Below are 141,748 nucleotides of genomic sequence, written 5' to 3' on the forward strand. Positions count from 1 at the left end.
ATGTTAATTAAATCCACATTTAACTCATATATAAGTTGGAGCAAGGTAATTTTGAAAATAAATTGACTAGAATTATATTCAATTAATATATAATAATAGAGTAATATAATTTTAGGAAGATAGTCTATTCGGCAAATTTGAATTACTAATAGTAATAAGTTGACTTTTTAAATTTATATTTAGAACTAATAGCTAATGTATTAGTTTATTATGGAAGTCAAATTTTCCATTTAGTCATACACTAATTTAGCCAATCAAAATAACAATACTTTCTAAACACAACAACAATAGATCCGTTGAAAAAGAAAATATGGTAATTTTTATTTTAATAATCAAATGAATTAAAATATCAAATAATTTTTAGTATTATAATTAAATCATAATAAATAATAGTAATTATTAATTAAGTTTAAAAGGGTAAGTTTATATCTAAACTAAATAGAGATTATTTTCCAAATATTTGTTTTTGGCAAAGTATTTACACCATTTTGGCCAATCTTTCCGTTATTTCCTACGCTACCTATTTTTCTAATTTATTTATCAAGAACACCTACTATATAAAGAAGTCTTATCTCATTTTAGGTTAAATTTTGACAAAAGGTACAAAAAAAGCCCTTGTAGTTTTCACAAAAGTACAAATCAGCCCTTTTATTTTTTTGTGGTATAATTAAGCCCTCAATGTTTTCAAATAGAACAAATAACCCCTTTCATCCAGCATTATTAGAAACACTCGTTAATGTTAACATGTCTCTCATAATCATATAGGAAAAAAGTTCAAAAAGTATTTTAATGTTTAAAATATTTACCGAAAATTTGAGGGGGCAAGTGTCCCAAAAGTAAACTAAAAGGACTTATTTGTTCGATTTTAAAACAACAAGAGTTTAATTGTTCAATTTTAAAAACCCGAGGGCTTAATTGTGCCTAAAAAAGTAAAAGGGTTGATCTGTACTTTTGAGAAAAAGTCGAGGGTTTTTTTGTACCTTCTGCCTTAAATTTTTACATAGGCACTTTTTTTCTCCCTTCTTTTCTTCTTCTTTTTCATTTGACTTTCAGTTTATCTCCTCCGACCACTTATCCGTTTGTCTACTTCCGATGAATTTCTCGTCGTTTCTGGTCGTTTTTCTGTTCGTCTTTTCCGTTCACGCTAGTCCGTTTGTCTCTTTCGTCAGCGCTATGGATTTCTCAACTCGTTTTTAAACTTGTGTAATTTTTTAGATTTTTTATAATGATTTAAATATTTTTTAAATAAATTATTGTAGATCTATAATTTTTTTGTTTATAAAATTGTTCTATTATTCATATAATTATTTATTTTTTCTTCTCTTATTCTTAGATTTGTTTATTGGTACTGATTTTATAAAGAACAAATTGATTTATGGTGCATTTGTTAGTGTACTATTGGTGTATTTATAGTGTATTTGCCATTTTTAATATATCTATGGTGCATTTACGGTGTTTATGATGTATTTGCAGTGTTTCATGGTGTAGACCACAAAAAACACTAAAACATGCCATAAATACACTAAAAATACACTATATATACATTATATATACACTATAAAAACACCATAAAAACACTATTAGTACACTATAAAAAAAATCCAGGAAACAAATCTATAAAAACTAAAAATTAACACTATATATACATTTTATATACACTAATATTACACTATAAAAACACTATATATACACTATTATTATACTATAAAAAAATAAAAAAAAATCCCAGAAAAAATCTATAAAAAATTATTGAAAAATGTCGGTCGGTTCGGTGAAAAAACCAAAATCCGAAATTGAAAACCGAAAAAGGTATTTGTGAAATTAAAAAAAAAATAGGTATTTTTTGTAAATAAAAAAATCAGAAAATAAAAGTCAAAACTTGGAAGGTTATGTTGCAAATAAGTTGGCGAATAGTGTATTTCAAAAATTTAACACAACTAAATAGGTTGTGTTTTTATGTTGGCTTAATTCCTTAAAAAAACCCCACCTTGTATTTTTTTTCGTTTATACCCTTATCTTGCAAAAACACCATTTGTACCCAATTTTGAGTTTTTATGTTTCATCTCTACCCAAAAGCATTAAATTGTACTCTTTTCATTTGAAAAAAAGTTTAAAACAATCCTTCATTTTTAACTTATATACTAATTAAATATTAATGTTATTAATAGTACAAAAATACCATCTTTTTCAAAAATATTAAAAATAATAATATTTTTTTTAGAAAATATATCCGAATTTTTTTTCATTTTTTTCATTTTTCTTCATTTTTCTAAAAAATATCTCCGACAAAAAAAATTAAAAATAATAATAATTTTTTTTAATTTTTTAATTTTTTTATAAAATTAATTAATTATTTGGATGTATTTGATTGTTTTTTAAGTTTAAGGATTTATTTGTATTTTTTAAAATAGAAAAAAGTATGTTTTAAACTCTTTTCCAAATGAAAAAAGTACAATTTAATCCTTTTGGGTAGGGATGAAACATAAAAACCCAAAATTGGGTACAAATGGTGTTTTTACAAGGTCAGGGTATAAACGAAAAAAAAAATGCAAGGTGGGTTTTTTTTAAGGAATTAAGTCTTTTATGTTTGTTAGAATCAAATATTTAAAATTTCATTTAAGGAATGACAATATATTAAAATTTTAAAATAGTAAGTTAAAAAATTGATGAGTAGCATACCTAAATAAAATTTTACTAATTAAAATATTAGAACACATAATTCGTTTAATCTAATTTGGTTTGATTTTTAAAGAAATACAAATATAAATACAAAATTCTTTTATTTATAACTAGTTTTTTTGGCCACGTGCTACGCACGTTAATGATATCTATATGACCCGTTATTTAAAATTATAATTGTATATTTTTTTAATAATATATTATTATTTAAATTTTATTAGACTTGTGTTTTTTTATTTGTTTTTGTTTAATTATTTTATAAAATTTTATTTTTTTATTGGAAATATTAAAAAATTAGAATTAAACAATAGATTTAATTTTTAATATTATTGTTATTAAAAAATGATAATATGATCAAGCAAATTTATATTATTTTTCATAGTAAATAATTAATAAATATTAAAAATATCAAAACTTTAACACAAATATTATAGTATAATTATTTAAAATTAAAAAAACTCGTCATATTCTTTTATATATAGTGATATATATGTGCAATTCCTTTTAGGATTAGGAATTTAATACATAATGATAATTGTTGCACAATTCTTTTTAGGATTAGAAACTTAATACTCCCTCCATTTTTTTTAGTTGTCCATTTAGCAAAAATTGTACATATTAAGAAAGTAGGGTTTTTGTCTTAAATTATGAGAGTAAATACTCATATAACTCTACTATATAATAAATGCTTATGTAAATTGAGTCATAAAGTCATTTATTAGGGTAGGGATAAATTTGAAAGATAATAGCTAATGTTATCTTGAATTCCTAAAAGGATAGCTATTAATAGAAAAATACATTTGTTTAAAGTGGCAACTAAAATAAATGAAGGGTGTACATAATAGTAGCTCCTGCGATAATTAATTTTAATATGTTTTTTTTATGGATTAGGAATGTCATCTTTCTATTTGTTAAGCACAAATATTCTTTTTTTTTTAGAGGAAAGATTGAACTTTATTAATCAAATATGAAGGTTAACAAGTTCGTTGACCGGGAATGGAACATCACCGTCAGAAATACAATCTTTTCCTATAAAAATTCCCCATTTAGCAAGAGCATGTGCTAATTGGTTACATTGTCTTCGAACATGGTTGAAAAGAACAATGCGATCTTGTATCATAGCGAGGCAATCGTCAATGATGAGCTGAATGGGGTCGATAGCACAGTTTAGGGTGAGAATTCTACTAACAACGTTAGCTACATCAGTCTCGCACAAAATGGTATCACCATGCAGACCTGAACTCAGCTGGACACCAAGAAGGACAGCCCGTGCTTCTGCTGTTTCAACATCCGTAATTACATGCAAAACAGAAACTCCCCATCTAACAACAGCTCCATTAGCTTTTCTACAAACGGCACTAGCCACTGATAGATTACTTCTGGTAGAGATGGCAGCATCTGTGTTGACCTTAAGAGAACCAACAGGTGGAGGACACCAATTCGGAGCAGCTGCTGGCCTGAGAGTCTTCGAGATACGGTTCGAGTCTGAGGAGCTTTTTTCCGGTGGAGCAACCTGGCTGAACAACGCTGTGGGTGGCAGTCTGGTATTACCAAAAACAAGATTATTACGGTATGTCCATAAGGTCCACATACTCAAGATGAATATCTGCATTTCTTCATCGTTCAACTCAAATATCTGCCTTAACCAGCTTTCCATACTCTCACAATGGAATCTATCCACACGAAGACTCAGCGGAGATAAGAGCCAAAGACCTCTCACGACCTCACAATTTTTCAGCGCATGAAGCTGAGATTCATCTGCGATTCCACATCTAGGGCACAAACTGGATAACTCAGGGACTCTATGAGAAAGCTTCGCGTTAACTGGCAAAGAGTCATGGATAATCCTCCATAAAAAATGGCGGATTTTAGGCTATACAGGACATTTCCAGATTTTGGGCCAGAGATCGCTGCTCGGAGCATTTGAGGAAGACGAGGCCTGAATCCTTCCGACGATCTTACACGCTTGGTAGTATCCAGTTTTGACTGAGTAAACCCCACGTTTATTAAAAGTCCAAAAAAGCTTATCTGGCGGTGAATTCCTACTCAGTGGAATTTTCAGAATGTTCACAACATCATCTTGAGATAATTTGCTAGCAAGCTTTTCCATATCCCATTCACCATGACTGTTCAAAAAATAGCTCACCTTGCAACCCGTTGGGATATCTACGCTGCCAATGGGTTTCATGTAGTTGGCAGTGGTTATCCACTTATCATTCAGCACATCGACAGATTCGCCATTCCCAATCCTCCATGCCAACCCGGAATCCAAAACCCGCTTGCCCTCCATTATACTCTGCCATATGTAACTTGAACCTCAGCGAGAACCAGATTTGTCAAAATCAGTCCTAGGGAAGTATTTGGCCTTAAAGACCCGAGAGCATAACGAGTGTGGATCTTGGACAAGCTTCCACGCTTGTTTAGCGAGCATTGCGAGGTTAAAGGCTCTAAGATTACGAAAACCTAAGCCTCCATCTTTCTTCGGACGACAGATGGAACTCCAACTAACCCACGCAATTTTCTTCTTATCGTCCGTTCCACTCCACCAAAATTTTGAGATGATGCTACGCATCTCGTTGCAAAACGATATCGGAAGGGCGAAGCAACTCATAATATAGGTCGGAATGGACTGAGCTATAGACTTTATTAAGACTTCTCGGCCCGCTTTTGATAGAAATCTTTCTTTCCAACCAAGAACACGCTTGTGCAGTCTATCACGCAGGAAAGCAAATATTGGCTTCTTCAATCGACCAATCAAGGTAGGCATACCAAGATATTTCTTAAAGCGATCAACAACCCTGAAACCCAATAGGTTCTGCAAAGCCTCCTTACTATCTTGCTGGACACCTGCACTAAAAAATAATTCAGACTTGTCTGAATTGACAATCTGGCCCGATGCCTGTTCATAGGAGCTCAAGATAGTCTTTAAGGCCTGCCCTTCACGCGCTGTAGCTTTAATGAACAAAATACTATCATCCGCGAAAAGGAGATGATTAATACGTGGTCCACCTCGGCAAACTCTCCCTCCAGAGATGGATTTGTTTCGGACACTGCTTCTGATAAGAGCGGAGAAGCCTTCGGAACAGAGGAGAAATAGATACGGGGAGAGGGGGTCGCCCTGCCGGAGGCTGCGCTGTGGGTGTAACATGCCGACTAGAGATCCATTGATGAGGAAAGTGAAAGACACTGACGAAATACATACCATGATAAGCTTGATAAAATGGGCAGGAAAACCCATTTTTTTCATTATCAACTCGAGGAAACTCCACTCAACTCTGTCATACGCTTTGCTCATATCCAATTTTAGTGCAACAGAACCCGTCTTTCCTTGAGATCGCTTATCCATAGAGTGAAACATTTCAAAAGCAATCATGGCGTTATCTGTAATCATTCTACCTGGAACAAAAACGCTCTGAGCTTCATCAATAACACCGGAAAGAACACGTTTCAGCCTGTTAGCGATAACTTTGGCCATAATCTTGTAGATAACATTACATAAGCTGATTGGGCGTAAATCTTTCATCGACTCTGGGTCATTTATCTTCGGAATCAGAGTGAGAAACGTATGGTTAACTCTATTGGGCATCGCCCCGGAAGCAAGAAAATCAAGCACGCAACGAGTAACGTCTCTTCCTACTATATGCCAATAAGCGTTGTAGAATAGGACTGGCATACCGTCAGGACCCGGTGCCTTGAGCGACCCCATCTGTTTAAGAGCGTTTGTGACTTCTTCCTCATGAAAAGGTCGTTGTAGGGCAGCAGCTTGCTCTGGAGTGATTGTTGAGTCAATACATTCAATGACCCGTTCTTGGTTGGAAGGCCCTTGGGTAGAGAATAAAGATTTGTAGTATGATTCAATGACAGAATGAACCTCTTTTCCATACCTCCATTCACCATTATTGTCTCTAATGCGCTGAATGAAATTGTTTCTTTTACGGTTTGACGCCTTAGAGTGAAAAATCTTGGTGTTTCGATCTCCCTCGCTCAGCCAATCCGCCCTGGCGCGTTGTTTCCACATGATTTCTTCCTTGGAGAGGAGGTCATCTAACTCATTTGAAACCACAGCAACCCGGTTTCCATCGGAGTAGTGATCAGTACCATTCTGTAACATATGAAGCTCCGCTAACTTTTCCTTCATCTATTTGTTAAGGTTTCCGAAATTTGAATATGCCCATGATTTCAAATTTGCACCACAAGACTCCATTCTGGTCATAAACTCGGAAGTATCCCTGCAATTATCATTCCAAGCCGAGAAGACTACTTCGTCAAAAGTTTCATGAGTCATCCATATTTGTTCGAAGCGGAACACCCTTTTAATTTTACAACTACCGTGAGAAGGATTCGGTCTGGTAGAGCTGAGAATGAGCGGACAGTGGTCAGATTTATAGCGTGAGAAGTGAACCACCTGCCATTCCGGATAACAGTCTTGCCAACACCTGTTCGCCACAAAACGATCGAGTCTAACCTGAACCAGATTATCACCACTCCTCCTGTTAGATCAAGTAAACGTACCACCTGAGTGTCCCAGGTCCTCAACTCCACAAAAATCAAGGGCTTCCTTAAAGCTATCCAGCTCCCTCTGATCGCTCCCTCTGCCTCCTTCTTTTTCAGTGTGAAACAGATGGAGGTTAAAGTCTCCAAACAGCAAAAGAGCCTGTCCAGAGTTGCCACGAGTATTTTTAATAAGTTCACATGTCCGAGCCTTATTCTGTGACTCTGGCCAACCGTAGATACCCACCCCTCTCCACACGGCATTTACTGCAATATCATTCACAACAAAATCAATGTTATTAGTGGATGAGTTATCGATCTTGACATCGACATATTTTCGCCAAAACAAAGCGAGACCTCCTCTTCGACCTTCAGAATTGACAACAAAAAAATTAAAAGAATTGAAACTTTTACTAATACTACTGAACTCATCAAAAACTAACTTCGTTTCCATTAAGAAAAAAATGTATGGGGAATTATTGCGAATAAACAATTTCAGCGCACGTACCGTCCAAGGATTCCCCAATCCTTGGAGGTTCCAATTAAAGAGTTTCATTGCGTCCGGCGAGACTGTTCTCCAGTCTCCACCGATATCTCAATATTTTCAAACTGATCTGATAACCCATCTCTGAATTTCTTTGAGAAAAGGTCTATCGAATCCTCCCCCACTGTCATGCTTCGGTCTCTTTTGGTTGGCAGTTTCTTCTTTGTTCCTTCCTTATCTGATGGACCTGCAGTTTTGATAACTTTACTTCGGGTCCATGAGCCCTCCTTCCCATGTTTCTTTTCAGCATTGGGTTGCACACCAGCAGCAACTTTCTTCACGTTACCCCTGCTGCCTTCCCCAGGTTGTATTTGTTGAACACAAACTTCCACAAGGCCATCTGCTATACCTCCCCCATCTTCATTCAAAACAGCTTGGATAATGTCATCACCTTCCCCATGCACGTGGTTAACAACTTGCTGTTGTGGTAAGAAATTAACCCTAACAGCACTGTCAACAACCGTATTATCGTTTAGGTTTAAACTCCTTCTAGCTGCCCTTTCGCCCTCCCCGTTATCAGAGTGGGATCCTGACATTGTCTGTCCAGCCAAATCCCTAAGAACCGGTTTGGTGTATTGTCTATTACCCATCAAACTCCTTTTGCATGGAGTTGCTCGTAGCCCTGGACCATATGGCCAATCGGACACCTCAGTCTCCCTCGGTTTTTCTTCACAATCCGCAACAAGGTGATCCAACATCCCGCACCAATAACAAAAATTTTGGAGCCGTTCGTATTTGAACGGAATCCAGCATTGCTCTCCAAGAGGATTGATTACCTTTGTTCCTCTTATCATTGGTTTTGAAACATCCAAATTGACCCTCACTCTACCATATCTGTTGCAATCTCCACTGTTACCATCCACCTCCACAATTTTCCCAAGTTTTGAACCAATCTTGCTAACTGCTGCCCTACCTCTACAATTCATCGGTAGATTATAGATTCTAACCCAGACTGGGCAATAATTTAGAACCATATTATTAGGCTGCATATTTCCCGACATAGGTTCGAAGAGGATCAGTTGTTTGTCAAAATTCCAAGGGCCATCACGCAAGATTCTGTTCTTATCAAGCTTTGAGAAGAATTCACAAATAAACAAGTCATCTCCGATATCGCGTATGGTAAACCCTTTTGCCAACTTCTAGGCACTAATCAACGCGTTCTTCATATGGATTAGGTTATAGGGTTTATGAGTTAATAATTTCCCCACAAGGCTCAGCTCAGCCTTCTCCTCTGCGTTTTCATCAATAACATCCTCCAGCGTTATCGTCTCCTGCTCATCTTCTGTCAATCGCAGTTGGGAACACGCCGCAACAAGCCCTTCCTCCATATTCAAAACCCTAGAAATAGTCGTATATCACAGAGAAACAAGAACGCACGTAAACAGGCGTGGGTAGATTGAGAAACCGATGGAAAAACTCCAAGTATGAAGAAAAAACCCTAACCCTAGAGCCCTAGGGTAGAGAGAGAAGACTCCACAAAAACGGGAGAGTAAAAGTTAGCACAAATATTCTTATATGTCTCAATTGTAGAGGATATTTTTGTCCGTGAATGAAAGAGTTTTTTCCGCGAATACACTTTTATATTTGTTATAGATAGATTATAAATATAGATTTTGTTTAACCGGTTTGACTAGAGGATGAACTGGTCGAACCGGTAACCAGTGACCATACCGGTTCGCCCACCGGTCCGATTTTTAAAACCAAACAGTACAATTAGGGGTGTTCAAATTCAGTTTGGTTGGTTTATGAGCTTATAACCACCCAAACTGAATTTCTAATATTATCTTGGGTTATAACCCAAATAATTTGGGTTATGTTAGTTTAGTTATTCAAAACCAACATGGGTTATATGGGTTATTTAACTTACTTTTTTTTTTGCTTTTTATCACTTTAGATGAAAAATTTAAAACCCAAATTTCAATCTGATTTTTTTTTTAAATAATAAAAAAAAAAATTTCAGAAAAAAAATATTTTCAAAAAAATATTTTAATTTTTTTTCTAGAAAAAATATATTTTGATAAAAAAATAATTTTTTTTTATTTTCCAGAATTTTTTTTTTAAAAATATTTATTTCCAGAAAAAAAATATTTATTTCCAGGAAAAAATATATTTTGATAAAAAAATTTAAAACAAATAATTTTTTTTTTTTAAATTTTCCAGAATTTTTTTTTAAAATATTGTTCCAAAAATATTTATTTCCACAAAAAACTTGGTGAATCAATCAACAAATGTATATGCACTTTAAATAATATATAACCCAAACAAAACCCAAATAAACCAAGAAATTTTTTTAGTTGGGTTATAAAATTTTAATAACTTAATGGTTTATAATTAAAATGAATATAATGTTTTGGGTTGGTTTCACATAGTTGGTTTGGGTGGGTTATGTAAATTTTGTACACCCCTAAGTACAATGAACCCCTTTTATTGAGAGCGCAGGTCAGCGCTGTTAACGTATCTATCACACCGTCTAATATTTATTAGGGTTTTTTAATCCCTCCTCTTGTCGTCTTCATCTTCTTCAGTTTTATTACTCTCAGACATGTCGACGGCGGACGAGACACCGCCACCATCGGAGCAATTGCAGTCTCTCTCCGTTTCTACTTCCTCATCTTCTCCGTAAGTTGTGCAATTTTATTATTTTTAACAGTTGAATTAGAGTTTCAAACTTTCGGTTGTGCATTAAAATTAATGTTGTCCCTGTTTTTTTTTTTTTAAATTTAGGGGTATTATGACTCCTGAAGAGAGGTTTCGAATCGTGAGAAGCATTGGAGAAGAGTGTATACAAGACGATGAGCTAATGAATCTGCTTACCAAAAAGCCCCAACCTATTTGCTATGATGGGTTCGAGCCTTCTGGTCGAATGCACATCGCCCAGGTAGGTTCTCCTTCCTGTATTCAAGAAAATTTTCTGATTTATTTTGTTATGTGGGATAAGTCTTATGACAATCGTCAACTTTTTGCTATATTGAACAGGGCGTTATGAAGATCATAAATGTGAACAAACTGACTTCTGCAGGATGCAAAGTGAAAATTTGGATTGCTGATTGGTTTGCCCAGCTTAATAACAAAATGGGAGGTGATTTGAAAAAGATTCAAACAGTTGGCCGCTATTTCGTTGAGATATGGAAGGCGGCTGGTATGGATCTTGAAGCAGATAAAGTTGAATTTGTATGGTCTTCTGAGGAAATTAACTCTAGGGCAGCTGAGTACTGGCCCCTTGTTATGGATATTGCTCGTAGGAATAACCTTGCTAGAATTGTGAGGTACATGGTATATCGTAGACTGCACATTATCCTCTTTTTGGAGTCAGTGGAATCATTAGCAAATTAATTAAAAGGTTGTTCTTTTCTTATTGTTTTTAGGTGTGTGCAAATTATGGGTCGTACTGAGAAGGAGGAGCTTACAGCTGCTCAGATTCTCTATCCATGTATGCAGTGTGCTGATATTTTTTTCCTCAAGGTATGTTTGCTCATTCTGAAATTAAACGTCTTGCCTCATCATAGAGAAATCATTCTGGTTTTATTTTATATTTACATAGGCCAACATTGCTGCATAACTCCTCACTCTTGTGATTTTGAAAGTGGGAAATCGGTTGATATTTAGAAACATTTTTATGAGGCAATAGGCTTTTAGGGACCTTAAACATTAAGCTCGTAACTCCTTTATCAGGTGTTATACATGTAAATAAATGTGAACCATAGCAAATAATAGCAAGTAACCCCCTCGTCAACCAAAGGAAATCTAAGACATGCATTGAGCAATGCTCTACGAACCATTGAGTAGGATTTTTTCAAGTTGAGCCTAGACTGAAATTAGTGCAAAAACATACTTCTCTAGATGTTAAATGGTCACATGTGCAGCCAGTTGAGTTTGCTATCAGTTTCCATTCAATCACTCTCAAAAGTCAATTTAAAGTTCTTGTGTTTATCGTTGTGCTATTAATCAGTAAACCCTTTTTCTTTGTCCTCTGCAACTTTTTGTCCCCAGTATGTCTCATATTCAGCTTCAATCCCATATAGTGTTGCATTGATGTTCAAGTTTTGTGCATTCACATCAGATCTGGCTTGACTTAAATCACAAATTTTGCTAATTAATAATTCTAATTTTGAAGTAAGTTAACCATCATTTAGTCTTATTGATCTTTACCAGTGGCAGTGTCATGCATTCCTAACTATGAAATTTGGTCCATCTTCCTTTTGACAACTATAAATGGCTTGTGCTTGTATGCTAGTTGCATTTTATATTTTAGCTTGTGCTTATATCATTGAGTTTTCTGGTTTCAAATCTTGTTTATCGTTTGATTGTAGTAGAAAGAGGTTATTTCCCCCTTTTTCCTAGTCTGCTTTAGCAAGATGTCCTTATTGAGCTCTCTTTATTTCTTATTGCATTGTATTTGCTGCCACAAAATTAGGTTAAATCTGTTTAGTGTCAGCACTTGAGAAAGTAAGGAGCAATTCCTTGTGCCATCATTATTACATTAGTGGAGGGTAAAACATATGCTGAAATTTGAAATGTGAATATAGCTGTCAATTAATATATGATTAGTTTCTTTTCAAAACTTTGCCAAGAAAATATTTATTTACCTTATGGAATTGTACTTTGTATAAATAGTATTGCATTTTTGTCTTCTAATGGTTTTCGTACAACAGGCTGACATTTGCCAGCTGGGCATGGATCAGCGGAAAGTGAATGTTTTTGCAAGAGAATACTGTGATGACATCAAGAGGAAAAACAAACCTGTCATTTTATCTCACCGTATGTTCCTACTTTGTTTATTTCATAATTGAAACTAATCTAATTAGCATGTTTATTGATCTAATTTATTAGTTTTCCTGGATTTCTCTGACTCTGGTTGCTCTGAATGCAGACATGCTCCCAGGTTTGCAAGAAGGGCAAGACAAGATGTCAAAAAGTGATCCATCTTCTTCTATCTTTATGGAGGATGAAGAGGTATGTTTGAATTTTATACAAGGAAAAATAAAGCAATGTGAATTTCTTGATTGAACATAAATTCTGACATGAAAACCCGCCTTCTATTGGTAGCAGTTAATCTACAATTTCCTTTATTTCGATGCATTGATTACGTGTTGCTCTTTTTAAATATTGTCATAGGCAGAAGTAAATGTGAAGATAAAGAAGGCATTCTGCCCGCCACAGCAGGTTGAGAAGAACCCTTGCCTGGAATACATCAAATACATTGTCTTCCCATGGTTTAAGGAATTCAGGGTGGAACGTAGTGCAGAACATGGTGGGGAAAAGTAAGTTGTGTTTCATTTACTCTACTTTTCCAGTTTCCCCTTGTTTTTACCTTTTCTCTGTCCCTTTTCCCGAGTCTTAAATCATGTCCATGCATCAAACAGTTTATCATAGCTTAAGCTAACTCATATGTTGTTTTATCATGTTTTGGTGCTTTGAAGTCTGGATTGTCTTCGTGTGTATTTAGACATCAATGGAATCCTAATAATAATATTTAAAACTGTGTACTAATATAGGATCTATGAAAGCTATGAAAAGCTTGTTGCTGATTTTGAAAGTGGTGAATTGCATCCTGGTGATCTGAAGCCTGCTCTGGCAAAAGCAATAAATAAGATATTGCAGGTAAATCTTTGGTATTGCTTCTGATATAGATCAATTTTGCACATTTATATTTGTGTGATCTTTTAAGCATAAAATGTGTTTCAGCTGGCTTTGCATAAAGTATCATAATTGATATGAATTCATGCGATCATTAAGATAGGGATATGTCTATATTAAATAAATTGAGAATAGTTGTTAATTTGTTATGGGATATGGGATATGGTTCTTTTCTTGGAAAGAAATTAATTTCTTTGGAATTTTCCAAGATTAGTTTTCGTGTTAGAGAATAACCCAGACTGCTATGAAGAGCAGAGAATGAAAGCAAGAATTACTAAGATGATTCTGTCTCATGTGTAATTTGCTTTGCCTGGTAGCTTGCAGCACTAGTTTGGACTTCATGTAGAATAATATTATGGTGTGTCAATGTGCTTTTGGAGATGGATCAATTTACGGGCTTATTCTGAGCAAATAACAACCCGCAAAAAGTTCAAGGACTGCTCTTAGCAAAAAAGAAAAGAAAAACAAATTGCAGATTGCACAGCACTAGATGCTGTTTCGGTTATTTTAGATGGATAAAATTTGTGGGCTTTCAAACTAATACAGGCTTTGAAATAAGTGGGCAGTCGGGCAGTTAATCAAATAAATAATGAATTAGAAAAGGAATATTCCTCAGGAGCTGAGCTGCAAACTTCATGTTTTTGTACTCTGAAAATTTGTATGGTATAGTTGATTGCTTTTGTAATTTTAACAAGTATTTGTTTTAAACTGATTGTTTACTGAAATATTATTCGCAGCCTGTTCGTGATCATTTCAAGAATGATGCTAATGCTAATGATCTGCTGAAACGGGTTAAGGTTAGTATACTTATTGTACTTTGTTATTCCTATTTGTTCTCATAATATGCATGATCATGTTTCAATTTCAAATTATAATTATTATTATGAGAAGACATACATTAAGGGTGGGCCGTGTGCATGCGGTATTTTGATTCAGTAGTAGAAAAAGGGAAATAATAAAAACAGCCCAAAATAGGCCAAATCTTTTAAAACTAAATCACTCGGCATCTAAATAATTTTCATTTGGCACCTAAACCTTTTCTCTTTGTCAACTCTGTATCATATATGAATCGAAGATATATAGAAAATGTATCAGCAAAGTTTTTTTAAGATATCTAATTTGTACCTACAATGTAATTTTTTATGGGCAAAAATAAAAACATAAAACATGAAAAGATTCTTAATTTTTTAGGTAAAAATAAAATGTTTGGGCTTAGAATTTTTGAAAATTAAGTGATTTTTTTGGGTAATTTTGTGGTTAACCCTTAAATAAAACGGATTGGTTTTTAAAGGAAATAGAATCCAAACAGAGTTATACATGTGAAGTTCTGTTCGGTTTTTGGTTTAACCAAAATACTAGAGCAATTCTTCTGTTTTAAAATAAGCTAGCTTTTGGGATTTGAAAATTTTAAGAATAAAATTAAAAAATAAAACTAAAGCTTAAAAATAAGAATTAAACCTAGGCATAAATTTTAATTTATTTGCATACATAATATAATGTTACTTTTTTTTAAAGAAAATTGCATTATATATAATACTATATGTTGTTTAACCATGTATTTTCATAAATGTAGGGTTATAGAGTAACACGATGAGTTGGATTTACATGCGAACTGATGTCTACTGCATTGGATTAGATCATCTGGAAAGGACCTCTTATTTTTGAAATTTGATGATGTTATAAAGACAATTTTGATTGTATTGCATCATTCATTTGGTGGTTTCTGATAATTATGAATTTGGAATCTATATCTTTTAATTTATTTAGTGCTGTAACACATATATTTTTTTTAAACCCTTTTGGTTTAAAATTTTTGGCATTGGATCCTGCACTTTTTTTGTCTAAAATTGTGTTTTTATATTTTTAATTGTATAGATATTGGATCTTTCCGTGTCTATTTAAACTGGAAAAAAAAAACAATGCAGAAATTTAATGTCAACAAAATAGAAGTGGAGGAAATAAACTTTACTAAAGTTGAGTATGAATTGTTTAAATATAATAATTTATTTCAGTTTTATGGCGGTGCACTTTAGTTTTTGTGATAGAAGAATCTAACGTTTACATATTTAAAGAATATAGGGGTTTAGAGCTGATAAATCAAAACGTATTGATTTAATGTGAAACAGTGGACAAACGCATGGGTGTGGGGAATACGAGTTTAGCCTTTTTCTACTTGAGTATCTACAAATTTCTTTTTCAACAATTTAGTGTCTAATATGTGTAAAATGGTAATTTAAGTGATCAATTCGATCGGGTTTATGGTGGTTCAACAGCTAAATAAGCATAATCGAACATACATTGGCGTCGCACAAACTAACACGTCAGAATAATTTACTTTATAATATAATTCTAATATGTATCCTTGGATTATCATCCTTACTAATAGTTGATCTGTCTGGGGATTTTCGATCTTTCAAATATCAGCCAATGTTATGATATAAAGACTTATCTCGAGTTATTCAAATATCAGCCAATAATCTATGTTTCGACAACTAAGACAGGACGGCTATAGGTTCATTGATGCATGAACCGTGCTTTTCCGAGTCCTTGCTTGATACAAATGCGGATATCTTCATCATGTACAGGAGCCATATGAAAGTCTGTAATAGGTATGAGGTCTGTTATTGCCACAATGTTGTTGGGAGAAATGCTTATAATTTTACCATCCATGAGAAACTTGATCTATAATCTAGAGCACACCAGAGGATGGAATTGTGATCTGCCCCGTAGGATGTTGAGTACCACAAACTCAACTGTTGATTCAATCAGCCTCTCTATGATTACTATATGATTTCATGTTTAAATTGACAGTAACGTCATGGTCGCTAAAATTTAGAGTTTGCATCTAACCCCGCTGCTCATATTTAACAATTGAATTTTTTTTAAATTGAATAAAATATATAGATTTTATAAAATTCACAAATATTCAGATAAAAATATATGGAATTCATAAATTTTAAAAATTTATCATTTTTTGAAATTTATTTATTTGAAATCTTACATCCTTGCAGGTATAAATTCATCATCTGTGTTAGAATTAATTGTTAAATCTTAATATTTTATTATCTTAATATTATTCACATAAATTAGTTGATTATATTTAATTCAAACAATATTTTAAATTCATACTTCATAGATTTAATGTTCATAAATTTTATTAAATTTATAGATCTTTTGTAAATTTAAATACTGACGATTTTTCATTATAAACAAATGGGATAATTATTAGGGACATTCTTACCAGCTATCTGTTTTTGAAACTTATTTACACTATTTTTGGTCATCTTTCCCTTATTTCCTACGCTACCTATTTTTCTAACTTATTTACAAAAGTGCCCACTATATATAGAAGTTTTATTTCATTTTATGTTAAATTTTTACATAGCCACTCTTTTTTCTCTCTTTTTTTTTTCTCAAGATTCTCTCTTCTTTTCTTCTTTCTTTTTTCGTTTAATTTTCAGTTTGTCTCCCCTGTTTAATTTTTTGTTCGTCTTTTCCGTTCGCGCTAGTCCGTTCGTGTCTTCCGTTCGCACTATGGATTTCTCGACTCGTTTTTAGATTTGTGAATTTGTTTAGGTCTTTTTGTAATGATTTAAACATTTTGTAAATAAATGATTGTAGATCTATAATTTTTTGTTTATAAAATTGTTCAAATATTCATATAATTATTTATTTTGTCTTTCTCTTATTCATAAATTTGTTTATTACTACTGATTTTGTAAAGAACAAATTGATTTATGATGCATTTGTAGTAAGTTTACAATATATATATGTTTTAGTGTATTTTTGATGTATTTATAGTGTGTTTCTGGTGTTTTCGGGATATCTATATTTTTTTGGAGTATTTCTGCCGTTTTTAGTATATCTATTGTGCATTTACAGTATTTATGGTGTATTTGCAGTGTTTTCATGGTATAGAACATAAAAACACTACAAAATGTCATAAATACACGATATGTACACTAATCTTACACTATAAAACACCATAAAATACTATATATACACTATTATTACACTATAAAAAAATAAAAAATTCTAAAAAAAAAATCTATAAAAAGAGAATAAATTATTAAAAACTGAAAAATAGGGTTGTGTAATCGGTCGGTTTGATCGACCGACCGAAAAACCGAAAAGGTATTTATAAAATTAAAAAAAAAGGTATTTTTCGTAAATAAAAAAAGTTAGGAAAGAAAAGTCAAAATTTAACAGATAAAATTGTAAATAAGTAAGAGAAACATGTATCTTAAAAAATTACCACTAATTATTAATTCTCCTTTATAAATACTAGTTCTTCCAAGATTTTTAATAAACAACGGTTTAGTCTTGACATTTGATTAAATTAATTAAAGTGGGTTAATATCATATATTTTCGTATTTTAATTTTATTTAAATAAAAGAAATCAAACCGGCTGGAACCGAAACCGGACATGAAACTGGACGGTTCTTTTGAACCGTGAACCGGCAGTTCCTAACTAGAACGACCTAGTTGTGAACTGTAACCTAGGCCCTAGGTGATTGAACTAAATGTGCATGCCTAAAACTAAGCAATTCATAGATTGTTAAGTTTCAAAAGCAAGAACACAGATACCTTTTTAGCTCATTGTATGAAATTAATGAGGCAAATTAATATCTGGTGTTATTCTCTTTCAAACATTTAATCGAACAAGTGGTGGGCACGTCATAAATCGTTCTATTCAAACTTGGTTAGTCCTTAATTTCTTTATTTATCTTTGAAAAATTGCTTACCTTTCTTTTTACATGCCAATGACTTGTACTCCCTCCGTCCCGTTTAAGAAGGGACATATCTCAATTTTTTTTGTCCCACATAAAAAGGCCAAATCATGGTTTTTGTGCCATTTTATAAGGAATTCTCTTTTATACCCTCATTTTCTCTTTCTTTAATTAAAGCTAATACTCTACACACAAACTATAAGACAATAATTAATAGGGGTAAAATAAGAAAAGCCAAAAGTAATTATTATTTTCTTAATCTATGTGTAAAAGGGATATGTCCCTTCTTAAGTGGGACGGATGGAGTATTATACACAATCAGAAGAAGACACTATTTTTCCTGCAAATTTAGCTGTTAACTCAATTGTATAATTGATAATATTACCATTTCAATTTAAATCATATGCTACAAAATTAATTTTGTGGAATATTATTTTTATAGAGATAGAGTTGTTAGCGGGAATTAGCGGGGATTAATTATTATTATCCATTTTTAGACAAGGCGAAACCACTGCATCAGCATGTGGAGAGTCGGGGTTGAACCCCCGACCTCATGGCTAAGCCCTCAAGTACAATGGAATATGAATAGCACATAGTTGTTTTATTTTCAGTTAGAAGAGGAATATAGTGTGAGGCTGAGAGTACTAATCAATCTTTCATGATACTTGTTTGTTATAAACATTGTGTTTTTCTTTTCTAAAAGTAATTGGAATTGCTTTTTTTCATATAACTATTAAGTCGTGAATTTATCGGAAGAAGATGCGAGTTAATTGTGTGATCGAAACTGTTAGGAAACTGTTTTTGTTTTGGCTAGTTGCTAGGAAGTAGGAATCTTCCATAATATTATTTTGGGCTTTTTCTTGGGTAGTTTTCATTTCTTCACAGTGAAGAAATGAATGTTCTTTCAAGAATGATAAGGGGAAACAAATCTATTAGATGTCGAGTCATTTATGAAAATAATGGTTTTAGAATGTTTCAACTTTCAAACATCTGAATTGCAAAGTGCAAGATATAGTTTGATGGCATCTTGCTTGTTGTGGATGAATTAATCAGTTAATTGTTGAGAGCAACTGCTACAAAATCATTTTTGTTTTGGTTAGTTGTTGGGAAGTAAGGAATCATTCAATAACATTGTTTTGGAAACAAATCTATTAGATTCTGAGTCATTTATGAAAATAATGGCTTTAGAATGTTTCAAACATCTGAATTGCAAAGTGCAAGATATAGTTTGATTACATCTTGCTTGTCATGGGTGAATTAATCAGTTAATTGCGTGAGAGAAACTGATACGAAATCATTTTTGTTTTGGTAACTTGTTAGGAAGTAGGAACCAGTCAATAATATTATTTTGGGATTTTCTTTTGTGGTTTCCTTTCTTTACAGTCAAGAATTGGATTTCCTTTCAAGAATGAAAAGGGCGAAATGAAACTGTTAGATGCTGAGTCATCTATGAAAATAATGGCTATAGAATGTTTCGAACATCTTAATTGCAAACTGTAAGATATAGTTTGATGACATCTTGCTTGTCATGGAATGACAGACATAGTTGACTCAGCCAACTGCAATGTCCTTTATTGGCTGCACTCAAATTCATAGCCTCCATAGTTCTGCTCGAGGCAGAATCAAAAGTTAGAGAGATGAACATAAGTGAAGCATTTAGGATAGTTCTGCCCGGATAAGAACTTATGCTGCTTAGATTAGTTTTTAACAGGGTTGAAGAAGTTTTGTGGAATTTAAGTTTATTATATCATTGCTGACGATGATAGAGTATTGTTTACTTTTACGAAAGCCAGTCATCGACCACCAGAAGAAGTCAGATAATTAAATTTCTTAAACTATAGATGAGTCCTATGTTGCTTATAAACATGGCTAATTGACTTAAGTGCTACAAAAATGTATAAGAGCATGTGTTGCCTCAAAACTAGTAGCAACACATAACAAACTGCTTTCCTGTAAATCTTAAGTTCATTCACTTTTTGAGTAAACCATTCAAATCCTTTCATTTCAATCCAAAACCTACAATACCACTTGTTTCCTGTTTCTGATATTTCTGTCGTAACTTCTATTTTTTAGAGGACTAATAAATACATTAGTGATGGCTGAAGGTTCGGTAGTCTTCCTTCTTACAAAGCTTACGGAGTTTCTCCAAAAGGAGGGAGGCCTATTGTCAGAAGTTCGAGTGGAAGCTGAGTATATTAATGATGAACTCGAGTTCATGAAAGCATTTTTAAGAGTTGCAGAAACAATAGAGGATATTGACCTTCAGCTCAAAGTGTTCGCAAAGAAAGTGAGATATCTTGTATTTGACATTGAAGATGCTCTTGATGATTTCAGTTTACGTATTCCTTCTGATCATGGATATCGATTCCATGCTTCTCTTCAAAAGATATTCAACTTGATTAAGAGTTTAAGGGCTCGGCGTCATATTGCTTTGAAAATGCAACGCATCAAACTCAGAGTAATAGACATTTCAGAAACACATCGAAGATACTTGATAAAAAACAATATCATGGAACAGGGCACAAGCTCCAGCGCTGAAAGACAGCTATCCAGAAGAAAGGGTGCACTTCAACTTGAAGAAGCTAATCCTGTGGGTATTGAACACCCAAAGAAGAAGCTTATCGACTGGCTTCTCGAAGCCAAATCTGACCGTGAAGTGGTTTCAGTTGTTGGCATGGGTGGTCTTGGTAAGACTACTTTGGTGACAAAAGTATATCATAATGAAGAAGTAAAGAAATGGTTTGAGTTTCGTGCCTGGATCACTCTTTCTCAATCTTTCACAACAGAAGACTTGTTAAAAGATATCATTCTCCAACTATTCTATTTTCTTCGATTATCAGATCCTCAAGTAGACAAGATGGACAACGATAAGCTTAGAACGGTTATCAATGAATTTCTTCAGGAACGAAGGTATCTTGTAGTCTTAGACAATGTCTCCAATGCTAAAGCATGGTATGAATTTGAGAATGTATTGCCGAACAACAGCTGTGGTAGCCGTATATTACTGACAACACAAAATCTTGATGTTGCCTTGGCCTCATCCCCTGATAAAACCTATAACTTGAGTCCATTATCTCAAGAAGAGTCTTGGACCTTATTTTGCAGGAAAATATTTCAGAATGAACCTTGCCCTCCACATTTGGATGGTGTTCTGCAAAACATTCTGATCAGATGTCAAGGATTGCCACTTGCAATTGTGGCCATTGGTGGTGTTCTTGCAACAAAAAACAGAAGTCGAATAGACGAATGGGAACTGGTGCATCGAAGTCTTGGCGCTGTGCTAGAAGACAATGGCAGATTGAAAAGTATATTGTCGCTAAGTTACAATGACTTGCCTTACTTTCTCAAATACTGTTTAATGTATTTCAGCATTTTTCCTGCTGATGATTCAATTGAGCATGCAAGACTTGTCAGATTGTGGATAGCTGAAGGATTTGTGAAAGAAAAGGAAGGGATGACATTAGAAGAAGTCGCAGAAGGCTATTTGAATGAGCTTATAAAAAGAAGTTTGGTTCAAGTGGTCGATACAACTTCTGATGGACGAGTCAAAACTTGCCGCGTCCATGATATTCTCCTACAAATGATAATTCTCAAGTCAAGAGACCAAGATTTCGCATCCATAGCTAATGAACAGAGTGCTAGAATGATGTGGCCTGAAAAGATTCGCCGTCTGTCTATACATAATGTCATGCCAAGCATTCAAGAAATGTTGACTGCCTCAAGACCGCGTTCACTGCTCATGTTTTGGTGGTTAAATTCTTTACCGGAATCGTTTATATTGAATCTGTCTTCTCATCGTTTAAGGCTGCTTAATGTATTGGATCTGGAAGGCGCACCTTTAGAAAAATTTCCAAATGAAGTCGTCAGCCTCTACCTTTTAAAATATTTGAGTCTAAGAAATACCAAGGTGACGTCCATTCCAAGCTCTATTGGCAAGCTTCAGAACCTAGAAACCTTGGATTTGAAGCACGCCCATGTCACTGAATTGCCTGCTGAGATTTTGAAGCTCCAAAAACTTCGTCACCTACTAGCATATCGTTACGAAAATGAGTCTGATGATCAGATTAAAACCAAATATGGCTGCAAGGTACCAGCTCAAATAGGATGTTTACAGTCACTACAAAAGCTTTGCTTCCTGGAGGCAAACCATGGCAATAACCTTTTGACTGAACTGGGAAAACTAAATCAACTGAGGCGGCTGGGCATTGTGAAGTTAAGGAAAGAAGATGGGGAAACACTGTGCTCTGCCATCGGAAGCCTGAGAAACCTTCGTGCATTGTCTATTTGTTCTGTAGAAGAGACAGAGATCATTGATATCAAGAACTTATCTTCTCCTCCTAGATTTCTTCAGCGACTCTACTTGACAGGACGTCTTGAGAAGTTACCAGAATGGATATCTTCGCTCGACAGTTTGGTGAAGGTGGTTCTGAAATGGAGTGGATTAAGCGACGATCCGCTGTTGCTGCTTCAGCATTTACCCAATCTAGTGCATCTGGAGTTTGTGCAGGTTTACGAGGGGGAGATTTTGTGCTTCCAAGCTCAGGGGTTTCAGAGGCTCAAGTTCTTGGGTTTAAACAGGTTAGATAAACTCAGCACAATAATCATTGAGCAGGGTGCAATGCCTAATCTTGAAAAGCTAATTGTTCAGAGTTGTAAAGCGTTGCAGAGGGTGCCAGTAGGCATTGAATACTTGGACGATCTTAAGATTTTAGAGTTCTACAACATGCCTTTGGAACTAGTCATGGCTTTACATCCCAATGGAGGAGACCACGGAGATTATCGGAAAGTTAAGCATGTGCCTGAAGTTTTCTTCACCTATTGGTATGATGGCAATTGGGATATCATTTCCTTGGAAAGTTTCAAAGGTAAAAGCTCTGCTGACTCTGGACCAAGCATTATGCCGCGTCCTCGGCATATCTGGAAATAACGGTACGAGTTATACATGTAATTATAAGTCCATCATCCTTTAAACATGTGTGCTTTGTTGCACAGAAACTCTAGAGTGCTTTGTTTCGGCTTTCTAGTTCTAGTAATGCTTCGAAAACTCTAAAATTCTATATTCAAAACATATTCTTGTAAAAAAAAAAATGTTTTGTCGTTTCCCGTTTTGACGTTTCTATGTATTTTACAGATTTGATAATATCATTCTGATTCTTGTATATAGTTTATTGTCTACAAAAGTGAAAGGTAATGTAAAATTTCATAGATTTTATTTTGCTTTATGATGTTTTTGCTTATTTAGCTTTCTGAAATATGATTACTACTGTTCTGTTAAAGGCTTTGTTATGAACATTGTTTTCATAGAATGCATCATAAATGTATTCTCCAGCTTATAAAGTAAGAGAGATGCAATTGAAATGGTAACTTTCATGATCTATAGCTCACCCTGATTTGTTTTCTTATTGCTAGTTTGAGCAATGAATTATCTTTTTTGGCGTTTATTTTCATGGGGATTTTCTACATTGTATTTTTAAAAAACTTATAATCGAGAATGAGATATTTGTATATAAAACTCTTAAATTTGAATGGTATATTCTTATTTATGAGTTATGCCTTCATATATTTATGAAATCTTATTTTAATTTTAATTGTATCGATTATTTTTATTTATAACCAATATTCATTTAAGTAGAGTTTTTATTAGAAATAAATATAATATTTCAATTTTTCATTTTTAAAATTAATTGATTGACGTTGATAATATTTATTTATAATTTATTATGATTATGCCAATGTATTAATATTAAATTAGTTAGAATTTTTCTTGAATTACGAAATATCTTTTATGAGTTCGATTAAAACATATCTATATGAGTTGGATGAAAACTATTAATTGTATCAATAAATTATACTAATAATTAAAGTAGTAGTAAGTGTAATATTATATTAATTCGTTATAATTAATTTAATTTATTTTAAAATTATAATCAATGTCGAGTTAGTTAGAATATTTTTAGATTATGAAATATTTTATGAGTTGGATTAAATATATTATATTAATTAATTTTAATGTAATTATATCATTATATACTTTTTTGTTGGATTATGCAATATTTTATTATATTAATTATATTAATTGAAGTTATATTAATATATCTTATTAATAACTAAATTAATTAGAGATTAATCAGAATTTTTGTTAGATTAAAAGATATTTTATAATAATTCACAGGTTCGTATAACTTTTGTTTTTCAAATCGGTTGAATCACATTTTCAATTTTAAGAGGAATTGACCTCAGTTGACCTTTGATTCGCGAACCAACAGGCCTTTCCGGGTTTTAAAACACGGGTATTCATTTTTAACATCACTAACTAATTTAAAAAAAATAAAAAAGTATCTCATATATTTTTTAGATAATTTCTTCTATTTCCCATTAAATCCAAAACAATCTTTTACCATTGTTTTACGTCTTCTACCATCAAATTTAAATAACAAATCTAACATAAAAGAAAGAGTAAATATTTATGAAGAAAGTTAGAACTAAAAAGAAAATAATAAATGAAGAAAATTATACAACCAAAGCCAAATCGTAAACCTTAATTTTAGATAGCATATAATTCGCTATGTTAAAGAGCTGAAAATTTATTGGTGACAAATGATTTGTAAATATAGCAGAAAATAATTAATTCTCAGCCTTAACATACAACCCATAAATTTCTCAATTCTACTGTGTATAAACCTATATCTAAATTTAGCTTTATCACTAACATATATAAAAATTGAGGGATTTGGTTTAATTAATTGTATTACATATTAAGTAATAAAAATGGGAAAAGTATCTCTATTGTTTTGCTTTTGCATTTTGGTAGCCTTTAGGTATGCCAATGGTGCTCAGGAATTAAAGCCTGAATTTTATGAACTTAAGAAGGGAAATGTTTCCATGAAGTTTACCAATTGGGGTGCAACTATTGTCTCTCTTGTTGTTCCTGATAAATCTGGTAATAATTTATTTTTATTTATTTTATTTTTCGTTATCGGATCAATATATTCTTTTCCAATCCGTATGTTTTGATTGGGATTCAAACACGAAATCCTCCCGCCAATGAACTATATAGTTTAAATGATATTTGCGTTGGGCAAAATTATGCTAAGATCGTGACTTCGATTTTTCCTTGCAAGCACTAGAAGTTTCTCCTTTCTAACTATAAAAAGCAAAAACTTAAAATTCAACCAATAGATTTTTAGATATTAATATTTCATTTTAGATTTTTCTTTATTATTCTTTTGACATATTTTGTTTTGGAAATATTTGCTTGCAGGCAAGCCAATTGATGTTGTTCTTGGTTATGATACAATCAAGGAGTACCAAGTGAGAATTCTATAACAATAGAACAAAAAAGTTTAAAAGTTTGAGTTGTATCAAATATTTGCTCTATTTTATAATTCGGTATCAAAATGCCAATTTGTATAAAAAATTTCAATCCGATATGGCGATTACGTGAAGCATTTTTTTAAAATATTACACCGCAACGTCGTTATATCAGTCATCATCTAACGGATATCATATTTTTAGAAGATGCTTCGACTGATCGGAACATTAATCCATTTTGACCTAGAAATTTTAAAACAAAAATTAAATTTTAGTTACTATTTTGATACAAAGTATATGTGCAGACGGACTCGACATACTTTGGAGCAGTAGTGGGACGAGTTGCAAACAGAATCGGAGGAGGTCAATTTAAGTTAAATGGAAAAGTATATAAATTACCAACCAACGATGGCAAAAATACTCTTCACGGTGGCCCTAAGGGATATGCTGATGTTCTTTGGAAAGTCACCAAATACAAAAACTCTGGAAATGCTCCTTACATTGTCTTTACCCATCGCAGCTCCGATGGCGAAGAAGGTAATTAATCATCAAAAATAATTTAAATTTTAATTAATTATAAAAAAATATTTAATTTTGTCAATTCCGGTCCGATTTTTAAATTTTATATCAATTGTTACATAATTTCATAATTTGATGTTAATTTTTTTTTCCTATGTTTTCGCAGGATTCCCCGGCGCACTTCGTGTAGTTGTCACATACACACTTGTCGCAGACGGTCAATTGAGCGTTTTCATGAAAGCAAAAGGTCTAGATGAAAAAATATCCCCAGTGAGTCTAGCACAACACACTTACTGGAACTTAGCCGGTCACAACGCCGGAAGCGTTTTAGACACGCAGGTTCGTATTTTCGGACAATTCTACACCGCAGTCGATGAAAGCCTAGTCCCAACCGGCCAGCTTCTATACGCAAGGGGAACCGCATACGACTTCACCGAGCCCGAACTTAAACCGGTCGGAAAAAGAATTGCCCTACTTCCTAAAGGTTATGACATTAACTATGTTCTTGATGATTTTGAAGTTGGAAAAATGAGACTTGTAGCAATAGTGGAGGATAGTAGGTCAGGAGTGAGAATGGAATTGACTTCTGATGCCCCTGGATTGCAATTCTACACTGGAAACTTGATCAATAATGTGAAGGGTAAAGGTGGAATTGTGTATCAAGCTCATGCAGGTTTGTGCATGGAGACTCAATGGTACCCTGATTTTGTGAACCATCCTACCTTCCCACAATCACTTGTTCAGAAAGGAAAGATTTACAAGCATCACATGCTCTTCAACTTTACATCTATTTAAGATTCTCATATTTATAATATATAATATAATAATACATTCTCTCAATATATATGTAAGTAGTATATATAGAGTTCCTTTTGATTGTCGAATTTTAGTGATGTTGTATCCTTTGAAAATAATAAATGATTTTATGTATTAAGGAATAATGTTGCACATTTAAAATTTTATTTTTGATCGATAGTTCAGATTAGTTAGGATTTCTTTTTGTTATTTGTCATCGATCTTATTCTTAATAATGTGTTTTCATTCGATTATTATTGCGATTATATTAAAAAAATTATTTATTTTGATAATATATCACTCTAATTGATTAACCAATGTAATTATGAAATTCAAAAACATATAAAATAATTTAAAATATAAAAAATTAATCGAAAATGTGATGAATCAAACTATGAATCTTGTTAGTGTCATGTAAGGCTACATTTATGAACGAAGCTCATTTGGAACTTGGAGCAAAAACTTGATTAACAGTCTCGCCCGATTAGATCATGGAGTTTAACCCGTTGTAACTTTTCTTATATTAATTATTAGTTAGTATTTATTTGTTGGTGATTTGAATTAATTTTTTTTGGTTCATTACAGTTTTAGTTGAACATAGTTAATTTAAATTTCTTATGTGTTTTATTATAATTGAAATTGTGACACAATTTTTATTGTTGTATTTTATATCAGTGAGTTGCTACATGAATACTTGATCAATTGTATATATGAATTGAGGGAATTATTTTGTGATATTTTTCGGTAAAAAAAGAAGTAAATATTAATCTGTTTTTTTTTTTAAAAAATATGTATGCCTAAGAACCCCGACTCAAGTATGATATCATTTTCTGGAGCAAACAATATTTCTTAAAGGTGAAATTGCATAGAGTTTAGTCCTAATAAACTTATTATCGCTTTCAGAACCCAAAATTGTATTGAAAGTTATTGATGGAAACCAAATTGCTGAATAGTAAAGTGAGCCGAGTCGTATAGGATCCCCGCTCGCCAGAGCAAAATTTAATGACTCGCTCAAAGCTAAAGATGTCCGAATCTTGGGGGCTTCGCCGTGACTAAAGAGAGACGTTAATTTCTAAAAAAATCACGAACTTTACACGAAGTTTCATTTTAATCATGACCTTTAAAAGTTGCCATTTAAAGGCACGAACTTTCATTTTGTTTCAAATCTATCATTTCAGTGTATTTTTGTTGATTAAATTCTTCAATAAACCATTAATGAAAAACCCAAATCATAAATCGACATTAAATCTTATTATCTTTTAGTTAGAGTATATAGGATTAGGAATTTTTGGTTCGATAAAATACACCGGATTTTACTTTAACGATAAATTTGAAACAAAATGAAAGTTCATGCCTTTAAATGACAACTTTTAAAGTTCATGATTAAAATGAAATTTCGTGTAAAGTTCGTGATTTTTTTAGGAATTAACCCGACTAAAGACCACTTAAGAGGATTCGCCCGAATTCCCAAAAAGGCCGAATCTCATAGAATTCAGTAAATTTCGGAATCACATCCAAAGTGCGTCACCAACATATATGATTACATGAGAAACGATATAAAGATTCTAGAAGATCAGATCTTGTAGAATCATTTTCCTACTTGAAAACGTATTCCTATTTGTGAAGATAATCCTATTTAGGAAGACATTCCTAAATAGGACTCTTGCTGAATAGGAATCCTTTTCCTATTCATAATCATACAACTAATTAATAAAAATACATTTCCTATTCCAACTCTAAAAGGTATTCATCATGTTCACTATATAAAGGACTTGAGGTATGCCTACAACACAATTACATTCAATACAACTCCTTTAAACTCAAAGACTGACTTAAGCATCAGAATGCTAATCGGACAACCACCGTTTAATAAGTCATCTACTCTGTTTTGTAGGTTCAAAGACTCCGTTGAGAAGACATACTCAATCAATTGGCGCCGGCTATGGGAAGGCATGACACCTTTGAGAATCAAAGAAGTGTTTTTTGAACTCAACAAATTTATTGACGTAATGAACTCGGACGGATCAAACCTGAAGAACGAACAACCAACTGAAAAAAAAAGCTCAAAGAAGAAGAACCCAACAGGAAAAATTAGCATGAATCATGAAAAAGAGAAGACTTCACCAGAAATCTACATGATAAAAGGAACAAGAAGCAGCCCACCGGGAAAAAGGAAAAGAAGAGAGATACAAGATTCAAGGGAATTACCAGTAATAACATTCAACGATGAGGATTTCGGACGATAATCATTGAACACTGGAACGTAGAAAGAGTTATTATAGACGAAAGAAGCACAATAAACTTAATGATCAAGAAAGCCTACAAAGGCCTTGGACGAACGACACTAGAGTTCAAGCCAAACGCCACCCCACTTACTGGATTCGGTGCGGGGACAATAATCCTAGACGTAAAACTGGAAAGAGAAAGGAAAGACGAAGAGTTTTCGATGTTGTTCATCATAGTGAATATCTACCTACCATATAATGCCATCCTAGGGCGACCCTTCCTCCATGATTCGGCGGCCGTCACCAGCATAAAAGAACTTACAATGAAAATTTCAACCAATGGAGGAATCATCACGATAAAAGAAAGCAAAAAAAAAAGCCAGGAAATGCTACGAAAAATCTGTGAAGGAATCCTTCGAAACATTACCACTCGAAGGAATCCTGAACCATGATTTTGAAAAAAAAGGTGAACCCAAAGGCCTTATGTAGAAACTGGAGTTGGGCGAAGAAAAGAAAGTAAACTTAAGGGTCGGAATAGACCCCAAATTTGAGAAGGAGACCGTGGCCATCCTGAAGCAAAACGTGGGACCATTCGCCTTAGAGACTTCGGAAACCGTCAGAATTGATCCACACATCATAACCCATGCGTTAAATGTGGCGGAAGAGACGACCCCATTAAAACAAAAGAAAATAAAATTCTTGGAATAAAACAGAAGATAATTGCAGACAAAGTAGAATAGTAGAAGAAATCTGGATTCATTAGAGAAGTTCACTACCCCGAATGGGTAGCCAATGTTGTGATTGTAAAGAAAGCCAATGGGAAGAATAGAATATACATGGACTACACCGAGTTAAACAATAGTTACCTGCTACCTGATATAGATCAACTAGCAAACTCCACAGCTGAGAATGCCATGTATAGTCTAGCTGACGCAATGCAAGGCTACCATCAGATCTTAATGAAACAAGAAGATCAAGAGGAAACATCATTCATAACTGACGGTGGAACATATTGCTATACCGCAATGCCATTCGAATTGAAAAATATTGGGGCTACTTACCAAAGGCTAATGAACTTCATGTTCAAAAGCGAAATCGGCAAAAGAGTTCAAGTATACGTGAATGACTTGACAATAAAAAGTGAAAAATCCGAAAATCATGCCAAAGACTTGGAGGTAACTTTGAAAATCCTAAACAAGATCGAAATGAAGCTGAACCCAGATAAATGCACATTCAGAGTAGAAGGAGGAAAGTTCCTAGGGCTCATGATATCCTAGAGACGCATCGAGGCAAACTTGAAAAAACTAAAGCAATAATGGATATGAAGCCGGCAACAAACATAAAAGAAATCTAGAAACTCAACGGGCGAATCACAGCCCTCAGAAGGTTCATGTCTTCTTCGGCGAAAAGATGCTTACAATTTTTCAAAGCCCTAAAAGGATCTCAAAAGTTCAGATGGAATGAAGAATGCCATGAAGCATTTATAGAGTTGAAAAAATTCCTAACCTCCCCACCACTCCTGAGCTGATCAATACCTAGAGAAATCCTGTACTTGTACACCTGTGCATGGAAGGAAACAATTGGAATTGTCCTAGTAAGAGAAAAGGAATGAAAATTAAAACTAATCTACTATATCATCCGAATTCTAAAAGGAGTGGAAACAAGATACCTAGAAATAGAAAAACAAATGTCACTAGAAGTGGTGACCACGATAAAAAAATTAAAATACTACTTCCAAAGCCATACTTTTGTGGTAAGAACAAACCAGTCGTTGAGGAAAGCATTACAAAGACTCGAAACCTCTAGGCGACTCGTCTAGTGGTCAGTCCAGCTAAGTGAATATGATGTCCGTTACGAACCACGAAAAATACTGAAGGCGCAAGCACTGGCAGATTTTGTGGCCGAAATCACACCAGGCGAATAGTAAAAGCCAAACCTAGACCTCCTATGGGGGCTATACGTTGATGGAGACTCAAACAAAAAAGGTGCCGGAGCAGGAGTCATTCTACAGGGACCATGTAAAATCAGAATAGAATACGAAGTGCACATCAAATTCGACGCAAGCAATAACGTCGCCGAATACAAAGCTTTAATTACAGGACTCATCTTAGCTTTGGAAGTAGGAACCGAAGTCCTCAAAATCCATAGCGATTCACAGTTGGTGGTAAATCAAATCAAAATTGAGTACCAAGCCAAAGAAGCTGGAATGAACAAATACCTGCCGGAAGTCAAAAAGATGCTCCAAAAAATAAAAGAACAGGGAGGACAGTGGGTAATTTGCCAAATTCCACGAGAAAAAAAACGGAGGCTGACACCATAGCTAAGTCCGCCTCTGAATTAGAGGATCTTTTTAGGAAAATGCAGTTGAAAAACAAATCTTAGAAAGACCAAGCACCGAAGAAGAAGAAGTAATTGAGATCGATGAAGAAGAGACGTGGATGACTCCAATTATAAAATATTTGGAGAATAAATAATTACCATCGGACGACAATGAAGTTGTCCGAATCATTCACAAAGCAGCCAACTACTCTTATTATGACAAGGTCCTTTACCGAACCTCGTTAACTCACCCATGGTCGAAGTGTGTATCTGCCTAAAATGGGAAACTCATTCTTTAGGAAATCCTTGACAGAATATGCTGAGCTCATGGGGGAGCTAGCACAATAGCAAGAAAAACAATACTACATGGCTATTACTGGCCGACGATATAAGAAGATGTCAAAGTACTGGTGAAAAATATGGCCAATGCCAAAGACATGATAACATCAGTCATCGACCATCCACACAGCAAGACTCCCTAGAAAGCCCTTAGTCATTCGCCATGTGTGGATGGACATAGTAGGACCCTTCCCAACGGATAAAAACTAGAAAAAAAATTCCTCATTGTCCCAATCGACCACTTCACAAAGTGGGTCGAGATAGAGGACTGTCAACTATAACCGCAACAAGAATAGATGGATTCATTAAAATCGAAGTCATTTGCACAGTCGATATACCACACACGCTGGTTACCGACAATGGCAAACAGTTCGACTATGAACGATTGAATTTTTTTTGCTCAGGACTGATGATCAATCTAAAATTATTAGGGTTACAACTGGTATTTGAAAATCATTAAGTGCAATTTGAAGAATGAGATAAATGTTCAGGATCTTTTTAAACTTTTTGTTGTTTCATCATGGAAAGTGTGTTTTACGCAAGGGAGTGAGACTAAGGGGAAGTATTTTTGATCTGTTTCTGTCAAGTTCAAGGTAAAAATAATCTGATTAGCTTAAAAATATCTTTTTTAATATTTTGTGTCAAGTTGAGAGGATGAATTGGTTTTTTGTTCGCTTTTATAATTTGCAAATAATTGTTTTGATATTTCGTGCCTAATTGTGGGGATGAATTAATCCTCTGTTCATTTATAATGTGAAAAACTATTATGATTTACTAGTTGTTATTATCTTGCTAGTCTTGCAATCAAGATGGTTTAAATTGATAATCATTTAATACTTTTATTTGGTTTTCATTTAATTAAGTTGGCTTTAATTCTACCGACAACTACATCATCTATTGATAAATGTTTTTAATCAATGAAGATCATTAAAAAGAATTATGCAACAAAATAGAGGATGAATAGATTAATAATATGCTTGTATTTTACCTATAGAGATAAAAAAAAATTGCAATATTTTTAAAATAAAAAAGAGACAGCTTCAAGTTTCATCTTATGATCATTTTAAATTTTAATGTATTTTTCATTTAATATATTTATATGATTTTTTATTGGGTATTTTTGCCTCCGTCCGCATTAAATTTGATTGCGATATATATGGGAGGAGGTAGTTTTCAGCCACGGTGTTTGTTTTTGTGAGAAAGGTAAGAAAAAGGGATATATTTTTAAAAAAGAGGTAGTGAAGTTTGATTTAATATTGATGATCCAACTTAAATTCTATAGTATATTATAAAGGAGATGTTTGGACCTTTGAATTTTCATTGACTATGTGACACCAGATCCTTCAAACCCGGATTCAAATAAGTTCCTAATTCTCAATTTCTTTTTTTAATAGATTTATTTATATATTTGTCTATATTAATAACAAAAAAAAACCTACTTCATTTGTTTTTTCTTTGTTATCTATTAGAAAATTCAAGTTGGAAGGTTCTTGATTGGACTATAGAAAAAAGCATCTTTCCTTGTCCCACTTTTGCTCCTATACCAAGTCAACAAAGAGGTTATGAAACAAAAATTCAATTCTACTTTTAATACAATTTCTTAGTTAAATTAATAAAGGGAGTATTAGTTAAAAAAAAGTTACCTTTTGTGTTTTTTTTTTTGCAATGTAAGTTATTATTCAAACGTGACACTCCAGATTCCAACATTTTCATCATATAACTTAGTATCGTTTTAGATGATTTTTTTACAGAAAACGATGTCGTTTTAGCTGGTCTGAATGTTTAAAACGACATCGGATAAGTCATCTAGATTGTAAAATGCCAAAACAAAATTGAAATTTAAATGTTAGAAAATGAAAACTTAATTTTTTATGCCAAGTTTAAAATAGAGAAAAAAACAAAAATATTCCAAAATATATCAAATATTACTCAAATAGCCAAAACCCAAATTCTTTACATTCATGACAAAATAAGGAGAAAGTTTACATTTTCTAGCCAACCACTAAATAATAGACACATGTCACACTTAAATGAAAAAAAAATCAATAAAACATGTGAAACAGCTGTTAAACAGCTGTTAAAACGCGTCAGCAACACACCTGACACGTGTGTCAGAAAAGCGCGTCAGTCGCGCGTCGACGCGTGTCAGCGTGTCAGAATTATTTAAACAGGTATCATTTATGTATCATTTATATATCATTTATGTAATGTATCAAAACATATTTGCAACTCAGTTTCAGTTTTTATGATTTTATTTGGTTAATTAATCAACCAATTTCACTAATTAGGCAATTGTACTGAATTTTTATTATTGGATGAATTTGTTTCAGATCTCCAAAAACCTATAAATTTAGATTAGTTGAGAATGTGGTTTTGCATAATGAGTTCTTTAAATAGAGAAATTTGAATTACTTTTTTTCATTGAAAATAATGTATCGGAGATGTATATATAATGTATCAGTCTCTTTAAAATTTATTCGTTGAAAATAATTATTATGAGTTGGAGACTAATTCTAGAAATTATAATAAATGGTGTATCTATAATGTATATGCGATGTATCAATGTTATATATATAATGTATCGTTAATGTATCTAAATGTAATACATAATATCATATATATAAAATTGTACCAACTTAAATTTTAGTTAGAGATAGCTAAAAGTTAAAGGCAAATCAAGTAATATGTTGTTAATAAGAGCATATGATTTTAAAAATTATAATCTATGGTGTATCTATAAAATTTATTTTGTTAAAATAATTAAAAACGATAAAAATATGTATTTACGATGTATCCGTTGTGTATCTATAATGTATCAGCGATTTATCTACAGTGTATGAGTGGTGTATATATGATGTAACACTGATGCATCCGATATGTATATTCATAATAAACTAAACAAATAACTATATAATGTCTTCATTAAATTTATCATCAGTTGATGTTAATCTTACACAAACGAGTAACGAGTTTATATCAAAAATGTAAATATTTACATTTTTTCTAATTTACTTAACAAATTAAATCTCTAAAATAATTAAGATACATCTCAGAAACAAATCATGTACATTTCAAAAACATTTCAGATACATCTCAAAAATAGCGGAGATACATCTCATAACTAGCTCAGCTACATTCTTCGAAATAAAAAAGGTAGTCTAAACTTCTTGCAAAAAATATTGATAAAACCATCAAACTACAAAACAGAAAAGAAAAATCATTAAACAAAAACAGATTAATGAATATCATATAATACATATAAAACTATAAAAATAATACATTTCAGATAAACAGATAAGATACATCTCAAAAATAGTGTACACGCGTCTCATAATTTATGAAAAAACTATAACATTCTACAACTCCACTTGGATCATCACATGTTACGAACATGTTTTAGATATATTAATAATACATGATATATAAATAATACATAAATAATACATATTACAAACAACTTAATAATTCATATACTAGTACAAGTATCACCCTTCTATGCACTGTAAATTGAATCACATCCCAGAAAAAAAGTCATGTACTTTTTAAAATTGTTCAACACTCTAAGTGCATAGTGAGTAGAGTTCAACCTTCCATCTCTCTAATATTAACACATTTTAACATTTTTTGACTCTGAAAGACACATGTTCTAATATTTTATTCCAAAGATTAATACATAATTAAGCAATTCAGAGAGAGAAAAGGATAGCACATAAAAATCAGCCAAACAAGTCTACTAAAACAAGTAAAATTCAAAGGATAACATTAAAAATAGGAAAAATTTAATTTCTTTTTAAAGCTAATTCAATAAAGATTAATAAAAAAGGCACCATTTAATAGATTAAAAAATGCAAATGAACATGAAAGAACAATTTAAATGGATTTCTACAGCAGATTGAGTAGTGTATGAGAACGGACTTACAAAAGAAGGAACGAGAGGAGAAACGGAAGACGTTGAAAGGAAGTGACGGCAGCAGCGGAGGGGGAGATAAGTTCTTCGCCTTGCGGCGGCGGCGGTGGTCGTGATGGTAGAAGCAGAGGTGAGTGACAATGGAACGAAACGAAACCCATCAATAATACATTTAGTATAGAGAACAGAGAAGACTAATAGTGGAGAGTGTTTGTGAAGGATTATTAAAACACGTGTATGCCTAAACTAGTTTGGCTAAAAAAAGTAATAATTTCAAATAATAAGTCATTCACAGTAAAGTACAAATGGTTAGAAAATGTAATAAAAAACGAAAGTGGCTAGTTAAGAAATTAATCTCCATTAAGTGAATAATTCTGTAGTTTTCTTTTTAAAATATTGTGCTTACATCGTAGAAAATGCTAAAAATTGATATTTTATATACAAATAATCTTATCATAAATTATAGATACTGAATGAATATTTCAATTAATTTATTACCATATATATTCTCAGTAAGTAAACTTATTATTTAATTAAATGAGAATACTTGCAATATTTTTATAAATTAAATTTTTGATTTAGATATATTAAAATTATCAACACTTTTGTTGTTGTAAATTTTCTCTCTATATAGAGTGGAGAAGTATTAATTTATAGTTTAGAGTTAAAAATAGTTGTGCATTGCAAGAATATAATTTTCATGTTGTTATTTTAACAAAATAATTTTACCTTTTTTTAATAAAAAGAATAATATAAAAAAGTTGAAAAATATATAATATTTATTTTTAATATGTTTAATATAATTTATAATTAAAAATAAAAATGTGATGATTACATTGTTTTAATGTAAAATATATATAAAAAGTTTTTGATACGTTAAAATTCATTGGCTAATCAAATCCAAATTATATGAAAATCAAAAATTAAAGATACATCAAGATCGTTCAGCAATAAAATTAAAATAATTTAATGGCTAAATAGTTATTATACTTAATATTTCTTTTGTAGTATGTTTTTCTCATAAAACAATTGTAACTTTTTTTGATAAATTAAATTATTTGTTCTTTAAAAGTTTCTCAGTGTTCTACAATGAAATTAAACAATTTATTCTTATCATATAATTATAAGCAGTATACAATTTGTTTTTATTGTATAATAAGGCGATCTTAGAATAATTTTACGCATATAATTGCTCAAACTCTTGTTCAATCTAAGATTATTTAATTTAATATTTCTTTTATTTCTTTTACATTTATAACTGTTTAAAATTAATAAAAACAAGGCTTAATTACTTAAAAACCACCCACGTTGAACTTTTTTTTCGTTTATACCCTGACCTAGGAAAAAGTTCATTTATACCCTGATGTATGTGTTTATGTTTCACCTCTACCCCGAGGCACTAAATTAACCTCTTTTTATTTAAAAAAAAGTTTAAAATAGTCCTTTATTTAGAAAAAAATCCATTTTTAATTAATCTCTAATTAGTTTAGGTTAAGAATGAAGAACTATTTTAAACTTTTTTATTAATGAAAAAAGGTTAATTTAATTCCTCGGGGTAGAGATGAAACATAAATACATACGTCAGGGTATAAATGAATTTTTTCCTAGGTCAGGATATAAACGAAAAAAAAGTTCAAGCTGGGTGATTTTTAAGTAATTAAGCCTAAAAACAATTATCGTCAAATGTTAAATATGACCTCCAAACCAAAATATTATACCTAAAAATGCATTTCTTTACCAAATTACTCTCAACTTTACCACACATATCATAGTTCACATTTTTATTCTCCTTATTTAAAAATCAAATAATATATTCCTTCATTTTTATTTTCAGTAAATATTTTAGTCCATCAGTTTATTTTTAATACTCCCTCCGTCTTAATAGAGTTGTCCACTTTGCCTTTATCACACAGTTTAAAAAAAACAATTATTGAGTATAGGGTTTATAAAATTTTACTTACTTTTCTTGTAATACTCCTATTTAATATAGGGTCCACATGCAATTTACTTTCACTTTATTTATTAGTGGATTTTAAATAGAGGTAATATAGAAAAATTGAGTGTAAAAGTTAGTTACTTTTTGAAAGTGGACAAGAATTTTGGGACAAAAAAAATTCTCAAAGTGGACAACTCTATTGGGACGGAGGGAGTATTACTTAACTAAATCATAGAGCTTAAATAAAGAAATTAAATTTTAATTTAATCTTTAAACTTATTTTTCGAAATAAGTATAAATAAAATATTATTTTTATGAAATTAAATAACTTAATAAATCCATTTTAATTTATTTACTTTTCTTATATATTTAATATTTTTAAATTTTCTTACTTTATTTATTTTTTAAAAACTAAAAACTAAAATAAAAAATTCAGAAAAAAATAAAACGTTAATAAATATTAAAAACATTAAATTGAAATCATTGAAAGCATCATATAATAATATAATATTTATTTGTATATATTAAAATAATACACTTAAAGACTAAATTCAACTTTAATAATTTCCAGTTAAGTCGTTTAATTTAATTGACTAACATCAAAATTAAACTGTTGAATAAAGAATAATATTATTTGATTTTTAAACATAAAAAATAAAAAATAAAAATTATAATATATATAAGGAATCTCGAGGTTTTTTTTTTATCAGAGGTGGAAATCGACTCTTTAAAGTCTCATGTTAGTTGTTAGCAGCGGCGGAACTACGGAAGGGTCAGGAGGGTCGGCCGACCCTCCTCGCCGCCGGAGAAAAGTGAGGGACTGGAGATCGGTCCTTGCTGATCAGCTTCGACGTTGCTGAATTCTGCATTTAGCCTTTGCTGCGCAGCCAGGGAAAAAGAAGAAGAAGAAGAGCCATTTTCCTTATATGTTGGGTCAGCTCCCATTTAACTGAATTTTATCATTAGGCCCCTTAGGCTTCTTTTGAATATGTTTCTTTATTTTAATACAATCAGAAAATGTCTTAGGGGCAACGAATCTATTCGAGAAACAACATTTATTTCAATTCTTTTTTATAGATAGTATTTTTTTTAAATTAATTGTTCCTCCTTTCAATTCATATATTCATTTTCTAATATTTCTAAAATTTTCAAGTAACTTTTATCAATAGAATTAAATTTGAAAGTCATTTTTTAACTTAAATTCTCTTTCAGATCTCTAATCTAATCTAATTCTTTAATATAAATATTTTTAATTTTTATCTTTCAAAATCAAACTATTCTTTTCAATTATAATTATTTATTCTAATAGTTTTTTAATATTTATCTTTAAAAATCAAACCACCTCCATTTTTAAATAACATTTTTCTTTCTATTTTTTTATTTAAACATATTAACTTAATTTATATATTTATACATAATTATTTAAATTTATGTTTCTTGATGGTATATTATTAATAGTTGGCAAAGTAATATTTCAAATTTTTTTTGTAATTTTTATATATAAATATTTGATGAAAATTAATCAAAATAAATTAATTTAGGATATGGATGTATTCGTTGTTAGAACATAAAAAAAAATACCAACTCTTATGATTAAGTAGATACTCCAATTATAATTTCGGAAAAAAAATTATTTGTCATTCACATATAGTTTACCCCCGGCTGAAAAAAAAATCTTGGATATCCGCCATTGAATTTCGACCCTCCTAATTTGCAATTCTGGTTCCGCCCCTGGTTGTTAGTTACCGAGACATGATACGAACCCACAATCTCTCGATGCATTTAAAGACGTCTTAACCATTCAGGTTAAGCCCACATTGGCGAATCCCAAGGTAATTTGCTCTTTTTTTTAATAAACCTATAAGCTTCTATTTGGATAAGCCAAAAGAACAGACTTAAGGTCCGAAAAACTACCGACCTTTCAAATTTTTTTCAATAGCACCCTCATCTTATAATTTTTTCAACAGCACCCTATTTTGTATTTTTGGCATTAAATAGCACTCTAAATTGAAAAAAAATTAGATGATTTCATTATAATAAGGATGAAAATTTTAAAAAAAACTAGATTTGAAGGTGAAATCATACTTTTTTCTACTTGGACACTTTTAAACAAGTATTTTAACTTAAAAAAATTCAAATAAATCCTCGATAAATGAGTTTAATTTGATGATTTATCGTGCTATTGAAAGTCAAAAATACAAAATAGGGTAAAATTGACTGTTTTACAAGATTGGGGTGCTATTGAAAGCCAAAAATACGAAATAGGGTGCTATTGAAGAAATTACAAGGTGAGGGTGCAATTGAAAAAAAATTAAACGGTCGGTAGTTTTTCAGACCTTAAGCCCCAAAAGAACTCATATATTTGTGCAGTCCACATTACATAGTTTCTATGTAAATCCATAAATTTCTCATTTTCTTTCCTATAAATATAACAACCCATTTTAAGCATAAAAGTATTCATTTATAACATTCTTCATATTTCCTTTCATCATTTTTGACCTTTCTTCTCACTGAAAATTAAGAAAATGACAACATTCTTTGGTTTGGTTTGGTGTAGCATTCTTTTAGCTTTTGGGATGAATGGGTGTTTGGCAGATGAGAAAATTGGGATTTATGAACTCAAGAATGGAAATATCTCTATTAAACTCACTAATTATGGTGCCCATCTAATCTCTGTTTATCTTCCTGATAGAAATGGTATGTCTGCTTTTAATTTTGTTTTTGAATTTAGGGTTTGTTTTTTCTTGGTGTCATCTTCTTCATTTCTTCTGTTTTGTCTGCTTTAATGGCGATTTACAGGAAAAGTAGATGATGTTATTCTTGGTTATGATACTGTTCAAGAGTACATGGTGAGTTTTATCTTTTTAATTATAAGATTAAGCTGTAGTGGATAATTTTTTTCACTAGTGAATTAAATGAAAATATATAAAATAAATTTTATCTATATCAAATGCTTTATTAATTAGTCAATATTAACCAACGAATTATGATTTAAATGGCATAAACGTTAAGTAAAAATTTGCTATACTGTGGATATATTTCCTCTCACAAACGCTCATCTTTTTTTAATTATTGAAAAGATAGTCAATATAATAATTTAATTTAAAATTTTCCATCGATCATAGCTTCTTATTTATATACTTTTTTTAAAAATTAATTGACATAAAAAAGGTCAAGTGTCGGGTTTCCACTTTCCAGCAATAATAGAGTATACTAAAAAACAAAAGCATACAGCTTTAGTTTTTGTACCATTTCAATAGTTTTCTAAATAATCTCATCAATCTCGACTTCTTGTCCTTGCTCTTGTCTTTATCTTTTGATCTTTGTTTAATCAAAATTTCAGTGAGAAATACAAATTTATATATGTCTTAGAATTACATTTAATTCGGTCGATTATTTTCAGTAATTTTTTTATTTATAATAATGTTTTTTATGTAGCCGTCTCTTTTAGTTGTCAATCTCTCTCTCTAATATATAATGAGTATGCAAGTATTATATGTTAGAAGAAAAAATAGCATAATTAATATAGATCACATTTTATTTCTTTTTCTATTCTTATTTAAGTTCATATTTATCAATGAAAATATCAATACAATGACTTCAAAGTCAACAAAAACATTCAAAATATCCATATCCTTATTGATTGCCTCTATATTAAAGTAGTAGTATAAAATAACATTTCTAATATTAAAGATATTGATAATTTCTTTGTCCTTTTCTTTAAAATGTCGGAATAAATTAAAAGTCTAATGGTTAGAAAAATTCAATTTTTTTTTATAAACTTAACAAAAAATATTTAACTTATCTCAATTTTTAAATTACTTAATTAACATATTATATTATGCATTAAAACAATTTTTATAAGGTTACATATTTAAAAATAAGAAAATAAAGTGAAGATAAACAAATTACAAATATGAATTTTCTTAATCTATCATTTAAATTATTAATAATACATGTAAAATTGAATAAATATTAAACATGGCTAAAAATTTAAAATCGGATAATTTTTCTTAAATTAAATTTTTTTCATTAGATTGACAAAAACTTAAGAAATTGGATTTTTGTAAACTATGAAGCCTAAACTAAAATAGCTAGACCGTGAATTTATGATACCATGCCATGTCTTTTTCTTGTAGTATTAAAAATGTCAATCTTATCTTTCTGAATTGCACTAAATTCTAAAACGTGATTCGACTTTGTGGATTCTCGCAAAATAAATTTGATTGTTAATTTTCTGTATGTTGACCAATGAATTTTCTCATCAATTGAATTCTTATTGACCGATTGATATTAAAAAAAAGTGAAAATTTCTCATGTTTATGACTGAAGTTAGTATTCGAACTTTTTTTTTTTGATAAATGTTAGTATTCAAAGTTAGTTTATGAAGAATATGAAGTTCAATTAATTTGTGTTTTTATAATGTTTTGTGTAGAATGACAAATCATACTTTGGAGCCACAGTAGGAAGGGTTGCTAACAGAATTGGTGGAGCTCAATTTACTTTAAATGGAACTACTTATAAACTTGCTCCTAATGAAGGCAAAAACATGCTTCATGGTAATTTCCCTCTTTTTTATTTATTTTTTACCCAATTATTTCTTTATAATTTTAAAATTTATTTAAAATAACAAAACAAACTTCATGGTAAGCTCCCTCTTATTTATTTATTTTACCCAATTTTTTCCTTGCAAGTCTCATTAATTTTTAAGAGTAATTTGTAAACAAAAAACTTTACCTTTCATCTTTATAACAACTGAAGCACATTTTTTAAAAATTTTGCATAAAAAAATATGACTTTTTATTTTTGGCCTTAAAGTTTTATCCATTGTCGTTTTATTCATTAAAAACCGCAAAGAAAAAATTTGTTTGGTGAAAAAAAAAAACTTTCATCCAAATATGCTAGAATATGAAAAATTGAACTTTTTCGTGATACCTTTTATAAAAGGTATGACGTTTTGTTTTATTTTTTTTGCAGATTTTTCTAGTTTTAATGGTTAAGGAAACAATATCGTAACAACTTTTATAAATTATGACCACATATTTTAATTTTAATCAAATATAAAGAATAATATTTCAAATATAACCTAATTGCAAAATTTAAGTGAAGTGTGATTATTATGATGAATCCAATTTGTATTCAATTCTTTTATATTATAAAATTATAAAATTATTAAGTTCATGTAAGTAAAAATTGTATAACACAATAAATATATAAACAAAAAAAAATATCTCATTTTTAATTTTTTAAAATTAGGTTACAATTAAAATTAAATTCTTTAAATCAGATTAAATTTGCAGAAAAAAGCTAGAATTAGTAACAATCACAAAATTAAATTCTTTACTTTTCTTTACTTAATTGTTTTTGGCTTCATTAATGCCAGGGGGGCCTAAAGGATTAAGTAAAGTAATTTGGAAAGCTAAGAAGATTAAAGCAGACGGCCATCCACCTCACATGACCTTCACATACCGCAGCATCAACGGCGATCAAGGATTCCCCGGCAATCTACGTGTCACTGTATCATACGCATTACTTGAAAACAACCAATTAAGCATAACAATGAAAGCAAAAGCTGAGAACATTTCCACACCAGTCAATCTCGCTAACCACGCTTACTGGAACCTCGCCGGCCAATCCTCCGGCGATATTCTCTCCCATCAGCTTCAACTCTTCGCTTCCCGATACACTCCCGTCGACGCTAGCCTCATCCCCACCGGAAAAATAACATCCGTCAAAGGAACACCGTACGATTTTCTAACTACAGCAACAATTGGAAGCAGAATTAACCAACTCCCTGGCGGATACGACATCAACTACGCGCTCGACGCGAGTTTGTACAATAAGATGAGGAAGGCGGCAGTTGTTCATGATAAGAAATCGGGACGAGTAATGGAATTGTACACAAATCAGGTCGGAGTGCAGTTTTATACGAGTAATACACTTGAGCAAAAGGGAAAAGGCGGGTTTGTGTATAAACCGCATGCGGCGTTGTGTTTGGAGACTCAAGGGTACCCGAATGCCGTAAATCAACCGAATTTTCCATCGGTGATTGTTAATCCGGGGAAGTCTTACAAGCACTATATGTTGATCAAGTTTTCTATTGCTTAGGTTTGAATTTTTTTTTTTTTTTGGAATAATGTTAGATTTTTCTGTAATGTTATTTAGGTTGAGGAAAATGAATAATTAAAAGATATAAAATATCAATTTACTTTTTGAGCTCGCATGCTTTGTTCAATTAGTATAAAAATTAATTTCATTTTTTGATAAAGTGGAATTCAATTTCGAATGGTGGAGAGCTAAAATTCCCACGTGAATAATATTACTTCAATCTTGGACGATCGCTGAGTTGTCCAAATAATCAGGAGGGTGTTGATTTGGATTTCATATATATATATATATATATCAAAATTGTTAAGCTACTGCTTGAATGTTGGTAAATTGATAATTTAATGTGCGAGACTTGAAACACGATACTTTTACGATATTAATAAGCTAAATCAGCACGCATTGCCATTACCAGTCTTGGTTTCAAGGCCTGATGATCCTCCCTGCTTAATTTCTGAGTTTAAGCATTGTTCGATCAAAAAACAAAAAATCATTTTTAATTAAATTATATGCACAGATAGAACATTTAAATTGAATTGAGAAAACGAATAGAGATTCATATAATCATTATATTACAAATAGGTCCAATGAGTTGAGAAAGCGGTGAAGGGATTATGAAACAATACATTTGTTACGCAACTACTACCGTTAATAACAATGTCGCACATCTTTTGCGAATGAAAGACGCGAATAAACATAGCTATAAGCATAAAAGGAATCAAGCTATTAGCTTTCCGTCGAAAAGCATTAAGTATTAATAAAATAAACAGAACATTCATATAAGATGCATATGAGCTACTGATAATTGAAATACTTGCAAATCATTGTAGGTAGCTATCTAATTGAAATAAAGTAGCATTACAACTCAGCTCAATTAATATTTAATTCCAAATTAATTGGGATCAGCTGTATGAATTCATTTTTTATCCAACCAACTATACTCGATCATTTTCAATACGAAATAAAGAGAGGATCATCACAGTCAAGATTCAGCTTATGAAGATTGATTGTATCATAACAAAGTGACTAAAGAACCTACTCAGGAACACATACCTTTTGTTTTACATTAAACCTTCGACGCAAAGGGGGCACAATAATATGGCGGAGTTAGCATTCCATATCGCCAAAAAAGAACACGACTTAATTATAATGGCACTCACTTCCAGTGTGTAAAAGTGCTTGAAAAAAGGTACATCTCTAAGACTTTGTAACGTGTCTTGCAATAAAATTATAAGAGACGACGAAAGATCATTATATACATAAAAATATAAAGCTACAGAGTGTGCAATTTAAAAATCAACAGAGCATAACAAAATCTTCTATATGCAACAGATAGAGCTCAAACTCTATCATCGGTATGACATGGTGGAGGGATGAACAAACATTTTGCATCACAGCATGTTGAGTAAGCGCAAAGATGTGTAAAAATGACTTAAAAATCTTTCCAAACATTGAAATCAGTAGTCGAGTCATTATATATTATCAAACTGTCTTGGCACCCAATGAAAAATGTGGTAAGGAAGGGATCTACATTTACCAGAAGATGAGCAGTTCCTCTCGGACTAGCTGCAACAGCGACTTCATCAGCACCAATTGTCACTTCAGCATAGCCTTTATCAACAATCTGGCTGTTCTCCACCTGCAAATTGGTTGACAAGAAAAACATAATCAAAAACACGAAAAATGCACCAAAACATAAACATTCAATATTTCCCGTCTTTAGCATAAATCAAGTAAACCAATATGGTTACATAAACGAGTTGAACTATGTGAATTTGCATTGAGAAACACTAAAGCCGTACTATTTCTGAAATGCAAGTTAGAATTTTTTTTTTTTTTTTTGTGTGTGTATGACGATGACTCACTCCCCTGAGCCGAAGCCCATGATCACTGTCAAACCCCCCGAGATGTGGATGACAATTCCAGGATATAATGGCCAGCAGCGCAGTCTCAACCGCTCAATTTATTATAACCATAGCCATAGGCATGCTAGTGTAAGTATTACTAGTGGAGAATAAATAATTGAATACCCTGAACAAAGTTTTGGCACCCCAAATAACAAAAGTCTCATTGCAAGAATAGTGTCGATGGTTTCCCCTAAAAGTGCCAGGTTTAATCTCACCAACATGAATTGAAGCACAAGAAACCGGTCCACCTGTACAAAAAAAATCAAAAAAATCATAGAAATGAGAATTTCACAGAATGGTTCAATTAAAAGAATTAAAGAAACCTGTAATGCCGGAGTGCAGAGCAAGAGAGAGCGGATTAAGCAGCCAACCACGGTTGTCTTTGCTAATAGGAGAAGCAGAATTTGAGCTGAATCTGATTAAATTGGCCAATTTATCATTATTTTGGTTGGGGTGCTGTGTGGTTGCATGAACATTGAAAGAAGAAGAATGATGGTGAAGTGTGAGAGAGAGGCAAGTGAGGAAGATGAAGATTGAAAGCAGTATGGGAATTGCATGAGGTTTTTTCAAAAAATGTAGAATTGATATGGTTTGGGGTTGATGAAATGGGTTGTTACTAATTTCATTTGAGCTTCTTCTAGGGTTTCCCATTTCTCTTCAACTCTCTTTCTTTTGCTTTACTTACTCTTTTATTATATTATCCTTAATTACACATTCATTCTTTTTTTCTTTTAAAAAAAACAGAGTAAGTTTTTTTTAATGCTTTAATTGTATTTTTGTCGGTTTTAACCGAGCCGACCACATTATCGACCTATCAGTAGGTTCAGTTTCGAAACTTTTTCATTTTTTCTTCGCTTGGTTTGGTTTCTGTTTATTCGGTTTTGACAATTCAGTCGATAAGTTAATTTGGGTTGGAGATTTTCGGTTCCGTTTCGACCAAACTAATTGGATGCTCACCTCTATTTTCTAGCACCAATGTGTTTTTCCCCCGCTAAAATGATGTTGTTTTGACCGTTTTAAATGACTAAAACGACACTAGATAAGGTTTTGAACTGTAACATGCCAAAAAATGAAAAACTAAATTTTTAATAAAAAATCTTAAATAGAAAAAAAAAATGCTAAAAATTATAATTTCATATAGAAATAAGCCTTGAATATTTCACAATTCTACTACTACTTTAATTTGCATATAATTAGTTTAGTTGATCCAATAACAGAATGGCTATGCCTTGTTGTACTACTACTACCAGTACCACCATCTTCTGCATTCCAAAACAGCTCTCAACCTCCATTAAAACAGGTCTTTTTAATCCCTTCTTCTCTACACATTCATTATACAACCACTTAATCTTGTTTAACTTCAATCAAAATTTGCAGATAATTTTAACATTTCATGGAGCAACACTACTACTCATTCAAGAAAGTTAAGCAAAAATAACTCTTCTTTTGTGGCAATGTCTTTAAATTCCGCTTCAAGAACAACATCATCATCAATGGAGTATGAGAAATTAAAGAGGGTATGGATATGGACGGAGAATAAACAAGTTATGACTGCTGCTGTTGAAAGAGGATGGAACACTTTCCTATTTTGCCCCCAATTTCATGAGCTTGCTCATCAATGGTCATGTTAAGTTTCTTTTACTTTTTTGTTCCAATCTATATTTAGTGTATGTTTTTCAATTATGGGTGCTTGCTAAACAAGAATTTACATGTTTAGAATGTCTAGAAATGCTAGAATTTGATTCAATTGGATTGTATTTGGTCAATTTTCCCCAGTTAGGAAAGGTTATGCTTACTAGAATTTGATTCTCTAGGCTTACACAATTGAATTGAATTCCTTCAATTGATGCATACATCTTGTGAACTCAGATTTCAACATTTGATTGGAATGTGCTTATCATTTTTTTAGAGGAAAATGACTTGTGAATTCTGATTTTTCGTTCCGGAATGTACAGTGACTGCAATGATAAATACCCTTTTCGTTGACGACGGTGAGATTTTAGATGATGAGAATAAAAGGGTGGCTGCAATGCTTGAGATTTCAACTCCAGAAGAGCTGCAACAATTTCAACCAGAAAATGTGCAAGCTGAGACTGTTGTTGTCAATTTACTGGATTGGCAGGTTTGTTTGTTATCCAATTATCTCCAATCTTTTGCATGTAAACCACATAAAACATATTGTTTTGTACTTGTTAGAGATTATAAAACCATAACCCGAGCCTCTGTAATTTGACATGGTATCGAGTTCGATTGCAATCTCATTTAATTAATTAAATATTTGAGCACACGGTAAAATGGATATGTATTCGTTTACGCTTTGAGCCTAATGAATATTTAGGTGCAGAGGTGTGTTAGAGATAATACAATTATAGTTATAGTTTCACCTAAAAGCGTGAACTTTTAGATTGATTAATTATTTGATTATATGATATTTTACAAAAAAAATTATCATCAATGGAACATCAAGTTGTATGATTGTAACCAATCCATGCTTTTTATTGCTTCCAATTTAGCTCCGGATAATCAGCATAAAATAGCTTCTATTTTATGCAGTAAAATGGTTAGACATGATTTGTAATTCATGAAGATATCTTGCTCAAAATCTAAAAGTGTCAGTGGAATCGAGTATTCAGAAATAGTATTGTCTTTGCTTATTATTATATGTAAGATTCAACTTCTGAGAATTCCTCATGTTTCTTAGATAATACCCGCAGAGAATATGGTAGCAGCATTCCAAAACAGTCAAAAACGAGTGCTTGCTGTGTCAAGAACTCCTTCTGAAGCAAAAGTCTTCCTTGAGGTACCTATTGAATGCTGCATATTGTTGCTTACATTTTTCGTATCATTTGTAACCTTAATGCATTCTGTTGTCCTTTGCCTATTGCGTCTAGGCGTTGGAGCATGGTTTGGGTGGAATTGTTCTAAGAGTTGATGATGTTGAAGCTGTCTTTGAGCTCAAGGTAATTGTATTGCTGGAGAAGACTTGAGTTCTTTGAGCGGTGAACAATAATTCCTTATCCTAAGTAATAGAGTCGAGTCCAAACACCGTAAATTCGGATTTAGGAGCTTGAGCTTGATAGCATAATTGAGAATGGATGATATTATTGTAACAATGTATAATGATAAAGGATAAAAAAAATAAACTAACCAAAGCTCGATAAATCTTTTGAGTATGTCGACCAAAATATCTTGATGTTTGAACTCAAGCTCAACTAGATAAATATCAAATATTTTTTGAGTCAATCCCAAGTAGCTCACGAGTTGATTCGACTCGATTACACTTCTACCTTATATTGGCTTCTATTATCAGGACTACTTTGATAGAAGGAATGCAGCAAGCAATCTGTTAACATTAACGAAAGCCACGATAACTAAAATTGAACCTGCTGGAATGGGCGATCGTGTCTGTGTGGATCTCTGTAGCCTCATGAAACCTGGTGAAGGGCTTCTGGTAGCTCCTAGTTTCTCACATATTACATTTTCGGTCTTCGAATTATCATTTAACTATCTGGTTTGACAAATTATGATGACTTGAATACTGCTTCGCAGGTCGGTTCATTTGCTAGAGGACTGTTTCTTGTTCATTCTGAATGCCTAGAGTCAAATTATATTGCCAGCAGACCTTTTCGTGTTAATGCAGTGAGCCCTCTCTCTAATAAGAAAGATTAAATTTGGAAAACCTGACGGAACCGATTTTATAAGAATTTTAAATATTTCAAACCGAAATGTGAGGCTTTATGGCTGTATAATTATGTCAGGGACCAGTACATGCCTATGTCTCAGTTCCAGGAGGAAAGACTAGTTATCTTTCTGAGTTGAAAGCAGGAAGAGAAGTCATTGTTGTTGACCAAAAAGGACAGCTCCGAACAGCAATCGTTGGTCGAGTAAAGATAGAGAGCAGACCTCTTGTTCTCGTGAATGCAAAGGTTTGAATAATCAATGTCATCACAAAAAATATGATCTGTTCGTTTAAGTATATAAAGTTTAGGAGTTTTAGAAACGTTTCTGATATTGAAAATTGAATGTCAAAATATAAGATTTGACAGGTTTCCATAGAAAATTGACTAAAATCAATATTCTATGTCAACAGATTCAGTACAAGAGCCAAAATCTCGTCCCTTCCATTTTCTGGCATGGAATAGAATTGTGAACAGTCAGAAACATCTCAATCACTATACTATGTTGATATTATAAGCTAAGAAGATATTGCATAAATTTCTTTACTTATTCCATTTCTCTCCGTTTTATTATGTCATGCACTAGTTTGATATCTTTAATAAGTGAAACCATTTAAGTAAAAGTAAATTGTAGCTGAGTAAAATCCGGAATAGATTGATTTTCTGAACAATTCTGATTCGATTTTAGAACTTGTTGAACCAAATAGAAATAATCTAAAAGTTATTTTTTAATTATTTAAAATTAGGTTAAAGCTTGCTTTTTTCTTAATATTTGGTGTTTCAGATAGAAAGCGATGATCAAACAATTTACAGCATCTTCCTACAAAATGCAGAAACAGTGGCCTTAATACTTCCATGCCAAGGTCTGTTCAAACTATTCCTGAAAGTTTTATATTCGTTTTCTGTTCTTTTATCATGAGATTAGAATTTTCACAATTCTACACTATTGTCGTACAGGAAATGAAGTGCGAAAAATGGCGATTCCTGTGACCGCATTAAAAGTTGGAGACGAAGTTTTGGTGCATTTGCAAGGTGCTGCCCGGCATACAGGAATTGAAATTCAAGAATTCATCGTCGAGAATTGAGTTAAATTTGTTGATGATCATCGTCGAGAATTGTAAAAGAGGGAAAGAATCAAAGAAAGACGAACAATTCCTTCTGTGCACACAATCACATTCTTGTATAAGAATCAGGTTTCTAACTCAATGTAATTTTGATCCAAAAAAAAAGGAAAAATTCATTTAATTATACTAATAATTTATAGGAAAGAATTGGTGTAATTTGATTCCATTCATATAATAGTTTGATTTTAGATTTTCTGCTTCCATGACTTAGGTTTTAACTGATACTAAGAATAGAGTGGATTATAGTTCTGATACCCAGCAGAAGCACCATCTTTTATTGACTAGAGGAAGACAGAAGCAGCTTGTCCCTATTTGTCCGCCTGTCCATTGGACTAAAATCAACACCGAAATGCTTTCAATACGAGTTCGGGAATAGCAAAAGCAGGGGGTATCGCTCGTGATCATCTCAGAAGATGGTTTGGTAGTTTTTCAATGACGATAGGAACGGATTTCAGTTATGGGGGGCTGAACCGAGAGGAGTTTTACACGGGCTACAACTAGGTTTGCGGTTGGGTGTTAAGAAAGTTCTTGTGGAAGTTGACAACAAAATTGTTGTGGAGAAGATCATTGATGCGGTTGATAGGATTTTTTCAAATATTATTTCGGCTATCTGAACTTTTATTCAGAGAGATTGGAAAGTTAAAATTTATCACGTTTACCGTGAAGCCAATTTTGCTGCTGACCATCTTACAGAGTTGAGTGCGGATGACGTTGTCAATTTTTCAAATCACAAGTATCCGCCGGCTAGTTTAATCTATTGGTTAAAGCATGATATTCATGGAGTCACTTATTTTAGAAAGCTTCGACAAAGAAAACTTATTTTAGAAATGTGTAGCGGATGAGTTCTAGGCTTTTGCCTTTTCCCTTGTATCACAAAAAAAAAATTCAAACCAAACCATAACTATCGTGCTACAAAAATAAAATTGGATGCATTCCTCAATTTGGCAAGTTTGATACATTGTATAGTATATACCACGGCTTTGGAAGATCAAACCCCAAAACTTTTCGGGCCTTATATCATGCTTTAACCAATAGATTAAACTAGCCGGCGGATACTTGTATCATGCGATTAAACTAGAACTCATGGAGAAATACTGACAGACTATCCGCTACATGATCCGTAGATAGCACAGATAATATTGTAACATATCGCTAAATAATTGAAAATTATAATTAAATCACATTATTGACATTTAATAATGTGTTACAATATTATTGACTTTTTCCACAGATAACCCATAAAAATTTCTCTAATCTTACAAGAAGCTGAACATTCATGGTAAATACAAAGATTTCCATTCCTACCAAATGATAAAACAGTGAGTGGTTGACATTGAAATGATAGAGACAGAAAAGAAACATATATATGACAAATTACTCAAGTAAAATCCCATTTTAAGCTTTAACAAGCAAAACATGGAATTCAGTAAAACACACTGAACTTATGTAATGAGAAAACGGCCCTGATCCCTTTGAACCACTAGAATAGAAAATAATGTTATTGTACAAATTTAATTTAATTTAATTTTAGAAGAAAAAATGGATCAAAACCCTCCCACATTGAGTCATCTATCAAGTTATAAAGAAGCTGGTCAGAAGTTGCACCAACCTCTTTCTCATGCGATTTTACGAGTAACAAATACAGATTAGAGATCAAAGGATTCTTAAGAAATGGACCAAGAATCTTACCCAGTTCCGCAACATCGGCTGGCATTGCCGCATCATGCTTACAGTTACCCTTGAAAATGCAGTTTGATAAAGCATAAATTCCAAGCAAATTTGCATACAGTGGTAAAAAGGCATCTTTATGGTTTCCAACACCACTTATCCAGTCAACTCCTAGGTTCTCAACATAATCTTCAGCAAATGATGTCAATTGATTTATAAATCTTTTCCTCCAGCTGCACAAGTAATTCTTGAAATCTTGTTTAAGCGATGTAGAAGCCAACAGCAAACTTAAAACTGAAAGCTTCTCCAAATGAAAACAAGAAATTTGACAGATTAGCAGCTTTTCTTCATGATGATTATCGATTTCCTTGTCAAAAACTCGCCTCACAAGATCTCCTTTTGGTACTACATAATTTGTTGATTCGAATACTAACTGTGATAGATGATCAAAGTATTTGATCCAATGACCAAAGATGGAAGATAGATACCCAAAACTCAATTCAATCACTTTCTCTACTTGGGCCGGGACCACTCTAGCAGTAGAGCTTATTTCTGATCTTTGCGGAGAAAAACATTTCTGCACATTCACAGCAAGCCTTTGTCTTACCCCATCATCTTCGTCCTCCAGCAGTTGGATGCACAGGAACCATATCTCCAGTACCCGAGTAGCATACATATTAACAGCTTCTTTAGGTTGAAAACTAGAGCCTGAACTTTCCAAGGGAAATTCATGACTGGACACTGAAGAAGCAAGAATTTCAGCTTGCTCCAGCAAACCGGATGCAATTATAGACTCAGCAGCTGCCTTGCGCATGTTTACTTGCTCGGATGCAGAACTATGTTCTTTAATCACATGAACAAAATAGGTAACGCATTCATACAAGTAAACTGATCTTTTCAATGGATCTGATTCCTGATGTCTAGCGGTGCTCTCATCCCCACAGGCAAGAACGTTGCTGGTTAATAAACTTGCATACTGTTTCACACATACAGCCATGCAGCAGATGAGTGTCTCTCTGGTCTTCATATGCCTTGTCAATTTGTACAAGGATATCAGCTTATCCCAAAACTGACACACGGAATCAAAATCCATATTACCAACATAACTTGTGCTGGTGCTTTTTTCTTTGTCCACTTTCTTAAACTGCAGCGAGTTCCAAACAAAAAGAATCCTCAGAATGTAATTCATGCATCTGTGATTCTTCTCAGCATTCAAGAGTTTCAGCATTGTTGCCTGGAGGTTTGAAGTAGCCCATTGCTGAATGCAAATAATCCCACTGGAAAGCATAAGATCAACCTCATCACTACATTCGGCAGACTTTAGAAACTTCAGAAGCCATTTCATTGTTGCCAGACGAACTTCATATGATGAATCTGATAGAGATCGAATCAACCTTTCTTCAAGTCCTGTAAAAGTATTTGTTTCAGTTAAGTTCAACAACTTTGGATGAGGTGATAGACGCAAGTGTGGCATCTGAACATCTTCTTCTTCTCTAGATGCCTGAAACACACAACTGAAGTAGGATATGGCTGCTTGTTCACGAAGTTCTGCTATAGTTGGATCATAATATGAGAATCCATAGGAATCTTTTACATCTAAGCATTCTGTAGAGAGATCCAACAGCAAACCACGAATGACATAAAAACATTTATTCATATACCCTGTTCTTGCAATGCTGAGCATGTGATCAAGTGCCCTTATAAATGAGGTATTAAGGATTGGGCAAGGGCAACTTTTAGGACTTGCAATCCATGAACGTTTAGTAAGAACTTGCACCAAATCCCCAAGAATCTTTTCTTTCTTAGCAACATCAGCCAGGTTTCTACAATTTGAATCTATAAGAGAACCCAGTTGCAATAGCATTCCGTGAATTGAGTTGAACGAAGCACAAGTTGTTGGATCATTCATAAATGGTAATTCAGAAGCAATATTCAAGAGAACAACAGGAAGTTTCTCATTGGACACCAGGCCAACCAAAGCCTTGGATGCAAGGACACGAATTCGCAAGTTGCTCTGAGTTGAGCACCTCCTGATGAATGGCATAAACAGGAAAGGATCCAGATTATCTCCACTCTTACTTGCAATTGTTGAAGGTTTGAGCCTGGATAGAAGAATCAACATAGGGCACAAGCTTGGGTGGACAACCTTTGCTAGGTTGGATTCTGAATGGCCAGGGGTAGCATCCATAAGCAAATCAGTTGCAACTTTGAGTTCATTGAGAAAAAATGGATGTAATGAGGGATACCTTCAGGCGAATAGATAATGTTAGTTGCTATTTGAGGAACATAAAACATTGCTTTCAAGAGTTTACTTTGAAGGAGCTAAACATAATAAGATAAGAATAAAATGAGCCAACTATATAAACTCCAAATGATACTGATACGTTATTCTCAAAATCATTTTCATTTAAATAGACTTTAACTCTGACCTTCAGAGTCTCAATCAATAATAAGAGATTAAGCACTCGAGCACTGAGAAATTGTTAGACCTTAAAAGGAATTTTAGTGTGGGAAGCAAACTCAAGTGCATGTCTAAACGAGAGTAAAAAGAGGTTATCCATCTCTTTAATTACGATTGACAAATCTATAGCTATTGCGAGATGAAGGTTAACTTATAAGAACAAGTAAAGATTCAATTTATGCGAATACTGCAAGAATAAAGGCCAAATTCAATCTCGAACCATCAGCAGGTGTATGCATAAGCTCAAAATCTCAGATTTGGAACAAAATTAAGAGAGAACATGATATATTGATTTTTTTGTCAAGCTAACCTGAAGGTTTGACAGGTTAGTAATTTTCTTTAAGCTTCTCTAGCATTAATATGAATTTTATAGCCAATCCTTCAGCTGTTCTTTTAAAGTTTAGCTAATGATTAGACAGCTATTAAAACAGGTACTCAGTTGCATGAAGCCTTAGAAAACGCGCTGAGCATTCACAACAGAGGGAGGGAGTAAATAATCCATGAAAAACTAAACATACTTGTGATTTTTAAGTTTCTTAGCAATACAGAGGGTAGGTATTTGATGAACTTGAAATTGCAAGGCAAGATGGCATAAAAAGTTTCAAACTTCAATATTCATGGCTTCATGCATAAATTTCTACAAGATTAGGACATGATAAAGCCCCATAAAAATGCCAATTAAAAAGCAAAATAGTTACATTAATATCTCTAGAATTAAGGGACATACCTGTGGAAAAATTCAAGCCCAGATAACGCACGCTTAGCTGATTCTCGGTTTTTAACATTTAAGAATCCAATCATACGTCGTACCAATGCAGTATATGCTAGGCAGGCACTATTTCGGACCTCCCAGTATGGAGAAGAGAAAGAGCTAATTGAAATAATCAATGCCCCCGCAGCAAAACCAGATGTATCAGTTGCCAGGTTTGAGTCATTAAAAGTAGCTCTAAGAACATTAAATGCATGTACTGTGGGAATTACCCCCTCATCTCGGATCTTTGAGGCACTTTCCATAACATGCATCTCAGATGACTTTGCAGGATCAACTTGTTTGTCTGATTTTGTTAACTGGTTAGCCTTTATGCCCTCGACATCAACTGAGCCCAGCAAAGAGCTGTTAGCTACATTGATTAGCCACTCTAAAGCGCGCGGGAGAATCTTCTTTGGCGACCCTTCTGGTTCCGAGAGAAACAGGGCAATAAATGCTGCAGGAATACCTGCACTTCTCCTTAACAAATCATCCACAGTTTGCCCCTTGGCCACAGTTCTATTCATAAGTTGATCCATCCATGATTCTGTCAATTTACAAAGTCTGAGGAAAGTTTCCTCAGGGAACACTGCATCAGAATATTGACATATGCAAAAATAAATGAAAAAAAAAAATAGTGACATGTTAGAAGAGTTTGCAAACGCAGACAGAAAATGAGCACAGAAAATAATATGATGATATGTAAACTCTTGTGGAGAAAAAATGATAACACTGTAGTTGAAAAATAAACAAATAGGATATGTTGGAATGTGCACAGAACCCTATCTGCTTCTTTTTTACTTTGTCAGCTAAATCTTTCAGCCCTTTCTCCAAGTATTTCTATCCAGATATTGACAAATTACTAATTGATTCAGTAAAACACTTGCAGTAGATTTATAGCTCACTTTTTATATCCCCCTTAGTTAAAAATTGAATCTGTATAAAAATATATTGACCAATTCATTTAATCTCATAGGTGCGTGCATTCGCATAAGACAGAAATTTCCATCCAAAGTAGCTTTACAATAATAAGGTTTAATCTTGAGTAAATTAAGCATGAACAAATTCATATGTTATGCTTACGTTTATATTAACCATTACACTGTTTCTTTTCTAATCCGCCTATGTCAAATGGCTGGTAAATAAAATTTAGCACATACGCGCATGCAGAGATACAGAGAAAGACAGATAATTATTTTAGGACTTGGTATAATTCAAGGTTTAGTTTTCAAAATAGGTGTCTTAGTAAATACTGAGTATTGAGCATTTTTAAATTTAGATACTCAAATTGGGGATTCTGCCATTTTTCTTTAGGCATAGAGGTGCATTACTCCCACGGTATGGAATTACTGATCTTAATAGTACAAAGAGCAGAGGATTCTTCATCTTAATTGATAACCTATATCAGCCAGACGTTCGAAGATTGTTAAAAAATGTATGTATACAGGGTCTGAAGGTGCATTTTTACATTTTATACCTTAGTCGAAGTCACACAACAGGTACCAAACTACAATTTTTCTTGGCTCATTTTTTTCCTTACACACTTCTCCTCTTTTTTTCAGTGAAAGTGTGCAACTAAATCCTTCATTATAGAGATCAAAATTGACAGTAAAAAAGAGGGATCCTAGGAAATGGTGTAAGAGAAACATACCTAGGGTCATTTGAGCAAAGCAAACGGTTGCAAAGGGCTGTAAATCCAGCCCTTGTTTTATCAATTGCTCCATTATGCTTCATCTTCAACAGAACTTCCAAGAAGTGGTTTCCAATTTCTTCAAGTTGTTTCAAATCAAGTACAGCATTGAATGTTGTCATAGAGGAAGGATCAGAAGCGCTAGATATTGGGGCTTCTAGTGAATCTGGGCAATTATTACTTGGCAAAGGAACTTTTCTTATGATAGTCCCGAGAAGAAGGCTCACCTGAAAACCAAATAGCAAAATTTGTTACTACTAACTTTTTATGCTCTAATAAATCCAATAAGCTAGGAAACGCAAGTTATAGCATCATTTCATTAGCTGCAATGCAATGATCAAAGTACAATAGAACAATTAAAATACGATATTCGAACTGGAAGTGAATAGACAACAAATAAGCATACCTCTTTCATAGCCAACCAGCAACCAACCATGACTATCTGTTCTGGTCTACTATCCTGTTCATGTTGTGTGCCATTGTCCACATGTTCTGATGGTCTTACCATATCCACTTCATCCATCAAGTAGTTATCATCATCACCCAGATCATCCATGTCAGGAAGATACAAAGCATCAGCAGAAACAACCCAAAGTGCTAAAGAAGTAATTCGCATAATTAATCCCAGAAGTTTCTCCAGTGCTTGTCTCATATCGGAAATATTAGACATGACAGCATCAGAACTCCAATCAAACTCATCAAAAGTATATCGTAGAGTAAGCAGTACACCATGGACAAAGCTGCTTTTGCAGGCTTCAGAAAGATTTATTTGTCCCTCCTCCACAACAACATTTAGCCAATCAATTAGTGATTTTACATACTCTACCACAGGAGCCTTAGGTTCACTTGGATACTGAAAGCAGACGACGTCGACAGAAGCTCCGACAATCCATCCCAGCTCCAAGACATACTTCTTGAAAATAAGTTTTAAAGTCAATGCTCCAGCATCACTTTCTCTCACACGTGGACTGCTAACTAAGCTTTTAGCCCATGCAATTACTCTCTGGACCTTCTCTTCGCTTGAAATTCCAGGAAGTGGAGTAGGAAAATATAGCAAGATACGCAAAGAATTCTCTCTGAGTCTATCCCAACTATCAATAATAGATCCAACAAGTAACAAAGTTGAAGCCGGTGAAGTTAGTTCTTTATTGTAAGGAGAGAGACTGTCTTCAGGAGCAATAGAACCACACTTATCTTGAGAGGGTGGCACAATTGGCCATTCATTGAGCATTATTAGTATGAGCTCCATGGCCATTATTTTTCTTTTATAAGGAGCAGAAGGATAGCATGAGAAAAATAAGAAACAAGACAGCCATCTCATGAAATGGAATAGATCCTCTGCCCTTCTAACTAGAGCTTCTTCCTTTCCCTTGTTCTCAAGAGGTTGCCAGCTCCCTTGCTTAAATTGTCTCTCCAAGGCTGTTCGAACTCGAGAAAAAAACTTTCTAAACAAACTGGTCCACTTCATCTGGAAACCTGTAGAGCAACTTCTCATGTTCAATGGCACAGCCTTTTTCAGAAGAGACAGCTCTAAATGGGAAGGAAGACTGGCTGTTTTGGGGTTTAAGAAGAGGGCTTCTGCAGCGTCAACACGGAGCATCTCATCAGAATGGACCAATGCCAATACTAGCCATTCAATGGGGACCTTAACTTTGATCCCTTTAATGCAAACAAAAGCATATAGATCCATTATTTCAATTTCCAGCCCATCATCTTTTTCAAGTGTCCCTGCATTTTCATACAAATCAATATCCCCTTCAATCAAAGCAAATGAACGGCACACCTTAATTAAGGAGACTAAAACAGCCACTTTCTGTTCAACTCCCAATTCTACATATGTAGCACTAAGCTCTGGAAATGACAGCCCGTTCTCCTCTCCAATAGGCCCAACTGAGATAAAACCAAGCATAGGAAATATGCTATCCACATCAACTTCTAGCAGAACTGGCAGAGCATAGGTGTTCAAATTTGAGCGAAGCTTTGAAATGCCAGATGCAAGCCCGTACAGAAAAGGGGGCAAGCAATGCCCTCTATAAACTGCATACCCTTTCTCAACACCGTTGTTTTTCCAACACTCATCACGCAAGCGCTCAAGGAAACATTTTAAGAACGTAGTGGCAGCACAGCACACATCATCGTCATTGAAAGCTTGAACAGTTTCAAACAGTAGGTCAGGACTCATTTTTAGCATAGTTTCTGGCCCCAGCCTTTTAGTCAGCAAAGCCAAAGGGACATATCTTCCCTTACAACGTGGGCCTAATCGGAGAAGATCTGAAGCAATCTTTTCCAGAAATGATTTTATATTCTGATTACCCTCCCCCATGCTAAGAGTTGATTGAATGTCTAGGAAGAGATCACAAACCTGATGAACCTGTTTCACAGTTTGACTTAAAGGATCTTCCAAATTATTCCATATAATCCTAAGTATACGGGAACTCATCTCCTCTGGAATAGGGTCATAATTGTCTGATAAATCAGTTAGATTAGCCAGCAATGAGGTCTTCATCTGTTGAAGACATATTTGCAATACCGTCAAGGTATGGAAATTAAAATGGTTATCAATAGGATTCTCGCAATAGTGACATAGCTCAGGCAAAATCCCATCATACAAAATGGTCTTAACAGAACTTGCACAAATCCCGTTCCCCTCATGACCATTCATTACATCGACAGATACAATAAAATGCAAATTTAATATTGTCCTTGAAACAGCAGTAAGAATTCCTCTAATCAAACAGAGTCTACTCAGAACAGAAAAACTATGTATTTCCGCAATCAAGTCCCCTTTAAACGGAACCTTCAAAAGTGCATCCCTAAGCTCACTACCATCATCACAACAACTACTAGAATCAAAATGACAAGTAATTTGATTAAAAATACCTTCGATAACAAACAAGCCAAGCTCCTGATCACTAACACAAACTTGCAAAGCAGCAAAAAAGCTTACACCGGCCGCCACCAAACAATCTCTAGAGAAAGCCACTGACTTCAACACTTTAATCAAAACCAACAAAACACTCTCCATAACACTCAAACTACCACCACCAAAACCGTCCGAACCCATCTTAAACTTACCCGAAAACCGCTGAAACAAGTAATACGAACACGACAAAGCCTCCTGACACTGCTCCATAACAATAGGAGAAGGCCTAGCAAAAGCCTCAACCTCCGAAACAACACTCTCCAACCCGAAAACAACATCCCCAGAAACCAAAACAGCACAATCTTCAATAACATCAACTAAATATCCTAACTTGGGCATACCCAGTACAGATAAAGCCACTCTAGACAAACAAAACCGCTTCTTTTTATCATACCCTTCACCACTATACTCCTCAAAAACCTCCCTAAAACACCCACAGATCAGTTTTTGATAAATTTGATTACCAACTTTAGATAAAGCAGAAACTAAAGCTCTATGCAAAGGCAATGAGTTTTCGAAAAATAGAAGCTGTAAGTAAAACCGAGACGCGGATTTTAAAACTGACACGTCGTCGTCGTCGTCGTCAGCTAATGATGAGAGCAAGTTTGTGAGAGAAGAGGAGAGGTTTTTGGCATGGGATATCTGAGTGTAGATTGAATTCAGAGAAATCAAATGATTGAGTTCTTTGAAAAATGGTAAAGATTTTGAGTTTAACGGTAAAAGGGACTGTGATAGTGAGTCTGTGTATGATGATGGGAATATTATTGCGCTGTATGTGTAACGGTGACGGTGCTGTATTGCCCTCCATTTTGCTGACATTTTTCCGGTGGTGGCAGCGGCGGCTGCTGGTGCAGACAGCAGAGGTTTTGGTTGCGAGTGGTTTAGTTTAGGGCAGAGCGGGAAAGGCAACGAGGAAATAATTAACAAAGGATCAAATCACCCCCTGAAGTTTGCACGAATTATCAAAATTAGGCAATTGTAGGAAAACATGACAACGAAACCCCAAACTTTGGCAGACTCAATAAACCCCACTCTCCCACAGCCTCCACTCCGAGTCCCTTTCACTCTCTTCAATTAGCATTTTTTATTTTGAAAAAAAAAATCCTTAAAATTTCTTATATTCCACAAATTGACATTTATTATATTTCGAATTTTAATTATTTATTTTATAATTTTAAAAATTAAATATTATATTTTTAAAAATAAATATATATGGATTTTTTTGTACTTTTCTATTATAACCTTTTTTATTAATTTTTGTTTTTTTACAGTAATCGGTCTTCAACTCCAAATAACAGACCATCATTGTTTCTCCTAATCAGTCGTTGATGTTCTTTCTCACTAGACTGCCGATGTTCTTCCTTCTTTTAATTCTGTCTCCATCTAAAACAAACCCAATCTACTTCGTCTAATACAAAGAAGAACTCATCACTCGGATTCGTCCTCGAACTATTCAGAGGGGTATATTTGAAATGGTTCGGATAAATTAAGGGTAAAGGTGATCCGTTTTAAATTGAGGGGGTGAAATAATCTTTTGTCCAGGAAATAATAGAAAGGGCCATGAAGCCCAAGCCTGAATCCATTAGGCCTTTCAGGTCAGGCCCATTAGGGTTTTAGGGTTTGTTTGAATAAATAGCTTATTATGGTTCACTTTAGCTTCTTCTTTGATTCGTCCTACTCCAGTCTGGTGTTGGAAGCAGAGGAGTGAGCCATGGTGCACGTCAATTTCTATCGAAATTGTATGATCCTTGTCTCGATTTTATTTTTAATTTCTTGATTTATGCAATGTGTAATAAAAACTTAATTTTTTTAATCAAATTTGCACTGAAATTTATTTATAATATGATTTGCTTCTCTTTTTGATAATGAATTTCATACGGTTTATTTCATTTCTTGCAAAAATTGGAAATAGTTTACCAAACTTAGGTTTAGCTCAATTTATTGGGGTTTGTTTGTTTGTTTTGGTTGTTTAGATGTAATATTTGTTTGATGGGTGATTCAAATTATAAAAATGTTAGGGTTTTAATTGTATATTTATATTGTAATACGCCATATTGAATGGTTTCAGATGGAAAAACTTTTAAGAAGCCACGTCGTCCATATGAGAAGGAGCGTTTAGATGCAGAGTTGAAACTTGTTGGAGAGTACGGGCTTCGATGTAAGAGGGAGTTGTGGAGGGTTCAGTATGCTCTCAGTCGTATCCGTAAGGCGGCAAGAATGCTTCTCACTCTTGATGAGAAAAATCCCCGACGTATTTTTGAAGGCGAAGCCCTTCTTCGTAGAATGAACAGATATGGTCTTTTGGATGAGAGTCAGAACAAGCTTGATTATGTCCTTGCTCTGACGGTAGAGAACTTTCTTGAGCGCCGGCTTCAAACCCTCGTGTTTAAGTCTGGAATGGCTAAATCTATTCACCATGCTCGTGTGCTCATAAGGCAAAAGCATATCAGGTATAAGCCGTGAAATTTCTCTAATCAAATTATTATGTCATTGTAACCTGAAATGGAACAATTATTGCAATAAACCTGACTGAATACTTCATTAATCCTAAACTTGCAAGATTTTAAGTCAAGTAGCTGCTTCTAATCATACATTTTGTTTTTCAGTGTCATTCTAATTGTTTATCATAAGTTATGGTCAATTATAAATGAGGAAATGAATTATTTTTTATGCTTGGAATGATTGGCATTTAGCATTAGTCTCCTCTTAATGATACTTGCTCTGCTCGCTTACCTTTTTTTCTGTATGCTGTGGGTTTTTATTGGCGAAGTAAACTGAAGATATGTATGTGCCATTTCATGCTTTTGTATTATGTACAATAGTGTTCAAATGATGAAGTCCGACTTTGTAGTTTTATTTTACATAATCCCTACGTCTTGATGTTTTGTTTCCGCTATTGTAAACATTATTGAAACTCCAAAACTGTAAAGTTACAATTTGTTCTTGTAAGAAATGTTGGTTTCTGTTTTCGCCTTTATTATTTTGGCGTTTTCGTTTATGATCAACATAATCAAGTAGTAATGTGCATTATCTTATCCTAGGTAAAATAATTTTTTAGCTATGGAGAATTTTTGCGTCCCTTTTGATTTTTCATTTTATGTGTGTGCTATCTTTAGCTTGTACTATCGGTATGTAATTGGTGCTGAGATTTTGCTCCATATTTTCTCTTTTGGTTCAGGGTTGGGAGGCAAGTTGTGAACATAGCATCTTTCATGGTGAGGGTTGACTCTCAAAAACACATTGATTTCTCCCTCACAAGTCCATTCGGAGGTGGCCGCCCCGGAAGAGTGAAGCGAAAGAACCAAAAGGCCGCAAACAAAAAGAGTAGTGGTGGAGATGGAGATGAAGAGGACGAGGAGTAAGCATTAGGGTCGGACCAACAGTAGGAATAACTGAATTTTTACTTCTCTGGTGCTTTTCTTTTTCATTAAATTTTCACAAATGACTTGCATTTTTGAAATTTAAAGTTCTCATGGAGTTTGGTATACCTATTTTATTTTTTCATGTTTGGTTTATTATTAAATGAGAGATTATTTAGCAGTTTTAGAAATCTTCTTTTTTATGAACTTTTTTGCAACAAGCACATCATGTGTTTGGAAGAATTAATATGTATTATTTCGTTCTGGTGCTGTACTTTTTTTATGTTCGTGTGGAGGCAAATGGCTGGCTTTCCTTCAACTTTTAGATTTAGCAGACGTTGAATTAATTTTGTTTTTGCTAACATTTAATTTCTAATGACTTAAATTTAATTTGACTCTTTAATTTACATTCTATAGATAAATATCATTATTTAATTTACTTATCGATTCATTTTTGTTAATTATCTTAAATTTTAATCAACTTATTTTTGTCAATTAGTTTAAACATTTTAAAATTCATTCTGTTGTAGAAGATGAAAATTTATAGATTTAAGGGATTAATTGAAAAAAAAAAATTAATAAAGTTTATGTAGTTGCTTGAATTTGTATGTAAATTTATATAATTGATAACATTAAATGATTATTTTCAAGTTCAATTTGGATAAAATATTTATTTATTTTTTATAATTACGAGAGCATTTTATAAATTTTCAATTTGGATAAAATATTTATTTAATTTGAAAGAAATTATATGATACATATCCTAAGGATACCCGTACTAGGGTTGTGCATGGGCATCAGAGATTCTTGAATCTAAATTGAAGCATGCACAGAGATTCTTGAATCTAAATTGAAACCGAACTAGAAGTATTCAAAACTTTGAAAATATTCGTATTAGATCAAGGTAAGAATGAGCAAGTTAATTTCGTTGTTGACTGCAGCGATGGGAGAAGTGAGAAGAAGAAGTGATGGGGTATTTAGGTATAATTGAAAAGAGTTCAAAAAAATTTCTAATTAATTTTTTAAAAAATTGATATATGATATTTGAATTTTTAAAATTATTAGGATCATAATTGAAATTTGAAAATAGTTAAATACCAATTTGAAGAAGTAAATGAATATGAATGTTCTTTTTAAAAAAATTACCATTTTAAATTGGAGTGAGTGTTTTACACAAGGAGTGAGATCGTAGAGGTTTTTTTTATCCGATTCTGCCAATTTTAGAGTAAAAATGATTTAATTTATTTGAAAATTACATTTTTGATATATTGGTGCGAAGTTTAGGGGGTGAATGTTCCTTTTTTCATTTATTTTTTAACATCTAATTTGTTTGCTTTTATTAACAATTTATGAATAGGTCTATTAAAAAAAGAAATGACAAAATTATATTAATAGTGTTTGAATTTTTATGAATTTGCTTTTTTAGATTTGGAACTTTTATCCTTTTATATTTATATTAATATTTCAACTTGAACTTTTATAAATCTTCTTTTCTAGTGTTGGAACTTTTATCTTTTTCTATATTAATATTTTAACTTTTTTAAAATGAATGAAACACATATTTTTAGTAATTTAAATCACTAAACTAACTTATCTTATACTTATTTTTATACGTCATATTAGTAAAAAGAAAATGATAATTAAAATTATTTATGACTTTGCTAGTAGTTTGGTGATCAAAAAATGGTTAAAACACTGATTTGATATTATACTTTAAAAAAAGTTGAAACACAAATTTTAAAAACAAACACCGGCGGCAACTTGAAGTAGCACTTCATTTCTTGCAAGAAATTCGAAAATACTACTCAGATGCATAAAATTTTAGTACTGTCCCTAAAATTAATTACTAGCAGTAAACACCCACTATTTCTTGATGTTGTTTCCTTAATTTTCTTGCACAAAAATGATTATAACAGTAAGATGAACCAATTATTAATCTAAATATGCGAGCAGGATTATCGAATCCACAGTAAAACTTATGAATCTAAATTTGCAGAAATTAGCAAACTGTACGTTATATATATGAGCAGTATATATACGAAAAATCAGCATCACTAAAACCTTACTAGTAATTCAGAATTGACTTTATTATATGTAAAAAGTATAATTATACATGGCACAAAATGAATAATAGAATAACCAACACAACATGTTTGATCAAATGATAGAATCACTAACAATTAAAAACACATCTCATCATCGAAAGCATACAAAGGTTGACATCCCATAATCCATTCATCCGCGGAAATAGTGACCTCTCCTTTAGACCCTCTAATAATGCTCTGCTCTCTCAAGTTAGACACCAATGCGGAAGGCGGCAGCGGCTCTGAAGAAGGAAGCAGCGGCTCAAAAGAAGGCAACGGCGGCTCAAAAGAAGGCAACGGCGGCTCGAAAGAAGGCAGCAGCGGCTCCGAAGAAGCAATATCATGAGCAGTCTCCACCACCTCAGGATGTCCCCAATCCAATGCATATTCTCCATTATCAGAATATGTGCCCTCTTGATTGTCCTGCAAAGCTACAATATCCGAACATAATAATTTGCTTGTTCCTAGTCCGTCCAATGCATCATCTCCATTCTCAGTATATGCCGAAGGCGGCAGCGGCTCTGAAGAAGGCAGCAACGGCTCAGAAGAAAGCAGCAGCGGCTTAGAAGAAGCGATATAATCTTTAACTGCAAATGCTTGATCATTACTTCCACATGCAGCTATAATTATATTGAGTAGTATGTTTTAATTTCCTCCAATATTTTTATAATTAATTATCAAAAAAATATTTATAATTGAAAAAAACTATTTTATCTGTCCTACTCAATATTAATATTTAACCTCCGTATAAATGCAAAAACCATGACTAGATGAATGCAATAGTTATGTTCTTCTATTTTCTTGGAAAAATTATTTTAAATTTTTCAATATATGTAAGCATACAAATCGATTTAATCATTACCCTAAAATCAAATTATAATTTATACATGATTCATCCATGATGTATTTTTAATATGATACAACATGAAACATTTTTTAAAGGAAGTATTTGGATGAACCAAACCAATATATACAGCTCATAAATTTGAAACATCCACGTATAAATCTCTAACTTTGTATACTCTAATTCTAATTCTAAAATCAAGGATTTGAACATAATAATTGTACATAATTGAATCTTTTAAATATTGAATTTGTTTCTAATTCTACAAGATTGAATGTATCTCTGCATTATTACGTTCTTTATAATGTTTTTAGAGGAAATTAGACCCAGCACTGTTCATGTCTACTTTATTCCCAAATATACTGTCCGGCCCTTCCTTCCCTATTAATACTGCATAAGCTGAGTTTGTTTGATAATTAACTTTTTTTTCTTTTAATATATATTGTTAACCAACTTCACTAACACGGTGTTACTCCTAACCACGATGTCGACGTCGACAAAGATGAGACCGACGAAGATGTCGCCGCTGCTAAGAAAGACTACCTTAAAAAAAACAATACGGATGAAGACAACACCGTTAATATAGTGAGCCTGTGATTGTATTTGCAGATCTGTAATTCGAATTTGTTTGAGTTTTGCTATTTTAATTGGTTTGTGTTTTGAAATATATGGGTCTGATTATTTGAGAAGATGAAATAAAAGAAAATGGACCATAAATTAGGTGAGTGGCAAAGGATATGAGGCTGTGGGTGGAGATGGAGTGTTTAGCGGTGGTGCGGGTAGTACTATTAAATTTAGATTACTTGATTCATAAGTTGCAGTTTATGTGTTTGTTAAAATGCCTCTGTGGAAAAGTTTTGTAATTTTATATTTAAAAAGTCTTACCCAGTTTACTACTTTTACATCCATATGCTAATCATTATTTGTTTTACAATTATTTTTATAAAATACATTTTTAATTTCACACAGTTGTGGTCTATATTATTATAGTTTCAATAGTTTAAAATGGGTAGTTGATAATTTTAGGAGAAAGTGGGCATGCAGTGTACTAACGGTGTATTAGTAGTTTACTAAAAGTTTTATAAATTTATTTTGGCTAATCACCTGTAAAACTACCGACCTTTCATTTTTTTTGTGGTGGTTGTTTTGTTTTTTATTCGATTTTTATTTTCTTTTAATTGAGTGTAGCAAAGTGATGCATGCATTAAGAGATGGTCAATCTAATTGAAATGTTCGGATGCGATTCCTGATATCTTGACTACAATTTCAAATAAAAAAACTTTCTTTAACGATGAAAATAATTTTCGTTAAAAAATATGAATAACTATACTTCTTTAGTCAAATGAATAGTTGAATATAATTATAGTTTTAAATTCCTCGTCAATTATCTCCCACTCTCACATCTCTTTCTTGATCCGGCGAATTTGGAAGGTGATTCTTCCTCCTTTGATCATATTTTTTGTTTAGTTGATTGCTCGTGATTGTATATTTTCAAAAATGTCGCTTTGGAGAGGTGAGAAATTCTTCAATTAAATCAATCCATAAGCTCTCTTTGCATCGAGGATGAATTCAGAATCCATATCGTTTTTTTAATTACCATTATTCTTGGAGGTTTTGGTCTATTGTTTATCAAATTGCAATGTTTTTTGGGCAGATTTTTTTTCTCTTGAGAATTGTGTTTCCTTCTCGGTTAGCAAGCATCGAAATCTTTAAAATTTGTACAACATACAGTATGGAACACCTATTCCATGAACCAAAGTAAAGAATTGTCAGTGTATAGGGAATAGTTATTCAATTCTGCAGCTATTTCATGAACCAAACATGGCCTTTGATTTAAGCAGAGATAAAATGCTATGGTTCCTGATGTTTTGATATGTCATCTTCCGCCTTTGTCTTGCTGAACTGGAATCGTCGTCTCCGGCAGGGAGAGCAAGCACAGCTTCGGCGTCTTCAACTGCAGCTTCAATCTACAACTATTATATCAACAAATGACAGTCCTAAATGGCTTCTAACCAAGAAATATACTTCGAGCTTCTTCACCTTGTTGCAGATGCAACTTTCAGAGGCTGTGACAGTGCCTTCATGTCTACATAAGAAAATTTGGCAAGCTGAAAATCCTCCTAAAATTAAGTTCTTCGCTTGATTACTTGTTCGTGATTTCTTCAAATTTGATGTTTTTGCAGCAAATTTTTTTTTTGCTGCTAAAAAATATTTTACAGCATTAACTTTAAAAGTTGCTGCCATTAGTTAAGTTATAACAGCATTTTACAACAAATTTTGTTACCAATTATTTAAGGCAACGTTTTATTAGCAGGAACATGGCACAATTTTTTTTTGCTATATATTAATAGTAGCATTTTTAGCACTATTAGCAGCAAAAATATTTGCTGCTAATTCTAGTATTTCTTGTAGTGTAGAGATCCAAATGCGTGTTTTGCCTAAAATGTACGAATGGCAATTGTTCGTCTTATAATTTATTTATTTTTTATTTTAATAAAATAAGATTTATTGATGTAGTTTTAAGGCTAAATAATTTGAGCTTTTTATGTGAAATACGGTTTTTGGAGGCCCATTTACTTTTACACCATGCGGTCCATATGTTTACTTTGGGCACCTCATTTAATTAGAATTATAACATATTTTTTTAAAATCTTTTCCTTTTTACCGTTTTCTTCTATTTTCCCTGTTTTGGCGGTTTCTTCTCTGTTCTTTCTCAAGACTTTTGCTCCATGTTCTTGCGGTTACTCCATTATTCCTTTTTCTTTTCATATTCTTTCAGATTCATCTTCACGACTGCTTCCTATTTATACTGAGATGTGCAGTTTTTCAATCTGCAGTTTTATTTTATGATTTTTTTTCCAGATCTGAATCGGAGTTCATTATCGGAAGAAAGAATAGATATCAGAAGTTTTCAACGATTTTAAAAAGTTTTTTAAAAGCATATGATCCGATTTCGAGACAAAAAGATTCACCGCTCTTCTTCTTCTTCTTCTTCTTCTTCATTTTCAGATCTATAATTTTTTTTTGTTAACTGTTTTTAGGTAACAGTGATTTTTTTACCATTAAACATGTGTAAAGATTATCTTTAAGGAATATAATACTAATTTTCATATACATGAAATTATTTTATGATTTTATGGAATGAAAATCTGTTATTTCTGCAGTTTTATTGTGTTTGGTTGTATTTCTGCGTTTTTTTTGCTCTGCAACACGATTTGTTGATGATGGTTGATTGATGAATTATTGTAATAATTCAGTGTTGTTGATTTTTATGTTGATTTTATGTTGATATTGTGTTGATAATCAGTTGATATTTTATTGATTTTAACATTGACAAATAAGATAATGATGTCCGTGAAATAAACTAAAAGAAAAATAAATTTAGTTGAGATTAGATAATGATATGTTAGCATTGGAAAAGAAGACAAATAAAGATGTTAAGTTATTGTAATACTACTGTGTTGATATTATGTGATTTTCGGTTAATATTTTGTTGATTTTAGTATTAAAAAACGACATTAATAATGTTGAATTATTATAATGTTACAGTGTTGATCTTGTGTTGATCTTGAGTTAATATTTTGTTGATATTTAGCATTAACAAAAAACATCAACATTACAATAATCTAGCAATCAATCAAAAATTAAATTATTATTTTTTCTGTTTCAATTTATTTTTTATTTTTTATTTTATTTCATATACAATATTGTTTACTTCAGCAATGTTAAAATCAACCAGATATCAACACAATATCAACACAATATTAACATAAAATCAACATTATAATATTATAATAATTCAACATCATATTTATATTTTTTACCAATGCTAAAATCAACACTGTAATATTATAATAATTATTTATAATTTCAATTTAATTTTTATTCTTTTAGTTTATTTAACAGACAATATTATTTTATTTGCCAATGTTAAAATCAAGAAAAAAATCAATTGATTATCAACACAACATCAACATATAATCAACATAAAATCAACAATACTGTAACATTATAATAATTCAGCAATCAGCCATCATCAAAAAATCATACTGCAGAATACAAAAAAAGCTAAAATACAATCAAACACAGATAAAATGCAAAAATAATCGAATTTATTCCATAAAATCACAAAATTATTTTATATAACATGAAAAGATAACCTTTATACATGTTTAATGATGGAAAATTGTTGTCATATAAAAACAGAAACAAAAATGTAAATCTAAAAAAGAAGAAGAAGAACAACAACAACAACAAATTTCAAATCTGAAATCAACAATTTTGACGATAGTAAATGCTTTTCAAATTTGTTGTTTTGTTGCCGGAATCAGAGAAGGAAGAAGATCGTGATGCTTCGCTTTTATATATGGAAGAGGAAGACTCAGATGAAACAATTGTAATCTGAAAATATTGATTTTCAGACGAAAAAGAGATGATTTATGAGAGAGAAAAGGCAGCTGAGCGAGAGAATATGATTATTAGGAGAGAGAAAAAACCTAATTAATGAATCTCAGCTGAATATCTCTTATATATTGACATCGTATTAAAGTAAATATTTGAAGCGTGGGTCGTAGTTTAGGAATGCTAAACATATGGTCGTAATTAAGTTATAAATGTTAAAAAGTAGGGTGTTTGTGTAAAAAGCTCAAATAATTTTATATATCTTTGATCACAACTAGATAGTACTTTGAAAACTCTATGACAATATGATTGGACAATTTCACGATTTCATACAATTATATCAATCTTTCCATTTAAATCTATTTTTGAGACTTATTCTTGAATTAGTTTTTGATTGCTTGAATATTATTTTATACAGTTGATCTTGCTTTCAGGCTAAAAAAGATTATATAGTCACAATAATAATGAGTATAAACTGAGGGTTATATGACAGACGGACAAGCTTGAATTGAGAGTTGAATATATGATTATAACTCATTGCAAAATTGACGGATCATATTGTTATAAATATTTTAAATGATATTTTTATTATTTTGATCAAAGATATAAATATATAAAATAGTTTTCTCTAACTTTATAAGTCATTTTAATTTTTTTGTTTTATCCACCTTTATAAAAATATAATAAATATTACTCCCTCCGTCCCACTTTAGAAGTCCCATTTGACTTTACACACAGATTAAGAAAACATTAATTATTCTTGTCTTTTCATGTTTTTTTATGTTTTGCCCCTATTAATGATAGTGGAATTTTTCATAGAGCTCCTCTAAGATAACTAAAATAAGGGTAAAATAGGGTATTCAATAGAAAAACATCCTAAAAATAGTAATGGGACTTTTTAAATGGGACATCCCAAAAATGGAATATGGGACTTCTTAAACGGGACGGAGGGAGTATATTTTCGCCTATTTGTTTTAAAAAATTACATTTCCGACACTGCAGTTGAAGGTAAAGGAAAAGCCTACGGAGCATTTAGCAACGCGTTGCAGATTGTGTTAAAGGAGAATTCGAACCGAATATTAAGCAATAGAGAGGTTGTGATTATGGCTAGAAAGGCATTGGAGGCACAAGGATTTGCTCAACATCCTTGCTTGTATTGTAGTGATATCAATGCTGATGCTCCTTTCCTGTGGCACCCTAATTCATGTTGATGAATTCATAATTGATTTATTTTTCATTGTTTGTTGAAATAAGATGTAATTACTTCAAATCCTCCATTGATTTCAAATATTAAACTAATCATTCATGCTATGTTAATTATATATTAAAGCAATTATTTTATAATATTATATAAAAATATCATTATGTTGGTTGATGATTAATTTAAAAACACTTTTTAATATTAGAGATTGGACATTATACTAATCGACCTTCAAAAACACTATTCCATACCAAAAGAGCCTCTTGGTTGAATTTTGGAGGTCCAAGCAATTTGTTGTTGTTGTTGTTGTTGTGATTAATGCCGAATTGGACAACAAAAAAGTGTTCTCTATATATTTTTTGTAATTCTTAAAATGATCAATTTTATAAAATCGCGAGTCTGAAACAATCAATTCAATTTGTTGATTCATCTTGGAAATGCGAGCTAGCGATAGAATAAATTATATTAAAAAGGCCTAATACTTTAAAAATTCCCGATTTTTTAGCACCTTTTCGATTATACTCTCACGTTGAAAACTTATCAATTTTATCATATTTCGTATTTTATCGTTTCAATTGTACCCTGAAATATTAAATTGACGTCGTTTTCATTTGAAAAAAAAAATTCAAAAACGTTCTCCATAGATAGCATATATTAATGTACATGTTTAAAATTTATTTAAATTTAGTTAAATTAATTAAGAATTTAAATTATTTTTAATTTGATCATAATTTTTAATTCGTTTTTAAAAATATAGGACTTATTTATATTTTTTTTAATGAAAATGAATTTAATTTTATCTTTAAACATAGCTAATTGAATGATTTCAGCATTTAATTAAAAAATTAACAAAAATTAAAAAATTGGGATACAATTGAAACGATAAAATGCAAAATAGAATAAAATTGACAAGTTTTCAACATCAGGTTGATTGAAAAGAGGTTATAAAGTCGGGGCTTTTTTAAGGCATTAGGCATAAGAAAAAAAATTATTCGAAAAGAAAACGAAAAACACAAGAAATATTATTTTTTGAAGTATATTGTTAATAAAAAGTTAAAAACTGTTTGAAACCATTTGTAATTTATTTATAAAATTGTTTAAAACAACGATTTTTTTTAAAAAGTAAATAAATTATGTATTTTAAAAATGACTTAAAAATGTTTCAAACTATAGCGTGGAAAAAAAATCAAATTTTGAGGTACGACTAAATTTTTTCAATTTGAAGGTTAAATTTTACAAATATTTTTGTAGGTATCTTTGAAATGATATATTTTATAGTAATGTTTTCTCAGAAGAGATAGTTTCAAGGTAAAATGTATAAAAAAATCCTCGTAGTTTTCACAAAAGTACAAATCAGCCTTTTTATTTTTTTGGGTATAATTAAGCCCTCTTTATTTTCAAATAGTACAAATAACCCCTTTCATCCAACATCATTAGAAACACTCGTTAATGGTTGACATGTCTCTCATAATCATATAGGAAAAAAGTTCAAAAAATAATTTTAATATTTAAAATATTTACCAAAAATTTGAGGGGGTAAGTGTCCCAAAAGTAAACTAAAAGGGTTTATTTGTTCGATTTTAAAATAATAAGAGTTTAATTGTTCAATTTTAAAAACACGGGGGTCTAATTGTGCCCAGATAAAGTAAAAAGGCTGATCTATACATTTGAGAAAAACTCGAGAGTTTTTTTGTACCTTCTGCCTAATTTCAAGTTTTTCTAGTTATTAGTCTATTTAGCGGCAATGGAGCCGACATTAAAGGCCTGAAATTTGAGCAAAATCCAGGAATAGCTATCGTATATCAATGAGCTTGAACCTAGCGCGCTTCTTCTTCTTCTTCAACCCATTTGGAGTATCTTGTACAGCTACAACCAACACATATTTGCTTCGCTCTCCCAACAACTTCAAATTTTCTGCCGCTGCTGCTTCAGCTCACAAGGTTCTTTTCCCTTCATTTTATTTCATAATGCTTTTTCTTGAATTTTGATCCTTTTTTTTGTGATGGGCAGTCACAAAATGAGGAGCTGTTAGTGGTGGTTGGTGGTGGAGCAGCAGGGATATATGGAGCTATTCGAGCCAAGACTTTGGCTCCTCATCTTAATGTTTTGGTCATTGAGAAAGCAAAGCCACTCTCTAAGGTTTTCTGATTTCCAATTCTAAATTCTGTAAATTGATCAACTTTTATGTTCTTTGGTGAGTTTGTCTCTTTATTTGATAGGTGAAAATATCTGGGGGTGGCAGATGCAATGTCACCAATGGCTTTTGTTCTGACCCTATGGTGAGTCATTTCTATGTATTCATGCATTCTATTGATCAATGTTCAAACTTTTTGTTGTCTTACTTATTTATGAAAGTCAGGATTGCTTTATAACTAATGAGTTAAAAATTGCTTTGAGATGTTATAGTTATCTGTATGTTTTCGTCCATTCGATGTGGGGGCAAGGATATTTTTCTTTGTTCCACTTGTTGTAGTTCTCATGAGATTCTCACCTGTCAAAATGCCATATGTAAATTATTATATTTTAGTGTTTCTGTTCTTCTTTTCTTATCGATGGAATGTTTATTCATTTTCGTCATAAAGGAATTGCAATAGATGAGTATGTCATGTTACGATTTTAAATGAATGCATGGAGTCTTGCAGTTGTGTCTCTGAATTTCAGTTGCTCTTTTTTTATTACCATGTATCTTTAAGCTGTTTGTGCCAATGTGATAAATTATCCAACTAAAACTAATGCAACAACTTGTTTTTATGTGTCTGCTACTTTTTTTGATCTTGAACTGACGTGTGGGGAAAACATAAACTACAATCATAAACACTAGAGATATACTTTGATTTCCCAGAAACCATGGCCGCTTTGTAAATCTCTCCATATTCCATATTCATTATGTTTGTAGATTTTGGCAGAACAATATCCCAGGGGGCACCGAGAATTTAGAGGATCTTTCTTCAACATGCATGGCCCTGTAGATACCATGTCCTGGTTTTCTGATCATGGGGTGGCACTCAAGGTTGTCCTGGAAACTGCATGTGTATTTTCTGTCACTCCCCTTATACTGCATTTCCTACTTATCAGATCTACCTACAGATTGAGGATGATGGAAGAGTGTTTCCAATCAGCAACAGTTCGTCTACAATTATTGATTGTCTTCTAACTGAGGCAAAGCGGAAAGGAGGTAGTTTTTTTTACCTACATCATGTATTTTCCTTGATTGTATCGAGTCTAAAATCTAAACTTAAAAATTCATCTCTTTTTCTTTAACGCTCATTCTTTCACCTTTATTGATTTGTTGTCTAAATATCAGTGTACCATACAAATAAAAACCTTAGTAGTGTGTGGGACTCATGTTTTTACCACATGTTCTTTTTATCAAACGTTGATGTTATAAGTATTCAAGAAAAACATACGGAAGATTTGTAGCTAGTCTTGTTATTCTTGAAAAATTAAGTATTTTTCTTTGTTCATTTTCGGATACAACTTGTGAACCATTCTACTAGGAGCTTAGTCAATATTATGAGAACTTTGAAAAAATATGCAGTCTGACATGTGAGTTCCTCTAACAGTTTCTTTGCAAACTGGAAAAGTTGTAACAAATGCGTCTGCTGATGCCAGAGGAAAGTTTCATCTGAAGGTTGAGAAACGTACCATTGATTTTGTTGAAGCTGTTGAAGCTGACTATCTATTGATTGCTAGCGGGAGTAGCAAACAGGTTGGATGATTGAATAGCTTATTTTCATAATTTGTATTTGAAATTCTTGATGAGACTCCCTTTTGTTCTTCTGACAGGGTCATAATCTTGCAACTCAGCTTGGTCATTCAATTGTAGATCCAGTACCAAGCTTATTCACTTTCAAAGTTGAAGATCCTCAGCTTGCAGAGTTGTCAGGGGTAAATTCTATTATCTTTTAATGAGTTTCCAATAGCTTACTCTGTTCTTGGGTTTCGATATGTAAACCCAAAAGCACGCATCTAGTAAATAGTACATGTCATTAGTGGTGGTTGCGCACCTCTCTCTTTGAGCATACCCTCACTTACAGTACCATTTCTGCACTTATGGCACTATGTCTTCTGCTAAGTAGATCTTCATGTTAAGCAAATAAATTCATGCTGTAATGTCTTAGGATAACAATGATAAATTGATTTTATTTTGAATTTTATACTCTTCTATTTTCATATCAGCTGAGAATTCCGCTTCCACATTGCAATTGATTTTTACATAGTCTGCTCACATTCACGGAACATGTGCATGTCAGGCTCTGTAGATATTGCATTGCAATTCACTTGTTAAGAAATCGATCCTATATTGTTTTTAATGCGTTTGAGCCTTTCTCATCCTCAGGTTACATTTCCTAAGGTTGAAGCAAAGCTTAAACTAGAAAATATACAACGGAATACACCACATCTTACACAGGCAAGCCTTTTCAGCTGATATACAGTAATGTAAATGGATTAAGAGTTATGACTCAACCAGAATACATTGAACTCAGGTTGGGCCTATGCTAGTTACCCACTGGGGACTCAGTGGGCCAGTAATTCTTCGGCTATCTGCTTGGGGAGCTCGTGATCTGTTCAATTCAGTTTTCAAAGGTAAGGCATAATGAAATGTTTGATTTCTCTCTCTCTGTGTTGGTCTGTTTTAATAAAATGTTGCAGAATATCGATGCAGGCTTGCTTACAGTGGATTTTATACCTGATTTGCATATAGAAGATCTAAAATCAATCCTAAGTCGACAAAAGAATAAATTTCCGGTAATATTTCATGTTTTGTTTATAGAGCTTATTGCACGTGCATGAATTACAAATACAGTATCTCTTAAGACTGAACTATGAAGATGTTGATAATTAATTTACCACGATGATTTTTCCAGACGAGTTATCTACTTGCCCCCTAGCATTTTACTCGTTCTTGTTAATTAGTAATGTACCGCAATTCTATTATTCTACAACTGATTTTATTTCTCTCAACTCAACAAATTTTTTGTTGCAGAAGCAAAAAGCAGTAAATTCATGTCCTTCAGAATTTGGCATTACGAAGAGATTTTGGAAGTATATATTAGATCGTGAGGTCCTTGGCTGTTTCAACACAAGTTATCATGAATTTCTATTTCGTTATAAGAACTATTTGCAAAACAAGTTACTGTTCTGCAGAGACTAATTGGGGATACCTTGTGGGCTTCCGTATCAAATAACTCAATAATATCCGTTGCCAATCTCTTGAAACTCTGTACATTTGAAGTAACTGGAAAGGTAAAATTCAAGATTGTGAACTCTCTAAGCCCTCTTGCATTTTGTCACACTTTCTTCAGAGATTATATTTTTACTTTGAATGTAGGGTCAATTTAAGGATGAATTCGTCACTGCTGGAGGTGTTCCCTTGTCCGAGGTTCTTTCTCTCGCCCCCCCTTCTCCTTTCTCTCTCTCTTTACATCTTTTGGAAAAATATAACTTGGTTTGTATTTCTTTCATGAAGATCATATTAAACACAATGGAAAGCAAATTATGTCCATGGCTTTTCTTCGCTGGAGAGGTACTGTTAGTCGTGTACCTTTTGGCTTCTTCTCGATTTGGAATAGCTACTATAAGATCTTGTTTAGCGTAGATGCAATGTTTCCAATTTTAGTACCGAATTCTACTGTCCAAATGTCAAATGGCTGATACTGAGTAAGCTCATGCACAGACATTGACAAATTCTAGCCTTAATTTCCGGGATTGAACATTGTTTGCAGGTTCTGAATGTTGATGGGGTGACTGGTGGTTTTAATTTCCAGGTATAGTTAACATCCTGTTAATTTATAATACAATTTATATATCACATGTTTTAGTGTGGTTTAATAGATTACATGAAGTAGGCAAGCTGAAGCTTAAATTCACCATCGTTGTTGTCTTTACAGAATGCATGGTCTGGCGGATACATTGCAGGGACAAGTATAGGTGAAATGGCAGTTGGAGATACTCGAAAGGAGCGAGTTCTATAAGTTGAATTTTCAGTTCATTGTCTTTTTAAGCTTTAAATTATTGTAAAATGTACATGATCTAGTGTAAATGAGTGATAGAATTGTAAACAGAGCCTTGTGTCATTTTTATAAGTTGTTTAATGGTCGAAGTACTTTTCGTGAGGTTTCAGAGAATGTGTGTATGCTTTATCCCTCAAGTGTTGTTCTGACGAGCAAATTTGACGCTGCTGAGATGCAATTGTTCCTTAATTATTAGGTCCTGAAATTAGTTAATTGTAAAAGAATTGATTACACCTGAGCGGTATTCTTTGATCCTTACTTATGTATGATTCGTTAGTCAGAATTGTTGTTTTCGAATTTGCAAAAAGGAATGTTTTAATTTGGTATCTGTAGGAAGAAAAGACATATCTTGGTATGATTGTGACTACACAACTTATGAAGTGGTGAACTCCATATGCTATAATTAAATCAAGCTTTCGAGTCAGGATTCATTGACAGAATGGGCAGCTAACGTTACGGCAATGTTTCAGCATTACCATGAGTTTTGTATTAGAAGCTATACATAGAAACAACTCTTTTGTTATCAGAGCAGTAGCATGAATTTATGTGACAAGAAATAATTAGTTTGGTTTATTTGCTTTCAAGTCAGCTCTAAAGAGGGCAAAGCAGAACTATTCAAGATTTCATTCCTATTCTCTGTTTAGAAGTACATTCACAAGTCACAACCAAACACTTACAAACAACTAACAAAGAACCGACTAAATTTGCAAGCAGGATACCCTAATCTGTGTTGGAAGATTATTACACAGCGAGCAGGATTATTGAATATACTCAGCAGTCACCACCTCAGAATTGTGACCGTCATGCAGATAATCCCAGAAAGATGAGAGTACATCTTCAACTGCAAATTCTTCATTGCTTCCACGTGGAGCTAACCCCTTATCATCATAATAATTTGCATGTACTCCACCCTCTTGCAAATATACTCCACCCTCAGCTTCAATCCTGCATCCTTTGTCTTCATCAGTTAGAGTCGCAACAGCCTCTCCATTGTGTTGTTCAATCCGGCATCGTTTCTCTCCACTCTCAAGTACCGCAGCCTCCTGCTTTCTTTTCTCCGTCTGTTTTCTGCCAGGTTTCAGTTCACAAATCACAAAATCCCAGCCCCTTCCCTCCACACTGTACTCCGTCATGATCCAACACCGGTCTTGGTCCGGTCTCGATTTGTTCCAATAACTGAAACTCTTCTTGTAGCCTACTAAATCAGAAACATGAATGGGTGATTTCTCACCGGAAGTCGCACCGTGCCATCCTCCGCCTCCAGAACCAAACTTGCGATCAATGTTGGTGCCGGTGCCCCTCGTAGCCTTCTTCTTTAGCTTGGTGTGGAAGAAAAGACGTTCAAGATTATTCTTCTGCTCTCCACCGAATCTTTTCCAAATCTCCCAAGGCTCTTCGTCACCGTAGAAATTGCAGAATGGAACAGGAAACTGGCTAATGTGGTACGCAGAGTCTTTTTGGTTGTTGATGTGGAGAAGATAGAAGCCCACAAGTTCTTGATCAGTAGGGTTAAATATAAATCCAGGCAACATGTTTCTCAAAGCCTAGCAGTACGTAGCACAAGTTCTTGATGGGTAGGGTTCTTGATCAGTAAATATAATTCTCAAACCCTAGCAGTAGCACAAGTTCTTGATCAGTAAATATAATTCTCAAACCCTAGCAGGAGCACAAGTTCTTGATCAGTAAATATAATTAGCAGGAGCTCAAGTTCTTGATCAGTAGGGTTCTTGATCAGTAGAGTTATAATTCTGAAACCCTAGCAGCGTGATGTGTGTTTATATAAGAGTAGTGAGTGCAACACTTACTTACAATTCCTCTTACTCAACGGACTCTCTTCTTTCTTGCTACAAAAGCAAATACTTCCTCTTCTATATCAAATTTTATGCTTATCCTTTTATTTATAAATTCTTCCTCTTATTTAGAAAAAATTGTACCAGTTTATCACTTTTTAAAAAGGTAAGATAAACATAGAAGTAGGATATTTAATTATTTAATCTACACTTCAAAATAATTAACTGATTTTAGAAATCTTGGAACTTTTTTTTCTTTATATGCTTTATTTGATTATTTTTACTTATTTTATATATTTGCACATTATAACAAGAATTAAATTAATTAAAATAAAAAAATACATAGATTTATGACCCTATGTATAATGGATACAAATAAAATATAATCCTTATTAGCTAGTAACATCTGTAGTTCCGTATTTGCTATATTGGGAAAGTAAATTCAATGCTAATATGATGCACATTAGCAAATGTCATTACAAATACGCATGCACTCTTTTGTTTTAATTTTTTTAAAACTTTAGAACTTTTTCTTAAATTTTTAAATTTTGATGAGTTTTCAGGTTTATTTTATTTTTAGTCTAGTTCAAATGAAAAATGAAAAATTCAAAATATGAAAACCGAACTAAATTATTTTACATTTTCAAATCTATAAAATAAAACCAAATCAATAATTATAAAATATTTTAATAGTTTGAGGGAACTAATAAAAAATATTCAATCTAATGTATACTTCAAAACAATTAACTGAATTTTAGAAAGAAAAAAAATCTTAGATATTATTTGATCATCAATTCTTTTTCATGCAAGAGAATGCTACTAAATCTTGGAACTTTTTTTCCTTTCTATATTTTATTTTTTGTATAAATTATTTTTACTTATTATACGAAATTTATTTATGCAGTAACATATATTTATTCTAATATAATCATATTTATACATCTTCTTCTAAGCACGGATGATTAAGATGTTCAAGATTATTGTTACGAGCCCACTCTAAAGCTTGCCCATATATTAATTTATCCTTTTGATCATCAACCACAACCTGAATATTAGTATCACCAAAACTAGAAAACGAGTTAAAAGAATCATTAACACAATAAGAATAATCGGGTGAAGGTAGTGTTGGTGAATAATATGGACAATATGCCCAATCATGATTTTCTTGACACCATTCACAAACTTGAAATTGATTATATTGCATATTATAATCCATCATATTAGAGTACTGTGCATTAAAGCTCTCATATGGATAAGTTGATTCACCAAAATTCATGATGAAAACTTATAAACAACATAAATAAATAAAACAAAAAATAAAAGGTGTTAAAAGCAATAATTAATTAAGTTGTATTGATATAAATATCAATTCCCCGGCAACGGCGCCAAAAACTTGATACACAAAATCGCAAGTGTACGATATCGATAAATCAAGTAATATAATGATAAGTAAAAGTCAAACCCACAAGGAATTGTATTTAGTACCAAAATAGTTAACTAATTATTATTTGAACTAACGAATTTGATTGATTTGATTTTTAATTAATTAAACTAAAACTGAAAATAAAATAAGAAAATACGATGATAAAAAGCAAACCTAGAATATTGTTTTCATATGGGCAATCCTTCAAATCTTTATTCTAATCTCTATCAATCCTAACTTTAATTATTCTTTACAATGGCGGATAGATCTAACCTCGTTAACCCCCTATTTCGTAGACGATGTTAACCTATCGTTTATAACCCGATTACCCCGAATCGTTCTTACTGTCACGGCTTAGAGGATAATAGAAAATAACCCGACAATCATAAACAAAGCATTAAGAAAAGTTATCCACACATACCACGCAACGCAAACATAGTGGACGGACTCATGTTTTATAACTACGTTCTTATTATCTTTTTCAACCAACTTGCTTTAATGACGTTTACTCACAAATCGATTTTTAATCATGTAATTGGTGATCAAGTAATTACAAGCATTAATCCCAATAATAAGAATTGCAAGAATAAAGAAAGATAGAATATTAAATTTCAGATTTGAATTAAACCCATACTACTCACAATATCCTAAATTTAATAAATTTAGCTAGACATAATTGAAGAAATCAATAACTCAAAAGTAATAAACATAATTAAATAATATGAAAGAAAATACTTGAATTAAAAACCTGAAATTATTCGGAACACAAGTCTTCGAATCAAAGCTTCGAAGAACTAAGACTTGAAAATAAACTAAGGACTAAAAGAAAATTAATCTAAGACAAATTATTTGTAGAATAGAAATAATGAAAAACTCGATAGAATACATGATCTTGAGATGTCTTTATATAGTGGAAGAGTCCTTGATGTGTTGCAAGAGTTGTAGTTGAAATCGGGTCCAAATCCGTGTAGAAAAAGGATTTTCACGTTTTAGATTCGTAGGTAAATCCGGGCCAGTTCCTCAATAGTGCCTGGAGGCACTTTTGAGGAATTGGCCACAAAGGATTCGCAGAAAGTAATCCGGGCCAATTCCTCAATAGTGTCTGCAGGCACTTTTGAGGAACTAGGCATTTTTTCCAGCTTTTCTCCAAGTTGCTCCAAATTGCTTCGTTTCACTCCATACGCATAAATCTACAAAATAAACACCTTTCCGAGCATAATATCCTCAAAATATGCAATAATACTATATCAAATACTTGGAAAAACCCTATATAAAATATGCGTATCAATGAGATGCGCATTATCAAATGTTGTTCTCTCGTTATAAATACGCCCACAGCCTTTTGTTTCTAAAGTTCAAAAAACATTAAAAAATTCTTAAATTTTTAAATCTTGATGAATTTACGGGTTTATTTCACTTTTAGTCTAGTTCGGATAAAAAAAAATATAAAAGCCGAACTAAACTATTTTACATTTTTAAATCTCTAAAACAAAACCAAATCAATAATTATAAAATGAAAATTTTCGGAACCAGTAAAAACTATATTGCTAGTTTGTCCAATTTTCTTTTGATTTGATTTTCTGAGATCTAATAAAGCAATGATGCTATTGGAAGTCTCTTTGTTTCAGCTAGATATGCTTGCTGCCGATCAAAGTTTGCTATATTGATGCTTCCTTCAGTTCTTCTTTGGCAGAACTGGAGATTTATATTCAGAGCTGTTTGCTTATTTTATTTGTTCGATTTGTTTTGATAAGGGATCAAGCTTACATATTGTAATGCACCACCGCTCCTTTGTTTGGAATATTTTGTCTACCATAAGTAGAATGAGAGATTTCATTTGGTTTATTCCTTTCTCTATTGAGAATTTTTATCTTTTTTGGTCGTCGTTGCCGGATAGAACGTATCAGGGGTTATGGATTACAATTTGGTGTTTTGGTATTTGGGAGTAATAGATTGCTAGAAATCGTCAAGTTTTCAAGAACAAATCCTCCTCTATGGATGGGCTAATTTACAAGTATGTGTGCAAGGTAATTCGTTTTTACAAGTCTTTTCACCCGGAGTTTCCTTATTCGGTATTAGATGTTGCTAGAAGTTTAGATTGCTTTTGCATCTGTATTTGATTACGGTGTTGGTTTGTTTTAAGCCAATTCCTTGTCTTCCACAAATATCTTTAAATTCCTTATCAGGTATTTCCCTCTCAGGTCTCTTTCTTAATCTGGAGAATTTGGAAGGTAATTCTCCCTCCTCGGATCAAATAGTCAATGAACATGATTTATATTGTTTTTGTATTTTATTTAGGAACAATGGATCAATTCACCCTTTCAATTTGACACGAACTACTAAAAAGGTCATTTCCAAACGAATCATATCATTTTTACTCTAAATTTAACAGAACCGGAGCTTAACACTCCTCTGATAAAAACAAAGACATGTATATTTAATTTAATCTAACTAATTCTAATTAACACCTTAATTAATGAGAAATTCTTAGGTGAACCTAATTCAGCACATAAGACTATGAATCATCCATAAATGAATAATTACATTAAATAATCCATTCATTTGTTAACACATCATTTATTATATTTAAAATTAAATTTAAAAAAATATTAATTGCAATGATGTGTTAATAAATGAATGAATTATTTATTGTAATTATGCCACGTGGCATATCATTAATTGTTCATAATCTTACGTGATGATTAATTATATTTTAATAATTATTTTTTTAAAATAATTATTTAAAATAAATTAATAATAAATAAATATTTTTTAATAAATTCTTAAGTAATTGAAATAAATTAATAATAAATAATTATTTTATTAAATAAATTAATAATAAATAATTCTTTTTTATTAATTTTTTTTAATAATTTTTTTTAGGCTTAATTTCTTAAAAAACCCCCACCTTACACTTTTTTTTTCGTTTATACCCTGACCTTGTAAAAATACCATTTGTACCCAATTTTGGGTTTTTATTCATCCCTAACCAAAAGCATTAAATTGTACTCTTTTCATTTATAAAAGAGTTAAAACATACTTTTTTCTATTTTTAAAAATACAAATAAATCCTTAAACTTAAAAAATGATCAAATATATCCAAATAATTAATTAATTTTTTTAATTATATAAAATAATAAAAAAATTATTATTATTTTTAATTTTTTGTCAGAAATATTTTTAAAAAAATTAAAAAAAATTAAAAAAATAAACAAAAAATTTGGAATTATTTTTTAAAGAAATTAAAAAAAAATTATTATTATTTTTAATTTTTGGAAGAAGATGGTATTTTGGTACTATTAATAACTTTAATATCTAATTAGTATATAAGTTAAAAATGAAGGATTGTTTTAAACTCTTTTTCAAATGAAAAGAGTACAATTTAATGCTTTTGGGTAGAGATGAAACATAAAAACTCAAAATTGGGTACAAATGGTGTTTTTACAAGGTCAGGGTATAAACGAAAAAAAAAATGTAAGATGGGGTTTTTTTTAAGGAATTAAGCCTTTTTTTTAAAATAATCATGTTTTTAAATAATTAATTTTTAAATAATTATTAATTTAATAAATAACAATTTGAATTAATTAAATTTTAACGATGGATTTCAAAAATCTATCGCTAAATTTTTCAAGTAATTGGCGGGAGTTATCCCGCCAATTTTAGCGACAAAAAAAATCTCTCGCTAAAGTTGGCGGGATTACTCCCGCGAATTATTTGACAAAATTAGCGACGAATTCAATATCCGTCGGTAAATTTAATTTTAGAGACGGATTTTGAATTTGTCGCTAAAACGCAGTATTGTAGTAGTGAAATAATATGAGAGTTCCTTTTGTATAGGCGCTTGTAGGACAAATGAACATGATCCTTTAACCAACTCAGTCAAACTTATTGACCTCTCCTTCAAACATGGAGTAGAATAACTAATACATCCACAAAAATCTTAGAAATTAAATTACTCCTCGCATGAACAGAGATTCCAATTCAGCCTGGATTTCCGAAGCCAAAGCGAATCCCGAATGAGCGAAGGGAAGAGAGCAAGGCTACGTTCAAATGAGAAAGCTAAAATCGACAATAGCTTCCAAATAATGAATATCTTGTTGAATTGAGTGAAGTTTAGGATTAAGGTCTTCAAAAACATCCATATTCCAAACTCTAATCAAAGGATGAAAAACTTCCGCAATTTTACAACAACATCACTGTCAGCTGAAATAGATCGCCGAGACTCTGAAATCAACGAATGCAGGAAAATCGGGATGATTCCGCCAAGCATTAATTATTAGGTCCTGAAATTAGTTGACTGTCTAAGAATTGATTACACCTGAACAATATTCTTTGATCTTTACTTATGTATGATTCGTTAGTAAGAATTTTTGTTTTTGAATTTGCAAAAAGGAGTGTTTTCAGGTCTTGTATCTCTTCGGCATGACTGTGACCACATCTTATGAAGAGGTGAACTCCATGTGCTAAAATCAACCTTTCGTGTCAGGATTCATTGACAGTTAACGCTACGGCAATGTTTCAGCAGGGGCCTACCGAAATCTCACCGGGAGTTTTGTAATAGATGCTGGGAATAATCACATAGAAACAATTCTTTTTCTATCAGAGCAGCTGCATGAATTTTGTATTTCTAGACGTCAATCTTTGTTTTGAGTGATCAAGCATGTTCATGCACTAAATTAATCATCGATATATATATATATATTTATCTCTGAACTAGTAGATTAAGTGATTTTGAAAAAATTTGCAACTTTTGCAGAGAGCTCCAGCTGATTTAGAGGCTGTGTTGCTTTGCCATCCTGATGTATTTAAATCTGCTCAACATAATTGCTTTATAATAGTATTTAATTTCGCTCTTTCATTGTGCATACAATTCTTTTTTTTTTTTATGAATTTTTGCATACAATTCTTAGCTAGTACAAAAATTTAGACTCTGGAATTGTTTGCAATTATAGAACATGTTTATTATTTTGGTTTGACTTGTTATCATCATCAAACTCATGTTTATGTTGCCGGCCTTTTATGTTTATAGTTCTGTGAAATTTGTTCACTTATAGGGTTATGGCATCACAGAGTCAACAGCTGTCTGAATTCGCAGCTTCAACACTAAACACTTGCGGAAGTACACTTCCATAGAATCCTGGAACCAAAAATAGTAGAACAAGGTGGTATCGAGCTTATCCATAAATGGCAACACATTGCAGATAAACTAAATGAGGATCTCTTTATCAGAATCATCATTCAAAACATTGTGGGTGATAAGACCGCAAACCCGGACACATTTCTAATCATATTTAACTCGCTATTTCTTGGCAAAGCCGATAGCCTAATAACAATTATTAATTGGAGTTTCCCTGAGTTGGGACTGAAAGCCGAAGACTGCACAGAAAGAGTTGGATTGAATCTGCTGTCTATTTTACAGGATACCCAACAGGAAGCCCTATAGAGGTGTTACTTGACAAGACACAGTTGTACAAAGCAAGTTTCAAAGCAAAATCTGACTTTGTTACAAAACCTATACCTGAAGACGGACTCCAAGGAATCCGAAAGAGATTGTTAGAAGAACAGATAGGATTCGTGATGATGGATCCTTACGGTGGAAGAATAAATGAAATTTCAGAACCAGAAATTGCCTTCCCACATCAGAAAGGTCCTTATACAGGTATATGGAGCCCTATGTTCCAAATCTACAAGGGTTGTCTATCTCAACTACAGGGACCTTGACTTGGGTACCAATAAAGATGCTAATGTAAGCTACCTGGAGACGAGAGTACTTCGAAGGAAATTTCAAGAGGTTAGTCCAACTGAAAAGAAATGTTGACCGCGACAACTTTTTTAGGAATGAGCAGAGTAAGACTGATCAGTATATGTACATTGGACCAAACACATACAAACAACTAACAATGGATCAAATATGAATCAAAATTTGCGAGCAGGATTATCCAATGTGCCATAATCTGTGTCGAAACTATATTATATGCAAGCGGGATAATCAAATCCACAGTAATAAGTATGAATCTAAATTTGCAGAAATTAGGAAAACTGTTATATATGAGCAATGAGAAATCACAATCAGCATCACTAAAACCCTGCTGGTAATTCAGAATTGACTTCATTATATGTAAAAAATATAATTATACATGGCACAAAATGAATAATAGAATAACCAGCTTGCAACCGAACATTCGAGTGGGTTGAGACACAAATCGATGAAAAACCAATAAGAATCATCAATAGTTTCTTGAAGCCCAAAGAAAGATTGATGATTAAGGTAGAAGCATTCAAAACACGAGAAAAGAGGTTATGGGTGTTGGTTATTGTTCTTGTTCTTGTGATAATATTTAAGTTATTTAAAATTGGATTTTATTAAATAGCGCCCTTAATTACTAGGTACCGTCCTTTTTTTACCTTTTTGCCCTTTTTTATGGGGACTTTACATCTCTTAAGAGGGGGAGATGTCCTCATTTTACATCTCCCCAGAGGGGGAGATGTCTTCTCCTCTAGGGAGACGTTTTTGGAAGACGTCTCCCCCTCTGGGAAGATGTAAACCGAGAACGTCACGTTAAATTAAAAAAAAACATTTATCGATTTTTTTTTTTGAAATATAAACAAAAAATAGTTTTGACAATTAAATGAAATTTTGAAATTAAACGAAAAAATTTAAAAATTAAATGAGAGACATTTTTGAAATTAGACAATTTTGTTTTTGAAATTAAACGAATTTTTTCTGAAATTAAACGAAAAACACTTTTCAAATTAAATGAAATATATTTGAAATAAATTTTTAAAATTAAATAAAATTAAACGAGATTTTCGTTATCCGTTCTTCGTGTTTAGATGTTAGTTGAGAGGTTTTGGATATGAGCTTTAGAATTAAAAAAAAAAGAGAAAAGGGCAAAAAGGTAGTGTTTGGGAGCGGTGTGTAGTAAAAAGAGGCGGTATTTAGTAATCCACTTTGAAATTTCAAGCTTAAGTTTAGTTAGAAGTGATTTCTTGTTTTAGTTAGAAATCGGTATTTAGATGTTGAAAAAATTAACTGCATATTCTAAATCTTAGTGGTTTCTTGTTCTAAATTTTATTTTAATTATATCAGTATTAACAATAGATTTTATATTATTCATATTAATTTTTTAATTCAATGTATGCTTAATTTTAAATGTCAATTATTTCTTTTCTCTACTTTCTTTTTTGAAGCCATAAAATTCAAGTATCTGTATAGAAATCTATTTTCATTGTAATGGCACATTATGCTTTCCTCATACATAATTCTTGTCCATCCTTAGAATTTTAGAATTTTGTAGAGAGTTTGTGTGTAAAATTTGCTCTGTCGGTATTATACGAGATTTGTATAAGCAGAAAGACTGAAATAACTTCCATCTAATATCAATAAATTAAGCTAAATCATTGTAATTTTCTCATACGTCCAAATGTGACGGGTAGCCTAAATGCTTTCTTACCTGCAATAATTTGTGAAGAAATAAAAGATAGCCATGAAAAATAAAACACTAAACAAAACTAATTTGAAGACCCCTTTGAGAAAAAATTCCCATACACCAGATCACAAAGAACATAAAGACTGATGTTTTTTAAAAATACCAAGTTTGTGTAGCTTAGTATAATTCAAAATACTAAAATGAACCAAGTTTTTATGACTATAACAGAATATGATAAATAATAAAATTATCAACGAATTCGAATGAGCGGATTTAAGCTCCATTCTTGAGTTCCACTGACGTACGTCCACCTAAGATCAAGAACAAACAGGTCAGAAGAACGCCAGAGAGGGTCTCCGGACGTTCACTCCGACGAGCAAGTCAGTATTTGGCTTTGAAAGAATATATTAAAAGTATTATTTAAAAGAGGTGGAAAACTTACCCTTTTATTGATGTGTTGTCTTGACTTATATAGACACATGTTTTGTTAGTTTCTTTGTACGTAAACTAGCAATGTGGGATAGAATTAGCATTTCTATGTATGTTTATATGAAGACTCATCTTAACATTTATGCTTATCTATGTTAGATAGTCAGTATTTTTCTTTAGTAAAATTGGTCTTTTAGGTGATTTGCGTAACACCATTTATATTGTTATCAAAATGCATAAAATCTGTACATAGCACAAAGATTCAAGCTTTTTAAAATACCAATATTGATGAAACTTAGTATAGTTGAAAATACCAAAATGAACTAAGTTCACATAGCTTGGATACAACAAAATGCATAAAGCTATTACAATTACTCAATCAGCATTAGTCATTATAATCTTGATTCTTGAGTTGAAATTGTAGTTCTAATCTTGATTCCTCGTGATGCATTCCAAACACCAAATGGTCCCTTCACTTTATTTTTTCCTTGTATTGAATCAAAAGGTTTCTTTCCTTTATCATCATTCTTTGATTTGCTCTTTTGCTTTTCAAGTTTTGACTGCAATAATTTTTATAATCATAACCAGTAGTAGCAACGGTAATTTTAAATTATTTTCAAAGATACCTTAAATTGTGTAGAGATAATGTAATTCATTCCTCCCTTTTTAAAAGTCTTCTTTCTTTTCAGTCATGAATAATGGTTCCGGTTCATTTTCCACTCTTTTCCTGTTGATATAAGGTAGAATAGCCTCATCTCTAGTCATAGGCTGCACAACATAAATAAAGAATATTAATATACTTGCACATATATGTAGATTAAAGTAATAAATTTTATGAAAAACTAACATGTAAAATTATGTTAGAGGTGATTGAATCTTCCCAAACACCATATCTATTTGGTGGATATGCTGCAAATCCAGGTGGCTTCCACAGTTTTTTACTACCACCGTAGACATGAGGTTGTGTAGCTTGTTGATAGGCTGGGTTTCTCTTTGTGAATCGAGTATAGTGCCTTGTATATCTATCGGTTCCATTACATTGTTGCATTTCAGCATTTCTTTTTGCATTGCTCTGTTGCACTTCCGCACTTGCACGTACATTTGCATCTGCTTGGTGTTGATTCATAGTAACAGGTGCAGTTTCTAATAAACCTTTTCCACCAACAACCTACAAATAAAATAAACATTATCATTATTGCAGAAATCAAACATTAATTTGGTAAATAGTAACGTAAAATCAACTTACCGGCAGTTTGGGCATTCTAGATGGAGGTCTAGATAGAGGTGGTTGTCTAACTGTTGTTTGTGTTTGTTTGGGTGGTACCGGTGCTGGATCAGTTGTTGTTGATGCTCGATCAACTGTTGTTGGCGCTCGATTAGCTACTGATGTTGCTGAACAAAATTTCTCGTTATGACCAGTTTGGTAGAAATTTTGACATGTCATGTTCCTACCCTTCCTTGAAAATTTATGACCATGCCCACCCTCGCCATCCTCAAGTCTTCTTCTTTTTTGCTGGCCTCCCAGGCATCCTTCTATTAGGAGGTGGTTGTGGTGGATCAACTTCTAATTTTCTCCAATTTTTTTATTATTAAGGCCTTAAAATTAGGGTCGGACCAACGGTAGGAATAACTGAATTTTTACTTCTCTGGTGCTTTTCTTTTTCATTAAATTTTCACAAATGACTTGCATTTTTGAAACTTAAAATTCTCATGGAGTTTGGTAAATCTATTTTATTTTTTCATGTTTGGTTTTATTATTAAATGAGAGATTATTTAGCAATTTTAGAAGTCCTTTTTAATTAACTTTGTTGCAACAAGCACATCATGTTTTTGGAAGAATTAATATGTATTGTTTCTTACTGGTGCTGTACTGTTTTTATGTTTGCTTGAAGGCAAATGGCTGGCTTTCCTTCAACTTTTAGATTTAGCAGACGTTTAATTAATTTTATTTTTGCTAACATTTGATTTCTAATGACTTTAATATTAATTTGACTCTTTAGTTTACATGCTATATATAAATATCATTATTTAATTTACTTATCAATTCGTTTTTGTTAATTATCTTAAATTTTAATCAACTTATTTTTGTCAATTAGTTTAAACATTTTAAAACGAACAAAGGATCAATTAACCCTCTCAACTTGGCACAAAATATCAAATAAGTTCAAGGTCGTCAAATGGGGTCAAAAAAACCAATAGTTGCAGAAATCGGTAAAAAACCCCCTTTTGACATAAAAAGAAAGTGTAATTAGATAATTAAAAAATTAACCCTAATTAATTTTAATTAAAATTCTAATTAATTCTAATTAATTAACATTTTAAGTAATAAAAAGTTAAGGACCTGTTATGCCCTTTTTCCTTTTTTTTAAGTTTAATTAATGTAGTTTATCGTAATTAAACCTAATTAAATCTATTAAACCTACAATTAATCAAAGAGTAAAGGATCAATTTACCCCCTGTACTTGGCACGAAATATCAAATAAGTCCAACCTCGCAATACCAGATCAAAGTGCCCCAGAACTATGTAAAATCGGATCGGTTTCACCCTTTTGACCAAAAAAGAGAGTGGAATACCCTAATTTTAAAATTAACACTTAATTAACTCCGATTAATTTTAATTAAAACACTAATTAATCATTTTAATTTAAAATCTAACAAACACAAAATTGAGGGCTTTTTCTATCTTTTTCCCTAATTAAATATAATTACTCTCATAATTAATTAAATTTTTCTAATTAACAATTTCCGGTTACCCCGCCGCCGCCGCCCGAAAACTCCGCCTGCCCACCACCGCCGGACCCAGTGGGTCTGATCCAACCCCAGGCAGACCCATGGGTCTGCCTTCCCCTTCATCGGAGAAGGCAGACACATCTGGGTCTGCCGTTTTTTTCCATGGCAGACCCATTTGGGTCTCCCTTCTCCGTGACGACGGAGAAGGCAGACCCATTTGGGTCTCCCTTCTCCGTGACGACAGAGAAGGCAGACCCAGATGGGTCTGCTATTTTGTTTCAACGGCAGACCCAGATGGGTCTGCCGTTTTTTTCATGGCAGACCCATCTGGGTCTGCCTTCTCCGACGACTCTGGGTCTGCCGTTTTGTTACAGCGGCAGACCCATTTGGGTCTGCCATTTTGTTTCAACGGCAGACCCACCGTTTTGTTACGACAGCAGACCCATTTGGGTCTGCCTTCTCCTTCGTCGGAGAATGGGTCTGCCTTCTCCTTCGTCGGAGATGGCAGACCCAGATGGGTCTGCTGAGGTGGCCGGTGGGAATAGCGGCGGCGGAGCAGCGGCGGCGGCGGGAGACAAGTGGCTGGTTGGAGAAGAAGAAGAATTTATGGAGTTTAGGGTTTCTAATATTGATGATAGTTAAAAAAGTATAAACAGATCCTTTAGTTTTTATTTTAAAATTAATTTGATTTTTAAAGTATCAAAATGTATTGGTTATAAAAATATATTAAGTGTCAATTTTGTGAATGAAATAAATGCTAAGAATTATTTTAAGCTTTTAACCATCTAAAACCACCTAAAACCATCTAAAATCGGAGAGTGCGTTCACTCTCTAAGATCAGAGTGGGGAAGGGGGCATTTGATACGTTTTTGCATAATTGTGGGGTGATTTGATCCACTTTTACGAGGTTGGACGTATTTGATCTTTCGTGCCAACTTCATGGGGGTTTTAGAACCTTCACTCATTAATCAAATCAAACCTAATTTAAAATTATAAACCCTAATAACCCACCACTGCCACCACACCTAGCCTTTACTGATGCCTTTACTCACCCATACCACCACCTAGAGCCGCCACCATAAAAAAACCCAGAAACTGAACAACTGAAACTACAGTGATTCCAAACCACAACCAAAAATTTAATAGAGAAAATTCAACAATTGATCTCTATAATAAATAAATTCATAGAAAAAAATTTAAACAATTTACAATAATCATACAGAAATTAAACAATTCGCAATAATTAAACAGCGGTCGCCGGCAGTACCATCTTCACCAACCGTACCATCTTCATCGGGTTACCATCATCGCAAGTAGTACCATCTTCACCAGCAGAAAGCGACGAAGGACGATGGATGAACGGCAACAACATCGGCCTCCTCTTTCAACAGCAAGTAACAAACGACGGAAAATGGCGACAGTGGACGAACGGCGACAACCAAAGACCTTCACCTCCAGCAGCAACAACCTCCACCTTCAGTAGCAACAGTGAAAAAACGATCAAGAAGAGAAGAAGAATCTAAGGCAGGCGGCGGTGAAGATTTGGATAGAAAAGGAGCGGTGAAGAAGAAGATAGAAAAATTAGGTTTTCTTTTTGATAATAAATTAGGTTTAAGTAATTTTTTGAGTAAGTTGTAAAAGAATCATGACAAAAGTGTAAAGAAACCCTTTAATTTTTATTTAAAATTTGATTTGATTTTTTAAAGTTTAAAATATAAAAGTCATAATTGAAATTTTAATATCATTAAATATTAATTTGAAGAATTAAATAAATATCAAGGACCTTTTTGAAGTTTTTTTCACTCCATAATGGAGAGTGTTTCAAACGCTGAGGTGAGAGTGGCGGAGGGTGTATTTGATCCGCTTTGCCATAGTAATGGGCCTAATTGATCCGGTTTCATGACTTTGAACTTATTTGATATTTCGTGCCAAGTTGAGGGTGTTTTTTGATCCTTTGTTCATTTTAAAACTAGTTATGTTATAGAAGATGAAAAACTATAAATTTAAGAGATTAATTAAAAAAAATTAAAATTTATACAATTGATAACATTAAATACTCCCTCCTTCCCAATATAATTGTCCACTTTGCCTTTATCACACAGTTTAAGAAAAATAATTATTGCTTATGGATTTTGGAAAATTTTCCTTACTTTTCTTGTCATATCCCTATTTAATATAGGGTGCACTTGCAATTTACTTTTAAAAGACTCATTAGTGGATTTTAAATAGGGGTAAATATAGGATTTTGAATGTAAAAGTTAGTTACTTTTTGAAAGTGGACAAGAGTTTTGGGACAAAAAAATTCCTCAAAGTGGACAACTCTATTTGGACGGAGGGAGTAATTATTATCACGTTATTGAAATAGAAAGACAAGAGACAGAAGCATGTTTAATGTTGATCAACCAAACTTCAACTATCACCCGAAACAAAGACAGATGTCTTAGAATATCGGGTAATTGATCCTGAATATCACTGAACTTTCGGATTTTTTCATTTCAGTCGCTAAACTATTTTTTTTTTCATTTTAATCACTGAACTTTCATTTTTTTTTTCATTTTGGTATTTCAGGCCAAAAATGCTTAGGTGGCAGCCGAAATTTGACATGTGACAACCGGATTTGACAAGTTTTACTTTGAAAATTTATCATACATACATAATTTCACTTTGAAAATGAATTTTTAGATCAAATAATGCATAGATGACAAATTTTCAGGTTTAAAAAAAAATTAATTCCGGCTGCCACTTAAGCATTTTTGTCCGAAAAATATCAAAATGAAAAAAAATGAAAGTTCAATGATCAAAATGAAAAGAAAAATAGTTTAGTTACTGAAATGAAAAAACTCGAAAGTTCAGTGATCTTCAGAATCAATTATCCTAGAATATCTAAAAATTAAGAAGATGATCTCAAGAAATATAAGGTGGAGATGGTTTTCTTGTGGGAAAACAAATATGCTGGCAAGTAGGTAACCATGTAGCACCAAAACAGAAATGCTGAAACAGAGAAGGGCGAAACAGAAACCACAAAACTTTATTTTTCACAAGAATGGGTCACATATATAGATTTTTGAAATTTCAAAAGGTTTACGGAAGTGGCAAGGAAGCGCCGAAATATAGGATTCGATAAGTATTTGTGCAACATAGGCAAGTAATATTGACTTGTAGAATGCGTAATAATGGCCATCGATTATAGAATTTTCTCACAAGAGCACAAGTGTTTCAGACTTGCAAACATATCAAGTGCTTAAAGAAGCTATGAACTTTACCACCTTTCATAACACAGGGTCCTCGAATCCAAAGCTCACCACTACGGCCAGGGGCGGATCTAGGTTCAGGCTCGGGTAGGCTAGAGCCTGGGCTGAAACGGAAAATTAAAAATCAGAGGCGTAATTGATAAAGGCCGGCGTGAAGTTTTGAATTTCAGCCATGGCTGTCTGCGTTTAAATGTATCAACTGAGGAAGAAAGATGGAAAAGGAAGGAAGGAGACTTTTTTTAGGTTTAATGGGACTGGTATAACGGCTTTACTAAAGCATAAAGGGCCTACTGCTGTTGGTGAAAATACGCAAGCGTACGTATGCCAACTTGTAATACAGACTGCGAAGTCCGGATATCGTACCCACAGAGAAAGCTTCTAAAGACAACCAGTTAGGAAACTCGATTCGAATAGCCAAAAATATATTTGAATGTTGTTATTAAACTAAATAAACTGAAATAACAATTATGGATAAAATTAACTAAAGCTGTAATGAAAATAAGGTTTTAACAATGATGGGAAGAACAGGGATTATTAACTTTCATTATGCTGTTTAATCAGATTGGAATATGGATTTGGTTGTTCTACTAAGGTTCAGGCTAATCGTAAGCACCTAAAATTCTCTCTCGAGCAATTGCAGGCAAAAACAGATAACAAAGTAGTAATAGGCTAATTACTCACTCTCGCACAATGATTAACCTAAATTACTAATCAATTAATGTTTATGAAGTAAACCCTAAGAACACGTACTCGTCAATTCACTCTCGCGCAATTAACTCCTACGTTCTTAATTATGTTGGTCTATTCCAGTTTTACTCTAAAACCAAAACACAGGACAATGAATAAATTGGCCAAATAAATTCAAGCGTTAAGAACAATAGTTAAAACATAGTAATAACAATAACCCACAAATTCAATTCGTTTAAACAGACATAAATCCCATTAATAATCCCTAATGAAAGGTTTAGCTACACATATTCAAAGAAAGTTCAACAATAATGTAATAAGAATTCATGGCTGAATAAGAAACAATAATAATTAATCTCTTAATAGTTATCGTACCTTAATCGACAATAATCCCAAAACAATGATGAAGAAAATCCATAATACAAGCTAAAACGATGAACGATAATCAAAAGCTAAACTAAACTAATGTAAAACTAATGTCTAATGTGGCGAATTAAGCGAACCCCCCTTCAATGTCTTAATGCGGTATTTATATGTCTTTTGGCTCAGAGAATGACTTTAGGTCGAGTTTAAGTGAAAACCCAGAAGTGCCCTCGAGTTTGGTGGTGTTTGGCAATGTTTCGAGGCATTTTTGTCCAAAACAGGTCGCAGGAACCTCAAGTTCACGTTCGTGCACTTTGGTGCACGTTCATGCACATTTTGTTGATTCTGGGGGTGCACGTTCGTGCTCCATAGGTACACGTTCGTGCACTCTAACACTTAGCAAATTTTTCACTTTTTTCTTCAGTTTCGCCTTCAATTTCCCTTCGGCCAAAGTACACGTTCGTGCACTTTAGGTTACACGTTCGTGCACTTTTTCTGCTGCACAACTGTCAACTTCAAAAGGTCATAACTCGGTGTAGAAACGTCGGAATGAGTCGATTCTTGATTCTATGGAAAGCTTAGGATGTCTACTTTATTTCTGTAGAAGAACATAAAGTCGATTGAAGTATCTAAGTATTCCAAAATCTTCAATCAATGAAGAGGGGTCAATTTCACAAGTAGAAACTTGTGCTCTCGGCGCCTATTTTCATCGGATTTTCGCACAACTTTTCTCAAAACTTCAATTATGATCCCAATGGCTTCCAAATGGCTTGAATATCATGAAAAACTCCCGCATTATGCCTGAAATGCTCATACACAAAAATGAGTACAAATAAGCTCAAAACCAACGTCAAATGCACATATATTACATATAAAACACATAGAATATAGTAGTATTTCTACTCCTATCAAATACCCTCACACTTACCTTTTGCTTGTCCTCAAGCAAATACCGAAAAATGCCCAAATGCGAATCACACAACCATGTCAGTATATAAGAAATTAAAGCACTTTCATCCCCCCTAAGTAATGAATCATCAAATTATGCTTTAGAGAAGAACAACATAGAGAGAAAAACATCAAATAACGATGTCCAATGCTCACACATGAAATAATAACACCGAGAATACTCAAATGTACTCACTCCTGCATAACTCAAAAATCAATTCAATCTCTAGGGCGATGTAAACAATCTCAAAACAATGATGAACAACAAACTCTGAGCAGAAAAACAACATGTATAGCAACTAAGAAGTATGTGTCTCGCAAGGTACTCTCTCACACACAAGTGTTTAAGGGTAATCAATAAAACTCTCATGCCAAAACATGCAATTCTACCATAAGTTTGCCAATAGTCCACAATTCCACTACCAATTAAATCAAATAAAAAAAATCAAAATGGACTTTTCATGGGTTGTAATGGGGTTTGGGTTAAGGTATGGTACGGGTAAACAAATATGGGTAGTATGACTTGACAAACTAAACAAATATCAAAAGGAACAACACTTAAATTTCCAAGCTCAACCAAACTTTTAATCTCTTTTTCTTTACTTTTCATGCCTTAAGTTTACAATTATTTTTTCTTTTTTTCTTTTCTTTCTTTTAAGCTCAATTTTTCTACTTTTTATTCCTTTTTTTTTTGTTTTTCTTACTTTTTTTTTTTGAACTTCACAAGGCATACTAATCATATAGCACAAGAGATAATCGACTAATAACACGAGCTTAGGATATTTACCATCCTCACACTAGTTCCTTTAATACTTATTCAATTTATCAAGTCAAAGGGTAGAAAGAGGTAAATGAGAAAAGGTAAATGTGTAAATGTAGGTGTAACAAAAAAAAATAAGGTTAAGGCTCAACTTGGGTTATCTAGGGGAAATTGGGTAGGCTATTTAAAGTGGTCTAAAGAAATGGGTATTCCTATATGCCATTTATCATTTTTAATTTATTTAACTAATCATGCAATTTTACTACGGACACATGGCAAATTCTGGAGAATTAACATGCATTGACTCACATCACAACAAATGAGACATAAAAATAATATGCTCGATATGGCTCAAAACCTCTCACAAATTGGGGTAATACTCTACTATTTGCTATACATTCTGTTTAAAAGCTCAGAAATTCAGTTTTAAACATCGTTTTTGCCAAGCTCATACGCCCTAAAAAATGACATTCAATATAAATTATGCATTTGTGAAGTACAAATTTTCACCTCAGTCCTATTAGATTATGTCGGCTAAAAGACACAGTTATTTAACTATCATTCTAAACATGTTGTTCAATCACATAGGCAGAAATTAACTAACTCATTAAATAGGGGGAACAAAAACATTAAAATTTCAAAATTCTGACATTGGCAAGAAATACGGCATAGGCATGATATAGAGGACAAACCAAACAAGCAAGGCATGACATGCTAAGCAAAGGACATACAAAAACATCTATAAAGAGGTTCGCCACAAATCATCCTACATGCCAAACATGAACAGAAAACGAAAACCAAAAACAAAAACTAAGCTAAAAACATAAAACATAATGTTTTTCCCACCCTCACACTAGTTCATGCATTGTCCCCAATGCAATGAAATAAAAAAAAATAAAGCATAACTGAAACATAAAAGTGTAAAGGGTGAAAGGAAAGATACCCTTGGGATTGCCTCCCAAGCGCGCTTTAGTTAGAGTCCAAAGCTAGACTCTTCGCGTAAGGTTGTTAATGATACAACCTAACATGAGGAAGCCGTCTTGGTAGCATCTTCTCCCTCCTTTCCTTTGATGGCTCCTTCAAATATAGATCAGATAATACAGAATAATCATTGTTCCTGTAATAAAGAACAGGAGGAGTGTTAAGCATATTCATATGTTTGATATTATTTCCATCATACTCGGAATCAAACCCTTCTAAGAATGGATCCTTGTAATCAAAGGTTTTTTCGATTTCCTCATAGAGTACTGTAATACCAAATTCCTCCCCACTTTCCTCATTGAAGCTCATGGAAAAAGTAAGTGGGTCAGGAACTGAAGCTTCAAGATTACTACCCTCACACTGTCCTTTCTCGCCCTCTGCAGACACCTTTGTGGAATGACATTCCACCAATGCCTTGTCGCTTTCCAACTCAAACTCCATGTCCATGGCTTGTTCTTTTGGAGTAACTTCCATTGTTGTTAGTAACCCATTTTGGTTTTCAACTTGTAAAGCACTAGCAAATTGAGTACATTGTACCTCAAGATTGTGAATAGATTCAGACTGAATCTTGGACATCTTTTGGAACTCAGCATCACTCTTTTCCATCATATCAAGTAGCATATCCATCTTGCGAGAAAGTGACTCTTCTAGAGCTCTTTGATGTTGTTCAGTCTCATATGAATACTGCACCTCATCGCCAAAGTTGAAATTAGAGTCTTGGTCTTGATATGTATGGAAGTTCCCCCAATTGTTGTTCCAATAAAACTTTTGATGGTTGTCCCACCCCAAATTGTACGTGTTGGAATAGGGATCATTATGACATTGACTGCCCACAAAGTTAACATCTTCATTTGAAGCTGGATAAAGTATTGGACATTCGGACTCAGTGTGATAGAAACTCCCACAAACAATGCAATTATGATTCCAAGCCATTACACTTCTTTAAAAACAGTGTACCATGGAAAAGGTACCTGAAGATAAATCAACAAATACCCACGGCGTAAAACAAGAAAATAAAAAAAACTAAATCAAGCCGAGCTATCCCAACTTAGTTGTTAAAGATACGCTTTCCCCGGCAACGGCGCCAAAAACTTGTTGGTGAAAATACGCAAGCGTACGTATGCCAACTTGTAATACAGACTGCGAAGTCCGGATATCGTACCCACAGAGAAAGCTTCTAAAGACAACCAGTTAGGAAACTCGATTCGAATAGCCAAAAATATATTTGAATGTTGTTATTAAACTAAATAAACTGAAATAACAATTATGGATAAAATTAACTAAAGCTGTAATGAAAATAAGGTTTTAACAATGATGGGAAGAACAGGGATTATTAACTTTCATTATGCTGTTTAATCAGATTGGAATATGGATTTGGTTGTTCTACTAAGGTTCAGGCTAATCGTAAGCACCTAAAATTCTCTCTCGAGCAATTGCAGGCAAAAACAGATAACAAAGTAGTAATAGGCTAATTACTCACTCTCGCACAATGATTAACCTAAATTACTAATCAATTAATGTTTATGAAGTAAACCCTAAGAACACGTACTCGTCAATTCACTCTCGCGCAATTAACTCCTACGTTCTTAATTATGTTGGTTTATTCCAGTTTTACTCTCTCGAGCTAAAACCAAAACACAGGACAATGAATAAATTGGCCAAATAAATTCAAGCGTTAAGAACAATAGTTAAAACATAGTAATAACAATAACCCACAAATTCAATTCGTTTAAACAGACATAAATCCCATTAATAATCCCTAATGAAAGGTTTAGCTACACATATTCAAAGAAAGTTCAACAATAATGTAATAAGAATTCATGGCTGAATAAGAAACAATAATAATTAATCTCTTAATAGTTATCGTACCTTAATCGACAATAATCCCAAAACAATGATGAAGAAAATCCATAATACAAGCTAAAACGATGAACGATAATCAAAAGCTAAACTAAACTAATGTAAAACTAATGTCTAATGTGGCGAATTAAGCGAACCCCCCTTCAATGTCTTAATGCGGTATTTATATGTCTTTTGGCTCAGAGAATGACTTTAGGTCGAGTTTAAGTGAAAACCCAGAAGTGCCCTCGAGTTTGGTGGTGTTTGGCAATGTTTCGAGGCATTTTTGTCCAAAACAGGTCGCAGGAACCTCAAGTTCACGTTCGTGCACTTTGGTGCACGTTCATGCACATTTTGTTGATTCTGGGGGTGCACGTTCGTGCTCCATAGGTACACGTTCGTGCACTCTAACACTTAGCAAATTTTTCACTTTTTTCTTCAGTTTCGCCTTCAATTTCCCTTCGGCCAAAGTACACGTTCGTGCACTTTAGGTTACACGTTCGTGCACTTTTTCTGCTGCACAACTGTCAACTTCAAAAGGTCATAACTCGGTGTAGAAACGTCGGAATGAGTCGATTCTTGATTCTATGGAAAGCTTAGGATGTCTACTTTATTTCTGTAGAAGAACATAAAGTCGATTGAAGTATCTAAGTATTCCAAAATCTTCAATCAATGAAGAGGGGTCAATTTCACAAGTAGAAACTTGTGCTCTCGGCGCCTATTTTCATCGGATTTTCGCACAACTTTTCTCAAAACTTCAATTATGATCCCAATGGCTTCCAAATGACTTGAATATCATGAAAAACTCCCGCATTATGCCTGAAATGCTCATACACAAAAATGAGTACAAATAAGCTCAAAACCAACGTCAAATGCACATATATTACATATAAAACACATAGAATATAGGAGTATTTCTACTCCTATCAACTGCCAACATCAAAGCCCATGGCTTTTAGAATTTAATGTTGGGTTTTTTACATAAATCCCCCAAAAGTATTATTGTTTTGTGTTTTTACCTCTACTTTTTATTTTTGGCAGAAATCACCCAATTAAATAAAAAAAATTTCAAAGTTCCCTCATAACCCAAATTTAACTTGAAAATAGAACAAATAGGACAGTTATGCCCTTCTCGCACAAACCCGTGTAGAACACGTTGGACAGATATAGTGCGCACGCGTGAATGGCACCTAGAGTGTGATAGGGAGAGTTTTGTTGTTGCTATTATGGATGTGGACACACGTGGCATGTGAAACGGAATAATATGTCTTCTTAATGTTACTAATGCTACTAATTAGGAGCTACTAATTCTTTTGATTTTTTGATTTTTCTGTTTTCTCTTTTAAGCATCATTCTATTATTCTTGCTCAGATAAGTATAATATTTTAGCCAAATTATAAAAAAATTCATTTGCTCCAGAGTTCCTTAATTAATTTAAAAGTAATTTTATTTTAGATTAATTTATTTCAAATTCACATTTTTTTATATTATATTAAGTTTATTTACAATTTATATTTTATTTGCCTTTGTCTTATTTCTAGTTTATATTATATGTTTGTAAATTTATTTTTATTGTGTAATTTTTAAAAAACTAATTTTATTAAAATAAATTAATTTCAAATTTACAATTAATTAAATAAAAATTAAGTTTATATTGAATTTACATTAGATGTACATTGAGTTGACATTGAGTCGCCATTGAGTTGATATTAAATTACATTGAGTTGATAATAAATTATAATAATTTATTAAAAAACTTTACTTTGAATTGACATTTATTTTAATTAAGTTTTCATTGAGTTGACATTGAGTCGTTATTATGTTGACATTAAATTTACACTAATCACCGCGAAATATCTTAGATAATTTACTTTATTTTAAATAGTAAGAAAAATTAATTGATGTTAAGTTAATTTTTAAAATTATGATAATTTACTAAAATATTACTTTGAATTGACAAGTAGTTTACATCAAGTTTACATTGAATTGGCATATAGTTTACATCAAGTTTACAATGAGTTGACATTAGGTTTACATTGACTTGACATTAAGTCGACGTTGAGTTGATATTAATTTTACATTGAGTTGATATTAAATTACATTTAAAAATTAAAATAATTTACTAAAAAACTACTTCGGATTTACATTATATTTGCATTGAGTTGACGTCGAGTTTTATAGACTGTTAATTACATTTCACTTAAAAATAGTTATTCAATTTTTATAATAGACTATGTCTTAAAATTCTCTTTATGTAAAATATCAAATAAGATTGTAAAAAGTATTAAGACAAATTTTATGAAAAAATAAATTAAGATAGTTCAGTTGATATAGGTTCACATAAGGTTCACATCAGGCTGATTTTTAGTTCTATAGACTATTAAATACATTTCACTTAAAAGAGATGTTCAATTTATATATTACACTAAAATTCAAATTTTTATCTATATAGAATGTCAATTAAGATTGTAAAAAATAAAAAGACAAATTTTATCAAAACATGAATTAAACTAGTTTAGTTGATGTAGATTCACATCAGGTTCAGATAAAGTTGATTTTCGATTTTAAGATTGTAAAGAGCAGCAAGACGAATTTGATTAAAAATTAAATTAAAGTAGTTCAGTTAATATAGGTTAACATCAGGTTCACATCAGGTTGATTTTTGATTTTATAAACTGACAGATACATTTCACTTAAAAGAGATATTTAATTTGTGTATTATAAAATGTCATTTAAGATTGTAAAGAGCAGCAAGATAAATTTGATTAAAAATTGAATTAAGATAGTTCAGTTGATATAAGGTTCATATTAGGTTCACATCAGGTTAATTTTTAGTTTTATAGACTGTCAAATACATTTCACTTAAAAGACATTCAATTTGTCTATAATTACATTAAATCTGAAAATTTTCTTTATATAAAATGCTAGTTAAGATTGTAAAGAGAAGTAAAAGAAATTTTATTAAAAATTGAATTAAGGTAGTTCAGTTGATATAGGTTCACATCAGGTTGATTTTCGGTCTTATAGACTGATAAATACATTACACTTAAAAGAGATATTCAATTTGTTATTGCAGGTAAATCTCAAAATTCTCTCTATATAAAATGTCATTTAAGATTGTAAAGAGCAGTAAGACAAATTTTATTTAAAATTGAATTAAAATAGTTCAGTTGATATAGGTTCATATCCGGTTCACATCAGGTTGATTTTCGGTTTTATAAGCTGTTCAATATATTTCACTTAAAAGAGATATTCAATTTGTGATTACACTAAATCTCAAAATTCTCTCTATATAAAATGTCATTTAAAATTGAAAGTTGACAATGAGTTGATTTATGCTTAAACACATGATAAACTAATAAAAAATATAATATAAATTAAAGGCAGTTTTAGAATTAGTTTACAATATTTTTATTTAAAGTATAATAAAATTAAATTAAAATAATAAAAATAGATTACAAAAATATTAATTAGTCAAAAACGTTAAATAAATTAAAGTTGATATTAAGTTTAATTAAAGTTGATATGCAATAAAAAAAAACTCCAACCAAATACAACAACAAAATGAATTATTGTCAATTTATAATTAACAAAAAGCAAATATTTTATACATATTTGATAAATAAAAAAGAAGACAAACTTAAACTCCATATATAATTAGTCTTCTAATTTATGTTGCTTTTGCTTTAAAATTTAGTTACACATACCAAAAATCAATTTCCGACTATTGATATCAAAAATAAAAGAAAAAATAAAATAGAAGATGGCCTTTACTCTAACAGCTCTTTTATTTATTTTATAAATACACAATAAAGTTGCAGTGGTTTATCTAAAGAAACCACATCAATTGCAGCTGCAATGTTAAGTTAAGAGTATAATAATCTATAAATATTGTACATACTATAACACCAAATTAGAAATATGTTTTAATTATATGAATATAAATTGGCAAACTATACATAAAAAAAAGGTTTCTTCCATCAGACCTACTTAATAAAAGAACCATAAAAATCTACAAAAAAAAATCAATACAAACTCAATTCAATCAAAAGGTATTCTATCACTTTGACTAATTACTAAAGCTAAACAATTTAATTTTTTCCTTTCTCAAAATATCAACATCATTTCAAACTTTTATATTGATAGCTTACCATTAATATTTGATATTTATAGTACTTTTATTATTCAATCATATTAATGTAATAATGCCAATAAATTTTAAACAAACATACCACTGAGACATTCTATCGAACAATTAGTGTGCAGTAACTTATAGGCAACCTTATTATAAGTATAAAGGGGAAAAATCATAGAAAAAATAAGAAAAAAAAGTGTGCAATAAAAGATAGAACAAATCAAACAATTTCACTACAACTGAAACCATTTATGATGCTCTTCATCTGTGGTAGAAGAAATTGCAACAGTGGATACCACCACTATTTAAAATAACCAATGAAAAAAAAACACACACCATAAAAATATTTACTCAAGATGGTGACCATATGATGCAGCGATGCTCAAAGTGATAACCACCATTAACCTGACTATCTTTGTTTCGCTGTTGATTCGACCATCGCCGTTATTCGACCAGCGCCGTTGCGCTGTTGATCCGATTATCTCTGCTGCGCCGTGGATTGTTGCGCGCGTCGTTAATCCGACCACCACCGCCGCTGCTAATTCGACCACCAACCAACCACTTTAACCCTTGCTTTAATTTAGAGAGTAATAGAAGTAATGGAGAAGCAGTTATGGAAATTGAAAAACGAAGAAGAAGAAAGAAGTAAAGGAAATAATAAGGTGTAATAGAAACAGAATAAAAATGTATATCATAAGGATAAAATGGGAAACTCAAAAATTAAAAGATATGAGTGGAAAGATAGCTTTGTCAAAATTTGATGATAATAAATCGCCTGGACCTGATGGTTTTAATTTCTTCTTTTATAAAAGGGCTTGGAAGTTTATTAAAGGTGATATTATGGAGTTATTTGATTCGTTCTATTATTCAGGTAATTTTCCGGTAGGATTAAATACTGCTTTCTTGGTCCTTCTGCCAAAATTTCAGGGGGCTTCTAATATTGCGGATTTTAGACCAATTAGTTTGGTTAATGGTAGAATACAACATACATGATTTTTGATGGCGTTTTTTATGTATTATAGCGGCATTTATAAATGCCGCTAAATTTTTTACCAGCATTTTCATAAATGCCGCTAGAGCCAGTGTCGGTAAAAGTTATAGCGGCATTTATCTGGTGTGCCGGTATAGATATATACAAATACCGCTAAATGTTGGATGTTATAGTGGCATTATTTAATGGCATTAGTTAATGACAGTAAAGCAAGGTTTGATTTCATACTGAATAACTCAAAATACTTTTAGTGGCATTTGAAATTGCCATTAACATTTGAAATTAACGGTAACCATAACTTGTTGTGGCATTTGAAAATGCCACAAAAGAACATAAATATTACAATTTTTGATTGTTAAAATATTCATAATTAAAATTAAAACCGCCACTGTAATCACTAGAAAATACAACTTATTTTTAAAAAACGATAAATAAATAAATAAATTAACATCTAAATTAATATTTTATATAGGCATTTTTGAATAAAAATTACAAAATATTCATAACCAGTATTTCAAAAAAAAAAGACTAACAATGAACCAATACTATAATATCAATATAGAACTTGAACAATTAAAAAAAGCTAAACTAAAAACACTAGTCTTTCTTTTAGTGAACTCTCATGTATTTTCCTCAAATCAATTCATAGTAGGTAACCTGGAAAGGAGAAAAAAAGTATAATAAGTACATTAAAAAAACAGTTCTTGTACAATTATAAGCCAAATGTATCAGGTGAATTACGCAAATAAAATATAAGCCCACCACCAAGTGAAGATCATAAAATTCAAAAGAAGCAACAAAGAAAAAAATCACAGTATTATGAACATATATGTAAATAGAAGTGAATGCTTTTAATATCAAAATGTAAAACAAACATAAACACAATTATATTTTGTAAATTAGGCATTCAATTACCTCCAAAAGTAGAAACAAAGCATTAAGCAATTGGCCGATGCATTGGCCGATGAGTTTCACTTGTACTTTGAACCTATACCAAAAGACAATGAAACAATAAAACAAAAATGATATCATAATTTTGGTCGGATGAGAAAAAGAAATTCATGACATAAGTTTAGAATACCTGTTCATTAAGAATTTCATTAGATCTAAAAGTCATAGGCTGTTGAGGAACCCTCATTCCAAAAGATGATAACAACAGAGAAATTTGAGACTCTAATCGTACTTGACTTTCCTTCATAGTTGATATCTCATCTACATGACGTTGTTCCATTGCTTTGAGCTCTTCTTCTAAACGATGTACTTTTTCATTAGTTGGTGTATTGTTTTCTTCAGGCATTTCTGATTGATGAGAATACCCCCATAAACTTTTAGGGGTAGGACCTAATCCTAACCCACGAACTCGGCCATACGGCTCAGGTCCCATAACCTTAGAATAAATATCATCCTCCCAAGCACCATTACCACGGGATTGCTCAATAGAGTTTGGCAATTCATCTAACATTTCAGTCATTTTCTCCTAGGCAAAATAAAATTATAAGAAAAAAAAAGCGAAGAGAGAAACATATATTATGAAAACAATCAAAGCAAAAGAAGACCTAATAAAATGATATAATATGAAATTATATACTAATTAAAAAGAATAGATACTTACAACTCTCTCCATGGAGTCTATATCAATTGGTCGTCCATCTTTACGTTTCCTATGTGTTGCTATAAAAGCTTTTGCTCTAGAGGGCTCTTCCCCATTTTCAGCCTGTAAAATCACATTTAAATTGAAATTCTATTAAATATGTAGACGTTCTGAATTACGCTGCAAAAGCAAGCATAATTTCTTAAGATTACTCTACCATTTCATCCATTAGACGTGCGATACTTTTAGATCCTCCTGTATGCAGCAACTTTTGCTTTGAACGACTTCTTTTATTCGTATCGCTCCGTTTCTGTTGGTACAATACACTGTTAATATTTATGACAACTAATGGAAAAAATATCAAAATTATTTTAAAAGTAAACATTTTACCTTTGTTTTATCTGAAAACCAATGAGAAGCGAGGATCGTCCATTGATCATTTGGTATACGCTCAGGTCTATTATTTATAAGCTCATCTATATTTCTATATTTTTCAAAGTTTTCAGATTTAAGTTCACATTTATAATCCTTCCATTTCTTTCCCAATGATTTCAGCACCCATTTTTCCCCATCCTTGGGAATTATGAACTTTTTCTACAAAAATATTAATTCATTCTGTTATGATAGTTAATAATACAATGATACAAGAAAAATTATTGTATAAATACTTAAATATAATAAAACGACTATCAGACATGAATGCATTACCTTCACTAGGATTAAAAAGTTTTCTTTCTGAGTCTGAGTAAAGTTTCTCCAATCAGAAATATGAAGTGGTATTATTAGAGGGTTTCTAGCCATAGTGCCTAAAAAGCTAACAAGCACCCGACCTTCCCTTTTAATCGCTTGCCATCGATTGTTAAATTTCACAAGGATGCGTTCCCCTTCAGGCATGTTCCAAATGTCGGCTAGTAGAGTAGGTCCTCGCACTTTTTTTTTGTTGGGAAGAATCTTAATAAACAGATAAAATATATGAGTCTTGGTTATGCATACAACATATCGTTAAAAACCAAAAGAATGAAATATTAAAACCTGTTAACTTTTCCAACATTAATTATTTAGATATGCATATATAAATAATTTAGGACCTGCTGCATTATCTTGAGTCTCGTCTTCATAGTTGAAATCACTCTCATGATTGGAATGATTATGGCTAGGGGCATGGGCAGAACGTTGACGATCGGAAAGATTGGCAAGGGCTGCTGCTCGACCGTTGGGATTATTTTGAGTAGTAGTTTGAGTATGGAGTACATCACCTGGTGATATGTTTTGATACTCAAACGTTTGGTTCGTAGTTGGTTGTATATCCTCTTGATTTGAAACACGTACTCTATGTAAACGTTTCCTTGACATTGCTGCATATATTTGAACTCATAAAAATTAGTAATATGAAATAATCCAAAAAATGAACAACATAAAAAATTAATCTGCAAAGCATTTTTGTTAAACTTATAGTTAGCGAACAAAGTTTCTCATTAACGTGAAAAATCTCATTAAGCTCCTCATCTTTAGACATAAACATCATATACTAATCTACTGATATTAGAAACCTTATTTTCCACATCATATACCAATCTACTGATATTAGAAACCTCATATCTAGCTTATAAACTCAGACCTAGAAGTTTGCCAAAAAAAACTCAGACCTAGAAGGCAGCTACAAAGCTAAACTACATCTCTTAGCTGAATGAAATCATCAAAGTGTTGAATTTCTGCACTTAATTTGAAACATTAATCTTTTCAATCTAATGGTTCCATTTTGTCATTCTGAATTGATTAGTTAATAGAACTTAACATCCAATAATAATTAGACCTTGAATCAATTCAAAAAAAAAACCATTTGAGTCATTAATATTAGAGAACCAAATCTGTCTCTTTTTCTATTTTTTATTCATCAGAAACATGAGATTGAACTAAAACAAACGCAAACCCTAAACAATAAACTTAAATCTAATCTAGGTCAATAAAAAAAAGAAGCACAACTTAATCAATGGCTAAATTGAGCTAAACAAACCAACTAAAAACAAAAACAGTGAGGCAAAATGGTGAAAATATTAAAAAAAAAAAGGAGTAAGAGAAATAAGTATAGAATGAAACAAAGTGATCAATCAAAACTATAAAATTATGTAACGATATATGTATAATGATCAATTAAAATACATAATTTTCTTGTATTACAGTATTAATTAAACATTAAATATAGATTATTACCTTGAAAAGGAAATTGCAGACTCAAAACGAATTACCAGTAGTCTTGGTTTGAACCTAAAAACACAAAGCAAATAACCCACAATCAATTAATCAATTGTCAAACAAAATTAGATATCATATGATATAATCATAAAGAACAAAAGTGCTATATTGATAGAGAGAAATAAAGCGGCACTACAGATTGAAAAGGGGAAAAATTTAACCTAGATTTCAATGTTTTTGTTTGTCTCTGAAGAGTGAAGAGGAATTGATACTTATTTTTAAGAGTTTTAGGAAACTGAAAAGACTTGGCTAATTAGAATTGGGGGGAAGGAAAACGCGCTACCAAAAATATGGAGGGAACATAAAAATATCTTTAAAGAAATAATACACTATTTACGGCATTAAAATATTTTATTATGTCATTTATTATAATTGCCAGCAAATATGTCATTTTTAGTGTCAATTAATATAAATGCCACAATTAGTTTAAATTTCTTGACCCGCTGTATACTTTCACCGGTATTAATATAAGTGCCACTAATTAAATGCCATTAAAGACTATATTTCGTAAATGGGTCTCTAAAGTGTTGGCTGAAAGGCTTTCTTCTTTTTTGCCCTTGATTGTGTCTGAAAGTCAGTTTGGATTTGTTAAAGGGAGAAACATCCACGACTGTCATATGATCGCTTCCGAAATTATTCATTTGGTTCATTCTCGTAGAGAGAAAGTTATTATGGTAAAGCTGGATTTTAAGAAAGCTTTCGATTCGGTGTCGTGGAGCTTTATTATTTCTATGCTAAAGCGTATGAATTTTGACGAGGTTTGGATTAATTGGATTAGCTCTCTCTTTAAATCTTCGCAGTTATCTGTGTTGATAAATGGGTCTCCAACAGAAAATTTTTTTATGGAAAAAGGTGTGCGGCAAGGAGATCCAATCTCCCCTCTTTTATTCGTGTTAGCTGTTGAAGGAATGCGAGCAATTTTTGATGAGGCTATTTCTTTGGGTTTGATAGATGGAATCCAAATTGATGGCTACCGCAAGCCAGTTTTGTTATTTCAGTTTGCTGACGACACTTTGGTGTTTATTCCTTTTGACTTGGAAAAGATTAGAAATTTACGTCGAATCTTAATTTGTTTTGAATTGATATCTGGGTTATAAATTAATTTCCAGAAATCGTCTGTTACTGGAATTAATTTGGATGATCATTCAATGGGTTTAGCAGCTGAAATCTTAACTTGTAAGATTGATTCGTTTCCTATAACTTATTTGGGTTTGCCTTTGTCTCTGAAGAAGCCGACTGCGAAACAATGGGATCCGATAGTCCAGAATTTCTCATCTCAATTGTCTTCTTGGCGCGGTAGTTTGCTATCTCCGGCAGGTCGGTTAACTTTAATTAAATCGGTATTGGGTTGCTTTCCAGTTTACTTTATGTGTTCTTTGGCAGCTCCTGTCTCAGTGCTTAATTCACTAGAGAAATATATGCGAAATTTTCTATGGAATGGTTCTATCAATGGAAATTATTTTAGTAAGGTGGCTTGGAGAGATGTTTGTTCTCCTTTTCTTGATGGTGGTCTGAATATTATTCCGCTTCGTTTAAAGAATAGATGTTTATTATTCAAGTGGATTTGGAAATTGATGAACGCTAACTACAACTCCCTGTGGTTCTTGGTCGTTAATAGTAGTTGTGCTTTTAAGTTTTGGTTTGAGCTTTTTTCTGGAAATACTGCAAGATATTCACACTTATGGAGAGGTATCATTAATTGCTGTTTATCTAATGAGGATTCTTGGAATATTTTCTACTCTAATATTTCGTTTTCTCTGGGTATTGGAAACCGTTTACGTTTCTGGCACGATAAATGGATTGGGGAGGACAGATTATCTTCTTCGTTCCCTCGTTTGTTTAAAGTTTCCAGGTCTCCTAATATTATGGTGGTGCAGGTTTTTGAGAATGACCAGTTTGATAGGTCTTCTCTTATTTGGAAGAGGTCGTTACGGCTGGGTGAGAAAGAAGATTTGAATCAGCTACAATTATTAATGGAAACAGTCACTATTAATAATCTGCAGCAAGATGTGTTTTCTGGATGAAGAAACAGGCTTACTCTTCTGCTCAGATGGCGGGAATGATTTGGAAGTCGCAGGTTTCAGATCAGCAACGTTCAGCTAACATGAGTCTTTATCGCATCATTTGGAAATCGAAGCTTCCTCCTCGTGTCCAATTCTTTTCTTGGTTATTGGCTAGGGACAGAATTACTTCAAAAATGTCTCTGGTTTTGAGAGGAATTATTCCATTTGAAGAAAGGTTTTGCAGTTTGTGCTTTGTGGAAGAAGATTCAGCTCATATTGTCCTGCATTAATTGTTTCTTTGCTTGGAGAACTTGGAGTTATTTGTTGTCTCAGACTAATAGATTGTGGGTTGTCCCGGATTCTTTGACCAAGCATTATTCACAGTGGCTTGTTCATGCTAAGAGCAAATTTCAGCTTTGGATGTTGATTTGGTTCTTCACATTATGGGAATTATGGAAGGCTAGAAATAACCGTGTTTTTAATAATAAGTTGATTACTCCGGAGAAGATTTCGTTAATGATCATTAGCAAGGCGGTTGCTTATTATAAATCTTGGCATCCAGGATTTCCTTATACTTGTGGAGATGTAGTTAGAAATCTTGATTTGATTTGTACTTGAATTGTTTTGGTTCTTTTTTGCCTCCACTCCCTGTGGTAGTGCTAATATATTGATCATTTTTATCAAAAAAAAAATGAGAGATTTTTGTAAAAAATGAAAAACTGAGTTATAAACACAAAGATTTGAATTTTTGGGTGATTTGGTGTAATTTTCTCTTTAATGTTGTGCAAATTAAGTAAAATGGAACTGGTGCCATCAATATTGTCCAATAACCACCCAATTAAGAATTCATACAATTCTGTCAAAAAAAAAAGAATTCATACAATTAATTTTCTACTAGATTTTCATTTAATTATCCGTCAATTTTTAATTAATTTTCCAATTTTTTTAAGCAACTTCACTATCATATTTTCTAATTTAATTTTCATATTTTAAAACATAAACATCAACCAAAATTTATTTATCATAGTAATCTTCTAATTTATTTCTCTAATTTTGAGTAAATATTTTTTATTTGATCAAACTAATTTAACTTATATATTTATATTATTATATAATAACCAAATTAAATTGTGTTTTTAGATTGTTTAAATTAATTTAATCATGTAAATCAAAGAATTTATTAGACTAAAAAAACAAGTATTTTTAATTATTTTATATAATTTGTGGATTTTTATTTGGTTTTATATAAATATTTAGAAAATCCATTTGATGAAAATCAATCAAAATGACACAAAAAAATACCACATATTGTTGTTTTTTTTGTAAAAAAGTATCTATTTTTAGCTCGTTTTTCCCAAAAATACGTCTAATTTTTTTTTTTGTAAAAAAGTGCCTTTTATATATATATATATTCACTGGTAGACTTTTGATAGATTGTAAAAGAGTGTATTATTAAAAAAAGGCATATATTGCAAAACAAAATAACAATAAAAGCGTATTTGTAAAAGCAATTTTAAAAAAATGAACGAAGCATAATCTCCTATAAATTGTGTTCTATTTAATCTACTATTGTTATTATTATAAATGATATTTATATATATTTGTTACATATTGTCTAGCACGGGCTGGAAAAAATTCCTGGATTCGCCACTGACTACGGCCAGGAGACGAGAAACAACCAGTAATCCAAGCCATCACCTTGGCTTCTATGTTTGGGGCCAGGAGACCTATGGAAGAGCATTTCCGTACGCAAGTGTTTAGTATTGAAGCTGCGAGTTCCGACAGCAGCTGACTCTGTCATGCCATAACCCTATAAGTGAACAAATTTCACAGAATTATAAACATAAAAAGGCCAGCATGACCAATTCAGCAAACTAAGGCTTGGTCAATCTAAGCGGATAGATACTCAAGCTCATAGTGATGATCATAACTAATAAATAAACAATTCCAGACACTACTACATAAGTCACTTTCAGCAACACTAACACAGCAACACTTTCAATACCATTGCAATAGTATATATAAAACAACAGAAAAGTTACAGTTAAAAACCGTTGCAAAGAAATTAACAAAATTCACAAATTTATAACATAAGGTAACAGATATAGAATACTGCTGCATTAGTTTAAGAAAATACAACAGTTTGACTGAATCTAGCAACACTTTTAAACTGCTGTCTTATCTTAAATACTATAAAAAATTTGAAAATTTTTAATTATAATTTTTCATTAAAATGTGAAATCTTTTACTATATTTTCATTAAAAAATTCAAAATCACTCTCTTAAATTTTGAATTAAAATCTCAAATTTTTTAGTTTTGAAGTTTTTTAATAATTTAATTTTTCTCTTATTATGTTATATTTGTAATTATCATTCCCCACTTTTTTTTCTAAAAATATTTAACAATCCATTTCTTCTAGGATAGTTAAGTCATAGTATTTTTGCTAAAGTTCTTATTTTTGCATTGTACCAGTTCCACAAATTTGTACAAATTTCATAAATATGATGACATATTATTAAGCAGCAGTAGATGATGAGATATTAGGATTATTTTTCAATCTCAACAATCACTAAATAACTCTATGTTTGGTTTCATTAAAGCTTCACCAAATTACTAAATTCAATGTCAATCTCCGAGTAAGTACCATAAACCTAATCAAACCAATGTCAATCTCCATATTCTTTTTTGTGATCTCTCTTCCCCATCTCTCTTCGATTAAAGGTAAGCGATCGTTCTTCATTTTCATTTTTCATTTTATTTTCAATTTCAATTTGATTTACAGTGCACAACCTAGGGTTTATGGACCATTTGAAGATAATCTCAATTTCAATCTCATTCTCTTCTCCATCTATTAAAGTTAATCTCATTTTCAATTTCATTTATAGTGCGCAACCTAGGGTTTACAGATTATTTGAAGGTAATCTCATTTTCAATCCAATCTCTTCTCCATCGATCGAAGCTAATCTCATTTTCAATTTCATTTACAGTGCGCAACCTAGGGTTTACGGATAATTTGAAGGTAATCTTATTTTCAATCTATTCTTTTCTCCATCGATTAAAGCTAATCTCATTTTCAATTTCATTTACAGTGTGCAACCTACAATTTACGGATAATTTGAAGATCTCTTTAATGTCTTCACCTACTAAGTAAGTATAATTTTAAATATAATTATGAGTGTTTTGGTATACTTTTGATAGTAATAATTTAGCTAAATTAATTTATCTGAATTTGATTTTCATTTTTCTAAATATGATATCTGAATTAATCTATCTATTTTGATTTAATGGAAATTAGAATTATTATAGATTAATCGGTTAAAATTCTTGATATTCTGGTTATGATTTGATTGTGTGAAGTTTAGATTTATTTTGCCAAGTTTTGACTACAATGGAGCAGTGGGCTTAAGTTTGAGCATTTATAAGGGTGATTTTATTTATCACACAAAGCTTTTGATTGTGTATTAGTATCTAATATTTATGATTAAATTATGTGTTTAGACACAATTGTTAGATTCAACAGTTTGTTGTACAACTTGTTTTGAATTGTGTATCAGCCTGCTTTTACTTAGTTCTGAGTTTGCTCTTCTTTTATTGACATAATCTCAAGAGAAATTTTAAATGATTCAGATGTAACCTTAATGATAGCAAAAGTGGTTCTATGTCACAGCTTTTATTTTTTTTATTTTGCCTTTCATGCTCATTTACTTTTATTAAGCCAATTTCTCTACTGTCAACTTTTAAACAATGGAGGTTACATGTTTTTACTTTGGACATAGCTATTTGCGTTTCACCATGAATTGATATAGAGAACTATAATATTCCAATATATTATACCGATATTTCTGTTTCAGGAGTTATTCTTTTGCTTATTCTTTGTTGTGATGCCAGTGATACCATTTTGAGTTTAAATGAGCATCAAAATGGTATGCAGTGCAGTTTGCGTAGTCTACTAAATTAGTATTCGTTGTTACTAAGTTATGATAGTACATAGTTTGTTACAGACATACATGAGTATACTATAATTGCCAACTCAATAAACATTTAGGTGAATAATCACTGTAGTTATTATTTCAGTTACCTACTTTATATTTGAATATGATATTGGACTTTTGTTAATGAATCATTGAATGTTTTTATACATGTTTAAAGGTATGTATGCTTGGTCTGAGTTTTGGTTTGTTTATGTTGAATATTTTTGCAGAGTTGCTGACTGGAATTAGGAAGGAAGCAGAGACCGACTTTAAATGTTACAGTAGGGATGGAAGAAGTTCTCCAGAATATTAGAAATGCAGTAAGTATTATACCTGAAACACCTATTTAGTGCACCACATTATGTATGTACTAGTAGCATTTAATTTCTGAACCTGCAACTAATATGAGATAGACCACATGAATTGTATTCTCTGACTCTTTTTGTGACCCTAGAAATTTTGTTTGCTTTTTCCCGTCTGCATTTGTTTATGAGATAAGTGTGGTCTTTTATGCATTGTCTTTTATGCAGGTTTGATAAGGAGCTTACTAAAAAGTTGCCATCATTGGCGGAAATGTTCATTGCCACGCGCAAGAGAAAAGCGGACCGTTTTTACAAGGAATTAAGGGAAGATACAACTAGCAAGATTGTAAGATTCCCATCTATAACTCTGTTTTTGAAACCCGAAATTGTTTCTACTCTACTTTTGTTAAATTTTGTGTTTTATCCAAATAGTGGTTTATATCCAGTTATAGGTTAGCATTATATCGACATTTACAATGATGAAACATGCTGTTTGAAAGGAAAATCATACCTTTCCTGAAGTCAAAGTCAAAAAGTGGTGTTTAATTTGTTTTTAATTTAGAGACTTTAAATAAAACACAATATCAAGAATTAATCAAGAGAATTTAGCTTTAACTAAACAATGAAAGTGTTGTCTTAAGTGAATTTGATGGAAAATGAACGAAGTGAAAAATCGGATTCTAAAAGCGCTTAATTTTTAGTGACAGCTCCTCTAGTTAACTACTTGTTCTTTTGCACATTTATCTTATTATATATTATGCTTGCATATTCTCAGTATTATTGTTTGTGGTTTTGCAGGATTTCAGGAAAATATTTGTGGAAAATGGTTCCGTAGCAGAAAAGGCGTTCAACGTTTAATTATTTTTGATGAATATTTTGGTGAACATTTTCTGTTTGTGATGTAATGGATGGATGGAATATTTTCCGATTCTGAATTTTATGAATAATTTCCGTTTTCTAATTTTGGTGAATATTTTATGTTATTCCAATTTAGTGAATGTTTTCCGTTTCTAAATTTAGCGAATAATTTTAATTTCTGCTTTTAATTTTTGTTCCTCAAATATAAACTGTTGCGTTTTCTATAAACCATTGCATATAGTACTATCCAAATCGTTGCCTTATGAAAAAATATGTTGCCTAAAGTACTATCCAAATCGTTGCCTCATAAAAATAAATGTTGCCTTTATAAAAATAAATGTTGCGTAAAGTACTATAAAAATCGTTGCCTAATAAAAATAGATGTTGCCTAAAGTACATTATTAAATCGTTACAGTAGATGTTTGAAACCGTTGTTTTTGCTATTAATTGCAACAGTTTTATTTCTATTACAATAGTATAAAAAAACTGTTGCAATAGCTATTAAAGCCTACTGCAGCGGCCGCAAATGTAGCTGATTGAAAAGCGTTGCAATAGGCCTAAGGCAATGGTTTTTATACATACAGCAACACTTATCCAGTGTTGCTGAAAGTGACTTATGTGGTAGTGAGAGTCTAAATTATGATCAGTATTATGATTTATATTGTGTACTTTTCAACTTCTACACTTTTAAGTTTAGTTTTTTCAATTGAAACATGAACTTTTAATTTTCGTACAAATCGAGTCAACGATTAAAAATCCAATCCATGTATGCCCCTATTCCATGCAGCAAAGAGAATCAGCCTACCTGAATGAAATCAACATAAGAGAGAGTCTCCACAAACAGTCCTTGCTTTTCTGTCAATACTTGGAGAAGCGGCGGAGCAACAGGAAAGTGCATAATTCCGTGTCTATCGATGGCCTTTACCATCTCATCAGCATCAAATTTCCTCATCACAACAGTACTAGTCCCCAGAGAAAATAACCCCATGACGAAAAGCGACAGACCATACACATGAAACATTGGTAAAGCAGCTAAATACACATTCTCTGAACTTGGATAATCATACTGTGAAGCCTCAAACCTTACAAAAAGTTCAACCGTTGCAATAAAATTCCTGTGAGTTAAAACTACCCCTTTACTAGAACCAGTAGTACCAGATGAATACAAAATTGCAGCCGTATCATCCTGTCTAATTACCGGCCGTAAACCCGAATCAAAATCACCATTAAACAACTTACTATTTAGAACTGCCTAGATTTGATGCATCTCCAAATTCAGTTTGCAGTGGTTTTCGGGTTTGGATTCTGCCGAAAAATAAATGAATATAGAGTGGTAAAAATAATTTACTACAAGCAAGAAAAGAATGATTTTGTTGGTGGTGGACCAGAGGCTATTGTGCTTAGTACTAAAATTCCTACATGGAGAAATATTGGTAAAATTAGTTATGATATTACAGGGCCAACATCAGAGGCATTAGTGGATGGAAAACTTCATTGGCTCACATTTTATATTGTGCATGAAGATGTGAAATACAGAGAGATCGAAACAAGCTGATGACGGAACTGAGAAATATGATTTAGTTGGGTTTTAGAAGTACAAACTTTCAGTTCAGTTCCGTTACAAACCAAGCCAAAATCTGAAATATGATTTCTTTTCAAATGAGATTAAGTAACAAGCAGGATTAGTGAAGAGTGATCATTGTTAAGCAAAATTTGCAGAAATAGTTAGAAGCTAATGAACTAAACTTACATTAATAATAATACTACTCAGTAAGTACATTTTGTGAAATCGAATTACAGATATAGTCACATCTTTTACTTCAAAACTTCCTAACTTCAGAATTGAGCATCTTAAGCAGTGGGAACTTTGAATATAAATTTATACAACACACTAATTAGCAAACAACTAATAATGATCAACAATATCAATAAATCATTATAATTGGAATCTCTAATCAACTAATAATTATTAAAAACACGTCTCATAATCCTAAGCATACAAAGGTTGACATCCCATAATCCATTCATCCGCGGAAATAGTGACCTCTCCTTCAAATCCTCTAATAGTGCTCTGCTCTCTCAAGTTAGACACCAATGCGGAAGGCGGCAGCGGCTCCGAAGAAGGCAGCAGCGGCTCAAAAGAAGGCAACGGCGGCTCGAAAGAAGGCAGCGGTGGCTCTGAAGAAGGCGGCGGCAGCTCTGAGATATAATCAGCAGTGACCACCTCAGAATTGTGACCGTCATTCAGATAATCCCAGAAAGATGAGAGTACATCTTCAACTGCAAATTCTTCATTGCTTTCACGTGGAGCTAACCCCTTATCATCATAATAATTTGCATGTACTTCATTCTCTTGCAAATAAACTCCACCCTCAGCTTCAATCCTGCATCCTTTGTCTTCATCAGTTAGAGTCGCAACAGCCTCTCCATTGTGTTGTTCAATCCGGCATCGTTTCTCTCCACTCTCAAGTACTGCAGCCTCCTGCTTTCTTTTCTCTGTCTGTTTTCTGCCAGGTTTGAGTTCACAAATCACAAAATCCCAGCCCTTTCCCTCCACACTGTATTCCGTCATGATCCAACAGCGGTCTTGGTCGGGTCTCGATTTGTTCCAATAACTGAAACTCTTCTTGTAGCCTACTAAATCAGAAACATGAATGGGTGATTTCTCACCGGAAGTCGCACCGTGCCATCCTCCGCCTCCAGAACCAAACTTGCGATCAATGTTGGTGCCGGTGCCCCTCGTAGCTTTCTTCTTCAGCTTGGTGTGGAAGAAAAGACGTTCAAGATTATTCTTCTGCTCTCCACCGAATCTTTCCCAAATTTGCCAAGGCTCTTCGTCACCGTAGAAATCGCAGAATGGAACAGGAAACTCCCTAGCAGAATCTTGACGGTTGTTGATGTGGAGAAGATAGAAGCCCACAAGTTCTTGATCAGTAGGGTTAAATCTAAATCCAGGCAACATGTTTCTCAAACCCTAGCAGTACGTAGCACAAGTTCTTGATGAGTAGGGTTCTTGATGAGTAAGGTTCTTGATGGGTAGGGTTCTTGATCAGTAGGGTTCTTGATGAGTAGGGTTCTTGATCAGTAAATATAATTCTGATGGGTAGCGTGATGTGTGTTTATATAAGAGTAGTGATCCTCATCCTAATGCAACACTACTGAACTCAAATTTCTACTTACTCAACCCACACTCTTCTTAATTACTTGCTACAAAAGTAATATTTCCTCTTCAGGATTCCTATAATTTGCTAATTACCCGACTCTTTACAAATTTCTCTAAACACGTGCCTTCTTTTTATATACTAAATTGTAATTCAATAAAATCAAATTATTTTGCATGTCATCTTATTTAAATTTTAACTCAAACCTTAATTAAAGACTACAATCAAACTTCTTAACGTATGCATCATGCATGGCTATTATATAGTTACATGTTTTTATTTATCAAATTATAAGACTGTTTTTACTTTTTACTAATCTAGCTATTACTTTTATTTCAGCCATCTAGAAATAAAAATATTATTGAAAAACATCTAATAAACTATTTTTTATTCATGAATTGAGCAATTGTAGGAGTCTATCACTATTTCAAAAAGGTAAGATGAACATGGAAGTACCAAATATTAATGAATAAACATAAACTAAAAATCTAATTAACAGAGATATGTGATATTTAATTTAATCTACACTAGTTTTAAACAATTATCTAAATTTTAGAAAGAAAAAAAGTTAAATACTACTCGATCATTGATTCTCTTTAACCCTCGTGTATCCAAAAATCAAATTAAACTGAATAATCTAGAATCAAAATTTAATAATGTTCGATTAAAATTTACAAAAACTCAGTTTTTAGTCTGGTTTGATCTCAAAGCTAAAATAATTACTGATCACTATAGATGCAAATTGAATGAAACTGAAAATGAAGTTTGAAAATGTGAAAATTCTTATAAGTGGTTTTGATAAGATCGGCTCGGTTTAAATTGAATGCACGCTTATTTAGAGAAACATAGAAATGTAGGTGTGAAGTATTAACACATTTTAAGGTTTTTTAATTTTATATTTTTATTTTATCTCATATTTAAACTTCCATTTGGCCTTATTCGGTCCCTAAATTTTATATTTTTAGTTTATCCGGTTTTTAAACTTCCATTTTGTCTTATTTGGTCCTTAAACATTATATTTTTTAATTTATCCAGTCTTCAACTTCCATCCGTTTAAGGACTTGAGGAAGCGAAAAAAAATTAAAGATCATGGACCAGATAAAACTAAATAAAAGTTTAGGGACCAGATAAACTAAAAATATAAAATTCAGAGACCAAATAAAACAAAATGAAAGTTCAGGGACCAAATAAATTAAAAACATAAAGTTCATGGACCTTAAAATGTGTTAATCCAAGTGTGAATTATAAAGTTCAACCTTCACGATGATTTGAATATCAATTTGGCAAGTAAAGACACATTTTTAGGCGTTAACATCACACCAACGTAATGAGAACTGTACCTGAGATTTTCACCTCATACGGCTCTCCAAGGCCATAAATAAATTTAAGGATTAGATCATATTGTAAAATCAGAAATTCTTTATTTTTCATTCAATCATTTTCCATATATTCGCGAAAGCAAGAAGACAGAACTTGTCTTGTTAATTCCGCATCCTAAATGTTTCATAGTAATTCACACATTGATCTATAAGTTCACTACATCATATTTTTTTTTCCTTCCCCAAGAATACCAAATCTTCCAATTTCTTCAAATCTCCATACTTATTATAGATGGCATCAAACCTTGGAGAACAAGAAAGTACTACACTCCCGTGTATTCAATCACCATCACAATCTCAACCCACCACCACCGCCACGATCACTGCGTCCTTTTCGGACAAACTTCCACCAGAAATTTACTTCGATATCCTTTCAAGACAATCCATTTTCAGTCTATTAGACTGCAAACTCGTGTCTCGTCGCTGGTACACTAAAATAAACAATTTGTCGCTTGCTAACACGCATCTGAATCGCGCATCCGAACAGAATTTGTGCCTCTTATTCTTCTCGGACTGGCCAAGAAGCAAGCTGCAACTTGTTGCAGTAGGGAATCCAAGCACAAGCCTCGTAAAGACGCTCAAGACGCCGTTCGAGTCTGTTTTACCTGAATTTGAAGTTGTAGGATGATATGATGAATTTTAGAAGTAGAAGAAGATTAGAAGATCTCAGAGAGTTTAGAAGTCTTTTTACTGCATAATCCCCATTGAATAATATTACAGACTTTATATAATGCATTAAGAAATAACTAATCAAGCTAAACTATAGGAAGTAAATCAACTTATCCCACTAAGGCCTAATATATTGGCTAATTAAAAGGACAATTCATAACCCACTACTGTAATGGTGGTTATGAATGAACGTGATACATATCATTCCCTCCCCCTTAAAGATTCTTGTCCTCAAGGATAAAAATTTGAATATGATTTGGTAGCTCGTTTATCCTCGTCAACAAATGGATTGACATCTTCTATCATAAATAATTGTGGCCGCTGACATTGATGACCCGGACTGAACTTTTCCTCACAATAGTAGCACATTCCTTTCTCTCGACGTTCCCTTGCCTCTTGATTAGTTAATCGTCGAAAAGTAGTTGGATTAGCGTTGCCAGTGGAACTTCCACTATGCACTGGTGGAGGACCTAATACTCCAGGAGCTGAAGTGGAGTTATTCTTTGATGTCGTTGTTGTTGCGGGTTGCGAACAATGTTGATCATGTGGCTTTTTCTGCAATTGGTTGCGTTCTTCAATCAACCGTGCAACTCCTATCGCACTTGCCAAAGTGCTAGGTTGTTTGATCTTAACATCTATGCGAATATCATCATCAAGACCTGCAATAAAACAACCGATGAGGAATGTTTCGGGCAGACCGTCAACGCGATGGGAAAGCTTCTCAAAAGCTTCTTGATAAACTTCCACAGATGTAGTTTGTTTGAGCCTAGTTAAAGCTTCAGACGGGTCCTCATAATCCGTTGGCCCAAAACGTATGTGTACAGCCTTTGCGAACTCTTCCCAAATGAGCGGACCACGGAATTTTGTCAACCATCGATGCCATTGAAGAGCTATTCCTTCAAGATGAAAGGAAGCCAATTGCACTTGTTGTTCTGGCCCAACTTTTTGGAATTCAAAGTATTGTTCTGCTTTAAAAATCCAACCAGTTGGGTCCTCTCCATTAAATTTTGGAAAGTGAAGTTTGAGGCGGTGATGGTGGTCGTTGGGTATATGGGATCGCATAGTGTTTGGAGAATGAGATGTTTCGCCAGAGGAAAAAGGATTGATCTCAGGTTGGGCGATTTGGTTAGCTCGAGAGATTCGCAATGCTTGTAATTCAGTTAACACTGATTGTAGAGCAGCGTTAATTTGATCGAAGTTAGACTCATGTCGAGCCAAGGCTTCATTAACATCATTACGAAATTCAGCATTAGATTTGCCGCGAGTGTCCATTGTTGGATCTCAGGCTTTGATACCAATTGATATGATGAATTTTAGAAGTAGAAGAAGATTAGAAGATCTCAGAGAGTTTAGAAGTCTTTTTACTGCATAATCCCCATTGAATAATATTACAGACTTTATATAATGCATTAAGAAATAACTAATCAAGCTAAACTATAGGAAGTAAATCAACTTATCCCACTAAGGCCTAATATATTGGCTAATTAAAAGGACAATTCATAACCCACTACTGTAATGGTGGTTATGAATGAACGTGATACATATCATAGGAACTTGTAATGGATTGGTATGTCTATACAATTACTTTTTTGATGATCCACTTTACATATACAATCCTTTCACTATTGAGTATATAGAGTTGCCAAGATTGGATGTATCTCCAAATTCAGTCTGCAGAGTGGTTTTCGGGTTTGGATTCTGCCGAAAAGTAAATGAATATAAAGTGGTAAAAATACTTTACTACAAGCAAGCAAACAATGATTTTGTTGGTGGTGCACCAGAGGCTATTGTGCTTAGTACTAAAACTCCTACATGGAGAAAAATTGGTAAAATTAGTTATGATCTTACAGGTCCAACATCAGAGGCATTAGTGGATGGAAAACTTCATTGGCTGACATTTGATATTGTGCATGAAGATGTGAAATACAGAGAGATTATTTCGTTCGACTTAGAAACCGATCAATTCCAAGTTGTTCCGAGACCAAGTTGTGGAGGATTGAATCGGATCAATTATCATCTTTTGACAGTACGAGGTTGTCTTTCTGCAGTCGTTTCGTGTAACGGAGGATCGAATGAGATATGGGTGATGAAGGAATATAATGTGAGGACATCTTGGAGAAAGGAGATGATCATTACAAGTTATGTGCCTCAAGGTTTGAGATTGAACATGGCTCCTCCGGCTCGAAGAAAGAAGAACGGTTATTTAGGAAGGCGATTTCGAGTTTTATGTGTTTTGAAGAATGGGGAATTGTTGTTGCTGTATCAGTGCAGATGCATTGTGTCCTACAATCCAGATACTGGAGAGTTCAAGGATGTGAATTTTCAGGGACTTCCACTTGAATTCCTAGCATTTGTTCATGTAGGCAGCCTCATTTCAACCAACAGAATTAGTGGTGTGCAAAATCCGAGCCAAGCCGAATAACCAAACGAAATTGACAAATTTGATTGATTCGGTTTGAAATTTAAAAAATAACTTTTTAGTTTGTTTGATTTGGCAATAAAAATATTTCATTTCATTTTTCATGCATGTCGGACCGAAAAAAATAACCAATCTGACCGGTTCAATTTAGTTTGGAAAATATTAAAATTCCTGTAAGACATGTTCAGTTCGAGAAAGTTTGATTTAAACCAAATGTGTTTGGCATGGAGAATGGAGATGGCAACAAATTTCGAATTAATAATACTTCTTCCCCATATTTTCAACTTTTTCGTTTATTTTACAAACTTCTAAAGTCGTCACTTTTATCTAATTTTCAGTTTTAATTGCATCCATTTTTTAAAATTGGAGTTTTTCCACTCTGAAAATAGTTCAAATATGTCCATATTTGGCACATAGTCTAGATAAACACTTAATGTATTAAAAAATACTAAAAATTTGGGACAAAGTATTAGAAATGAAGAATATATTTAATTTTTTTTTCCAAGTATAAAATTCTAATTTGAGAAAATAGGTACAACTAAAATTGAAAAATAAGATAAAATTGATAATTCTAAAAATTTGTAATATAAACAAAAAAAAGTCAAAGAGATAGATATTTTTGGATGATTAAGACCAATTTAGACTCTGAAATATTTTGCATATCTTTCTCATTAGCTTACATAAATTTGCACTACTTCTGACTATGCAATCCTCTAAAGAAAAAAAATACTCACAACATAATATGATCGGACCCTTACTGTCTGTCAAGATGCACAAGCCACAATCATTAGTTACACATTGGTTTGTTAAAGTTATGGGGAAACCTTAAGTAGTATACAAAATCACTCTTTACATGCAGTCAAGTCGTGAAATTCAATATTTCAAGACGGGGCGGTTCATACCAGCAGAGTATTCACAGGGGTGTGGCTGAAAATTTTACAAGCCAGAAATAACCAGTCATCGGTTTTCGAAGAATGCCAGTAGATGTCATGTGTCCAACATTAGAATACAAAAGTAGCATCAGCAATGCGTCTTGATAACACGGGAAACCCTTTCAAAGAAGATGGGGCACATGCTGGTGCTGAACATTAAGGTTGATCTCATCCACTCTGGTGCTACTCTTTCAAATGTCCCTAATGTCGACAGACGATATAGCAACTCCGCGTCTCCTTCAGCAGACTTTTTTACCCAAGTCAAACTGAATGAATAACCTGTTAATAACATTGAAATTATCATTTTATACAACTGATGATAAAATTGCGTAAAAACAGCATTAGAGTTTGAAACATGAAGCTTGTCAAACATGAAGCAGAAATGGAGACAGAGAACACAAGACGACAGATTATGTTCAACGATTTGATTAAGTAATTAAAATTGTACTGACTGCAGTCCAAAACCAAAAAAATTGAATTTTTGCATCTTTATGATCAGCATTTTACTAATTTTTCCAGACTCCAGGCCATACTCAATGTCCGGTCCTCTGTCATCTGAAATTTATTTTGATAGTATCCAAGCCCGCCCCTACGTTCTCATGTAAATGATATTTACCATGTCCGTGGTAAATGACAGAAGAAAACCAACAATAGTCCCTAATGCCCTGACTAGGTGATTTAAATCACCTAGTTATCATATGAAAATTTACTTTACTTTCAACCAAAGTTGCTCAAAACCAACACACGATATAAATTTACTTTCATATTACAAAATCTGGAATATATAGGTAGCGTAATCAGAATAATTAGTTGAGAAAAGAGGAGAGGAGAGCAAGAGCTTCAAGTGAAGATAATATGACTTATGTAAGTGATAATTACCACTTGATTGATGCTCAGCTGAAACACTCATCCCTTCAGTTTGATTAAGAGCAGACAATTTCATGCCTAATAAGCATTCAATAAGTGCTCGAAACTGGCAGTCAGTTGAATCTTTGGCAATTGCAACGCCAGCACCTAAATAAATATTCAAGTTAAAATTAAACTATACGATGGAGTGGCACAAAATTTAACTTCTAAAGTCTAAACCTACCTGAATCATCTCTACTGCAGCAAAGAGGCTGGATAATAACACCACAATAGTCAGAAAGAAAAAAAAGTAATAGGTAATTTATGATAAAATTTCAGCATCCACATACCTGCTGCTCATTGCATTGTTCAAAAGTAGGAAAGCTCTCCTTTTCAGTCCTTGTTTCTCGGCTAATCTTTCTAGCTTTGGATGAGTCTTTCGTCGATTCTCTTACAAGCAAATCCTCTTGGTCACTTTGCTTAGGAGTATTACACTCCTCTATCTGGGCCCTAGCTTCTCGGCTGCGCTTCCTTGTCATCCTTATTGTTGAGCCACTGCTCATATCACATGATATAACTTGAGTAATTTGAGGCGGCAGTTTCTTATTGTTTCCACTGAAGCACGATTGCTCTTGAAGTTTTTGAACCCTGTCAACTTCTTCACGCAGCATCTTATCTACCAAAAATAACCCCAGCCCCTCAGACATAAAACTGAGATATAAATGTTTGACCAAATATAAATATGATGGAGATACTAATTCCATGCCTATAGTGTTGTGTCAACAGATGTATAATAAAACACATGGATACAAAGTATTAAAAATAAATAGTGTATGAAGATTGGTAGAGTGCTCAAAACAATGAAGAAGAAGAAAAAAAAATTGTCCGAAAACTATTGTGAAGGAGTCCAGACATACAACTACATGAACACGAAGAATTGAACAAAAATAAAGCAACATCAATTTCAGCGTTGGATTCTTACTCTTCTGGTTCTCTTCCAACAACTGCTTTTGGTATTTTGCACATTCTTCATCCTTACTAGACCTACATGCATTCATAAAATTCTGCCATTCAGATTAATCTGATAGATGATTATCATCATAATGAATAAATCAATGTACATAAAAGAGTTACAGCCACAAGAAAAGAAAATAACAAAAAAAAGGTTTAGGAATCCATGCCTGATTGAAGCAACTTGGCTTCTCAACTCGCTAATTTGTGCACTCAAACTCTCTTTTTCATTCCTCAAGTGTTGTATCAGCTCTTCTGCAGCTGCAATAACAAAAAAAGAAATTGTAGAAAAACATGAATTTCTAGTTGTTTGTGACAAAATTAACGCAAAGAACAACACTTAGGAAGCTAAAAAGTGTCATGAACAACACACAAGACCACGAAAGTACGGATAACCAGTATCGTTGCTTTCTATTGAGCATACAAAATTCAATTAGTTTCTAACTTCTTCTAAGTTGTAACCCTAAAATCAAACTCAAATTGGGCAGCAACATTGTCGCGAAAAAGGAACGCACCGGGTATTTTTTCAAAACACCCTAGCTTTATCATTAACTAGCATCAACGAAAAACACTTAAATAAAGATGATTATTTGAGAAATACCAGTCAGATAAGTCAAAAACTTGAGTTCTTGATCTTTGTTAGTCTCGTCGAGTTCCCGAATCCGCTTTTTCTAAGGAAAGCGAAACATAAAAAAACCTAATCAAACCGTAAAATTAAAGCCAGACATTACTTAATGCAGTGAATAATTACCTTTAGAGCATCGTATTTATTGTAGAGTTTTGCATACAGAGTATCCATCATCTGCAATCAAAGGCGTATGAAACTAGGTTATGCCCTTTTTCTTATTTTATAATTCAAATTCAGCTCGGTATTTCTTCGAACACCTTATGTGCAAAACTTTAGAATCGAATAACATGGATTATCAAAGAACAATGAGCAAATGAAAACTTACTAATATGTTAGATTTGGATAAGGATCCTGTAATTGACAGAAAATTATGGAGGGGATTTGAAATTTGTGGCGGTTTTTGATGATTTTTTTCAAAGAATTTGCTCCCCGTTTTCTCAAATTTATCAATTATAGTCCTTCAGAGTTTAAAAATGGCTCAATTTGATCATTACTGATTTTTACCGTTGAGTACAGCAAATTCAATGTAAAGTAAAAAATAGGCTTAGAAAAAAAATACTCACCTTTTAACCCCAATTCGTTTGCATTCTCACATCGTAAAATCTTCAATTTTTTCTAAATTTCCACCTTAATCTTTCAATTACATCCTTTTAAGTACTTTTTTTCACTTGAAAAAGGTTTAAATTAATACTTTATATTTTAACACATATTTTAAAAGCTTTATGGCAAAAAAATATAAACTTTTACGACCTATTGCAATTTAAACCAAACCTTTTAATTTTTACAATAATAGCTAAATTGCATTTTTTTTTGTTACAATAATAGTCAAATTGCACTTCTTATGTGAATTGTTTTGAGTTTTTTGCCACTTCTTGTGACTTTTAATATATTATTATAAACGAAGGATCACTTTACCCCCCGAACTTAGCACAAAGTATCAAAAACGTCAAATTAGCAAAACCGGATCACTTTTACCCTGAACTTGGCAAAACCGTTTCAAAAACACCCCTATGTTGATGTGGCACCTTAAATGGAGAGTGAGGTTCTAAATTTAAAATAATTAACTCTTATTAACTTAATTAAATAAAATATTTAACTTTAATTAATTTAAAATTCATCTTCCTCCACCACCACCATCCCTATTCCTCCGCGCAAAACCATCTGACACCGCCGGAACACCGTCGCCGCGGCTGAGACACGAACGGAGTTCGTCTTTCAGCAGAGAGACGAACCCAGTTCGTCTCTCTGACGAACCCAGGTCGGGTTCGTCAAAGAGACGAACTTCACAGACTGTGTTCGTCTGAGAGACTAACTTCAGTTCGTCTCCGACGGTGAGCGGCTGCCGGAAAAATTTCCGGCAGCTGCTCATCAGATTTAAAAAAAATCGAGTTTTTTTGGCAAAATATACAAAGAAGTCCTTTATATTTTTAGTTAATATAATTTTGATATGCAAGGTTTTAAAATTAAATTGCATTTTTTTAATTATTATGGACTAATTTATACAATGTTAAAAACTTTTAGGATTATTTTAAACCTTTTGTCATTAAAAACCACTTAGGAACAAAAAAATCACCACCAAAACCGGAGAGTGTGTTTCACTCTCTTAGATGAGAGTGGGGAGGGGGGTTTTTGTCCAATTTTGCCAAGTTCAGGGTAAAAGTGATCCAGTTTTCTCAATTTGGACGTTTTTGATACTTTGTGCCAAGTTCAGGGGGTAAAATGATCCTTCGTTCATATTATTATACATCAAAAAAATAACCTAATATTTTAATTGAAAACAACAAGTTTGACCACCATTTATGCTATTATTGCGAGTAGTCACATAGGCGGTAATGGAAATGATAGTGTCACGACCTGATTTCCACCCAGAAACCCGTGTCGAGACCGGCGCTAGGGAATAGGAATGGTAGTTCCGTAACCCGTAGCAAGCTTAGGAAAAACAGTAAAAACTTTTCGCGTTTTGAAAGCATAAAAGGTCTCAATCTTTTTTCATAAGTATTTGAAAACCTTTGGATAAACGTGAAATCAAAACCGTGCGATTGTATTTCTAGACTCGAGGTAGTATGTGTACACATCACGTACCCTAACACAACCCTGTCCAAAAATAATGCCAGCGGTGCAAACCGGTTAACACATCAAGTAACCGGTTAGAGCATGCTAAACAAACATAAAGCTTTTATCAAAATCAGGTTTCTTTATAGACATCTGGCAAAAGCCCTTTTGTATAAAACATGCTTTTGTCCCAAAATGATACTGACAGTAGTTTCACATCAGAGTTAAAACATTTATTAATGAACTACTGTGCGATAGTCGAACTACCCTGCAGCTCTAGAGTGACTTTTATCTATATACGACTTCCGGAGAAAGAACTGGAAGTCTTGTCACGTCAAAATGTCAATTACCTGTGAAAGAGAAATCAACGGGGGTCAAATATGAGTGAATTCACATAGATACTTAAGCATATCAATAAAAGCAGAAATCGCATGTAAACACACTTTGTGCAGACAAATAACTGATCCAAATGAAACCCTATGAGAAATCCCATTCGATTAACTATGGTTAATTCCACAGTTTATGCTCACTTGTTTAACACAGGATGAATTGTGAACTCACAATGTTACAGTCATCTTAAGTCTGTGTAAGGTTTGTTGGGCCGTAAATTGAATTACTAGCTCCCTAAGACAACATGTTACGTCTAGGCCGCTTTACAAGCATCTAGCCAAAGGACCCAATCAATATGCAATACAATGCAGTGATTTATTAACACCGGTGATCACACAGTCCTGTTGTTGCCCAATAGATAGCACGTTCCAGTGGATCTATATTGGTTTCAAATCGACTCTATGCAATGCAATTGCAATCACATTTTGAGTTATAAATGTTTTGACATTAATATTCAAAACTAAATATGCGAACTCATAAAACCGTTATCCACAAAACAGTTTTCAGTCACCCTATACTCTTCTGGTGCGGTAGCTTGCTTGCTCGTCAGATCTAGTTAGAAAACAATTGTTAAACACAATTGAAACAATAATTTTAACTCTCAAGAGTAGACTCTATTGACATTATTAGACATATATCTAGTCTATTCTCATCCTCGATATCGGTTTTTAGTCCTCTAATTAGTAATCACTTTAATTAATAGAGAGCCTAATTAAAACGTCTTTGATTTTTAATTAATCAAACTCCCTTGATTTTCCAAGTTCTTTTAGTCCTTTAAACATCTAGGTTTAAGATTTCAAGTCCATTTTAATCATCCACGGTTCGACGATTACGTGCGTCGAAAGTTAAGGCAATATGCCCCAAAACGTTCCCCCTTCGAGTCATGGCAGCACGATCATGCAACCCTGTGCATGGTCGTGCTGCTTGGTGCACGTTCGTGCACTCAGGCTAGTGCACGATTGTGCACTTTGGTGCACGGTCGTGCACCATTGATGGTGCACTTTCGTGCACCAGTCGTGCACAACCCCGGGAATTCGCATTTCCCGGCCTTTCGAACGTGCTTAACGCCACTTTTTCGATCCCAAACACCTATTCAAACACCAATCTATCCATTTCCGCGTGCTTAACGTCACTTTTTCGATCCCAAACACCTATTCAAACACCAATCTATCAATTTCCGCTATTGTATCGTAAAATCATTACGTATACGTTCGATTCGATACGGTAACCGTTATATATTCGAATATAATCCATTTTCGATATAACCAAAAATTCAAAATAACGGTTATAACTTTGAATATTAATGGATTACCGAAAAAATTTGAGTTAAAACGAGAAATCGGATCGAAAACTGATAACCTACTGTCGATCACGTCGTCGTCGTTCTCTGTACCTAAACCCTAAGTTTCTATTCTTTTGATAACAAATGAATACTCATTTGAATAATGAGTTTATATAGTTTGATTAAAATCTAAACTAGTCCCTAGGTATTCATGTGTTACTTTATTCCAAATTCTTAAATACTCGTCCGTAACTAAAACGCACAACGAATTCCGAATTTTATGAAATTTTAACCATGAATTCCATAATTCGTAAATAGAATAAAAACGTAATTTTATTCTCATGTACCTATATTTTATTTTTAATAAATCATTTAAAATTTATTAAGCTAAATTAGACCCACTTAATAAAATTTATATCTTCAAATTCTACAAAATTTTAGGAGTAACTTTCTAAAATAATTATGTGAATATCGACTCCAAAAATATTCACACGGGACTTATAAATTATTCTAATTTAATTTATAAGCATTTCTTAATTCCCGTTAGTTAAAATATAAGTATCCAATATTTTAACTTGTACGGCTATTTTATGTAGATTAAATTTATCCTCAAATTTAATTTATGTTCTCCCGATCCTATAAATTATTCCTTACGTGGAATAATTTAGTCCTTTAAATTTTGGCGGTATTACAGATAGGTTCAGGCTTTGTTGTGGCGAGTTATGCTTCAAAATTGAGTAACTTTTCATGAAGTTCTTCAAATGTGATATGAGTGTCGTACAGCTCTAGCAAGTTCTTTATATTTATCTCCAGTGTCTCAAGAATTTTATCAGTGAGATCATCATCATCATATGGTGATCCGAGAAGAGCAAGCTCATCATCTTTGGTTTTGATTCTTTGTAATAAATTTGTGATTGATGCAGAACCTTTTGTCATTTGCCTGATTTGTTGTTTGACTTGCTTAGTACGACCTCTAGATGGTTTGACATAAGTGTTTGCAAGTGTTGTCCAGGCTTCTTTTGAAGTTATGGCATTTGTCACAAATGGAATGATGGTGTGTGATATTGAGCCAACAATGGTATTTAAAATGAGATCTTGCCGTGTCCACATTGTTTAATTTGGATTTGGAACAACAATATTGTTTGTTGTTATGGTTTGTGCAGGGCAAGGTTTGGGACCATCAATATAGCCTAGAAGATCATAACCCATGAAAAGAGTATGAAATTGTAACCTCCGTGAAAGATAATTGGTGGTGGTTAATTTGAGAGGAGCTTGAGCAGCTACATTAATGGTGATAAGTGTATGATTAGAATCATTTGTGTTTCTGAAGGTTGTATTGATGTGATTTGTTGTCATGATTCAAGAAAGAAGACATAGAGAAGAAATAGAGACGGAATGAGCTTTTCATTGCTCTGATACCATAACAAGGTTAAGAGTGTTTTAGGAAAAGTTTAATTGATTCTTTGATGATTAAACATATTTATACAGAGAAGTGATACATCTACCGCAGCTATTCTAAAATTTGTTACAACTGAAAATACATGAAGATAAAGATAAGATAACTAAGATACAAACAAGTTTGAGTAAATTTATTCCAAAGAATAAGGAGGATAATCATATCATTGGGTACATTCGGTTCAAACTGAGTCTAACCGAATTAATTTTTCTTTTTCAAAATTAAAATGGATCAAAATTTTAAAAAGTGTGATTTTTCGTATTGAACTGAACTTGTTGTTTCGGTCGATTTTCTAGTTTGGCCAAATTATTTTGATTCGATTAAAGCTAAATCAAACCAAACATCCAAAAATTTATTAGCATGTCAAAACGAAATGAACTAATCGATTTGATTAGAATTTTCAATTCCAGTTGATTTTTACAGACCCCTAAATATTATATTGTCTAATTTGTAGAAACATTCGGAAGATATTTCTTTTTTACTATCTAAACATAAATGAAGCTTTTTATGATCCAGAAATGCAAATAAATTTTAGATTTTGTATATGATGTTTGTTTAATATGCTAATTTTGATTTATCATAGTTAAATGGGTTATCATTACCATATAACACAACTTTTAACGTTTTTTGCAGTTTAAGCACATATTACAATTTTTCTCAAATATTAGCACAACCTTTCAAATGTTTTTATTTATTAGCATATCCCCAGTTTCCAGCCATTGGAATCCAACGTGGCTCACTGGATTGCCTAGTCAGCGCCAATGTGGCCTTCTTTATGCGATGTCGTTTTGGATTATTCTTACTATATAGCACAAACTACCAATTTTATTTCAAATATTAGCACAACCTTTTTTTAAATATTTTTAAATTTTAGCCTAAAATTCGTTTTCTGCTATTGGAATCCAATATGCATATTTAAGAATAATAAATGCACATTTATCATAAAATAACATATATAGGGTTGTGAATTTATGTTATAAAAATTTGCTAGGTATTCTGAACAAGCATATGTTTCAGAGGTACATCACTTCTGTTATATTATCGAGTACTAAATTAATTTAGTTATTTTACTTATTTTGATTTTTGTTTTGAATTTAGGGTTTGATGTGGATCAGACTTCTGATTTCAACATATTATTCTAAGGTTTTGTTGGATGTTTTGATTGAAAGATTTTATGCTTCTAATTTTACAATATTGATGTTAAGGTTGTGAATTTCTGACTGTGATGTTAGAGTTTGTGAATTTTATGGTTGTGATTCTAGGGTTATGAATTATATGGCTGTGACGTTAGGGTTAGTTGTGATTCTAATGGCCGGAAACAGGTTTTAGGCTAAAATTTAAAAATATTTGAAAGGTTGTGCTAATATTTGAGATAAAATGGTAGTTCATGCTATTTGGTAGGAATAATTCAAAACGGCGTGCATGGAGAAGGCTACGCTGGCGTTGACGAGGCAATCCGGGGAGTCACGTTGGATTCCAATGGCCGGAACAGAACGTAGGCTAAAATTTAAAAACGTTTGAAAGATTGTGCTAATATTTGAGACAAATAGTAATATGTGCTTAAATTGCAAATAACGTTAAAGATTGTGCTATTTGGTAGGAATAATTTTAGTTAAATTAGTGAATTAATTCACTTTTCAAATAAAAATAAAGATGAAAATTAAATTATTATAATTTAATAAACATAGTTTAGGTTCTATAAATTAATGATATTCGTAATTATTCTATGGGTTTAACTTGATTGATAAAATAAATTAATATTCAACCTAGTCATGGTTTATTTTAGTAAATTTTGAGATTTTGAATTTATTAGTTTACATAAATTATACATTATAATAATGTTTTAACAGGACGCTAATAGAAACTTTTTTAGACTAAGTTTTGGTCAGATATGTGGCCAGAAGAAATCGGTCAAAACTATAAGTCAAAATTAGTCATCTATGATTATTAATAAAGGCAGAGATTAACAATAACTAATATATATAAGCTAGAGAAATTCATGTTATTTGTCACGATTGTCTATTTTTTTTATTTTTTTGAAAAGTAAATCGCTTGTGAAAAAAATTAAATTTATAATACGTTGGTATTATCTGTTTTTTCTTTTCAGACGCTAAATTTTTTGAGCCTCCATTTCATTGGTATTATTTGTTAATAATATACTCAGTAGCATTATAATACATCATTGAATTAATATAGTCAATACTATTATTCAATATTTTAAAATATAATTAATTAAATAATGGTGTTATAGTAATTATTTTTTCAAAAAAAAATTAATATACCCATATTAGTATTTAATTAATTAATTTTTAAATATTAAATTATATTATCATTTAGTTTTTTTATGCTTTTTTTTTTCATTTCATTTCATTCCATTTATATTTTTATTTTATTTTAGGCGTCTCATTTTATTTAACAATTATCGTTTATGAAAAAAATTATTACACTAATTTTTTACCTTCTCTGATTAATATATTTTAAAAAAATGGGATATATTAGATATAATAATGAGAATATATAAATATAGTTATTAATTTTTTAAATAATGTATAATTAATTTTTTTAAAATTAGAACGGAATGAAGAATATAATATTTTATAAGTTAATGACATACTAATTCTAAAATCATCATAATGTCAAAAGTAGGAACCTTTAAAATTAGGTTCGAAATGATTCATAACCCACTTAAACTTTTGGGATATCTCTTACTCATTTATCACATTATGTGTTAACTTACATAATCTTTTAGATGCACAACAAGGGAAAAGCTTCCATTTAGTTGAGGTCATAAACCTAAACACCACATAATGACATGGACTTAATGTTGCAAACAGCAAATAAAGTTAACAACTCTTTAGTTTATACCAATTTCAACTTAATCCTTCACATTTTATGCTATTCAATTAAATGCATTTATATAGGCAGTCTCAAACTTCTCTCTCTTTTCTCCCAAATAGAAAAGGGTTTTTGATATTTGGGTGCTTCATAGGCATCCAAATTTTCATTGTTGTGCCTCTTTTGGAATTAATTCCAAAAGAGTGCCTGGACCCACATGTTCCGCATTCTAGAAATGCAGAACATGTGGTGTTCCGCATTCCTAGAATGCGGAACACCACTAATTTTGACCCAAATTAGTGGTGTTCCGCATTCTAGGAATGCGGAACCCCACATGTTCCACATTTCTAGAATGCGGAACATGTGGGTCCAGGCACTATTTTAGAATTATTTCCGGAAGAGACACTAATCCGGAAATTTGGGTGCCTTTGAGGCACCTGTTGGCAAATAATCGCAAGTGTACGATATCGCTCAAGTAATATAACTTGGAAGACCAAGTATCGATCCCACAGAGACAATGGACTTAATCACTAATTTCAAATATTCTTTAATCGGCTAGCTAGAAAAATCAATAGGATTTGTAATTTAATTAAACTAATATAAACTGAAAACAAATAATAAAATATGATTTAAAACAATAAGATTAAAAAGCTCAAGGATTGATAATCCCAAATAAATAAGCAAAATTATGGAATAGGATTTCTTAGCGATTTTATCGTGAATCGAGCTATTCTAAAGCACCGAATCCCGCCCTCTCAAGCCTCAAAGATCCAAATAAAATCACAACCTAATTACCTAACCAATTATTAACTCGCTCTCACGATATTAAAACTGAATTAAATAATCAAATTATAATTATGAAGCAAACTCAATGACTACCTAAATTCCAACCCGCTCTCACGGCGTTTTTCTCTAAGTTCTTAATTATCTATGTCTATTTAATTAACAATCTCTCAATTAGTTAATTAAACACAAAATCATGAACTAAGTAGCTAATTTAATCCAAGCAATAAGATTAATAATTAAGACACGAATTAACACTAATCCATCCAATCCAAATAATTACCAATTTATAAGTTCATATCAACCCTCGAACAAGGGTTTTAGTTACACATATTAAAACTGAAACAAAACAAGAAGGATGATGAAGAAGAAAGCATAATTAAACAATAAATACCGGAGTTGTCAATTTCGGAAAGAATCGTCTTGATTAAACTTGAAATCTTCAACAATCGTCTTGCAGAAACTAGTTATAAACTACTTATAAACTGCTGGAAAAAACTAAACTAAAAGCTATTTAATAAAAACTAAACTATAACTAATCTAATCTAATTTATTCTATTCTACATTATTCTACATGTTAAATTGAGTCTAGTACAAGGTCTTTATATAGTAGGAGAAGTTCCGGAGTCTTCTAATTCGTATTACAAATCAATTTGTAATAGGAGTTGTAATTGTGAGTTGAGGAAGAATTTCAGTCCAAATCAAATCCTGAAGCATGCGTGTTTTACTCTTGTCTCGTTCGGGAAGCCCTTGGTTCCGTTCGTGACATGCCTAATTTTCACATGGTCTCGAACGGGAAGCCCTTTGTTCCGTTCGAAAAACTTGTAACCGAGAGCAAAGCTCTCGTTCGGGACACTCTTTCCCGTTCGAGACACAATTTCAGCTGCAAAACTACTAACTTCAAAACTTCATAACTCGATGTAGAAAACTCCAAATGAGTCGGTTCTTGAACCGCTGGAAAGCTTAGGATGTCTACTTTATTTCTTATGAAGAACATAAAGTCATTTGAAGTCATTATCTGCTCCAAAATTGCCAATGAATGCGCCGGGGTCAGATTTTCATGTGTGCAAATGTGCTTTCTTCATTCCCAAGCTTCACGACCTCGATCTAATCCACGATTTATACTCTTTATTGCTCAAAATGCTCCATAATCACTAAATAATCCTTGAAACACTAACACACACCATAAAGCATAAAAATACTAAATAATGTATGCATAATACGATAAAAGTGATTAAATACGCTTAGAAACGACTCGGAATATAGGAGTAATTTTACTCCTATCAAACATCCTCACACTTACCCTTTGCTTGTCCTCAAGCAAGAAATAAATCTTACTCTACAAAATATGTTAGAAATCCTTAGCATATAACTTAACAATAAATCAATCAAAGAAATCCCCGACCCTATGAATAATATGAATAACAACCTTCTAAAACCCGACAACTAAATAATGATGCAATCAAATAATAATAATAATTTTATGACATAATTCAATATAACAACGGTTACTAACTCATTAGTACAAGGTCAAATTGAATCACACTTCAAGCTTCACTATCATTTGCGGGACATGGAAAATAATCAATTTTTCACTTAGGCAAATCATAGCACAAGTTAGTAAAAACTAAGCTAATGGCATCAATATTTCAACAAGCAGGGTATATAACAAAGAAAGCTCACAATTGAAAAACATGAATACTCACCATAAGCTTGCTCATAGTCCCGGACTCCGCTACTTGATTCGGTAATCAACAAAAATCATATGGTCTTTTATTGGGTTGTAATGTGGCTAAGGTAAAGGGTAGGTAAAAAGGTTAAACAAAGGCTAATTATCAACTTAATATACTATTTATTACTACTATTAACTTCTAGGTTGATCTAACTCCGGTTTTGCGTTTATGTGAACTTATAACTTTCTTTTCTTTTTTGAATTACGCTCTCCTCATTGCTTTTTGCAATCTCAGAATTTTTCTCTTTTTGAAGCTTTTTGCTTGCAAATTTCTATCTTTTTTTTTTCTTTTTCAATCTTTTTTTTAAGGCGTAACTTTATCTTTTAAGCACAATGTAGTTCACTTTCTCTTTTCACTAATCTTGAGTTATTAATCACCTATATTCATCATAATCATAACAAATAATATATAAAGTCGATAAGGTAAACAAAAGAGGTAAAGCATAGAACGGTAAAATGTGTAAAATATGGTAAAAACAATAAAAAGGTTTAAGGCTCAAATTGGTGTAATCTAAGGGATAAAGGGTAGTCTATTTAAGTGGTCTAAAAGAAAGGTTATACCTAATTGCCATAATCATCTAATTGTTGAAAACTCAATCGTGTAACTTTAAACGGACACCGAGCAAGTTCTAGGAATAAAACATGAAATCAACACTCACAACAAGGAAATTAAGCTCAAAACTCTCAAAAGTGTGTAGTGTTATGCCATAAACTCAATTCCTACTTAAATTATGCTACTCATGCCAAAAGTTTAAAAACGACTATAAAAATAAACAATCAACATGTCATGAATCCGCATCAAGTTATTCAATTATGTTTCAACGATTTGAACAAGTCTAAATTTTGAATTCACCCTTATTTCATCGGATTATGTCAACGAATTATTAAGTCATTAAGCAAGCATCGCTTATCAATTGTCGAATTAAGAAGTCGCGTTTATACATTCATTGATTCGGGGAAATCTAAGATTGACAAATTAATTAAGATACACACCAAATCAACTAACACTTTCATAATTAAAAGACAAAGATTTAAAGCAATACAAGGCATTGTAAAAAACTACGACTATCCTAAAACACCCTAATACAATCTACTAAAGCATGAAAACACAAGAAAAACAAACTAAAAAAAACAAATTAAACCTAAGAAAACATAAATAAACAAACAATAATAAAAAAATCCTAACTAAACGATATGTTTTTCCCCCATCCTCACACTATTTCATGCAATGTCCTCAGTGTAATGAAATAAAAAAATTGAAAAACATGAGTGTAAGATGAAAAAAAAAAAAATACCTCTTGGGATTGCCTCCCAAGTGCGCTTTAGTTAGAGTCTAAAGCTAGACTCTTCGCGTAAGGTTGCTAAAAATACAACCTAACATGAGGAAGCCGTCTTGGTAGCATCTTCTTCCTCTTTTTCCTTGTTGGCTCCTTCAAATAAAACTCGGATGATATAGAGTATGCTTGTACTCTGTAGTAGGGAACATGAGGAGTATGAAGCATATCCATATATTTAGTATTATTTCCATCATACTCGGAATCAAACCCTTCTAAGAATGGATCTTTAAAATCAAAGGTTTTATTAAATTCCTTGTAGAGTACCGTAATACCAAATTGCTCTCCACTTTCATTATTTAAGCTCATGGATGTTGTAATTGGGTGGAAAATCGGAGTTTCAAGTTCACCATCCTCACACTGTTCTTTTTCAACATCTACATGTACCTTTGTTGGATGATGTCCAACTAAAGCATTGACATATGGAATTTCAGCTATCTCATCCTCACTATTGATCGGCACATCGTCAACTTGAACCACCTTCGTAACATATGGATTGTCAAGTGATTTTCCGCTTCGAAGCTCAATTACTTTTACTTGCTCTTTTAGATTTGATTCTGTTGTAGATGGTAGACCATCTTGAGCTATATTTTGAATCAAAATAGCCAATTGAGAAATTTGCGTCTCAAGACGGTGGTTGACCGCGGCTTGATTTTGGAAACCGGTTCTCATCTCCTCAATGAATTCGTCAATCTTGCTTCCTTCATCCACATTCCAATTTTGCTGAAAATCCGGTGATTGTTGTGGTTCATTATCAAAGTTGGAATTGAAATCCCATTCGTTTTGATGTGGGTGATAACTTGAATTAAAGTTCAAATTTTCATTAAAGTTCTCCCAAGTATCGTTCCAACCATAAGTTTCACTAGCTTGCCATTGATCACCCATATAGTTGGCATGTCCATTCCAATCTGGATAGAGCGCATGACACTCAGCTCGAATATGACCAAAATCCCCACAAATTTCACAGTTATACTGAAAATTTTGGTACTGCATATAATTTTGATTCCATGCCATTACTCTTTCCAAAATAGGTACACCAAAAACAAATTGAGGATAAACCAACAAATATCAAATTTCCTGCACACCCAAAAACAAGAACACCCCACGTAAAATCCAATAAACACAAAAAAATAAAAATAAAAAACAGAAAATAAAAGCTAACACAATCAAGAATATAATACTCTTAATTTATTAAGTACACAATTGTCCCCGGCAACGGCGCCAAAAACTTGTTGGCAAATAATCGCAAGTGTACGATATCGCTCAAGTAATATAACTTGGAAGACCAAGTATCGATCCCACAGAGACAATGGACTTAATCACTAATTTCAAATATTCTTTAATCGGCTAGCTAGAAAAATCAATAGGATTTGTAATTTAATTAAACTAATATAAACTGAAAACAAATAATAAAATATGATTTAAAACAATAAGATTAAAAAGCTCAAGGATTGATAATCCCAAATAAATAAGCAAAATTATGGAATAGGATTTCTTAGCGATTTTATCGTGAATCGAGCTATTCTAAAGCACCGAATCCCGCCCTCTCAAGCCTCAAAGATCCAAATAAAATCACAACCTAATTACCTAACCAATTATTAACTCGCTCTCACGATATTAAAACTGAATTAAATAATCAAATTATAATTATGAAGCAAACTCAATGACTACCTAAATTCCAACCCGCTCTCACGGCGTTTTTCTCTAAGTTCTTAATTATCTATGTCTATTTAATTAACAATCTCTCAATTAGTTAATTAAACACAAAATCATGAACTAAGTAGCTAATTTAATCCAAGCAATAAGATTAATAATTAAGACACGAATTAACACTAATCCATCCAATCCAAATAATTACCAATTTATAAGTTCATATCAACCCTCGAACAAGGGTTTTAGTTACACATATTAAAACTGAAACAAAACAAGAAGGATGATGAAGAAGAAAGCATAATTAAACAATAAATACCGGAGTTGTCAATTTCGGAAAGAATCGTCTTGATTAAACTTGAAATCTTCAACAATCGTCTTGCAGAAACTAGTTATAAACTACTTATAAACTGCTGGAAAAAACTAAACTAAAAGCTATTTAATAAAAACTAAACTATAACTAATCTAATCTAATTTATTCTATTCTACATTATTCTACATGTTAAATTGAGTCTAGTACAAGGTCTTTATATAGTAGGAGAAGTTCCGGAGTCTTCTAATTCGTATTACAAATCAATTTGTAATAGGAGTTGTAATTGTGAGTTGAGGAAGAATTTCAGTCCAAATCAAATCCTGAAGCATGCGTGTTTTACTCTTGTCTCGTTCGGGAAGCCCTTGGTTCCGTTCGTGACATGCCTAATTTTCACATGGTCTCGAACGGGAAGCCCTTTGTTCCGTTCGAAAAACTTGTAACCGAGAGCAAAGCTCTCGTTCGGGACACTCTTTCCCGTTCGAGACACAATTTCAGCTGCAA

The 141,748-nt window shown here is 32.5% G+C and overlaps 16 protein-coding genes across 20 annotated transcripts; 9 read left to right on the top strand and 7 right to left on the bottom strand.

Moving 5' to 3' along the window:
* Positions 1-7,722: 7,722 nt before the first annotated feature.
* LOC126672225 (uncharacterized) lies at positions 7,723-9,042 on the bottom strand. The gene is made up of 2 exons (XM_050366174.1): positions 8,923-9,042; positions 7,723-8,784 (listed from the first exon to the last, which is right to left on the bottom strand). The coding sequence occupies exons 1-2, from the start codon at positions 9,040-9,042 to the stop codon at positions 7,723-7,725; spliced, it is 1,182 nt and encodes a 393-aa protein (XP_050222131.1).
* Positions 9,043-10,150: 1,108 nt separating this feature from the next.
* LOC126674309 (tyrosine--tRNA ligase 1, cytoplasmic) lies at positions 10,151-15,161 on the top strand. Its single transcript, XM_050368744.2, has 10 exons — positions 10,151-10,333; positions 10,439-10,592; positions 10,691-10,980; positions 11,080-11,176; positions 12,367-12,472; positions 12,585-12,667; positions 12,830-12,975; positions 13,210-13,315; positions 14,089-14,148; positions 14,925-15,161. Exons 1-10 carry the CDS (start codon positions 10,257-10,259, stop codon positions 14,943-14,945), a joined length of 1,140 nt encoding a protein of 379 aa, XP_050224701.1. The 5' UTR covers positions 10,151-10,256; the 3' UTR covers positions 14,946-15,161.
* A 2,738-nt stretch (positions 15,162-17,899) lies between these two features.
* Positions 17,900-23,297, top strand: LOC126674518 (disease resistance protein RPM1-like). 4 transcript variants are annotated; one of them, XM_050368974.1, is made up of 2 exons: positions 17,900-18,054; positions 20,156-23,297. In XM_050368974.1, exon 2 carries the CDS (start codon positions 20,178-20,180, stop codon positions 23,007-23,009), a length of 2,832 nt encoding a protein of 943 aa, XP_050224931.1. In that variant the 5' UTR covers positions 17,900-18,054; positions 20,156-20,177; the 3' UTR covers positions 23,010-23,297. The 4 variants fall into 4 exon arrangements, with proteins under 4 accessions (XP_050224931.1, XP_050224934.1, XP_050224935.1 ...); XM_050368977.1 differs by having other exon boundaries at positions 20,188-23,297; XM_050368978.2 differs by lacking the exon at positions 17,900-18,054 and having other exon boundaries at positions 18,374-22,660; positions 22,741-22,852.
* A 1,528-nt stretch (positions 23,298-24,825) lies between these two features.
* Positions 24,826-26,853, top strand: LOC126671504 (uncharacterized). The gene is made up of 4 exons (XM_050365273.2): positions 24,826-25,022; positions 25,344-25,393; positions 25,699-25,930; positions 26,079-26,853. The coding sequence occupies exons 1-4, from the start codon at positions 24,851-24,853 to the stop codon at positions 26,705-26,707; spliced, it is 1,083 nt and encodes a 360-aa protein (XP_050221230.1). The 5' UTR covers positions 24,826-24,850; the 3' UTR covers positions 26,708-26,853.
* Positions 26,854-39,836: 12,983 nt separating this feature from the next.
* Positions 39,837-43,656, top strand: LOC126673733 (uncharacterized). Its single transcript, XM_050367978.2, has 4 exons — positions 39,837-40,130; positions 40,233-40,282; positions 41,869-41,992; positions 42,817-43,656. The coding sequence occupies exons 1-4, from the start codon at positions 39,959-39,961 to the stop codon at positions 43,539-43,541; spliced, it is 1,071 nt and encodes a 356-aa protein (XP_050223935.1). The 5' UTR covers positions 39,837-39,958; the 3' UTR covers positions 43,542-43,656.
* A 693-nt stretch (positions 43,657-44,349) lies between these two features.
* Positions 44,350-46,139, bottom strand: LOC126673734 (uncharacterized). Its single transcript, XM_050367979.2, has 3 exons — positions 45,769-46,139; positions 45,569-45,693; positions 44,350-45,177 (listed from the first exon to the last, which is right to left on the bottom strand). Exons 1-3 carry the CDS (start codon positions 46,094-46,096, stop codon positions 44,971-44,973), a joined length of 660 nt encoding a protein of 219 aa, XP_050223936.1. The 5' UTR covers positions 46,097-46,139; the 3' UTR covers positions 44,350-44,970.
* Positions 46,140-46,623: 484 nt separating this feature from the next.
* LOC126675189 (uncharacterized) lies at positions 46,624-50,436 on the top strand. Of its 2 annotated transcripts, XM_050369794.2 has the most exons (10): positions 46,629-46,745; positions 46,823-47,071; positions 47,401-47,567; positions 48,147-48,245; positions 48,337-48,405; positions 48,756-48,896; positions 48,995-49,084; positions 49,204-49,371; positions 49,907-49,985; positions 50,080-50,436. In XM_050369794.2, exons 1-10 carry the CDS (start codon positions 46,664-46,666, stop codon positions 50,205-50,207), a joined length of 1,272 nt encoding a protein of 423 aa, XP_050225751.1. In that variant the 5' UTR covers positions 46,629-46,663; the 3' UTR covers positions 50,208-50,436. The 2 variants fall into 2 exon arrangements, with proteins under 2 accessions (XP_050225752.1, XP_050225751.1); XM_050369795.2 differs by lacking the exons at positions 49,907-49,985; positions 50,080-50,436 and adding an exon at positions 49,536-49,677 and having other exon boundaries at positions 46,624-46,745.
* Positions 50,437-51,383: 947 nt separating this feature from the next.
* LOC126671957 (uncharacterized) lies at positions 51,384-60,680 on the bottom strand. Its single transcript, XM_050365804.2, has 4 exons — positions 57,220-60,680; positions 56,775-57,040; positions 55,103-55,687; positions 51,384-54,160 (listed from the first exon to the last, which is right to left on the bottom strand). The coding sequence occupies exons 1-4, from the start codon at positions 60,553-60,555 to the stop codon at positions 51,763-51,765; spliced, it is 6,585 nt and encodes a 2,194-aa protein (XP_050221761.1). The 5' UTR covers positions 60,556-60,680; the 3' UTR covers positions 51,384-51,762.
* Positions 60,681-61,367: 687 nt separating this feature from the next.
* On the top strand, positions 61,368-63,286 carry LOC126675150 (40S ribosomal protein S9-2-like). Its single transcript, XM_050369753.2, has 3 exons — positions 61,368-61,475; positions 61,805-62,186; positions 62,915-63,286. The coding sequence occupies exons 1-3, from the start codon at positions 61,448-61,450 to the stop codon at positions 63,096-63,098; spliced, it is 594 nt and encodes a 197-aa protein (XP_050225710.1). The 5' UTR covers positions 61,368-61,447; the 3' UTR covers positions 63,099-63,286.
* A 10,056-nt stretch (positions 63,287-73,342) lies between these two features.
* LOC126675558 (uncharacterized) lies at positions 73,343-77,753 on the top strand. The gene is made up of 16 exons (XM_050370212.1): positions 73,343-73,565; positions 73,636-73,764; positions 73,845-73,904; positions 74,522-74,635; positions 74,713-74,800; positions 75,189-75,334; positions 75,412-75,513; positions 75,965-76,036; positions 76,113-76,212; positions 76,292-76,374; positions 76,613-76,690; positions 76,774-76,872; positions 76,958-77,008; positions 77,096-77,152; positions 77,352-77,393; positions 77,517-77,753. The coding sequence occupies exons 1-16, from the start codon at positions 73,431-73,433 to the stop codon at positions 77,598-77,600; spliced, it is 1,440 nt and encodes a 479-aa protein (XP_050226169.1). The 5' UTR covers positions 73,343-73,430; the 3' UTR covers positions 77,601-77,753.
* Positions 77,754-78,397: 644 nt separating this feature from the next.
* Positions 78,398-79,171, bottom strand: LOC126672226 (NAC domain-containing protein 76-like). Its single transcript, XM_050366175.1, has one exon. The coding sequence runs from the start codon at positions 79,169-79,171 to the stop codon at positions 78,398-78,400; it is 774 nt and encodes a 257-aa protein (XP_050222132.1).
* Positions 79,172-89,374: 10,203 nt separating this feature from the next.
* On the bottom strand, positions 89,375-90,155 carry LOC126672227 (uncharacterized). The gene is made up of 3 exons (XM_050366176.2): positions 89,958-90,155; positions 89,559-89,879; positions 89,375-89,479 (listed from the first exon to the last, which is right to left on the bottom strand). The coding sequence occupies exons 1-3, from the start codon at positions 90,153-90,155 to the stop codon at positions 89,378-89,380; spliced, it is 621 nt and encodes a 206-aa protein (XP_050222133.1). The 3' UTR covers positions 89,375-89,377.
* Positions 90,156-105,840: 15,685 nt separating this feature from the next.
* On the bottom strand, positions 105,841-109,532 carry LOC126673971 (uncharacterized). The gene is made up of 10 exons (XM_050368306.2): positions 109,402-109,532; positions 109,199-109,252; positions 108,076-108,342; positions 107,696-107,938; positions 107,378-107,581; positions 107,205-107,297; positions 107,009-107,110; positions 106,478-106,873; positions 106,312-106,384; positions 105,841-106,053 (listed from the first exon to the last, which is right to left on the bottom strand). Exons 3-9 carry the CDS (start codon positions 108,238-108,240, stop codon positions 106,334-106,336), a joined length of 1,254 nt encoding a protein of 417 aa, XP_050224263.1. The 5' UTR covers positions 108,241-108,342; positions 109,199-109,252; positions 109,402-109,532; the 3' UTR covers positions 105,841-106,053; positions 106,312-106,333.
* Positions 109,533-109,725: 193 nt separating this feature from the next.
* LOC126672228 (uncharacterized) lies at positions 109,726-111,264 on the top strand. Its single transcript, XM_050366177.1, has 3 exons — positions 109,726-110,256; positions 110,350-110,557; positions 110,624-111,264. Exons 1-3 carry the CDS (start codon positions 109,726-109,728, stop codon positions 111,262-111,264), a joined length of 1,380 nt encoding a protein of 459 aa, XP_050222134.1.
* An 11,848-nt stretch (positions 111,265-123,112) lies between these two features.
* LOC126672229 (F-box protein At3g07870-like) lies at positions 123,113-124,006 on the top strand. Its single transcript, XM_050366178.1, has one exon. The coding sequence runs from the start codon at positions 123,113-123,115 to the stop codon at positions 124,004-124,006; it is 894 nt and encodes a 297-aa protein (XP_050222135.1).
* Positions 124,007-124,640: 634 nt separating this feature from the next.
* Positions 124,641-127,878, bottom strand: LOC126675430 (uncharacterized). Its single transcript, XM_050370070.2, has 9 exons — positions 127,746-127,878; positions 127,544-127,594; positions 127,394-127,463; positions 126,963-127,053; positions 126,764-126,825; positions 126,132-126,457; positions 126,026-126,053; positions 125,815-125,949; positions 124,641-125,214 (listed from the first exon to the last, which is right to left on the bottom strand). The coding sequence occupies exons 2-9, from the start codon at positions 127,592-127,594 to the stop codon at positions 125,024-125,026; spliced, it is 954 nt and encodes a 317-aa protein (XP_050226027.1). The 5' UTR covers positions 127,746-127,878; the 3' UTR covers positions 124,641-125,023.
* Positions 127,879-141,748: the final 13,870 nt, after the last annotated feature.

Source organism: Mercurialis annua, linkage group LG3 (assembly GCF_937616625.2).
Source record: "Mercurialis annua linkage group LG3, ddMerAnnu1.2, whole genome shotgun sequence".
Classification (NCBI taxonomy): Eukaryota; Viridiplantae; Streptophyta; class Magnoliopsida; order Malpighiales; family Euphorbiaceae; genus Mercurialis; species Mercurialis annua.

What these genes read in the sequence shown, in the direction of transcription:
- LOC126673971 (XM_050368306.2), bottom strand. Translation starts at nt 108,240, where the DNA reads ATGTACTCCATACTCAAACTACTACTCAAAATAATCCCAACGGTCGAG. An exon ending in GACTCAAGATAATGCAGCAG is followed by an intron (nt 107,939 to 108,075) that starts GTCCTAAATTAT and finishes CTGTTTATTAAG; the next exon opens with ATTCTTCCCAACAAAAAAAA. An exon ending in ACTTTTTAATCCTAGTGAAG is followed by an intron (nt 107,582 to 107,695) that starts GTAATGCATTCA and finishes ATATTTTTGTAG; the next exon opens with AAAAAGTTCATAATTCCCAA.
- LOC126675189 (XM_050369794.2), top strand. Translation starts at nt 46,664, where the DNA reads ATGGCTATGCCTTGTTGTACTACTACTACCAGTACCACCATCTTCTGC. An exon ending in TCAATTTACTGGATTGGCAG is followed by an intron (nt 47,568 to 48,146) that starts GTTTGTTTGTTA and finishes CATGTTTCTTAG; the next exon opens with ATAATACCCGCAGAGAATAT. An exon ending in GACCTTTTCGTGTTAATGCA is followed by an intron (nt 49,085 to 49,203) that starts GTGAGCCCTCTC and finishes TAATTATGTCAG; the next exon opens with GGACCAGTACATGCCTATGT.
- LOC126672227 (XM_050366176.2), bottom strand. Translation starts at nt 90,155, where the DNA reads ATGACATGTCAAAATTTCTACCAAACTGGTCATAACGAGAAATTTTGT. An exon ending in CTAGAATGCCCAAACTGCCG is followed by an intron (nt 89,880 to 89,957) that starts GTAAGTTGATTT and finishes TTTTATTTGTAG; the next exon opens with GTTGTTGGTGGAAAAGGTTT. An exon ending in CCTCTAACATAATTTTACAT is followed by an intron (nt 89,480 to 89,558) that starts GTTAGTTTTTCA and finishes TATGTTGTGCAG; the next exon opens with CCTATGACTAGAGATGAGGC.
- LOC126671957 (XM_050365804.2), bottom strand. Translation starts at nt 60,555, where the DNA reads ATGTCAGCAAAATGGAGGGCAATACAGCACCGTCACCGTTACACATAC. An exon ending in CTTTGCTCAAATGACCCTAG is followed by an intron (nt 55,688 to 56,774) that starts GTATGTTTCTCT and finishes AACTTTCCTCAG; the next exon opens with ACTTTGTAAATTGACAGAAT. An exon ending in GGGCTTGAATTTTTCCACAG is followed by an intron (nt 54,161 to 55,102) that starts GTATGTCCCTTA and finishes ATTCGCCTGAAG; the next exon opens with GTATCCCTCATTACATCCAT.
- LOC126671504 (XM_050365273.2), top strand. Translation starts at nt 24,851, where the DNA reads ATGGGAAAAGTATCTCTATTGTTTTGCTTTTGCATTTTGGTAGCCTTT. An exon ending in ATACAATCAAGGAGTACCAA is followed by an intron (nt 25,394 to 25,698) that starts GTGAGAATTCTA and finishes GTATATGTGCAG; the next exon opens with ACGGACTCGACATACTTTGG. An exon ending in CAGCTCCGATGGCGAAGAAG is followed by an intron (nt 25,931 to 26,078) that starts GTAATTAATCAT and finishes ATGTTTTCGCAG; the next exon opens with GATTCCCCGGCGCACTTCGT.
- LOC126674518 (XM_050368974.1), top strand. Translation starts at nt 20,178, where the DNA reads ATGGCTGAAGGTTCGGTAGTCTTCCTTCTTACAAAGCTTACGGAGTTT.
- LOC126674309 (XM_050368744.2), top strand. Translation starts at nt 10,257, where the DNA reads ATGTCGACGGCGGACGAGACACCGCCACCATCGGAGCAATTGCAGTCT. An exon ending in CTGATATTTTTTTCCTCAAG is followed by an intron (nt 11,177 to 12,366) that starts GTATGTTTGCTC and finishes TTCGTACAACAG; the next exon opens with GCTGACATTTGCCAGCTGGG. An exon ending in ATCTGCTGAAACGGGTTAAG is followed by an intron (nt 14,149 to 14,924) that starts GTTAGTATACTT and finishes TCATAAATGTAG; the next exon opens with GGTTATAGAGTAACACGATG.
- LOC126672225 (XM_050366174.1), bottom strand. Translation starts at nt 9,042, where the DNA reads ATGGAGGAAGGGCTTGTTGCGGCGTGTTCCCAACTGCGATTGACAGAA. An exon ending in AGAAGGCTGAGCTGAGCCTT is followed by an intron (nt 8,785 to 8,922) that starts GTGGGGAAATTA and finishes TTCTTCTCAAAG; the next exon opens with CTTGATAAGAACAGAATCTT.
- LOC126672226 (XM_050366175.1), bottom strand. Translation starts at nt 79,171, where the DNA reads ATGTTGCCTGGATTTATATTTAACCCTACTGATCAAGAACTTGTGGGC.
- LOC126673733 (XM_050367978.2), top strand. Translation starts at nt 39,959, where the DNA reads ATGACAACATTCTTTGGTTTGGTTTGGTGTAGCATTCTTTTAGCTTTT. An exon ending in ATACTGTTCAAGAGTACATG is followed by an intron (nt 40,283 to 41,868) that starts GTGAGTTTTATC and finishes TGTTTTGTGTAG; the next exon opens with AATGACAAATCATACTTTGG. An exon ending in AGGCAAAAACATGCTTCATG is followed by an intron (nt 41,993 to 42,816) that starts GTAATTTCCCTC and finishes CATTAATGCCAG; the next exon opens with GGGGGCCTAAAGGATTAAGT.
- LOC126675430 (XM_050370070.2), bottom strand. Translation starts at nt 127,594, where the DNA reads ATGATGGATACTCTGTATGCAAAACTCTACAATAAATACGATGCTCTA. An exon ending in AGCCAAGTTGCTTCAATCAG is followed by an intron (nt 126,826 to 126,962) that starts GCATGGATTCCT and finishes GAATGCATGTAG; the next exon opens with GTCTAGTAAGGATGAAGAAT. An exon ending in GTTGGAAGAGAACCAGAAGA is followed by an intron (nt 126,458 to 126,763) that starts GTAAGAATCCAA and finishes TATTTTTGGTAG; the next exon opens with ATAAGATGCTGCGTGAAGAA.
- LOC126672229 (XM_050366178.1), top strand. Translation starts at nt 123,113, where the DNA reads ATGAACGTGATACATATCATAGGAACTTGTAATGGATTGGTATGTCTA.
- LOC126675558 (XM_050370212.1), top strand. Translation starts at nt 73,431, where the DNA reads ATGAGCTTGAACCTAGCGCGCTTCTTCTTCTTCTTCAACCCATTTGGA. An exon ending in AGCTTGCAGAGTTGTCAGGG is followed by an intron (nt 75,514 to 75,964) that starts GTAAATTCTATT and finishes TCTCATCCTCAG; the next exon opens with GTTACATTTCCTAAGGTTGA. An exon ending in CATTTGAAGTAACTGGAAAG is followed by an intron (nt 76,873 to 76,957) that starts GTAAAATTCAAG and finishes CTTTGAATGTAG; the next exon opens with GGTCAATTTAAGGATGAATT.
- LOC126673734 (XM_050367979.2), bottom strand. Translation starts at nt 46,096, where the DNA reads ATGGGAAACCCTAGAAGAAGCTCAAATGAAATTAGTAACAACCCATTT. An exon ending in TCTGCACTCCGGCATTACAG is followed by an intron (nt 45,694 to 45,768) that starts GTTTCTTTAATT and finishes TTTTTTGTACAG; the next exon opens with GTGGACCGGTTTCTTGTGCT. An exon ending in GTGCCAAAACTTTGTTCAGG is followed by an intron (nt 45,178 to 45,568) that starts GTATTCAATTAT and finishes ACCAATTTGCAG; the next exon opens with GTGGAGAACAGCCAGATTGT.
- LOC126672228 (XM_050366177.1), top strand. Translation starts at nt 109,726, where the DNA reads ATGCCATTAAAGACTATATTTCGTAAATGGGTCTCTAAAGTGTTGGCT. An exon ending in AGTTTGCTGACGACACTTTG is followed by an intron (nt 110,257 to 110,349) that starts GTGTTTATTCCT and finishes ATTAATTTCCAG; the next exon opens with AAATCGTCTGTTACTGGAAT. An exon ending in TAGTTTGCTATCTCCGGCAG is followed by an intron (nt 110,558 to 110,623) that starts GTCGGTTAACTT and finishes GTTCTTTGGCAG; the next exon opens with CTCCTGTCTCAGTGCTTAAT.
- LOC126675150 (XM_050369753.2), top strand. Translation starts at nt 61,448, where the DNA reads ATGGTGCACGTCAATTTCTATCGAAATT. An exon ending in CGTCAATTTCTATCGAAATT is followed by an intron (nt 61,476 to 61,804) that starts GTATGATCCTTG and finishes GAATGGTTTCAG; the next exon opens with ATGGAAAAACTTTTAAGAAG. An exon ending in ATAAGGCAAAAGCATATCAG is followed by an intron (nt 62,187 to 62,914) that starts GTATAAGCCGTG and finishes CTTTTGGTTCAG; the next exon opens with GGTTGGGAGGCAAGTTGTGA.